The 134,087-nt window shown below is 39.6% G+C and overlaps 2 protein-coding genes across 3 annotated transcripts; one reads left to right on the top strand and one right to left on the bottom strand.

Moving 5' to 3' along the window:
- Nucleotides 1-23,069: 23,069 nt before the first annotated feature.
- Nucleotides 23,070-23,888, bottom strand: LOC114458052 (proline-rich proteoglycan 2-like). The gene is made up of 2 exons (XM_028440298.1): nt 23,581-23,888; nt 23,070-23,316 (listed from the first exon to the last, which is right to left on the bottom strand). Exons 1-2 carry the CDS (start codon nt 23,886-23,888, stop codon nt 23,070-23,072), a joined length of 555 nt encoding a protein of 184 aa, XP_028296099.1.
- Nucleotides 23,889-37,996: 14,108 nt separating this feature from the next.
- On the top strand, nt 37,997-117,924 carry tmem121ab (transmembrane protein 121Ab). 2 transcript variants are annotated; one of them, XR_003672955.1, is made up of 3 exons: nt 37,997-38,267; nt 115,436-117,287; nt 117,361-117,924. XR_003672955.1 is itself a non-coding variant. In XM_028439801.1 (2 exons), exon 2 carries the CDS (start codon nt 116,220-116,222, stop codon nt 117,162-117,164), a length of 945 nt encoding a protein of 314 aa, XP_028295602.1. In that variant the 5' UTR covers nt 37,997-38,267; nt 115,436-116,219; the 3' UTR covers nt 117,165-117,924. The 2 variants fall into 2 exon arrangements, 1 of the variants encoding a protein (XP_028295602.1); XM_028439801.1 differs by having other exon boundaries at nt 115,436-117,924.
- The last annotated feature ends 16,163 nt before the right edge of the window (nt 117,925-134,087 follow it).

Here is a 134,087-nt window from a genome sequence, read left to right on the forward strand (position 1 = left end):
AGAAAATGTAAATGAAAAGCCTTACATGTTTATTTTTTTTCAAAACAGCCAAAAAAACCAATCCTTGCAACTTTTTTTTTTAATACATTTCACAGATGGTGCTTCTGCATTAGCATCTTTGCTACAGGTGCTGCTACTCGCTACTCTACCTGCTGCTGTTCTTTCTGCTATTTCCACAGAAATAACCTTGGATTTCTTTACCTCAGGCTTTGCTTCACTTATTAGCTTAAAAAAAACTCTTTAAATCCAACTGCCTTTTTTTTTAGCCATTTTCTACTGTCTTCCAAGCTGACACAGAGAAACATCTTTTGACAGCTGTATTTAAAATTGTTTATCATAACACCTAAATGCAAATTAGGTGCTGAAAAAAAAATGAGGTGCTTGATCAAAACAATCAAAATCTGGGAGGTGCCGGATCTTGCGCCGGCCCAAATTAAGCTCTGATGTAGTCATTTGACCAAACTTTACTGATTTCAGACAACCAGTAACCAGTCATGCAATAATCATGTCCATAGAGACACCTGTGGGCCAATCACAGCCCCCCTTATGTGCAGAAGTTTCACATTACACTAAAGTTAAGTTTTTTTGTGAGCGCGTACTGCTTGGATAGCTGTTGGCAGAAAATATGTATAAACCGGCAAAAAAAGAAAAGACCCTGTAGCGATAACAAGCAATGGGGAACCAAAGAAGACTTTGGTAAAGCCTGTCAGCGATGAAGTATTTAAGGCTTTGTGCTTTGTGTCGGCGGGAGTTTTCAATCAGCCACGGAGGTGAGCATGAACCAACGCTGCATGCTGCTACACAACTGCACACGGCTCTTTGAGGAGCTCTCTTTCTCCGACCCAGAGCAGGTGGTGACTACCCTCAAAATGACTGACAAAATCAGTATGGATCAACCCTATGAGGAGTTTAGCACCAGCCAAGAGGAGATGCAGAAAGCCAGACAGGATGCTCGAAAATCCACTTGTGAAAACCAGACAGCGGTTGGGAAAACCAACTTGGTTGCAAATGTTTCATTCTCCTCCCTGTGCCTGTCAAATGTCTTTGTTGAGAGATTTTTCTCTGTGATGAACAGTAAATGGTGAGACCTCCAAACAGGTGCAGTGTTGAGCTGATCAAAACCGAACTTTAAATAACTGAACGTGACTTGTACGTGTAAGGACTTTTCTCTGGCAGTGCTCAAAGACAGACTGCTTGAAGCTCTGAAAAGAGGCAAGAAATACCCTCGGAAAAAATGTACTTAATGAGTCATTCCTGTCTTATACGTTGCAAGAGAATGAATACTCTTTTTATTTCATTCTATTTAAATAATGTGGAATAAAGTGGAAATGATGGACTGTTAGAGGTACAAACTATAATTTCTCTTTAAGAATGACAGAATTTATAGGTAAGTAAGTAATACATGCAAATTTAAATTTCAGAGAATGAATGTCTTTGGTATAATTTAATTTTTCAGACCGTGGTTTGTTAATATTAATCACTCTGACGTAGCTATTGTAAAACTACCCATAATACACACCATCACATATTTTATGCAATCACCTAGGCGCTGAGCTTCAAACTAAACATTCTTTCCCATATCAGAAGCAGAAAGTTGGCAGTCCTACTTCCACTGTGAATGATGTTCCAGAAATGAAGAGTGATGTGGAAGAATTTACTAGTTGAATAGGGATTCTCAACCCAATTTACAAAAACAGCTCAGCAGTAGAACAATTTAGAAGCTGCCATGCAACACAAAGCACTTTTACGCACATCGGTGGAGGTGCAGTTTTATGGGGTTAAACCAGCCCTTCTCAAATGGTGGGGCGATGCCAGGGGGCGCGTGTGACCCTGGGAAACATTCTTTTTTTTACTGTACGAGAGTAAAGTGTAATCGCACATCCACGACTGTAGGGGGCAGAGGCGCTCTCATGTGTTTGAGTGTACGCTCTATTAGAGACCCAAACTTTTCAGCCCGAGACACCATATATATATATTTTTTTTGCCCTCTAGACAAGGGTAACACGTGCACTCCGGAGACATTGATCCCTCCTCCCTGCTGGGTACCTGGGGGGGGTGTCGGATGGGGTGACAGCCAGAATGAGACCGCCGCGCCCGCCAGCTCAAAGTGGGGTTTTGTTTCCAAGTGACGGACGTCACACTGGACCGCAGGTACTGCTAAAATACAATTCGATCAAGCAACTGACAGCAACACTGACAGGTTGTTTATTGCTTATGTACGTTTTGACATGACAAACTACATGTGTGAGGTTGGAATTTTTTATCAATCAGCACAAACTTTTTATTCATTTTTGTTTTGTAGGTTGATTACTAATCAAATTGCAGTCCCTATAATCGTGATCAAATCTTGGGGTGCCTAAAGGCCCCCACCCCGTTTTGCTACATCAAGTTAACACTCCTACTGTTGACGATAAATATTGTGATGTTTAAGTATCGCAGTATCTTGAGGCACTTTAGGAGGAGGCTTCTTCAGCGACTGTAGCTGCTTAAGTTGCCCATGATGAGTCGCTTGAACATAGTTGCGCTTTTTGCTTCATCACTTTATCATGGATGCCCAGGGAAGTGATGTAGGGAGAAACTCATTGCCAAATGGATGTCGTGACACAACGACAGTCAAAGTCGCTTGAAAAGTTCAACATTTTCAACTTTGAGCAACTTCCAGCGACTCAGATCGGGCAAATGAGTCACTGGGATTGCGTGAGTGGCGGCGCTTGAAGGGAGGTCGCGTGACGTTGTGTCACTTACATTGTTTTTGAATGTAATCTAGTCGCCAGAGTTACTTCGGTCACTTTCGGTGTGAACATACCTTAACACTAACAGCACTGAGCAGCAACAGATTCACAGAGGCACACACGCTGAAAACGGGTTCACCGCTGCGATCCCCCAAAAACCCTCTGACAATAAACTCTGTGTCCGCATCTGACCAGCAACCCTAAAGCTTGACTTTTTCTCGTTCATCAAAACCGCCACAACAGTTCCCACCCACAAAAGGTATCAGGACATATCAGGGGTTTAAAAACAATCAAGTGGCAAATTGTTGTGAGAGGATCATTGCAGGCTATCTGTGCTGCCAGCCTTTAAGTAGTATGAGAGAGAAAACCATTTGGCATGCTGTGTGCTATCTCAGCACCTCGTCTGTCAACATGAGGATTAAGCGCGTTTGGACTGATGGAAATTGAAACCGAGTTAAACACCATTACATGTTCTCCATCACAACTTTCTGCTCTATTTCCTGTGCCAAGATGGTGCTGCTACCTCAAGTAGGCTTTGATTGTCAGATGGACTGATACCTCCAATTCTTCACCGCCTCTCTTTCCAGCATCTGTCAATCAACACAAAAGCAGTGAGCCACCAAGAAGCATGCAAAGCTGCACAGCCAGGAGGGAAATAGGAGTGACACACAGGAAGAGTTAGAGCCACACACACACTAAGAGAGAAATCTACCCTGCACCCATTAGAAGTAGAGTATGCATTGCACGGACTCGAAGCGAAGCTCGTTTCAATATTTCTGATCATTAAACTAATGCCTAGAATTAGGAATGGAACTGAGTTCCCAGTTGTCTCCATTCATCTATTCAAGTTTATTGACTGGTCTAGTTTCCAGCTTGGAAATAATCTTGTTTCCACAGTGCACACCATTTGCTTTGCTTCCTCTGCAGATTTACTGCTGTCGGTAGCTGCTGAGAAAGGCTAATGCCCGCTGACTGTCACATCATGTGCGCTCACTCTAGGTCAGGGCTGTGTCCTCTCAGGGGGCACTCATGCTGGTCAATACTGTTCAACATACAGTAAGTCAGCACACAAGTGAGAGGGATTTTTTTTTTTTATCAATTATGATTTAACATTTTGTATTTTCTTTGTTTTAAGACAAAAGCAGAGCAATTGATAATGGATGGATGGATAGATAATGGATCACAGCTATTAATACATTATATTGTGTACATAAGTGATTTCAATTGCTCTGTCACTTAAATCACTCCAGCTGTTTAAAAGATTACAGTCATGGTACCGTGATAATTCACACTTGAAATAAATGTAATCTGAGCTACCAACCCAACATAACTGAATCAAATTTCATGAAGATCAGTCAATTATGAACCGAGAAATTAATTTTGAAAATTTTGCCATTGACGAAAGATAGGGATTTTTCATTATTTTTAAACTGATATAGAATCAATATATTGATCCAGATCTCCTGCAAAATCTAATGGAATCTTCTATGGCTAAGGTCTATCTTTGTAAATTACTTTTTAAGTACTTTGGGCATAATCCTGCTAACAGACAAACTAACAAATAAACAAACGCCAGTGAAATTATTACCTCCTTGGCAAAGGTAAAAACAGAAAAACATCCCAAACAATGACAAAATACACAAAATGACTCCCAACACAGACACCCTTTGTTCTTTCCTGTGTTAATGCTCAGATTAGCCATTATTCTAAGGGGGTATGCTACAAAGCTAGATTACTCCTAACTTCTGCATGGGATTTAATCAGTGTGTGCTGTCCTACGAAGCTCGCTAACGTGTTACGGAGCTAATTCACCATGGTAACTTAGGCTGAATGACTAACCTGGTCGGCACCAGGTTTTGTTCTAGCTAGGATCTTAGCGAGTACTAAAGCCCCGCCTCCTGACCAATCAGTTCTCTTAGAAAATGACCTGCCCATTGTTAGAAGATCCTGGTTGGTGCAGCTGCGTTTAGGAAAGAAAGATTATTAATGAATAAATGCAATTCTTTCATTTATTGATGACATCCTTTAGGTAAGATATAGTTTTATATCTGATAGACTGATTACAGTAATCTGATGAAGCCTGTGTTTCTGTATGCGCGGACAGGTGATCATTAATTCATTTATTAATGAATTTATTCATTCATACACTAGTGAGGCTGACCGTATCAGCAGGAACATACTACAGTGAAACAATGTGCTCTAATCCCAGTGTGTGTGTGTGATAAACAGGTCTACTTGAATAGAAAAATGTGTGTGCTGTAATAAAGGGAAACTGATCAGAGTGCAGTCCGTTTATTGTCCCATCAAATGGATTAATATCATAAATAATCTCACGTTTTTACGCATTCACAGAGTCGGCGATTTACTGCCAGCATTCCCTCCTGGTGCGCGCTGCACTAACACTGTTGCTTTTTGCTGTCGTCATGGATTTAAATTCATTATATGTGTTTAAGGTCGTAAGCTGTTCCTTCATTGTAAAGACGGTCGCTCTGCCAGGTTCTCCATTGTGATGATTGGTCAGACGCTGCAATCTCCACCTCTTTTATGGGAGCGCGCACATACAGAGGGTGAAAACACTTGGCTTAAATTAGCGTGTTGTTATCGACCTTAGTAGGACAGCTTCTCTCTGACAGGGAATGTTTTGTTTGGTGAAGCCCACTAACGGAGATAAATCCAGAATATAATTATCTAGCTTCGTAGCATATAGACCCTTTATGTTGGCATTAATGTTGATAATGTGGCCCTTGGTCAGAAAATCACAAGCTGCGTCCAATAGTCCCACCAATCCCCTTTCCTATCCACTGTTCCTTTAACCCTCGGAAGTGTTCAATAGTTGAATTGTCTGAAAAACCTCCTCATGAACGCGTAAACACTTTTTAGCAATATTTGAGCGTTTTTTTTAATTTAATTTCTGTGTATTTAAATTTTGAATGCCGGTAAAGAGTGATTGTATTGCATGCAGAAATAAGCACATGCTTGATTAGGGTAATGACAAATGAAACAGTAGTTATCTGTTGTTTATGGCCTCTGTTAGTCACTGACCAGTAACAAGCCGACTGGGACACACGCCATCTTTCATTCACGCTGGTTCTAACAAGTTGTAAACAGTCAGAGCTGCATATGAAATGCTCTAAGAGTTATGTAAGCGCTCCGTATTAGAGGGCTGAACCCTTTTCTACATGCTATAGGTCACAGATGGCACTCAGCACCTCGCCATTCAATAGATAATGAAAACTTTTTACTTGTAGCCTCACCAGTTGGCATCAGTTTTGACATTTTATGTCGCCACAGCAGCAGGACCAGTAGCGACGGGAGATCTCATCAAATTAATGGATGCATGCTGCCTTCAGGAGGCCTGCCCTTCCATCAAATTCAAATGACAGGATTGTGAAAAACCCAAACCGGATTATACGAAGTGCGTAGGTGTGATGAGATGTCAGAGCAATACAAAATAATTGTCAACACGTCAGACACCCACCAGTGCTTATGGCACTACATGTTTCTTGTGTGCGCGAGAGTGAGAGAGAGAGAGAGCGAGCGAGAGTGTGGGGGGGCGGGGTTCAGACATTTGTCCATGTACCAGTTTCTGAGAACATTTAAAGGCATTGTTGTATGTTTTGTGTGGGACAGTAATAGATGTTAGTAGAGGAACAGGCAGAGGAGAGTGATGGATCGTCTGTGTGCTGCAGGCACAGTCTCCGGGGAGGAACTCTGTCACATCCTACCAGGGAGGGACAACTTAGAGTAATTGGGTCACTGATACTGGGAGGAGAGTTTCCACCCACCTATGCTTAAGTGAGAGTCACACAGACGGTTTGGAGGGAGGTGGGGGGGAGAAAAAGGAAAGCAAGGATAAGCGACGAAAGTAGGAAGAATGATAGATAACGAGAGCGAGAGTGGATGAGGAGGAAAAATTGGAGCAATAAAACACAGGGTGCAGGAGCACAGTTTGCTGGCCTGGAATAAGCAGCTATTTTGTTTTTGATGTCTCATGGAAAAAAGCTGCAGTAATTACAGAATCCCCTTGGATTCAATGATGGAATGTGAATAGATTTCAGCACCCGTGTCCTCATATCAGCAGCTATGAATCAAAGGAAGTACCTGAGCTGAGGCGCCCCTATCTTCTGTTCTTCTTCCAGTTGTTAAGCCCAAAGGTTAATTTAGATTACACCTTTATTTAATTGACAGAGGGGGTGCAAATGTCCTGTGTAGGAGTCTTTATAGGGCTGTGTATGTGCTCTGAGAAAGAGGCAGATGAAAAGAAGATGAGATAAAAGCAGAGACAGATAGAGCAACGTGGGCGTCTTCAGCTTCTTTGGTGAGAAAAAAAAGGTCAAAGATTGAGTGGAGTGTAAATCCATCACTACAGCGCTTGAAGGCTAGTACGACAGGACTGACGCAGTTCAAACCTTAGTGAGAAATCTCACACTTTTCTCTTGTCGTGTATCAAAAACCATATGCTCTCAACCCACCTCACCCAGGGACACATATTTTGCTACGGTAATTAAATCGTGACCAAATTTAGTTTTTCAAAAAAAGCTCTTCAAAACACACTTATATAATCTTAATCTAGATTTTCCTCTGTAACATGCATTTCACAGCATACCTGTCAAAATAAAAGTTTCTTTCAAGATAAAAGACAAGTCCAACAAGAGAGACTTTAAGTATTTAATTATTTTTGACCAGCTGTCCGTGACCCACCCAGTACAGGTCCATGACCCACTTTTGGGTCCCGACCAACTAGTTGAGAATCACTGCTGTACACAGTATTTAAAGTGACCCTCCACTGTTTTTTACAAATGTGGCCTGAAATCTTTAAAATTTCCTTATTAGAAGATCTCTTAACACAACACATTATTTTGTATTATTACTTTTAAAAATGGGACTACTATACCGTTTAGAGCCTCTATTCCACCATCTTGAAATCATGTGATTGGAGACGTCGCACCCCCCCATTTGCCTGTAAACATCCCATTGTTTTCTATTGGAATGAAGCATTCAGCCTGCTTTTTAGGTCATTTAGCAGCTTTTTAGATCATTTAGCAGCTTTTGCTGCTTTTGGTTGCTCTAAATAATCAGGAAAAGTTAAAGATGTCAATGTAACCCTCTTTGGTTTATCGAAAGAGGATAAAAACTAAAAAAAAAAAAAGATTTATGACCGCAGGGGCTGACAGTTCCAACTCTGCGGTCTGGTAGTAGACAATGAAGCCGAGAAGAAGAGCTCTCCTAAGTGACCTTTACGCACCCTTAAAGGTGCAGTCTACAACTGTTACAAAAGTGAGCAAAAAGAACCAATCAGCCAGGATTGTGTTTGATGGGCTGTCTAACAACTGTTGCTCACAGGCCCCGCCCCTTTCCCGGGGCTGTAGCGCCATCTTTTTTACAGTTTTATAGATGGAATTAGTGACTTTTCTCCTTCAAAGGTAAATACTGCTGCTTGATTTACATTATGTTTGATTTATAATTGTTACACTTGAACTCTGTGGTGCATGTGTTGTTAGTGTGCACACAGCAGCCTCTGTGTGGGCTGCTGTAAGTGACACTGTGTTGTTGCTGCTGTTGCTGTGGTGTGTGCACATAGACAGAGAGAAGCACTGCAGTAATATGCTTTTACCAGTGCATGTTATATTACTGTGATGTTGCTTTCTGGCTAATGTTTGCTTGTTAGCTCTTCTGAGGGAGGAACTTTGGAAAGTTTGGAGGCAGAGCAAGAGAGAAGCGGGGAGGGAGGGGGAGAGAGGGATCCAAAAGTCGTGGACTGCACCTTTAAACAGTGTGCAGTTGACCCTCTGGTGGCTAAAGTTAAAGTTAGTGAGTAATCACAAACTGTTGAAGATGCACAAACCCTGAGGATAGAAGTCCTTTTGGGTGGAAGTCCTTCAACAGTCCGTGATTATTTATTGATTATTTAGAGGAACCAAAAGCAGCACAAGTTGTCATTTTGAGCGAAAAAGCTGCTAAATGATATAAAAAGCTGCTGAATACATCACTCCAATAGAAAACAATGGGATGTTAACAGGCAAATTGGGCCGTGTGACATCATCAATCAACGGTAAAGTAGTCCCATTTTTAAAAGTTAATAAAAACGAATATGATGCATAATAATGTGTTTTGTTAGGCATAGATCTTCTAATAAGTACATTTCAAGGATTTCAGGCCACATTTGTACAAACAGTGGAGAATCTCTTTCAGTATTTCTAAATGCAGCTTTAATAATGGCTTCCAGCTCACGTACACAGTGTCACCTCCTTAAGGATCAGTTCATTGACTCTGTAAAAACAATCCCCCTGAAACGCCTAATGTTGAAATAAACTTTGAAGCAAACAGTGAATCTGTGTGTGTAGAATCCCTTACTTATTTTCACTCTAGGCTCCTGTTGTGCTGATGTTTATTGAATTTGTTCTCATTCTGATGTCCTGCTTTAGGTGTAAAGTGTTCCTTTTTTGGGGGTCACTTCCATTCTGTCTACATGCCTGTACATCAGGATTGTTACAGCAGACAAATAGTTTCATTCTAAGTGAAAAAAACCCTTATAAATAAACCAAAAGCTATAATATTACCACACATTACAGTACATTACCAGTTTTATTGCTTACCTCAACTAATATTCTAAACCACAAGTGCTACATGAGTGCTACGAGATGACTTATTGTTGTAATTAGCGCTATATAAATAAAGGTAAATTGAATTAATTAAGCAGTTCAGTGGTGGAAGGAAATCACAAAGCCAAGAGCTAACAAATTGATTTAGGACTGTTGGAACTTTTATACTGTTAATCACTGTGCACTGAATAATCTAGGTGCGTGCACACCGAGATTTTCATGCACATATGGGTTGTGTACACAATAACATTCATGCACCAATTACAAAACTTTGTATTCATTGCATTTACAGTTGCATTTGTGGATTTTCTTCCCGTAGATATGAATCTGACAAAAGGTAAATTACTGCCAAATCTATGACACGAGGTCACAGGCATCAGGTATAGAAAAAAGATCTGCAATGCAAAAACTGCACATTTGCATTTCATCTCAAAAAGTGTCATACAACTTGTTATTTTACGTTTTCAAAAAGACATTTTAAAATAATTTATTGTAGGGAAGTCCCGATACAACTTTTTAATTTGCGATATGATACCGATACTGCAGCCTTGCGTACCGGCCGATACCGATATTGATCCGATATCAGCATGAATCATACATACTTTTAAAAAAATGTTTTTTCTTTCTTAAAAAAAAATAATACTTATTTTGTAGTGTGGAATGTTAGAAAAGGCTTGATCAAGTGATGTTACTCAAGCAGAGAACAATAGTCAGCAACAGTAGGTGTGAGAAAAACTGACCCATTTATTATTAACTAATTGGTTACATAACTTTTAACCTTCAACATAATATCTACAGTATTCTACAATTTAATAAAATACATTTAAAAAATGAATTGTGAACAAAAAAAAAAAAAAACGAAATTTGAATCTGATATCCGGTATTCGTTTTCAGGCTGGTATTGGACCGATATCCAATATCGATATTGGATCAGGACACCCATAAGTGGTTGGTGATATATTTGATTCTGCTCTGAATCCCCTTTTGTGCAGTTTTGACTTTACTCGACACATAATGCCTGTGGCCATATGACGTTGTTATGACAATATATATATATATATAAATATATATATATTTTTTTTTTTCTGGGAAAAGTACACAAATGCAAATTCTGATTCCTAAATGTAAATTTGCAAAGTTGAAATTATTTTCTTGTGTGAATGTTATGTGAATTGTTGCACACAGTGAAAAGTAGTTTCTTCTTTTTTTCTTTTCTTTTTTCCATTGTCTGCACATGCTGCCAAAGGTCAACATTACAAGAAGTGCAATCTTTTTAAGACAGCAATGCATGTTTTGTTATTGCAATTAAATAAATGAATTTATTTTATTGCATAATTGTGACCATCACCAGCCCTCCCTGAGGAAGTTTCTTCTTCATGTCTCTGGAGAGCTATTACTCTGAAAGTACAACTGCCTCCTATTACAATTAAAATAAATAAATAAATAAATAATATTAGCTGATAGTTTTCAAAGCACTTCTTTCCCAATTCTTGACAACTTTTAGTCTTTAAATGTAGTTTTCCACCCCTCAACAGTCCATTTAATCACAAAATTAGCATTTCATATATTTGTCTTTGTTTTTGGTCCTTTTCTGCACTATGAAATTAGAGCAACTTCTTCCTCACAGTGCCAACCGCCCTGCATAAACAAACCAAAAAAGAACCGCCTACAGAAACTCCATCCTCATCTACAGCAGAGAAAAATCTGACAACTGTGGCCAGACTGAAGACTTGTGGAAAATCTCACTGCAGCAGAGACTGCACACGTTAATTACCTCCAACATTTCATGCAAACCAATGAGCACTTGATTTAAATCTTCACCCTGAAGCAGTCGGTGAGAAGCTAGAAGTGGTTTGGCAAGAGGACAGACATTCAAAAAAGGTCAAATCCTAATTCAAAGTGCTGATGCGTGCAAAATGTGTGGAGAAATCCCAGACAAAAGGATCTCAATCTTCCTCATTTCTGAAGCTTATCATGTTCATCTGTCCTTCACCTCTTCTCCCTCTTATCTGCACTCGCACTTTTCCTCATGTTCTTATTGTCTTCTAATTATCCCACAGCCTCGTCGACTCATGCACCACAATCCATCATTGGCCCAACCAGCCCTTCAACCCTACACACGCTGCATTCACAAGTCTGTCCTCAGACATTCATTTGCTAAAACACTTTGTTGAATCTGATCCAGTTATTGAATTAGTACAAAAAAAGTGTTGAGAGGCAGAAACGTATTGCTCTGATAAGCTGTTGCGCTTTACATTAGTGTAGTAGATTTGTTCTGCATCACAAATTGGACACATCGTTAACCTCTCAAGTTCAGTCATTACATTTTGAAGAAAAACACACGATCTGTGTCACTTTTCTCTCCAACTACCATCATGTCTTAAAAAGGATGACGTAAAAAGCAGAAAACTTATCATTTCTTGAGCATAAAAAGCACATAATGAGGACAACCAACATTAAACACCACATGCATGAATGTGGGTTGACTAAAAGAGCAGCAAATAGTGTTTCAAGGTGAAACGATACAGAGTTCATCACAAATGTTTTGTTTTTAAACCAGCTTTCTTTGTTTAGCGTTTAATGGACCTATTAACACTCCTTGAGTAATCTTAACTAAGAGTAGTTTAGTCGTTTCTCTCCACACAATAATAAACAATTACTTTGCATATTCGCCAACTTTAGATCAGCTCACCAAATTTTCATTTCAATCCGTTCATAACCAGTGTTGGGAACGTTACTTTAAAAAAGTAATTAGTTATAGTTACTCACTACTTGTTCAAAAAAGTAACTGCGTTAGTAACTAAATTACTCTATAATAAAAGTAACTCATTACCAAGGAAAGTAACTATTTGCGTTACTGTTAAAAATAAAAAATAAAAAAGTTGCTATATGTCAAATAATTCACATTTTTTAGATGCGTGTGTTGTTGTGAGGTGCTTCATTAAATTTGAGTTGCTTACAACAGAAGTGGACAAAGTCTTCACTCCTGGATATAATGAACACTTCACATACACGTTCTTGCCTTTGACTTAGTGTTTGTATCGTCACCTTAAAAATGTCAACTTTTCATCAGACTGCTCCACGCTCACCATCTCTGCTGCTTCATCCAATCTGCTCTGTGTGTGTGTGTGTGTGTGTCGCGGGTGCTGGCACGTCGCCTTCGCCAATCATAATCGCTCACCTTGTTTTGAACCCGCCTCCTCGTGCTGGCACATGTGTAAAAACACTGGCTCTGATTGGCTACCATGAAACATGACGCAGCCTAAGCCAATCATAATCGCTCACCTTGTTTTTAACCCGCCTCCTCACAACAGTCGAGTCAGAAGCCGGGGATGCTTTCGGAAAACATTTTATTTAATCAATTCATGTAACGCACCGCATTTCAGTAACGATATCGGCGTTGTAACGGCGTAAAACGTAATTAGTTAGATTACCCCGTTACTGAAAAACAAACGGCGTTACCTAACGCCGTTACTTTAAACGCCGTTATTCCAAACACTGTTCGTAACTTTTTGAGATATCCTGCTAACAAACATTAGCCCCTTGGTAATAATTCAGGAACACATTTAGTTTTAAATCAACAAACTTTAATAAAAACAAATAAAATATACAGACAGAAATGTTTCTTTAATACGAAGAAGCAGCCATTCTAATATATGCTGCGTATTATTTGCTAAGCAGTGTATTTTATCAAACACCAACAGTGTAATTAGAAAATCTATCTCTTTGATTTTTTTTTCAACTCTTTCAGAGTAATGTTTACAATCTGATTGGTTGGGTAACTCATATAACCAAAGACAGAATTAAATTGACGTTACGGAAATCTTACTGTCAAAGTTGTGAAGGGTGAGGTGGTGAGGGAGACCCATTTGTAGAACTCAGGAGGAGGACAAAGCACAAAATAATTTAAAGATCCTTCTTTTAATGACAGACAAAAACAAAGTAGAAACATAGCAAAATACAAACACAAACCCAATTAATCTGACCAACTGGTGACAACAGAGATTAACAGAGACAATGCAACAGCACTCACTCAGGGGCCGTATTCACAAAGTTGCTTCCCTAAATCCTTTAGTTTTCATCACCTGCTGCATGGAATTCACTAAGATTTCAGCAATCATTAGTGCACAAGCAGAAGTGGTGCAGACCGCCCCGATTTAAATGAGCGTTATGTTTGTTTATTGTGGAGACGTACAAGCACACAGATATATGAGGAAGTTAAATTTGAGGCAGATGGACTTCTCTGTTTGCTGCACAAACATTAAATAATGTAGAAAACTAAATAAACAAACACAAAGTTTTTTTGTTTGTTTAAAAAAAAACAACAAAAAAAAACTTAAAAACCTAATGATTTTTTTCCCCCTAATTGAATGTGGGTGCTCCGTCAGGACCTGTAACTTTGATGTGATCAGTCTATGAACAATAGGCAAATTCAGACAGAAACCTTCCTATTGATCTACCATTGATCTGAGTTAATGCAGTAAGTCTGTCAATCAGTTTGCATTATTTTAAGATGATCTACTGACCATAATCCAGTAGGTCTGAGCAGTGTCACGTACACTCATATGTGAACATTGTGCCATCAGTGATCACCACTGCGTAAATTACACATCTGATCCGCTGATTCTGGCCTGACATCATCACGACACGAGACTTTGACGGTCAAAACATGGAGAGAAAAACACAGACTGCAGCAGTGCCTCCGAAGCAACATCGATCCATGATCATATCTACTGTATATATCCATCTCTGCACACAGCAACCATCTGCAACCGGGGCCGCACGTCCAGCTTTTTTTCTCTCTCCATATTTCATAAATTGCTTTGCGTCCCCTGTATTGATTTATTTGCATTTCCTCCTCCCATATATCCGTCTCCTATGCATATTCATGAGAGGGAAACGCGCTAAATGGAATGAGGGTGCATTCTGGCGCACTGAAGATGAGCAGTCCTGATTCCCTGGGCTTTGTACTCCTTATTAGTGTGTGGAGTGACCTTTGCACACGTCTTAATACCACTAAACCTTTTGTGAATTCGCCCCTTAGTGTTCAATCACAAAAATAACTAAACCCCAAAACCAATTTTATTCTGCTGAAAACAAATGTATTTGGTATGATGTAGTGTCGTTGATTGATTCTAGTCCAGCTTTTCACATTTTAGTCAAAGTATTTCAATTTGGCGTTTTTTAAATGTAAAAATGTAAGAGTGACTGCCCTCTGTGGGTTGAAACCCAACTATTATAATGGAATTATGCTATTGGCTGAGAATGGTGGTTTGTGATGCATTCGTGCATTCTTACATCATAAACCACCACTGTTAGCCCCGCCCCTCCTATAAAAACTAGCACCTGTGGATTCTGCAGTCTGTGGTGAGTAGGTAACCTTGTCTGCAAGATGGATTCTGCTGGTGTCCATAAACACCAGAATCCATTTTGTACTGTTCCCGCCTTTGCCTTTTGAATCCGAACCGAAACGGTTCGAACCAATCATGAGGCAGTGTTGTGGTTTGGTGCGGGATATCAGGGTGGGACGAAGGCAGAAGCGCCGAAGCAAAACTGGAGCACGCGCAGTTGCGGAGAGAGGAACTGGCTGGGCTACCGCTATTAGCATAGCTCCAAATCAAAATAGAAAGATGTCGACACAGGAGGATGGTTAACGTGCCCTTAACTCACATACTCGTGATGCAAAAAAGTGACTCAACGACATAATGACCGCAGCATTACTATCCCAAAAGAAGGTTTTCACCAGCGGAGCCTTGCTATTGTAGTTATTGTGTCTGCGTCGCATGCCGATGACGACATTATCATTTTTTACCGTGTGATAAGCTAAAACAAATCATGGTGGACAGGCGCTTCTCCCAATCAGCTTCAAGCATTCTGTTCATGTCCCTCCCAGGTTCTGAAAGGATTCACCAGACACAGACCCAGATCGATGTGGAGAACTCTAGATAGAGGGAGGGGCTACACATCAATCTGGCTCTTACCAGGTTAGTAAGTAGTAGCATAGCATAGATTATACTTTGAAGATTTTATAGTATAGACAGGGTCTTAAATAGCTCCAGGAGCCCCGCCTATAATCAATACTTTTTTTTATTACCAGCCATAAATGCGCATCAGCCTAAACCTCAGGGTTTCATTCCTCTTTAAATATGCAGGGAAAGTTAATTGGATGATCAGGAGCACCCTTGTAGAAATGTCCAGCTCTGTCTCAGTCCATCACACAAACATACAGTGAAGACACAGAATCTATCCCCAGACCGAAACACTAAAAAAAAAGACAACATACAAAGTAAAAAGCCATCCACAAGTGTCTTGCCCTTCCTGCTCAGTAAATATACACTCCTGAATGTCTGTTTTTTATTTTATATATATATATATATATACAAAATTTAAAATATGTTCTCTTCTTGCTGACTCGTACCAGGAGTTGGGGACCACTGCTCTAGATCTCTCCAGTGAAGTATCTTTAAATGTTGTGTTATCAACACAGCAGTTATATAAATATACTAATGTACTAATACTAATGTAATCTAAAGATATAATTCCATCTTCTCATGGTTCAACATGAAAAAACATACTCTGTCCTCTGCCCTGTTACAGATTAGTGACATTTTCTTTCCTCATAAATTATCAAATGATTTCTTCAATAAACATATAATCCATTATTTAATGTCTGTGTTTTTTTTTTGGTTTTTTTTTTTATTATCATGCCCTGTGCCATATTTTAGGTGAAGTTGTTTTCTATTCTATTTCATTATAAAAGATTGAAATTTAATGTTATTTAACATGGTTTATTTGTCAATGCTTCAGTGAGCTTTATGTTGCCTAACAGCTGCAGGTTGATGACTTTAACTTGTTGTGTAGTTGATTTTTTTTTTAAGTCATGATTGAAAAATATGAACAAGTGGAAAACTGTGCTTTTAGCCAAGGCCAAACAAGCATTACGCCAAGGATCATGTCATAAAAAGCTCCATGGCTTATCACAGTTTCAAAATGTAATTACATTTTTAGTTAAAAATCAATCCTGCAAAAACTGGCTCCAGGGATAGTTAGGTTTTTTTTTTTATTATTATTACAAAACTGTATGATTAATGATCAGCTATAGGAGTAGGTGAGCTGTGTTCAATAAAATTCATTAACTCGTGGCTTCAGGACATAAATTGACTTCGTGTCTAATATCAAAACTTGCTGTCCAAAATAATAAGCCCCACATTCAGGATATTTACAAGCAAATGGAGGAATTCAATTAAATATACATTTATTCTCTTGTAATACTTCCAGAGAGGTATTAAGTCTGTGCATGTTGGCCCTTTAATCTCAAATACTCATCAATTAGAAACAATCTAAAAAAAAACAAGTTATATTTCTCAGCAAGAGGATGTCACTGCAGCTGTGATTCTCCACAGAAAGTATGTATTACTGCTTTAGACATGGTGAAGAATCCTGCTTCAGCTTTAGTGAAGCGTCGGGAAGCAAAAGTGTGAGAGAAATGAAAATCAGCCTGTCTGCTGAGAACAAATGACCTTAAATTCATTTTTCTCTTATTATCTGCCAAACCTCTACTCATTATTATTTCCCCTCAGGGACCTTTGCGTGTTCAGCAGAGACGGTTCTGTGGCCCTAAAAGTCAATATCTAAATTCTGATGAGGAAATGATTTACTGGAGAAGTGAATTTGATGAGGACAAACAATAATCATGTCATCTAAACCACCATTTTCCCCTTTCTTTTACATATTAGTGATTATAGTTTATCAAGGTGACAGTGGTGCTTAGCCCTGGAATCACAATATATTGAAGACATATTATGTTGTGCATAACATTTATTTATTATTACTATAAGTTTTACTAAATAGATTAATGTACTTTTTCTCTTTTTAAAAGAAAAAAACTAATGTAAATATAAGATGTTTTTCTTCTCTTCTTCTTCTCTTCTTTCTTCTTCTTCTTCTTCTTCTTCTTCTTCTCTTCTCTCTTCTTCTTCTTCTTCTTCTTCTTCCTTCTTTCTTCTTCTCTTCTTTCTTTCTTCTTTCTTCTTTCTTCTTTCTTCTTCTCTTCTCTTTTCTTTTCTTTTCTTCTTTCTTCTTCTTCTTCTTTCTTTCTTTCTTTCTCTTCTTCTTCTTCTTCTTCCTTCTTCTTTCCTTTCTTCTTCTTCTTCTTCCTTCTTTCTTCTTCTTCTTCTTCTTTCTTCTTCTCTAACATTTCCAGGCCCCGACCATTTGTAGCTCTAATTTCAACTGTGTTCATCCATCGCCATTTGTTATCATTTTGTCTTATTTTTATTGAACTTTCTCCTGGTGCTTTGCCTGTTTGTGTGTAATGGACGTGTGATGGAATCAAGCATTCCGCTGTGTCCGAGCCTTCCTACCTTTATTAAGCTGGGAGATGGTCCAGCCCTGAATGACCCTGGCTAGACTGAGTGAGAAGGTACTAAAAATTGACAGCTGTGCGTGATGGATAGCATCCACTATCACCGCTGGCAGCAATGCCAATCTGAACCACTTTGTGCAGGTTTACATGTATCTAAGAAACTCTAAATGTAATGCAACACCACTTGCAAAAAAAGCAACTAAATATGACATTTCTTAGGAGACTTGAAAAGCAGCCTTAATGTTGTGGGTTGCGCAACTTTTTGCAACATTTAGCAACAAACCACGTTTAAAAAAAAAAAAAAGATTTTTTTTATGTTACTTTTTGACCAGATTCGTAGCAATATTTGTAAAATGTGTGATTGTTACTTTTCTCATTAAAAAAAATAATATATATAATGTCAATGTTAAATTTAAATATAAAAGTTAAATCAAAATCTAAAAGTTAAATCAAAATCTAAAAGTTAAATCAAAATCTAAACGTTAAATCAAAATCTAAACGTTAAATCAAAATCTAAATGTTAAATGTCCATTTTAAATGTTAAATCCAAATGTCACGGGTAAAACTAAATGTGCAAATTCACCGGAAGTACCACAAATAAAATCTAACATTTAAATTTGACATTTAGATATAAATTTAGATTTACATTTAGATTTAGATTTCACATTTTTATTTTTTTTTCCAACAATGTCTTTATTATTTTTTGCTTTACAACACACAACAACAGTACAACCTCCCAGACACACACCTGTGCTTCTGCTTCTTCAAAAAGAATGTCATGTTACAGGAGTGTACAGAGACATCCATATTTCCAAGAAAAAAACAAAAAAAAAACACACAAAAGATAAATAAAAAAATGAATATAAAACTCAAAAGGTACAGTCCCAAGTCCGATTAGTCAATTCAAACGTTCCACTTAGGTGATAAATGGCACAGTTATATTTAAAGGCACCGTGGACTTTTTGACCTAAAGAGTTGACCCATGCGAGTTATTTTAAATCATTCCTCAGGCCAATATACACGCTTGACAGCTTGAATGCCTAGAGAACATTTCACTTTACGGCAGTCATGTGACCACAGGCTCGGATATATATAGTTCCCACATGACATCACAACATATGGGCATTTCCCGACCCGGCGCCATTGGTGAAACGAGTTAGCCTCTGTTTACAGCCCAAAGAGCAGAATATGGTAGTTTTGTTTTGGGTTAATGGTGCACTAATCGCCGCGATATTTCAGTTAAACGTGGATTCTTTAGTAAGGGAAGTCGGCAAGTCAGATCCGTAACTTCGGAATAAAGGATTGGATCTCAGGGCTGGGATGCGAAGCGGGGCTTGGCTCGTGCCGCGGCTACAGTCTATGGGCCAATCCTTATCACGAAGTTACAGGTCAACTACTGTCTGCATACACACTCAAAAGATGAAGGGAGGCTGGCCCGACTGACTGTTTGTTGATTTTTAAGACAGTGCTGCGGTGCTTGTGGCCACTCGGGCGCTTGATGTGAAAGTTGCCGGTTTAGCGCCCCTAGTGGCCAAAAGTTACACAGTGTGCCTTTAAATGTAATATTTAGATTTAACATTTAGATTTGATATTTAACATTTAGATTTAACATTGACATTGTATCACAAATTTCACATATATTGCTGTAAATGTGGCCAAAATTAACAATTTTTTAAACGTGATTTGTTGCTAAATGTTGCAAAAAGTTGCTGTTTATTTTAGCATGCGCAACTTTACAATTGGCGCCCCATACAATCCTGGTAAAAAGAGAGCAATTCTGAACATTTAGAATCAGTTCTGATCATCTGCTACAAGGACAAAAGCAACTGAACAACTCAAGGCTCTCTGTCGTCACTAATTACATTCAAACTGAAGCTACTGTATTAATCAGCCTTTGTACCTGCAGGAAAACCTACACTCTTAGTGAATTTGAAGAAAGAGCCTGAATCTGAGTGAAAGAGAACTCAATGGAAAAGCCTATTAGATTTGGCGATGGAATGGATGGTGTGCTAGCTGTGGGTGTGAGCTTTCTTACACACAGTTTCATCAGTGCTGGCAGAGGAAATGTGTGTATACACTGAAAAGGAACAGTGTTACGGGGCCTCTGTGCCTTCTGCTTTCTCTGGGCTCCGAGCTGGCTGCATGTTCATGCTTGGAAAGCAGCAGGTGGTCTGAGAATACATAATATGTGCAGTGTATGAAGAAAGCAGCTCCTGGCAAGAGCTGAAGAGAAAAGTCAGTCGACTCCTACTGTCTGTTTTTGCAGGGACACATTTAATTTTATTTTTAACCTTTTTTTCAATTAATGTTTAAAAAGTGCGACAGCGTATTAGGGCCACATTAAAATTAAAATGAATCTCAGCACTACGAGAATATTTCGAGAATTAAGTCGTAACCTAATGAGAAAAAAAAGTTGTATATTTATTAGATTAAGGTTGTAATATTTTGAGATTAAAGTCGTAATATTTGGAGAATACAGTCAATTTACACACCATTTTATAAAGCCAAGTCTTAAAAAACTTGTAACCGTATAGTGCTCAGAATTCCCTGGTCAAGTGAATGCAACTAACACCAATAGCCCTAAAGTTGACCACTTCCATTCAGGTCATATCAGTCTTTAAAGTCCATAAACTGATAAAAAAAAAGGCTCAGTATTTTGCCATGTGTGAAACCTAAAGATAAGTATATTCTCACTAAATGCTCCACATTCTCCATAACGCACGAGTGATCGCAACACAGACAAGATCCTGTTTGTATTTCATTTTTATTCTCATAAAATTACCACTTCATTCTCAAAATATTGTGATTTTAATCTCATAAATTTAAGATTTTATAAAGATACAAATTTATTCCCATAAAATTACAACTTTATTCTCAAAATACTATGACTTTATTTTGAAAATAAATGTTTTTGCAACAAAGCAAAGGTTAGGGCCTATAATCCAAGAATCCCTTTTTTTTTCCACAAATCAACAATCCCTTTTGTGGGACAATTCACTACTTCACAGAAACTGAGTCACCAGATTACATCCTGAAAAGGTCATGTAACCCCATATTAAGCAGGTCCGACTCTTCCACTCTCCATCTTAAGCCCCTAACCCGCTCCTTTCTTCTATCCTCTTCTCAATCAGACTCCCTGGTCCTGCTCCTCGGCAACTGTCAACATCTCTCAACAACCTTTCAATCACCTGCTGCCCTCCTCGCCCCTCAACACGTTTTTCAAGAACATCCCACATCCCACATCACGTAATGAAGCGAAAACGACTACAGGTATCAGGCAGCAGCAGGTGAACACTTCCCTGTTTTTTAACGTGTCTTTTTGATTGACCTGTTATAATCACTGAAAGCTGTGGCTTCCTTCATGGCCCACCTGGCTGAGAAATGTGCTTTCACTGGTAATCCCTCTCTTTTTTACCATCCTACATACCGGTTCAGTTTGTCCCTGCAACTCATGAAACACAAACGCTTCTGTCGTCAAAACACTTATTGGAAAAAAAACTGCATGAAAGAGCCAATAAAACAATGTGCAATAGATGTAAATAAGGATTACTGCTTACATTACATTTACCCCAAGACAAAGTTAGTTTTCCAAAACAAAGCTTTCATATTCATGAGAGCAAATCTGGCACACAAACTAAATCAGAGTCCCCTGGCTGTAATAAACAACACGGCTTTTCAAATTCTGCTTTATCAGATACACAATCAATATGCAAATGATTTTCAGGGAGCTAATTCATCCAAAAAGTCGACATGCTGATCTCAGTCTAGTGTTTTCCTGGAACAAGAATCCCCCCCCCACCCTCTCCATCTCTGCACAGAGGGAGCTCGGCTGCCTTTTAACACAAATACTCACACATGGGTGCACACAATGTGCTTCAAAGCCTGAGCTGGCTTCAAAATGCCAAATGCCTGCTTAACAACTCAGGTGCGCTAACACACATAATAACATGCAGTCACTTTGTTGTATTCCACAGGATTTAAGATGTTTATACCTTTCGCGACAATAAACAAGAATGTCACAAGTGTCAGAGTGGCCCAAATCCAACTCACTGTAAACATCCTTTGCTTTATTAGATATGAGGCTTTATTATTGCTGCTCTCATTGATTCGTTCAATCTCTTCCCTGCAGCCAAACTACACCACCTGTACAGTCTGTAAGCAAATCAAATGAAGAGTTCACAAATATTGATAGTTAATATTAATAGTCAATAAAAAGGGTCTACAGGTCATATGACAGTGTGTAAAAAGAAGCCATGTTCCTGCCTTCAGTCTGAATATCTTTGTCTGCAGGGCATCTGGAGGTGGTTTGGTCCCTGGGGCGGTGGTTTGGGCCTCCTTGATTCCCCTCGGGGGCTACCTGCCTGTCTGGTCTCGCATGTTCGAGACCGTGTGATGGTTCTCAATAGCGACTTTTACCCGCACATGAGTTTTGGAAGCACAGGCATGTCTGGGGCTTAGGGAAAACTCTTGTTCCTTGTATTCTTGTATCTTTAAAGAGGTGTTTTGATGATTTCTGTGGCCCAACAAAATGATGGCACTGTTTAATGAAAGAATATGGACAAACCAAGCATCGTTTGGAACTTTTGTGACCGGATATTAGCATTATTATTATTTTCATTAAAATAAGATGGTGTTAAAAAACGTAAGATGTCAAATGGTGACATGAGGACTTTAATTAGCTATGCTACGGGATTTCCTCCTGCTAAAGTGAGTGCTTGCGGATTAAGAAACCCCTCTGTTCAGCTTTTTCAATGAAATGCTTTTTAATACGTCAAATATATCATTTTAAAAATTAACTTGATGCGCAAAAACAAATTATGACTAGAATTTGCCAGTCAACAAAAAATCTATCGCAACCTCTGGTCACACTGTCTGACACAGCAGATTACACTCTACTGGACAACAGTAACATAACATTATACTATATCAGCACAACCAAAATAATGGCAGTTAATTCTTTCTTTTAATGCCCCCTAACTCCCTCTCCCTTGTTTCACCCCTCACTAGGTTGTAACACTGCCCTCTGTTTTTATATTTTCTAATAAAGTTTAGCTTACCCTTCCTTTGGGAGGGCCAGCGATGATCGCAATGAAGAAAAATGAATAATTAATGAGGGTATTACCGTATTTATTGCTCGAATAAAACATGCATAGCTGTCACAAAAAATTACATTATATGTAATGTTTACCTTTATTATGCCGACAAAAACGAGAATAGCTTGTATGTCATAGAAAGAAAGACTTGGTTTCAAATCACAGAGTGCATAATGTAAGTGTGTAATTTTCATGTTGGCCCTGTACTTGCATGGGTAGTGTACCCCAATTTCCTCCCACAGCCTTAACATAATCCTTGCACCGTCTGGGGCTATGCCTACTCACTGCTGGATGGCAGCCCTCCCAGGGGGCTCTTGCCCGGATGCTCGTTCTTGGGGATTCCCGGTCCGAGTGGGGTGCCCTCGGAGGCTGGCAGGTTCGGTGGGCTGGCTGGTCCGGTTTTGGCGGGGGTCTTACGGGGCGGGCAGCGCTGACCGTGCCCTTGGATGTCTGCGGATGCAGCGGCAGGTGGTCGCCCCTTGGATGTCTGCGGATGCAGCGGCAGGTGGTCGCCCCTTGGATGTCTGCGGATGCAGCGGCAGGTGGTCGTCCCTTGGACAGTGCTCTGTAGTGCTGGGGTCTATGGCTCAGCCACCTTGGTGCTGTGCATTTCGCATACAGGTAAGGCATGCTGACTAAGGCCTCTAGGGGGGCCTGATTTGGACAATAGCTAGAGCTCATTGTGTTGGCGATATGGGTGGGGATTGATGTGGGGGCTCTGGCAGGCTTAGCGTCCCCCTGGTGTCCTGAGTGGCCAGGAATGCGGCCAACGTCCCGGGGCGGGCTACTGCCAGTGCTGCCTCTGGACCGGTTCCCTCTGGCCTGGGATCTGGTCTCTGCTGACTCTGGGCCCGGACTCCGGTAGACGTTCGCTGGGTGACTGTCCGGCGCAGTGCCTCTGCTCTTCCGCCGGGATCTCGGACGGGGTGCCTTGGGGTGGGGGTTGCTGTGATGGTGGAGTGCGCCGGGTCCTCAGCACCTTGGAGCTTTCTCGGGTGTGTATGTAAGGACAGTTGCTGCCTCTCAGTCTGGGGTCTCTGGGTTGTCTTGGGGGGCTGCTCGGCCGTGGGAAGTGGCCTAGGGCTCCTTGGATCATGTTGTTGCCGCCGGCCTGTCTGCACCTTTGGGCTCGGGTTGGTGCCTGGGTTCATAAAAGTGGCTCTTGTACAAACATCGGTCATGGATGTACTGGGATGCCTTGGGCTGTGGGATAAGATCATATTGGGCTTAAACTTAGATCCAAATATCAGTTTTAGGTATAACCACTCGCTTCTTCCCTCTGTTCACGGCCACCATTTATATACTTCAGCTGGCTGCTGTGTCACCTGCTTCAATTTCTCCACACTTGTCACCAGACTGGCTTCAATGATTACACAACACAATATGCACAATGAGCCCTATTCTCCGGTCTGGATTTAAGCACTTTTTACTCACCTGCAGTTACACGCTTCGCTCCTGCTTGTATTCTCCGGTCCAAACTCCTGACACGCTCACCGTGCGTAAATCAACCAAAAGCACGTAGTCAATGAATGAAGGGCGGTCTGAAGCAAAGGGGGCGGACTGGGCCATGATGTCATTTTTGGGGGGCTGTTTAGAAATTACGGAACATGGAGTTTTCCTAACTCTTGTAAATGTCATTGAAATATGTGAAAATGATAAAGGGCACTTTTAATTTGAGACTCCTTTGTTGATAAACAATAAAGCAGGTTGATTTGATCAGATTATTGATCAGATTATTGCAGTGTGAGGATTGGACACATTTTTCTGTCTGAGCCACAGTTAAAATCTCTCTTTTTCCCCTCATATTAACACCAGAATAATGTTTGTTTGTGTCGTCATCATCATCATCATCATCATCATCATCATCTGCCATCAATGTTTCACTTGTTATTTATTCTTGTAGTGGCTCAAACTGTGGCTTTACATTGTACACAGTGTTAAAATAGCTGGACATTAGTCAGACGTCATAGTTTCATTGTAACGAGCTGCAGTTGCTGAAGCATGCGCCGAGGCGAGCACACACACACACACACACACACGCACACACACACATGCACAGCTGATAAGCTCCACGACGTACCCCCTTCCAGGACAAGGAGTTGGCAGCACAAGTAAAATGTAATGAAATGTAACACATTTTGTCCCGTCTAGAACTGGTAAATGTGAATATATTATAAATGCTGATGGTCAATCCATTGGCATACTTGTGTGACTCCCCCCACCCTTGTGACAGCATGGCAGTTTCTTCTGCAATAGTATGAGTCCGTGTGGCTTAAATTGTGACTAAGTCCATACTTTCAGTGCAATATAATATTTCACCTTATCGGCACGCTGCACTTATTCCAGGGTTAGAAACGTGTAAGAGAAAAAAAACTTAAGCAGACTGGAGAATATGCGTAAAGCCATATTTAAATAAGAACGCCCACATTTCAGGGCTGCTCCACCCAGAGTGCGTAACTGGGATGAAGGCACGCAATATGCACAACTATAACATCACATTGCACTCTCACCTTAAAATAGTTGACTCTTCCACCCCTTCCAACGTCCCACCCTGACTCCTTCTTCCATGTTCCCTTCCCCCTTACCTAGGTGTAACACTGCCCTCTCTTTTTATATTCTCCCTCTAATTAAGTTTTTCTTACCTTTCTTTAGGGAGGGCTGGTGATGGTCACAATTACGCAATAAAATGATTTCATTTATTTAATTGCAATAATAAAACTTGCGTTGCTGTGGCAAAAAGATAGCACTTCATATATAATGTTGACCTTCGACAGCATGTGCAGACAAGGCAAAAAAAAAAAAAAAACAACAATAAAAACATAATCTTTGCAGCTGATGTACCAGCAGAGCTCTGCAGCTCAGTGACAGATAAAGTAGGTACAGTAGATCAGACAACAGCTGAATATCTGACCTTTGCCCCTTTTCAACTTTGAGCACCTGCGCCTGTAGAGGTCTCTGCACTGGTCGCCTCGGTTACAACCAGTGCTCCTCAGTGTGTATTTGACCATCCTCTGCAAACCTTAGGGTTGTGGTGAAAAACTCATCAGACTGACAGTTGCTGAAATATAGTTGATAAATATACCTACATCCATATTCTTCATTATTCTGAAGTTTTGTTTGAACTTCTGCAGGTACACTTAATCATGTCTGCCTAGGTAATGATTAATTGATCTGTTGTACCAAACAAGTTGGTAAATGAAAGGAGGAGGGAAGACAAATATAGGTCAAGCAGTTCATGCCTTCTACTATCAATGCAAGAAAGGATTATCTCTCTACCTCTCTCTGCACCCTCTCTATCACTCTTCCCTGACTGCTCCTTTGATAACGATGAATAATGTCTTAAAGCTCCATCAGGTTGAGACAAGAAGGGAAACCAAAATGTTCAGGATACATGGACATCTGTAATGGATTTATCTTTGCTAAGCACAATTATATACTGTTTTTTTTTTTTTTTTTTTTTTTAATCAATATGCATGAGATTGTGCACCATGAATCTCTAAGAATTCAAGAGCAGAGCACAATGGCCTTCAGCTCTTGACTTATCTCTGTATGCTTTGTTACTCTGCACTGCTTATTTTTCCCCTAAGGGTTATTAAAGTTTTATATTACTGAACTACTTTAGGGTCAGCAGCATCCAAAAGAAGTGGGCACGGCAGTAACTCTGCTTCACAGCTAGAAGATTTCTAAGTTTGCATGTTATGTTGTGTGGACTAGCTGTTTTGTGGGACTTCTTTTAATTCAAAACATGTAACTCAGAGAGCAAAAACCTCCGCCAAGTGTCTCATATATCCTCTTTACCAGATATACCATTATCATTAACACTTTAAAGGCTTGAAAGACGATTCTATCCCCATTAAAAATGATCATAGATGCTGGTAACTTAGTTAGTTAGTAACGTGTTACTCTAATATGATATGACCACTTTTTTCAGTAACAAGTAAGCTAATGCAACGCATTACTATGTCCAAACCAGTGATCTGATTAAAGTTATTTTTTCAAATCATTAAGTTACTACACTGAACAAAAATATAAATGCAACACTTTTGTTTTTGCTCCCGTTTTTCATGAGTTGAACTCAAAGATCTAAAACATTTTCTATATTGTTCACAAATCTGTGTTAGTGAGCACTTCTTATATCAAGATACTAGACAGCATGATCATTGCACAGGTGTGCCTCAGGGTGGCCTGAAATGTGCAGTTTTGCTTTATGGGGGGGGGGTCTGGGGTAATGTCAGAAAACAAAATAAAATGAAGTTGCGTTCGTTGTTCTTAACATATATCTTCCCATACCATAACCCCACCACCACCATGGGCCACTCCATCCACAACGTTGACATCAGCAAACCGCTCACCCACACGACGCCACACACGCTGTCTGCCATCTGCCCCGAACAGTAAAAACTGAGATTCATCCGTGAAGAGAACACCTCTCTAACGTGCCAGACGCCTTCGAATCCGAGTACTTGCCCTCTCAAGTCGGTTATGACGACAAACTGCAGTCAGGTCGAGACCCCAATGAGCTTTGTTGGCATGAGAAAGAAGTTTACATTGTGTGACAGAAAGATGTACACACAAAAATCTATGTCGTGTTTATCTGTTCAAGCAGTTATCTTCATGGCTGGGCCCTACTTTGTTCAAAGTAGAATGTCAAGGCCTACCAGACTGACATTAAAAAATATGGAAATAAAATAAATATGCTTCACATACTCAGACAAAATAGGACAGGTACATACAAAGAAAATAAGACCGGTGAAAAAAGTTATTTTTTTTACAAAAACATGTATTAATTTTCAGATAGTAGTTTGCCAGGAGATACAGTATTGACGCTACTGTTAAAAATGCAGTTCGAATATACAGAGTTTTGGCAAAAGTAGTTGTGTTTTTTACGTTGACGTGATGGGCGGTGTTGTCGGCAGCAGCTGAATGCAACTGATAAAGTAACTTTGAATCTAATTGATTTACTTTTAGAATCAAGTAATCAGTAAAGTAACTTAGTTACTTTAAAAAAAATAGTAATCAGTAGTCAAATTACTTCTTCAAGGTACTGTAACTGTGGCAACACTAACAATATAGTTGAATGTTTTTTTATTTGTTTTTTCAAATCAAGATAAAATATGCAATCTGGGTCCGATCTGGATGAAACTTAGTGGGGTCCTTGAGGAACCAACCCAACATAACAGATCAGATTTATTAAAGAGCAGTCAATTTTGAACTGAGATGTGATTTTTTACATTTTGCCAATGATGAGCAATGAGATTTTTCGATTATTGAAACTGATTCAGAATCAGTATGTTGATCCAGATCCCCTGCAAACTGTAATGGAATCTTCCATGGCCTAAGGTCTATCTTTGGTTATACTTTTCTCAAAACCTGTTTAACACTTTTGACGTAATCCTGCTAACATACAAATAAATGAATAAACGTAACATCTAATGGAAGATGATGCTCAAACAGTCAGTTAATTTTTATTGTAACTGTTGGACTGCCTCTCCAATGGAACCCATCCGTCAGGTTTTTGCCCATGTAATAGGAGAACCTGCAAACTCCCCACAGAAAGGTCATCGGGTCGATCTATCTCAAGGCTGCTTTCTTGATATGAATAAGCAGGATCATCAGCAAGTTTTCTCTACTAGAAGAAGTGCTCCTCCAAAAATATGGAAATTGTGATGAACTGGTTACTTCTATATGATGCAACCTGCCTTTTGTAGGATTACAAAGAAAAAAGGGATCTATCATGGTAAAACTTCCTGTAGAAAGAGGATTTAATGAGTCTGTGTTTTTTTTCCACAGAAGTAAGTAAAGCATTTGCGTACCTTTGCTTAGCATTTGAGGATTCGATTATTTAAGAATTAAATGCAATCCATTGCCTCTGGTTGTTAATTTGCAATGAATTTTTCAGATTAAAATGTGTTTAATAAAACGAAGTGAACTAAACCTGCTTAAATGTCATCTCACCTTATTCAGGCGGTTAAGGTGGGCCAATGCATTGACATGATCAAAGCACAAGTCAAAGCAAACACAGAGGAAAAGCTCGGAGGAAGGAACGACTTAACATGAGAAAAAGCCTGAAAGCGGGGAAAAGCCAAATGTGTGTTTGGAGGAAAACATGAATAATGGATAGCAAGCAGGAATCCTATGCAGATGAGAACAAATTGCAGCCTCTCAGAAAGAGCAGCATTAAAAGAGATAATACGGGAGACATTAGTGAAGGAGCTTTTTGACTGTGTGATGGCGTGCACACACGTATGAGCATTAGCGTGCACTGAATAGAGGGACCATCTCCTGAATGTGCTTGACAGTAATGAGGCAGAGGATTTGAGCAGAGCCTGCAAGCAACAGACAGGCCAGCAGACCATGTCAAATTACCCTTATAAGGGACAACAACATTATGTCACCACATTCTAATCTGGCTGCTACAAACTACAATTGGTCTTTTGGCGAAACGAGGGTCAGTAGCAGATGGTTAGAAGCTGCAGCTGTGGAAGTCCCTGCCACCCGCACAAACGCAGCGACTCAGACCCTAACCTCATTTACATCAGTTTCCAGTTTCAGACCAAAGTCAATTTAGGACAGGGCAGGAGTGTCTGGGAGTTCAACGCCTCAGGTCTTTTTGGAAGGTTGTCTGCAGCTGTGCTGGTTTGTTGTCAGAATATAAGAAGAATAAAGTACAAAAAGCTTACGCAGCGCCATTCATTTTAAAGGCAAAAAAAACATAAACGATTGAAGGAAAGTTATATAGTCCATCCTTCAAGTAAAGCTGCTGTATTCACATCAATGTTTAGGCTTTAACGATTCCCCCAAGACTAGAAAACATTACTGTTGTACAAAAAACAACTTAGCTGCAGTCATTTTGCAAAGAGTCCAAACATTTTCACGATAGTAGCTTTTTAACACATGAACACTTTTGTGATAAGTCACTTCAGCTCCAAAAGCGATTCGGGGAAAAATGAGTGTACTTGGAAACACTAAGAAAGACTGCATCATTGAGGAAAATAACAGGAAAATGACTACAATCAACAGATGTGTTCAGCTCATAATTGAGCTGAATTTGTAGTTTGAATGAAAGACATTTGGAATCAGGGTCGAGGAAAACAAAATGCTGGTTTATCTAAGAGCCCTGATGAGTTCACTTAGTCACTGCATTCTCTATTTAATTCATTTATAAAACAACATGATTGATTTTCTTTGTTTTGCTTTTGTTTTGCTTCTCTTTTTAAATTATGGAAACATTCAATCTTGTTTAGAGTAGGTTATGAGTTATTGGTGTTCTCTTTCACAGCATTCGTTTCAGTGTCTCACTATGGGATATACGCCTCCGTGTCATATCTTAGAAGCCCTTTCTCGTTACGCCAAACTGTTTGGCTGATGAAGTGTATTCATTCGCAGCAGATAGTCCCACCTACTATAAGTGAAGTGGGCAGAGAATATATTGGCATTCTTACGACTCTTCTCGCTCAGGAAGCTTCTTGCTGCAGCAAGTGGACCCTCCTTAGATTCTACCGCTGGGCGCTGCTGCTGTATCCTTTCTGTCAAAAGATCTCAGGTTAATTAGTTATTTTCCCTGCTCCCACGCTCGGAATTACACTGCTTTGACGCCTTCCACGGTCGTCGAAAGCTGACCGCTGACACCCCTGTCTTCGGCTCACCGCTAACACTCGACACCCCCCATGGCTGTCGAACACTAGATCCAACACCCCAGTTGGCGGCTCGGTTATGACACCGCCCTCACGCTGCACGCGGTCACCAGGCGCAAGTTGCCGGCCCTCCGTTAGTGGCTAGGTAGGGAAAGAAAAAGGTAAAAGCTGGATTCCACCGCCGGATGCTGCTGTTGGTGAGTCTTTTTCTTCTCATTTTTGACCACACCACAACCAGTGTTTTCCCTGTCCCCACGATCGGGAATACACTGTCTTGACGCCCGACTGATGACATCCCTGTCTTTGGCTCGGCTTACCGCTCCACTCAATGCCACACACAGCTGTCGAGCACTGGACCCAACACATCAGTTGGCGGCCCGGTGACGACACCGCCTTTGCTGCTCTACGCGGTCACCGGGCTCTGGCTGTCGGCCCTCCGTTAGCTTAGCAGCTAGCAGCCAACGTGCCAGCGCTAACCAGCTTCTCCCTCCTGCCTGCACAAAACCGACACAGATAGAAGAATGGAGGGAAAAGCCCCACACACCAAGGGGGCTGGAGCACATCCAGGTCTGTTCAGAGTGCCTCGGGCTGGAACACGCCCAGCGGGCCCCTGATAACCCCGGCTCCTGCTGCCATGGTGCCATTTTACAATAAAGAGCCTCCGTGGACGGCTGACACAGGGGGAAGATGATGATGTCGCCCTGTACTTCTCACATCTGAGGAGGAAGAGGAAGATGACAACTTCATCACTTAGGCCTGGGCTGCACAGCCGACAGCTTCCATTGCCTCTCGGATGGAAACAACTGGGGCACCCAACTCCACCCCTTCCCCGGCTCGGACCCCTCCCCATCTTCCCGGAGCTGCTCGGAGGGATGGCGCGTTCATGGGAAAACCGCCAAACCCAAAGCACCTGGCGCTATGGGTTTGGCCCCTGAATGCCGCAATTTGTCAACCTTGGGACTCTCAGAGCTTGTGATCTCCACAATCCTGTGTGCTAGGGCCACCTCCACCAGTTCTCTGTACGACTGCAAGTGGAGGGTGTTTGGGGAGTGGTGTCACCGGGCAGAACACATTCCTTTTCAGTGCTCCGTGAGAGTGATCTTGTCATTCCTGTAGGAGCTGGTTGACAAACGGAGCGTTTTCTCTACGGTCAAAGTCTATCTAGCAGCTATCGCTGCCTGTAATGTGGGCTTTGGGGATAAGACAGCAAGCCAGCATCCGCTGATCATTCGTTTTATGAAAGGGGCATGCAGGCTCCTGCCTGTGTCCAGACAGCTGGTGCCATTGCGGGTTTTGGCTGTGGTCCTGGAAGGACTTAAACATCCTCCTTTTGAGCCGTTGGGACAGGAAAACTTTAAGTTTGTGTCCCTAAAGATGGTGTTGCTACTGGCTTTGGCGTCGGCCAAGCATATCAGTACACCCGTCGTGTGCACAATTCTTCCCAGGTGACGCTAGGATGGTGCTGAAGCCCAACCCGGCATTTGTGCCGAAGGTATTGGAATTGTGTTCTCCTATTGACGTTACGGTCATTTCTGCCTCATAGGGTGAGCAACGGCCTCATCTGTTGTGTCCTGTACGTGTTGTGTGCGCATATGTGGAATTGACAGGGGGCTTCAGGAGGAGCGATCAGCACTTTGTCTTCTGGGCCCCGCCCCGTAAGGGGAAGCCGATTTCTAAGCAACGCTTGTCACACTGGTGGTGGAGGCAATTGCTCTGGCTTATTCGAGTCAGGGTTTGCAGCTGTCTGTGAGTCTGCGTGCTCGACTCAGGGTTTAACCACCTCCTGGGCCTTGTTCAGGGAAGTGTCTGTTCAGGATATTTGTGCGGAGATGAGTTGGTCCTCGCCCCACACTTTTGTCCGGTTTTACCGACTGCATGTTCTCCTGTCCTGATAGGTACAGGGCCTGCGGGCTGGTATGGGAGCTACCACATCCCATAGTAGGAAATCGAAACAAATGTTGTGAAAGAGAACTATAGGTTATTTGCATAACCCCAGTTCTCTGAGTAATATGAGTGAGATGTCTCACAAAGACAACCCTTCTTGCTGACTGAGCAAAAAGAGGTGCTTACATAATGCCAATGTATTATCTGCCCATTCCACTTATAGTAGGTGGTACTATCTGCCGCGGGTGAATACAAACAATTGGCGTACTGAGAAAGGTCTTCTGAGATATGACGCAGAGGCATATATCCCATAGTGAAACATCTCACTCATATTACTCAGAGAACCGGGGTTATGTAAATAACCTATAGTTTTTTTGATTTTGCAGTTGAAAATTCAGGAGCAAACCACATTAAAATGCTTCCTGGTTAAGTAGAAATACACAGGCTGGCATTTAGATAAAAGTTATTGAGTGTAAGTCTAGCATGCCAAAGTGTTCATTGCAAGGTTTGACAGCACGCAGCTCTAGAATGGGTCTAGAATGAGTCGTTTGTGCGTTTTCTCTCTTGCACTAATCAAAACACATCACCTGACTGTTCATTTTCTACGCAGTGCCTGAGCCCAAACAGAGCCTGTGTTATAATGATAGAAATTAAGCACGAAACCAACCTGGCAGCTCTAGTGTGAATACTCATGGTACCATGATCAGGATCACTAATCCAAAAAATGTATATCTTGCAAAGAGGAGATTTGGCACTTGGTGGAGGTTTGCGCTCATAGGGTAGTGCGACGTTCACACCAACAGATCCTACGCGCTTAAAACAGGTTCCTTTGCTTGGATAGTCCGCCTCGTTTGGGTGGTGTGCAGGGGAGGGGCTTCGGGGGGGCTGGGGGGGCAGCATGCCCCCGGTAGGACTTAAGGGAGTCGGGCCACTACCACTGTTCAGGGGAGCTGGAGAAGGCGGGCCCTCCCATAATTTGTGCCCAGAGGCAACCAGAATATAGTCTGTTTAACATCACCCATCATGCAGATTTATACGGGGATTATATAGACCTATTTCACATGACGTATGCATACTAAATTAGGTGCACGCGTGCGCAGGCTCGGTGCAAAACAACAGACAACGTAATCACAAACAGAGAAGGCAGAAGTTTGTGAGCACTCTTAAGTCTGCCTAGAGAATTCCTGCTTTAGCTTCATATAAACATTGAGAAAGTAAATTAATGTATACTGAGACGAAAATTGACATTATAAGTTGCAGAAAACTCTGTAAAGGAAGGTAGGGCAGTGGTGAGATGTGCACAGTCGGTGAGACAAAAGGGTTCAGTATGTGTGGGAGGAAGAAGACTTGCCTTTAAAACATCTGTTTTAACAATAAACCTTTCCACCCTCTCATTGTAAACCCAATAGGTTTTGAATGTCTTTCAGACGGTGTTTACCAGTGTTAAAAAAAAAAAAGTACTGTGACTGTAAAAACTCTTCATCAAGCTGTGCTGACTAATTGATACAGATGAGAAGATAAGAGAAAGCTTTTCTAATAGGATCTTCTGGAACAGCGGAGCTAATTTGCATAAAATAGAAGGAGTGAGAGAACAGTACATAGTTTTAAAGTAAACTTAGCACTGACTTCCCTCCCTGAACATGTGCGAAGGATAAGACCGTATAAAACGTTTTTTAGAGAAGTTAAAAATCTGCTGAAGTTGTAGAGGGAATTACAGTGATTGGTCTCTGGTGCATTTAGCGCCCTTATAGTTAAAGACTCATTCAACTTTCCTCTCTTGGCAAACAAAGCAAGATTTTCCCCCACTCTTCTAAAAACATGAGAGGAAAAAAATGTTACATCACGTTGAAGCCGCTGTTTGAGATCTATCAGAGAAGGAGGAGCAACCCTCAATATTTAACACCTCTCATCATTCATTCACTTTGACTTAGACCGAGGAATAACCTTCTGATCTCCTCCATCAAAGCGCACTCTGCCAGTCACCTCACAGCTCCCTCTATACCCGAGTCTAATCGCCACTGATTGGCTTATGAATATCTTAATCATAGAAGATTACTTTTAATGTGATGTCTGTATGTGTGGCTTCTGGATAAGAGTGAGCACAGGAGGGTTTTTCTGTGCCCACTTGATTTTAAGTAGCTGTGCGCAGTCACTCTATACATGGATGAGGTTAGGAAAGTTAATCAGACTGAGAAGGAAGACTGCTCTCCTTGTACAGAAGGATAGTGAACACAAAAAAAACACTGAAAAATCTCTGTATGTCGGACTGGCCAACAAACAATAGATGGAAAGGTTTCAATTGCCACTCGAAAATTTGTTTTGATCTCCACTGTAAACTCTCTCTTATTGACGTTGTCGGAAAAGTTTTGGACATTGTTTTGTGGGATGTGGAGTTCTGTAGACGGATGCATTGAAGTGTTTCAACAAGAATGTCAATAACAGAGTGTTTACAGTGGAGATCAAAACAAACTTTCAAGCAACAATTGTAACCTTTTACACTCTTTTTCAAACAAACGATCTTCGATTTATTGATCTATGAGGGTTAAGGCCAAAACATACTCAGGCGGAACATAGGGCTTAAAACGTAAGAGCGGACTCTGTGTAGAATGCCCGCACTCATCAGAGCTTTCACAGGCTGTGTTCGAAATGGCTCATTAACGTACTACACACTACAAACTCAATGAGTATATACTGTCTAGTATGATTAAGATGATGGCCGTTCCCACTGAAGTATACTTCCAAGTTTCCCAAGATGCATTTTGAACCTACAAAAGCAAAAACCTGAAGCACACTGAGGCTAAAAATCTCTGTTGATTCTCCACCTTTGAAAGTTCTGAAAACATTTTAAGCGAGAAAGTGACCAAGTAGAATATCAACATGTGGTCATTTGATCCATAAAACTACCGCATACACATTTAATTCCGACATTTTGGAGATTTTCGGAGACCCGCCATTGTGCTACTGACAAAACAAGAGCCCTATTTACAAAAGCCTTAAAAACGAATGGAAGACAAGAAGTAATGCTTTTGTTTTGAAAAGAGAATGTTTGATTTTTAGCTTGAAGCCAGTCCCAGGACGATTTTTACATTTGATAAATGTCCGCTCGCAATACATCATGGGGCGGTTCAGTATGACTAGTGTTCCCACCGTGCATGTGAAATCCTACATTTCCCACAATCCTTAGCGCTTCTCTGTAGTCGTACTCATTCTGGGACGTGTCATAAACGTGTGACCTCGTCTGCCAGTTCCTCCTCAAAGCTTATTTCCATGTATCCTGCTCTGTTTCACCAGTTACATTAAATGCAGGTCAATGTGATAAATACATGGTTAGCAGTGTTTTGTGTGACTAACTAAATCTCATCGTTGGTGAGTGACTAAAGCACTATTCGCACTGGATTAGTTTTACCTAGGGACCACGTGTTATAAATAAATGTCCCCCAAACATCTGCTTTTTATGTGGCGCATTCGCACGGGATAACCGAAGCCTGAGATTTTGCTGAAATATATCTGAAATCGTGAAACAGTGTGTGAGTTGATGTTAAAACAGCTTTGCAGGCTTTTGACCACAGCCCGGTGCTGTGTTACTGCTAGCGCTAGCTAGCTGTATTAAATACTTACTGCACAGCGTAAAGCACAACGTGATCTACCATTTACTTCTGATATTGCTCCGTCTCTTTTTGTTGCCGTAACTTACGGGCCGATATGGTTTTGCCAGTCTGTCAGTCTGCGTCACGCGCATGCGCATATATACTCATAAATGATCTCAGTACGAGGTGAACCATGACACCGGAAACAAAACAAAGCGTAATCACTAAGGGTGTAACAATACATGTATTTGTATTGAACCGTTTCAGCACAGGACGTTCGGTTCAGGTACAGGGTTGTGCACGGGTGAGTTCCCGGAACGGAACGGAAGTTGCGTGCAGCTACACGTGCAGCCTGTACATCATGGCTAACGCTAGCGAGAAACCAGAGCTGGAGGACGAGGGCAGTGTGCCCACATTGTTCAGCTGAGATCGGGTATGTTTCCGGGAACACGACGAACATGCTAACTCACTTGAAAACGTAATTAGTGTAAAAGCAGCTGACTTCAACATTGAAGCAGCTTCTGCCTAGCAATTCAGAACTGGCCAAAGCTATAACAACTGCCATCTGTCTTTATAGCAGCAGATAAAAGCTGTTAACAAGCTGTGAGGAGTTTTTTTTTTCTCAATAATATTTCATTTTTTTTATTTATTTATTTATTTTTTTGTCTGCACATGCTGGGAAGAGAGCAGGGAGGAGCGATTCAAGGAATGGAAGGGTGGGTAGGAGTTGATTACTATAAAGTGAGATGTGAAGTTGTATTGTATTTTTTTTTTTACTTTATTTTCATATTCTGTATAATGTTAAATACATTATTGGTTTCCTAAAGTTTTGAAAGAACAAGCAAATTTCTGTTTTGCATTTGTAACTACCAGCAGATCTGCACTTACTCCAGACAATGTGGACAAGTACATTTTGCTTAATTCTATAATATTTAATGTATTTTTTTGTTTGAGAATATTATAACTAGGGAGCATTTTACAAGTATTGTATTTTTTTTTTTTTTACTTTATTTTCATATTTTGTATAATGTTAAATATATTATTGGTTTGCTAAAGTTTCGAATAAACAACAAGCACATTTATGTTTTGCATTTTGTACCAAACTGTACCGAAAATGAACCGAAAAGTGACCTCAAATTTTAACTTTACAAATTATTGACATGGCCGATTCGCAAATCACATGTGCTCCCTAGGTAAAACTAATCCCTTGTGAATAGGGCTTTAGATTAAAATGAAATTAAAAAATCTCATACAAACATAATTTCTGTACAGTATCTTATTTCTCATACAAAACCTTACACAATCCATCCATCTTTTAAGCCCACATATCCTGATAACAGTTTAATGGTTCCAAACTCATCCCAGTTGATTTATTGAACAGAATCAGAATCAGAAATACCTTTACTGATCCCAGGAGGAAATTATTTTCTTATAGAGGGTCAAGAAATATTACGGTTATGAACAAGGTGTAGTTCACTCAGGACCAGTTGCTCATCCATCTCACCATAGTTGACTCTACTAAATACGGATAAATCATGTCTGCATGTTTTATTGTGCTACCCATTTATTTCCTAAGTGGAAACTCTTCCTCAGATTGAAATGAGGTACTTCTGTTGTTCCTGTGCAGCATTGGATGAGAGAGAGAGAGAGAGAGAGAGAGAGAGAGAGAGAGAGAGAGCCACACACTAAATGACAGGGCAGGAGGGGAGCAAAACAGATGGCTGCTCTCTCTACATAAGTAAATTGACCATAAATTCAATTCATTTCTTCCCTCTGTGTGTGTGTGTGTGTTATAGAACGACTCTTCTTTACTTGGCCCATGGTGCCAAATTAAATCAAATTGAATGCCTTTTTTTTTATATCACAATGAGGCTGCCAAATGACTGCTGTTCCATCTTTGACAGTAATTTCCTCGTGTCTTTCGTAGCCTATAGAAAAGCTGAGCTGCTGGTTTTCCTCTCACACCGGATTTGAATAGAACATTGATTGAGAGAGAGAGAGAGAGAGAGAGAGAGAGAGAGAGAGAGAGAGAGAGAGAGAGAGAGAGAGAGAGAGAGAGAGAGAGAGAGAGAGAGAGAGAGAGAGAGAGAGAGAGAGGAGGTCCTGTCTCTCTGGAGGAAGGGTACCAGTTAGACTTGCCAAGAGCAGGTTTCCTTCAGACAGCGGGACACACTTTTCCCACTTGGTGGTGGACATGTTCACCGCTCACTGAGGCTGGGATTTGGAACTAATCAGCTGCTGCGGTGGTTCCTTCACCTTCCAAGCAGCGGATTAACAAGTCATCTCCGCGTCTCCAGACAACCACCCTCCTTTCACCGAAAGGATACCCGGACCCCCGCTGAGGGCTTCAGACCCCTGGACCCACCGGAGGTAAGTGTAACTGCGGAGTTATAACCACCGGCCCACGGTTTTGTGAGTCGTTCAGCCCCCATAGATGCTCAGTGTAAGCATTTCTTACATGAAGTTTACCGTGTGTTCACGGACTGTATAATGTGTAACAACACACCAACTATAAGGGTTGTTATTTTTATAATAATAATAATTTTATTATCATTAGTATGCTTTTATCAGTGTTTTTGGCTCCTCTACATTCTGTATTGAAGAGTTTAGCGCGTGGCCAGGCAGCTGCTGCGCTCGTGCCTCTGGTCGGCGCGAGACTTCATTACCATCACGCGCGCACGCGACCACACATTCGTTCGTTTACGCCACCCGCGTGGCCGATGCGCATGCCCGCGTTGTGAAGGTGCGTTTTTTTTTTTTTTGGTTTTGTTTTGTTTTTTTCTTCTTCCCACAAAAAAACGATGTTTAAAACGACCCTTCTTAATAATTGATATATTATTAATTGTGACATTAGACCTTTTTCTGTGGACTTTACACACTGTAACCTGTGCGTTCTAAAAACATTCAGTTCAATGGAGCCTGTAAGGATGCTGAGGTGTGTAAATGTGAGTGCCTTTGCAGTCCTATTGCTGACAAACTCCAGGTTTTACCCTGTCTAACATCAAATGGGATAGGTTTGAGCAGGTCACCATGGGTTAAAGTGGGTGTAGAACAGGGGTCACCAACATGGTAGCCCCCCATAGACCATTTGAGGTGACCTCAGGAACACTATCACCATTGAGCTCTGTCTAAAATCAGATTTTCTTGCCAGGCCTAGTACAAACTCAAAGATACACACATGACAGATGTAGTCTGCACTTTCTGTGTGCGGTTTGCATGTTCTCCCTGTGCTGCATTACTTTCCTCTGGGTACTCCTCCCACAATCCAAAAAACATGACTGTTAGGTTGATATGAGTCTCTAAATTGCCCATTGAAGTGAATGGGAGTGTGAGTGTTTGTCTATGCGATGGACTGGCACCTTGTCCAGGGTGTACCCCCAGCCTAACGCCCATTGAGAGCTGGAGATAGACACCAGCAGACCCCCTCTTAAATACTGCCGGACTTGACAAGGTGTTGTATTAAGTCTTTAAATTAAGTTTATTTCCACTAAAACAATGTGACAAATATGTTCAAGTGTCTCAGATAGGATTTTGGTAAAGATGCTGCACATTTGGTGTTTGGATTGTGAAACATGTTTTAAAAAAATACAAAGTGGATTTTTGTTAAAATATTACAAAATTATTAAATATTGCATGTTTAATAGGGGTGTCCCGATCCGATATTGATATCGGTCCAATATCAGCCAGAAAACGAATATCAGATTTTATTGGACTGCATCTAAAATTTCTGCCATATATTATATTTATTCACATGTAGAATACTGTAGATATTATGTTGGAGGATAAAATTTATGTAAACAATTGATTAATAATAAATGGGTCAGTTTTTCTCATACCTACTGTTACTGACTATTGTTCTCTGTTTGAGTAACATCACTTGATCAAGCCTTTTCTAATATTCCACACTATAAAATAAATAATAAAAGTATGTAGGATTCGTGCTGATATTGTATCAGATCAATATCGGTATCAGTCATTACGCAAGGCTGCAATATCGGTATTGTATCTGAAGTGAAAAAGTTGTATCGGGACATCCCTAGTGTTTAAGGATTAGTTGAAAATGAAAAAGATTACATAAATTAAGAAGTATAAAGTGTGTGTTGAAACTTAAACATTTATTATCTTTTTAAGTTACCGCTAGTTTTCCTTCATTATTTTACCCTTTAACTCATTCAGTGCCAGCCATTTTCAAAATTTCTACCCACTCAGTGCCAGCCGTTTTAGAGCATTTTGACTAATTTTTAAAGACCCACAGAATATTTTGTACTATGACTATCAGAATTCTGACACCAGATTCAGAAAAACTAATATTGTTTCTAGCTTGTTTCATTCTTATATAATCAGCAGTTGAACAGAGGCAAGTTTCACACAAATCGCCAGTTTGTGACAAAAAGCTGAGAAAAATCATCTTTTTCTGAAAAAACCTATCAGTGACTTTGAAGCAAATTTTTTTTTGCTTTAGGGACACCTCAAAATGTGGTTTTGTTCTATAAAACTACAAAAACAACACTGAGACCAGGCTTTTTGTTGGCAAAATTATTATTATTTTGCTATCTATGTCAGAGTTGTATGTTTTCTTACTGTATTTTGGCCTTCCTCCGAGTCTCTCCCCCGTCATTCTCCACACACGCAACTTCCTCCTTCTTCCGGACATACCGAGTCTTACTGCTTGCCCCGTTTTTTAATTGTTTTCTCTCACCATCGCAACACTCTCAATAGTCCACTTAGGTTCCACACATGCTCTGGTCGAGTGTGAGCTGGTGGGAACTTCAGCATCAACTCTCCCAGAGCCATTTTTCGTCTTGTAAACGAATTTCCTTTCCCTCTGAGCTCTGCCCATCATGGTGATCACTCATCCAAAGGTGCGCTGCTGCCACCTACATGTCACCAGTTGGTCACTACATCATGGTACAAGTTAGATATTCACCGGAGAGCTTCGTCACACTGTCTCCTAGCAACCCCAGCCGAAAAACACAATTCATATAGATGTGAATGGCAATTCACGTTACTAAACTAATTCACGTCTATAGACGTGAATGGCACTCAATGAGGTAATTAAAGTGAAACCATTAAATTGCAGCCCTTCAAACTAATAGCGGTGATTGAATAAGTTATTGATAAGGCACATGATCTGTTTTTGCTCTTTAAAATCCATCCTCTTGTCCCTATAATCCATGTGAGTTTTGTGGTGGCATATTGGGAGCAGTGGTCCCAGACATCCCACTGCCCTGCAAATCCCTCCAGCACATCCAAGGGGATTGAAAGTTACTCCAAGCTGAACCAATAAGTATCGTCTCTCCAGCATGTCTTGTATCAGCCTTGGGCTTGTACCTGGTCCACCTAAACACATGTCAATCACCTCACCTGGTTCTGCATGGATTTACTTAAGGACATTTTCTCACGTTCAATGATCTAGCTAAGAATTGGACTCTTCATGTGGCTTTTCATGGGGATAACCACTGAAGGCCAGCCGACTGAATGACCTATTTGTGCTGAAGTTCATCACTTATTTAGAAATCAATGCATTTTTAATCAGGGTGAAAGTAGAGTATATCAAAATAAATGCCGCTGTAGCCGTTAATGACCTCTTGAGATTGTGCGTGCCCTGTGGAGGAGACTGTTATCGATATTTCTCTCATGTCGCCTCACACCCATGTGACCCCTGCTTTCGTAATCCAGCGGCTGTAATGATGTAGCTGCTACTGCCAAAGGAATATTTACAAGACAAAGCTTTCCATGGAAGTCAACTTACATGGAAAAGGTCAAATTTTGATTGCATATTGTCTATTTTCTCTCCACACATTTTATACCTTTAAATTGCTAAATATCAATTTACCTATTTAAAAGAGTCGGATGGGAATTACGCCTCAAAAAGCCATACACATTTAGCATACCTCACTTGAGGCTTAAACTCAAATCTTCTATGATTTTTATAGTAGGAGAAGGTATTTTTGTCTATAGCTGGTTCAAGAAGTTCAGCATACAGAATTTTCATCTGCATTATCTCTGGAAACATGTTTTTTATCGTTAGTTTTAAAAGGTTAACTAGAGCAATCGGATTTTCCATTTCAAAATTTCCCCAATTCCATTTTGCTTTCCCTGTTTTCATTTTGTTATCGTTGAATCAGTTTTCCAAATTAGATGTCGTCACTGACAATTAAACCTACAGAAATAGTGCCAAACATGCTTAATACTGTTATTTGAGTTAACTATTGCTATTAATTTCAAACTTTTTTGCTGATGTTAGTGCACCAAAAGCATGCACTGGAATACCGCAAGATTTGACATGACAATTTTGCTACACTTGCACTTATATTACTGCAAAGAATATTCTGGAAATGCATGATAGTGTTCTAAAACATGTAGGTGATGGTTTTGTCCGTGTCATATAGTTGTATAATTTTAGTCTGTATGTCTATCATATTGCAAATTTCGTAGTGACATTTTCTACAACATTTGCAATTTTTGTCTTTTTCCCACCTGTTTACAGTGAAACATAATGCGTAAATAAATGATATTGTCCTAAAACAACAAACATGCATCTGAGGATATAATCGGTGTCATATTTATATATAAATATATTTCTGCTTGATTTTATTTAAAATGATTATAATAGTAACTAGGCAAGACCTGTATTCACAAGGCAAACACGTATTTGGTAATTTAAAATTGAAAAGAATTGGCAAAAATGACAACCTGTATCTGGATTTGTTGACAAGTTTGTTCTTTTTACTAATGAAATTGAAAGTAATAATGCAGGAAAAACAGAAGACTGACCTTGACCTTAAATATGATGTTGAGCAAAGGTCAAAGGTCACATATTGAAAGGAATTGTTGTTTAAATGTACCAGTCTGAGCAATGTGTCTGAATTTGTGGACATGTTAAAGGAAAAAAGTATTTTTTGGTTTTTTTTGTGACGTCATGAACTTTGACCCCTACCGATCTTTTTACTGGTAGGTCGTACAGCTTCGGTCCAATTAAATATAATACTCCACTTGAGATGAGCTTTTCATATTTTTGTATTTGGCAATTTCCAATTGCCAAATACAATAATAATGCACCCAAAATCTCATTAAAAGAACCTCAGTTTCTTTTAGGTGTTTTGATTAAATTTTCAAGTATTATATTTGGACAGCTGTGACTTTTTAGTTGAGTAAAAACTGAGTGCAAGTGAGGAAGAGAGGGCAAAGTCAACTACACCCACGCTACGTCAAAAATGTGTCTGTGTCAGCTTGGAAGACAGTAGAAAATGGCTAAAAAAAGGGAGTTGGATTTAAAGAGTTCTTTTTAAGTCAGTAAGTGAAGTTAAGCCTGAGGTAAAGAAGTTCAAGGTTGTTTCTGTGGAAATCGCAGAAAAGAGCAACAGCACAGCAGCAGTTAGCGTAGCGAGTAGCAGCACTTGTAGCAAAGATGCTAATGCAGGAGAACCGGCCTCCAACAGACAGGACACGAGAGGAGAACTATCCAGGGGACATGAGGAGGACTCAGGTACAGAGAGAAGAGAAGGAGACAACGGTTAAAGTTCTGGGGCCTCATTTATAAAAGTGTGCCGAGGTAAGCACACTTGAGCTGGCGTACGCTAAAAACCAGGAAGTGCGTACGAATCTTTTTTTTACGATTCATAAACGAATGCGCAAGCACGTCCCACGCCTGTTTCTGTTTATAAATCACAATCAACTCGAAGATTGGCACACGTGAAGAAACACCTTGCTCCACCATTTGGTGCCCATAAAAGATCTGTTGAACGCCATAAATGAATATTCACTAATACGAATTTCACGGTAGACCGAGGGGGAAAACGAGCAAATAAAACAAATTTCACTCAATGTGATGTGGAGGTATTAATTGCTGAGGTGGACACACACAGGAGAGGGTAAATTGGTAACACAGTGCACATTAGAAATGATAGAAAGGCAGATCGCATTGTGTTGCCTTATCAGACTGTGACAGGTCAAAAATAAAACAATCACACATAAAAGCTGTTACGCTCAGCCTAGGAGCCACTGAACGGCACATGAACACGTCATCCTCCACCAGCCTCAAGCAGCACGCCAACACATCTGTTTCAAACTGGGCTATTTATTTGAGCCACATAAGGAAAATAATAAGTACCAAACTGGGTTACGCAGAACCCACAAATAAAAGAACATAAGTTTCCAAGCCAACTGGGCCAAACTGAACAAAACGTATCACCGTTTCGGTCTCGCTGTGAAGCTGTCAAACGGTCAGCTGTCAAAGGGCAGAAGGAAGTGCTGCGTGCTGGTTGGAGCATGGGTATAGGATGACCCGCCCTCTGAACCACCTCTGGCCACACCATACGTCATCTGGGTCTTTTTGTAGCCGCCCTCCACCGAAGCTCAGCCAATCCGAAGTGGACCCGTTATTCTCAGACCACGTAGGTTGGGCTGTTGATAGAGAGACACACCCCCCCCCAGCGCACAACACAGAAACACAAGTAGCACACAAACAAACTAAAAGACGACAACAGTCGTAACACCCCCTTCCCTAAGAATTAAACACTCCCGAAGAGTTTAATTTAAAGAGGATCGAGAAAGAGCATCAGCCAACACATTTTCTGTGCCCTTCTTATGAAGAATGTTGACATTAAAATCTTGTAAAAGAAGGGACCACCGCATAAGGCGTTGGTTTGAATTCCTCATCCGCGAAAGGAAAACGAGGGGGTTGTGGTCGGTGAAAACCTGTACGGGCTGGGAACTTGATCCTACATAGACCTCAAAATTCTGAAGGGCTAACAACATAGCGAGGGCCTCCTTCTCGATAGTACTGTAGTGTACCTGGTGTTTGTTAAACTTTTTCGAGAAGTAGCAAATAGGATGGTCGACTTCGTTTTCATCGGTTTGCAAAAGGACAGCACCAGCACCCCACATACTGGCGTCCACTTCCAACTTAAAAGGGCGATCAAAGTTAGGTGCAGCCAACACAGGAGAACTACACAAAAGAGCCTTTGCAGACTCGAAAGAAGTCTGACACTCAGGGGACCAGACAAAATTTTTCAACGGACTAACCAACGCGGTGAGAGGGGCGACAACTTCTGAGAAATTTCGACAAAATCCTCTATAGTAACCACACATTCCCAGGAATCGGCGCAGCGCCCGTTTTGACTGGGGAGCAGGAAAGTCAATCACAGCCTGTACTTTTGCGGCAACTGTGCGAACTTGACCTTGACCCACTTGTTTTCCAAGATAGGTTACCTTTCCCTTACCGAATTCGCATTTAGCCAGATTAAGGGTAAGGGATGCGGCACTTAAACGAGTAAAAATCAGGGACAATGTTGCCACATGCTCCACCCACGTGGTTGAGTAAGCAACAACATCGTCAAGATATGCCTCACAATTGTCGATTCCAGCTAAAACTCGGCTCATCAATCGCTGGAATGTAGCAGGAGCATTCCTTAACCCAAATGGCATCACTGTATATTGGAGGAACGAATCAGGGGTGACGAAGGCAGAGATCTCAGAAGCACGAGGAGTTAATGGAACCTGCCAGTAACCTTTTAATAAGTCCAACTTAGTAACATATCTGGCAGAACCAACCCGATCTATGCAATCTTCCATTCGTGGTAATGGGTAGGAGTCGGGCTTTGTGACGGCGTTTACCTTCCGGTAGTCATTACAAAAACGAGCAGTTTTGTCGGGTTTGGGAACTAAGACACACGGGGAGCTCCAGGCACTTACGCTTGGAACAGCTAACCCGTGCTCGAGAAGATAACTCACCTCACTTTTCATTAAAGCTCGTTTGGTTAGATTGACCCGATATGCATGCTGTTTGATTGGCAGGTTACCCTGCACATCAATGTCATGGCTTAAAACCGAAGTCTGATGAGGATGATCAGAAAAAATGTTTAAATTATCCTCAATGAGCTTAATGATGTCAGTTTTGGCTGATTCATCTAAATATGATAAAAATGATTCTAAGTCACTCAACACTTCAGAGTTTTGTAGACGAGTAACCGGCAATAAACCATTTTTCTCTCGTAAGCCATCATGACTCACAGTGTACTGTGGTACGGCTTCACAAACAACCACCACGGGCACCTCAGGTGGAGCCATGGGGGGATCCTCTCGGGAAAAGTAACGTTTTAACATATTAATGTGGCACATCCGTGTTTTCTTTTGGCGATCAGGAGTTTTAATCACATAATTTGTATCACTTAATTTCCTTTCCACTACATATGGACCTGCAAATCGACACTGCAGACTACCGCCCCGCAGCGGCAGTAGCACTAAAACTTTGTCATCTGGCTGGAAAACTCTCACCACAGACTGTTTATCGAATCGAGTTTTCATTTTTGACTGAGCCTGTGTTAGATTTTCCTGAGCCAGCTGACAAACATGGTGAAGACGCTCACGAAAAGAACTAACATAGTCTAAAACATTCGACTCTCTCCGAGGAGAATCGGAGGTCCACTTCTCTCTAAGCACACGTAACGGACCGCGCACCGTATGACCGAACACAAGATCACAGGGACTAAACCCTAAAGATTCTTGGGGGGTTTCACGTATAGCAAACATGAGCAGGGGCAGACCCTCATCCCACTCTTTCTCAGACTCACTGCAGAATTTGCGAAGCATTGATTTTAAGGTTTGGTGGAACCTTTCCAACGCACCCTGAGATTCTGGGTGATAAGCACTCGACGTCACATGTTTTATGTTTAACTCCTTAACAACCTGTGAAAACAATTTGGACATAAAATTTGTACCGCGATCTGTCTGGATTTCTCTAGGAAGTCCAAACGTAGAGAAGAACCAAAGGAGTGCTTTAACTACTGGTTTGGTTCTGAGTGAGCGTAGCGGGACCGCGTGTGGAAAACGCGTAGCTGCACACATGATAGTTAAAATGTACTGATGTCCAGCTTTCGTTTTTGGCAAAGGCCCCACGCAATCTAAAATCACCCGTTCAAACGGCTCCCCAAGTACAGGAATTGGTTTTAATGGTGCTGGAGGGACTGGTTGATTTGGTTTTCCTGCGAGCTGGCAGGTGTGGCACGAACGGCAATATTTGGCTACATCCGATTTTAAACCGGGCCAAAAGAAATGGCGCAGCACACGGAAATATGTTTTTTTAATGCCAAGGTGGCCTGCTAAACAAGAATCATGTGCAATACTTAGAACTTGTGGTCGATATTCTTTGGGCACCACTACCTGATGAACCGCCTGTAATTCATCAGCTTCAGGACTCCACTTCCTCATCAGAACACCATCTTCAAAGAAGAACACAGGAAATGTGTTTACACCAGCTGATGCAGAAGACAAACAAGATGTTAATGTTTTATCATTTCTTTGAGCAGTTATTAACATCTCACGGGTCACATTTAATGTTAACTCAGCATCACTGGGGAATAAACATAGTTCATTTTTACTTTTTATCTCGTTTTCAGATTTTACAATATTTTCAAAAATGTTGGATTTCACATTTTCATCAACAGTAGTCATGAACGAATCAGACAAATCTACAACGTCACCCAGTTTACGAGCCTGTGCGCGCGTAACGGCGCACACAGGGAACAGAGATGGCACAGAGGGGTCAGCAGGAGCGGCCATGGACGAGACGGGGATCGGATCATCGGCAACCACTGGGGAGGGAAACACATTTCCACCAGCTAAATCATTCCCTAGGATAAACGAAACGCCACTAACGGGCAACCGTGGACACACGGCCACTTTGACAGGTCCTGACACTAATGGTGACTGCAGATGCACCATGTGCAGGGGGACTCTCATCACAGTCATCCCGATGCCCCACATTAACACATCAGCATCACACGAAGTTTCATCCGACAGGGGTAGGACGTCACGCAACATTACGGACTGATAGGCAGCCGTATCCCGTAGGATGTTAATAGGTGCCTTTTCTTTTTCTTCACCAGTCACAGAAACAAAGCCCTGTGTAACAAAAGGCTCAAAACGAGAATCCACGTCTAACATTGCAGCTTTCGGAGGCGCAGAAAATAACTCAGGTGAAGACACAGTCTTAATCAAACACACACCCGCAGGTTTACTTGGTTTGGACTGTTCTTTCTTTCTTAAACTCGGACACACAGCAATCAAGTGACCTGGCTCTTTGCAGTAAAAACACTCACGGCTGTCCTGCGCACCCGTGGGAACAGTTTTACGAGCGAGCCTCGGTGACCTATTTCTATTTCTAAGTTCATACACATTATTTTGACAACGCGACGATTGCATTGGAAACACACTCTTATGTGTCAAAATAAATTCATCCGCTAACACAGCAGCTTTTGTAACAGAGGACACTTTTTGTTCGTTCAAATAAATCACGATGCGCTCAGGCAAACACTTTTTAAATTCTTCAATCAAAATTAACTCACGCATTTCCTCCAAGGAGTTAATTTTACATGCTTGACACCACTTGTCAAACAACGCGCTTTTCTCACGGCAAAATTCCACGTACGTCTGATTGGTATTTTTTTCTCTATTCCTAAACCTCTGTCTATAAGCTTCAGGGACAAGCTCATAGGCACACAGCACAGCTTTCTTTAACGTCTCATAATCTAAACTCTGCTCAATAGACAAACTGGCACAGACATCCTGCGCTTTCCCCACTAGTTTGCACTGCAGTAGTAGCGACCAAAATTCTGTGGGCCAATTTAGCGCAGCAGCTATGCGCTCAAAAGCACTAAAATAAGAGTCGACCTCCGACTCACGAAACTGAGGAACTAAGGCAATGTGCTTACTCATGTCAAAGCTAGCCGCGGAAGCAGACGCACTGTGACTGGGGACGGGCGTGCCGGGAGGCGGGCTCCGCTCCAGTTCTAGGACGCGGAGACGAAGATGCATTGTCTGCACCTCCAACTCACGGTTTCTCCCCTCTGCCTCTCTGATTGCTAGGGTTAGGCGGAGATCCTCTGCAGTCATGCCTGTCAGAGAACCAGCGGCCGATTTGCGATCTCCATCAAGGACTCCACTGGCACCCTGCGGCTCCAATGCGTCTTTCTGAAGTGCTGCGGCCTCACTCTCACCACCTCTAGCATGCAGCACACCGGCGTCCACCAGCTGTCGACCCAGCACTCTCTGCATCTCTGCTTTGCGGATATTAGCAGACACATTTAATCTGAACTGACTTGCAATCATTAACAACTCATTTTTTTTACATTTCTCAAAGGTATCCCAAGAAGGATTATCACAAAAATCTTCTACAGAAAAATCTGCCATCTCCCACCTTTTTTCCTCCCACACAAAAGAGAAAAAATACACCAATCAGAGAAAAATATACACCGCAACACTACTGCCTCAAAAATCGCGAAAAAAACAAATTCCGTTGGACAAGCCCCCAATTCATGTTACGCTCAGCCTAGGAGCCACTGAACGGCACATGAACACGTCATCCTCCACCAGCCTCAAGCAGCACGCCAACACATCTGTTTCAAACTGGGCTATTTATTTGAGCCACATAAGGAAAATAATAAGTACCAAACTGGGTTACGCAGAACCCACAAATAAAAGAACATAAGTTTCCAAGCCAACTGGGCCAAACTGAACAAAACGTATCACCGTTTCGGTCTCGCTGTGAAGCTGTCAAACGGTCAGCTGTCAAAGGGCAGAAGGAAGTGCTGCGTGCTGGTTGGAGCATGGGTATAGGATGACCCGCCCTCTGAACCACCTCTGGCCACACCATACGTCATCTGGGTCTTTTTGTAGCCGCCCTCCACCGAAGCTCAGCCAATCCGAAGTGGACCCGTTATTCTCAGACCACGTAGGTTGGGCTGTTGATAGAGAGACACACCCCCCCCAGCGCACAACACAGAAACACAAGTAGCACACAAACAAACTAAAAGACGACAACAGTCGTAACAAAGCGGAGGAGAAAATTTGGCTTACTCTCCACAGGAAGAACATCTGTTCAACAGGTGGAGGAAAGGGGCGGAGCTCAGCCTCACAAAAAGCTGGATGATTAGTGGGGATCCCTTCTGTGTAACGGAGGTGGGGGACACACACAGATGCACTATATATGTGCCGAAAACATCGGATTAAACTCCGCAGCAGCTCGTCTTCCTCCCACTGCAGCCTCGTCCTCCCGCCCGCAGCACCTCGTCCTCACACGGCAAATGCATGTTTCAAATAATGTGTTGTGAAATATTCAGTGTATTCAATTATTTCACACAAATTATATTCATTTCACAGAGCTGTCTTTAATTTCATCCTTCTGTTCATGATTCATGATTTTGTGCAAACGGTAGAGTCAAAGCTGCACATTATCTCGCCAGGTTTTTTTTTTTTTGTGACGTACGCTTTCTTTTGTACGTATCAGCGTTCATAAACGAGGCCCCTGGTATGGACATTGAGACGCGGGACGTCAGGACAAAGGCTCAGTTCAAAGCCAAGAAGAGCTGCTATTGTTGGCTTATGAAAGACAAGGCTGGCCTCGGCTGGGAAATATGTTAAAAAGTTGCGAGAATACAAAAGGCTCCATGGCCGTTTTTTTTTTTTGGCAGTTTTGGACAAAATAAAAAGGTAAGCACACATTTTATTTTCATTTTCTGCTGGGCTGCTGATTCATTAGATGAGTTATGGCCTTATGGATGTAAACATTTGCAAATATTTTGTGTTTGTGGTTTTTTGTGTTCTGAAGGTTTAGTGGCCTTTGTGATGAGAGTGGCTGAATGAGCTGTGATTTTTCGCTGTCCTTGGTGCTGAAACATGGTAGATTTGACAGCTGCGCTCCATAACGGGCAATTGTCCATGCTTCTTTAAGGTTGATTCATCATTCTTTTATTAAACATTTAGGTTCATTGGTTGTTTGTGTTCACGTGACATTATTGGTAGATTTAGTTAGCATAAGACGCTTTCAAAAAAACATTTATTCCATGATATTTTTGTCTCTCTCTTACTGCCGGAACAGCACTTGGCGTTTGTTCTGGGACCTGATATACAAATTAAAGGTGCAGTCTGCAACTTTTTAAAATGTGACTTTTTGTCATATTTGCTAAAGCTGTCCCTATGCAAGGACAGCTTTACATCAAACTAGTAGTTTGTGTGAAAAAAACAGACTCATTGATTCCCCCTGCTGCTCCTGCAGCCTTTGGCAGATTGCCAGAATGCACCGTGACCGAGCACAAAGAGCCAATCAGAGACAGGATTGTGTTATGTGAACCGTCTATCAGCTGTTGCTCACAGTTCCCGCCCCTTTCCCGGAGCTGGAGCACCATCTTTTTTACAGTGTATGGTCTGGATGAGTAGAAGATGGAATCAGCAACTTTTCTGCTTGAAAGGTAATTTCTGCTGCTTGATTTACATTATGTTTGATTTATAATTGTTAGACTAGAAATTTGTGGTTCATGTGTTGTTCGTGTGCGCACAGCAGCCTCTGTGTGGGCTGCTGTAAGTGACACTGTGTTGTTGGGCTGCCGCTGCTGAGGTGTGTGTACATAGACAGAGAGAAGCGCTGCAGTAATATGCTTTTAACAGAGCATGTTATATTACTGTGATGATGCTGTCGGACTAACATTTGCTTGTTAGCTCCTCTGAGGGAGGGACTTTGGAAAGTTTGGAGGCAGGGCAAGAGAACAGCAAGGAGGGAGGGGGGAGAGAGGGATCTGAAAGTTGCGGACTGCACCTTTAAGCATTGAAAAACATGTTCAATAATGAGATGAAATGTGATTGTGTTCAACTGTGTAAGAATTTTTTTTTGCCCTCGAGAATTCATAAAGAAATTTGAAGCATTTGAGACATTTCAAGGTTATTGTTTATTTATGATCCACTAAACCTCTATGTAACAACATAAATATGTAAGAAAATATGCTATATATATATATAAATAAAAAAGGGGATCATGAGGGGATGAGAGAAAAGTCATCATAGCTAGTAGTAGTAAGAGCAGTCTTAAGATGGCTCACATTATAGCTCCAGTGTGCCAATGTTGACACACTGTCACATTAAGGATTTATTTATCCTAGGAGTTATGTTGCTCTGTAATCCCAGCAGCACATTAGCTGTTGCAGGGATTAATCCTGTGACCTTTTGACTTCCAAACTGATGCTGAAAAATGAATGTTACCACCCAGCCTCTGATTTCTTGCCTGGGTTTACTTTAGCTGTCAGCTGCTGTTCCTTTGCAACGGTGAAATTAATTCACAAAATGCAAAGTAAGAGAAATTGCCCGTGTCAGCCCTGCTTTGAATTAGAGGTGACCCCCCCACACACCTCCCACTTCTCCACCCCCGAATCCTTTTTAGCCTGCAGATGATTTTACAGCCTCTGAATGCTATTCTTACACACACTCGGACAGTGATGTAACGCTTAGCTTGGAGTCTTAATTTTAATGGTGTACATTAGGATTTTAATTAAAGTGAACGTGTGTTAACTCTCTGTTGTGTTAAGTGTCTAATACTCCTGATCTGACTTGTGAGTGACAAGCTTTAGGTTGGTAGCGTGAGGTGTGAATCACAGCCGTGTTGTTGCCATAAGGCTCCACTCCAGTGTCCTTGAAAGGAATAAAGAAAGAATGAAAGAAAGCACGACATTAGCATGTCAGTTTGCTCGCAAGGTTATTAGGCCCTGGCAGTACTGCACCGAAAGTGCTTCCCTATGTCATTTGGATGATAAAGTAAATGTAAATTAATCTTTGGTGCTTGGTTTATTATTCAATAAACAGAGCATGCTTTTGAATGGTTGCTGTGCTGCGGGCTTTTCTAAACTGCCTTTGTCTCATAAAAAATTACGCTGCCAGGGTTGGAGGTTATTAAAAGACTCTCGGTTCATTGCATTCAAGGGCAGATATTTTTAATATCATGAGAAATGCCTGGTTATTGAGCTATCTATGCAATACCTCTAATTCAGGGGTGCCCAATGCGTTGGTGGCGATCTACGGGTCGATCGCAGATGCATTTTGTGTCAATCGCAAGTCTTCATATATATCTGAATGAGAACGGCACTGTTACGTTTACCTCATAGTGAAACCTAACAATTCCATCTCTGACCTCAATTTGAGGGGGTGCTAGTGCACCAATCTGTTAATTTACAACCTCTAATAATAAGTGGAAGAAGACCCTCCACTCGCCCCAAAGCCAGTCACAGCGGCCCGACCGGTTACATTTATCAGCAGCATCTTCAGACAACCTACGTGTGTAACGGCCATGAGATGATCTGAGATGCTGCTGTAAACAAATGGCTGACTATCACACTTTCACAGAGTTTTAGTTCTGCCACGATGAAATAAGAAGGCTACATTTTTACTCTTTTAAAAAAGTATTTCAGTCTAACTCCATTTTTAAGTATTACGGTTTCAACACTGTTATTGTATTTTAATATTATACAATTATTGAATAATTACTTAAATATCATAATAGTGTAAATATTAATCCAAAATCTAATTATTTACAACTAGAATCCTCCAACGCAGTAGATTGCAAAGAGCTGTCCATGGTAGTCGTAGTTTGTGAGTTGAAACAGGATGGGCTCCCCTGCTCTGAAATACTCATTTCCATTATAGGCTCTAGGTTGTTTTGATCTGTTTCCTTCAAGCTTTATTTTATTTTCTATTTGAGAACTTTTCACAAAAACAGTACCTGACGACACAACTGATTAGTCTAGTACAGAAATGTGTCCTTTTTCCTTATACTAATACGTTGTGCCCCTTAGCCATATTAGCTGTGTTTTACAAAGCCGCTACAGGCTTTCTCTACAGACACACACTAGCCAAAGGTTTAATCTTAACATTAGGGACTATTATTACATTTAAGATAGAAAAAATCAATGCAATTATTTTTAAATGTAGTCAGTGCTATCAAGTTAATGATGTTGTAAAAGAGCTTATCCCCACACACATTGATATAAACAGTAAACACACCTAATCTTTATGGTAAAATGTTTAACAATACCTAAATATTAATTTAATAGTACTAATGTATCCTACTCAAGTAAAAGTACTGTTACTTGATTGAAATTGTACTCAAGTACAAGTAAGTCATACATAAAATACTTAAGCACAAGTAAAAATATAGTACTCAAAGTAAAAATTAGTTATTTTCGCCCCCCACTTTTATTTTTTGGTAATAAATCTCGCCACGGTTCCCTTGTACTATGTAGGCTGCAAAATGTGCATCAGAATGGACAGTTACAGTTTCCACTAATAACCTGAACCAGTGACACTTTTTTTTTTTTTTTTACATTATATTAACTTGTATCAATCAGTGTTACTTTTTTGGATTTTGATCATATTTGTAGCTCAGAGTTCAAATTGTCTTTCTTCAACTAATTCCTTAAACTGCCCAGTAAAGGGTTAATAGCTGTTTGGCATGCAGGGGGTTTCTGATCAACTGGTGCACACATCTCAAACTGTGCCTCACTGAGCCATGTGACAGAGTACAGGGTTAGCATTTAAACGCCAGATTTTTGCTTTGCACCGGGAGTTTTTTTTTTTTTTAACGTGCACTGCACATGCACAGGGGAGTTGTTGCATTCCTGTGCAGAATTTCTTTTATGAATCTCTTAAACTTCAGGGGCCTGTCTGGGATGCAATAAATTTTGATATTGCTATAAATAGAGCGTGGGTTAGTCTGATAATAAATGCCGTCCCTCAACGGTTTGTAACAGGCTAATTAACCCCTTTCAGGGCAGACCACACACTGAAACATGATCAATTTGACTGATTGGCAGAAGATTGTGGTGGAGGCGATGGTTGTCCCTGGGAATATTAGTCCACACCAATAGAAAATGTGCATTTCTGTATTACCGTAGACATATGTGATTGCTCTATGTTAGCAGTGCTTGTCTCTGCTGTGGTCCTGCTCTCTGCTCTTTGTCATTAGGGGGAAACACAGCTGCTGTTGCATGTGATGCAGTAAGCACTCAGCTCATCTCATCGGTTCTTACCCACTGGTTTTCCACTCTACAATCACTGTGCATTGAAGGGCTATAATCTCACTGACATAATGGCCTTCTATCCAATCGATAAGCAAATGGAATGTGGAATCAATAGCGGCCCCACTGTACAATAACGTGGCCTGGGAGGAAAAAGAGCAGCCTGCAGCCATCACATGGTTTTACCCTGGAAAACATTTAAAACTCCTTATTTATGGATCAAAATACCAACCTTGTTAACGAGCTATGTATTATGGATTATTGCATGATCTATGCTAATGTAAGCATAGCGAGGGAGAAAAAAAAAAAAAAAAAAAAAATCAACAATCAGTTTCCTCGCTGTCTTGCCAGGTTCACTTTCAAATTGCTACAACTGACACAGATACATCACAAAAGAAAAGAGTCAGAATATGCAGCTCAAGTAATACCTTGAATTAATGAATCCATGATTTATTACCTCACCTATTAGAACGCCTCCTTTGGGATACTCAGGCTGATGAAGCTTCAAGGCGAGGATGTTCTTACAATTAACTGTTTGCTGGTTTTCCCAGTGGAATAGAAATCACTTAATTTTAAGTGTTGCTCTAGCTCTGATCCCTCTCTGGTTTAGGTGCTGAAAACATCACAGTTTTGTATCAATCCTTGCAACAAAAAAGGTGTTTTAACCTGTTACCTCAGCACTTAAGTACTCTAAAACACCTCTGAAAGGCAGAACGTATGACTGAAATATGACTGGTACAAACTTTGTCTTTGCAGTAAATGCAACAGTTTTATATGTTGTAGTTTGAATTCATTCATACAAGAATAACAATATGGACTCAAGTAGCAATAATCACTCATTTTTGCCTTATTCATGCAGCCCTTGTGTGTAAAGCTGACAGTTTTGAATCTCCGCTGGAAACACTCTCTTATTGACATTGTCTGAAAAGTTCCTTCACATTGCATTGTGGGATATGGAGTCCCGCATAATAGTGTTTTTACTTCATTCTTACCTTCATTCAATCAAGTGTTTATCTGTAGTGATCAAAGCAAACTAGGGATGTAACGATTCACTCAACTCAGATACGATTCAATTCACGATACTGGGTTCACGATACGATTCTCTCACGATTTATTTTTACAAAATGAGACTGTAGACAAATGATGCCTCAAAAATATTTTTTTTTTTTCTTCAAAAATAAAAATAAAAATAATATACTATTTTCTTTTATCTTTCATTGTCAAAAGAATCCCTTGATAACCTATGCAATTTAAGTAAAAATAAATCCTGAATTAAATAAATAAATAAATAGTACAAATGAAAAAGAAGCCTATTCATTTAAATTCTGGCTCTACAGTAAACTATTCAAAACTGCATAATAGTTCCTTTTCTTTTTAAAAGTGCAACTGAAAATGTATTTTGTGCCTTAACAATTGGACTTTAAAACAAATCCCATATCAAATAAATAATATAAATAAACAAACTATGGCTTTCATTCTCTGTCTGTCTTGTTTCTCCATTTCCTCTCTGTGCTCCTCTTACCTTGGATTTCACATGTTCTGTCTTTCTCACCTCTTTCATTTTGTCTTAGAGAAGCCAAAATGCTTCCACACTTCTGATTTAAAACATGGTGGTGTGTCCTGAATATATATATATATATATAGTTTTGTAAAGTATTTCAATTTCAGAATATCAATGTGAACGTGACACCTTTAAATTAATTTTTAACTGCCTCACGATTAATTTTTACATCCCTAAAACACACTTTTGAATTTCAACCTCGTTTTGAGCAAATAATCTTTGATTTATTGATTTCTGAGGCCTACAAAATCTTTTTACCTGATACGAAAACAAATACGTTAAATCTCAGGATATGTTTAAGTGTCAAAGTGTTAAAATAAAGGCCTAATGATGTTGAATCTGCCTTTTTTTACCCCTGGGAAAAAGCACCAGGGATATTTCTGGTTCATTTAAGTTCAGACTTGGCTGTATATGGCTGCTGAACTAAAACTTATTTGAAACTACTAATCAAGATGGTGAAAATATATCAGGGAAAAGGCTTTGGGAGCTGCAGGTAGAATAGTAGATACAAGTGCTGGACAAATTTATACTGAGCAGATGTTTATCTTTATGTCTTTAAAACAATTAAAAATACTGCAAACCAATCTAGGAGAATACCAGGTGTGAAACCAGAAGAAAATAATTGTGCTGAGGATGAATCGGGCAATCTGCTCAGGATCCCATTAAGATGCTGCACTTTTATAAAAACCACACATCTGTGAGTGATTGTAAAGGACAGAACAAGTAACAGGTTTAATGGGAATAAGTATGTTTGCAGGCAGCCTCCCGTCATTGGCTCCTCTGGCCAGGCTACAGGAGGGGCGCGGTACTGCAGGTGGCTGTGGTGAATGATCAGAACCACTGCAGCCCTCCAGGCAGGCAGTTATCAGGGATACACAACTGATGGGAAATCAATCAGCTCAAGTGGAGCGCTCTGGCCGATGGTGTAACTGTGGAGTGTCTTATATTTTTGAAATCCAAACTGGGATGACTGCAACTTCTCATTATAACCATAGGGCCTCTGATTTTATGCTTCAAAATTTCCCAAATTTTGTTTCAGGGTTTTATTGAATATTAAACTTCCTAACATCGTACAAACATGCTAAATAGGATTAATAGAGTCAACTACTTTTATTCATTTTACATGTATTTGCTTCATTTAGTCAGGTTATTTATGAACCTTCTTCCCGGATCTTTTAATTGAACAGCTCTGAGGACAGATGACAAGATTAATACAATTTAAATGTGGTTTATTCTAGTTACAGTCACAATTAAAGTATTATCAGGCTAAGCACACGTGCAGGTGCCCTGCAGAAGAAGTCTGTTTCTCTATGTCTGTTTGTCTCTGTTATCTCTATATCTCTATCTCTGTCTGCGTCTGTCTGCTGAAAAGTCAAAAAGGAAGAACATTATTGACAAAAAAAGGATGATACGCTGAAATCCACACTACTAGACCTTTATCCACCAGTTTAACAGGAAAAATCCAGCGGAAATGTGTGATTTGATCCCAAAACATTATTTATGAAACCTTTCCTTCTCGCCAACTGACAAATTATCCTCACGTTTTGAGCGAAACCTCACACAGCCGTGTGATTGGAGATGCTTCTGCTGCGATGTGTCTCCAGGTAAAATAATCACCAGTTCAATTAATACACCAATATCTTGTCTTTGCACTAGAGCCTTTTCAGATTTGAACGCAGTCATAATAATCTGAAGCTCTTGTTCATCAATATACACATTAAAAACACTTCAAATATATCATGATCACAAACCATTACATGTAGTGCGTGATTTTGAATGGGATTGGAATTGGACATCACACTTTTTAGTCCATCAGTCACCTGTTTTCCAGTGAAAAATAGCGTGTAAATCAGACCATAATTGTCATTTCTAATCAAATTACCAGTCCTTGTGTCATAGCTCATATTTCCAGCTCTGTTTCTCTTTATACCAGTTTTGTGTGTGTGTGTTTCGGTACAGTATGACTAATGCCGCGCGAGAGCAAACAAATCTGTAAGCTCATATCTAATTCATGAGTTTTAGTGTTGCCACGCAGCAGCATATGTGCCTTGTGAGCGAGGTGCACCAGGTCGGGCCAAATCACATTCCTAAACGAACATGAAAGGATAAAATGCCGTAGCTGGAGGCTCCTGAGGATTTAGGTGTCCACAAATATTAATACACCACATTATACACCAGAGAGCAATTCCTCTGGAAAGTTTAAAAGCCATCGTTGCACAGAGTACCCAGTGGCTTATTCTTGACAGCAGGCAGGGACAGGAAGTGTGAGTCTGTGTGTATGTTCCACTTCCTGACGCTGGTACAGAAAACAGCTAACAAGCTGCACAATCTTGTTAGCTGCAAAGTTGGGAGTGTCAGGACAGAGAGGAGCCACATTAATCTGCCACCACGTGTTTGGCTGCTAATGCATTCTGTGCATTCATGCACGGAATGTTCGTCATATGTTTTAGGATCTCGGCAATAGCCTGAAAATAAATATGATCACTTTTTTCCTCCTTTTTTTTGTTGTTGCATACATTGATTTTCCATTTCCATATTCATGCACAGCTGTCCAGATGTTGCATGAGTGTCTTTAATTGCACAAGCATATTTCTCACTGATTTCAAGCAAAGCACACAACATTGAATATTTTTGTGTGTGAGAAATTATAAGAAAGACTTGAATGTGTGTGTGTGTGACATTGTAATTTTCCTCATTGCTGCGAGCTCAGATGAGTGTGCATACTTAAGCGTGTTACCTTTTTTTTTTTTTTTTTTTTTTTTTTTTTAAAGCTACAAATGTTTTTTGCGCACTTGAAACCCCTCTCTGGTGTCAACTGAGGATTTAGAAGCTTTTGTGTGTGAGGGCTGTGAATCACATCATTCAGGCGAGGGAAGCATGTCAGTGTTTAACAGCAAAAATAGATGTGGTTATTTTCCTGTATTTGTCTTATTGCCTGATGTGTGCAGAGGCTTTAACGGGTTTGAGTAATAACAAAACAAAAAAAAGCTATAACAGTGTCAGGTTATGGTTATTGGGAAAAAAACATTACACTTGAGAATTGAAGACATTTGATAAATTGAGTCTCAGAGGTTATTAAAGGGAAATATAAAGAAATAATGTTAAAAAAGACCCCTTAATGGTCCACGTCACAGGTGAAGTGGCTGGAGGCAAAAACAGGAAACGCTGCTGGCTAAAGCATAGATATATATAAACACTATGACGCATGTGGGATTCACCAGCGTAGCTCAACGGTGGCCATCTTACCTTACAAAAATAACTTTAACTTAGATATTGACAGATTTTCAAACAGTTTGCCTTATTACAAACCTTATTGTATGTAGGTATAACATAGAATGTTTGTACATGTTGAAGTTGGCGCTTTCCGTTAGAAAATTGGTTGAAAATTGTGCAAGTTAGAGTTATTTAAATAGTACATGCACCGTTGACATTGATGTAATGAGCGGGACCAGCTGTCTGAGGTAAGATGACCGCCACGTTGCTGCGTTGCTCCCTATTGTCTTAACACCGCGGGTAAGTCATTCAATCTAAGCCCCACCCAGCAAAATACGTCACAATGTTTACAAACAATCAAAGGGTCTATTACAACAAGGTAAAAGCTCCAAAATAGTAATTAATTAACTACCATAAAAATTCAACAATGCATGAAAAATGGATTAGTAAAAAAGTCGAATGAAATTCCTGATTTTGACGATTCATATAATGCAACAAATTCTGTAAATTGTTTCTGCGGGGAAGTAGATTCTGATGTGACACTCTTCCTCATGTTGTTGCAGCTTGTTTCCAACGCTCCCTTTCATTTATTGAGGTCTACTCAAGTTGTCAGTGAATCGTTCATGCTTTGTAGCTCACCTGGATGCTGCCGCACTGCTCACATAAAGCAAGTATTACTTTCTACTCATACAGCATTTAAAAGGATCCTCCTAAGCCGCGTCCTCCCTTGAACTCTTCTTTATCAAGTGGTTTCACTGGGCTGCTAATTTACCTCCATACATGTGAGTTTCAGTTGGTTTAAGTGCTCAACTGGGGTTTGTTTTATTCATATGGTCTTCTTATAAGCACACATATATCCTGATTAATGAATCCAGAAGTTTGGCACAGCTTACAAAGGGCCTGCTTTACTAAGTTCCCAGATAAAGAATGATAAATACACAAGCTGTGTGATTTAGTAAGATTTACAATATTGATTTTATCAGGTGCAAAAGTGATGATCAAGGAGAGTGAACACACAGCTACTGTATTTTTGGAGATATAAGTAGAAAAGGCATTTCACAATCCAATATAAGCAGGAAAAACACATTAGATGCATGGGAAAGTCAAAGCTGAGGGGAAAAGGAGAAGAAACATCAAAGGAAGGCAATACAAGATGGCAAGGTAAGAAGAACAAAGCAAAAAATAAATAAAAATGTATTATAAGAAATGTTTAGTTTTTATTCATTCACTCTAAAAATGTTGATCAAGCAGCTCTCGGTCAGCCACTCATCCATGCTGGTAGCCATAGGCAAGGCACATTTAGTTACATACATACACAAGGCGATTCAGCCTGCTTTTCATTAGAGCTGTAATCAAGCCTCAAAGGTTAGACCCAAAAGGGACCGAGCCCGATAAAATACGACCTGAACCCGTCTGAAATCGAATGAAGCAATTGCTTTTTAAGCCAAACGTGTTTCAGCCTCACAGTATTTAAGTCTGTGTATGGACGCGTCTTTTTTAGGCTTTTATCAGTGGTTCTCAACCTTTTTGGGCTCTTGGACTCCCTGTGTATTTTTTGATCGACCCTGAGGACCTGTTGGGCCCAGTCAGGTTCGGGCAAAGACCTTCAGCTCTAATTCGTGGTTAAAGTTACTGCTTCATATGCTAGAATGTGTGCTAGATACAGAACACTCAGTCTGAATGTGGGGAGTAGGAACAGTCTGCTAATCATTTTAACCAGCTATAATAATCAGTGTTTCTTCTGACAACACTGTAAGAAGCTTTTGTGTCCAGACACATAATTTGATTAATAGACTGAATCACATCGCTACTTTTAAGAGGATAAGCCGAATGTATGATGGCTGTTGTAGCAGTAGCTACCAGTTGGAGAAGCATTTGAATAGGTTAGAGTTTGGAAAGTTCCCTATTAGTCTTGTCCCTTTTATTAAATGACTTTTTAGTCTGCACTGCATCAATTAATTCAGGGCCAGCATTGTTAACTAATCACTCACATCATTTGACACTTGACAAATGTATGTAAATTATGAATCATTTCAACCAGATGTTTGAGCGACGTTTAGCAGCTTTTGTTTCTACGTGCTTCAAATAGAGAAATAAAGACATGAGGGCAAAACGGAAATGACTGCTTTTTTTCTTTCCTTTTTTCAACTGGACCTAATATTTAACTAATACTTCAAATTTTCTATTTACAAGTTTTTACTAACACAATTTCCGTTTTAAATAGGCTTGACTATGATGAAGCAGCATGTGCCATCTGTGTAAACACTTGTACAGTAACGCTGCCACGTTGCTGTTTACTCTCAATAATCCCCATCTGAAATTGGATCTAACTATTACTGGTGTGTCTGATTTAAAGAAATAACATTGTTTTCACAGGTGGAAAATATTCAGATTAGCTGGAGAAGGTGAGGTGTCTATGAGCTACACACAGTGGACACTTCATTTTGGTGTGGTAGATCACCGGCTTCTGTTTTCAGTGGAATCTTGGCAACTTTCTTTTTCCTGCAGAAAACGCAATGGTGACATGTTCGTCTTTCCTCGGTGCCATCTTTAGGATGACTTCACGCTCTCAGAGACAGTCTAGTAAGACATCAGGGGCCTCATGTACAAAAGGTACGTACGCCCAAAAACGTGCGTACGTCAAAATCCACAGCAGAATTCTGATGTTCAGAAACTGGAGTGAGCGAATTTATTTGGCACACTCCCAAAATAATACAATACATTAACACATGGACCTCTGAGCTGCTGGTGACAGGTATCATTTACACATTTTTTGTGATTCACAGTTTTGTTGTTTATCTGTCTAGTCTGAGCCAGACACATGTTCACTACCTGTCAAAGCTCGGTGTACTGGGATCTCCTACAGGTGGTCAGCTGACCTCTGAGTAACAGACACTTACGTCCGAACACTTTCTTAATGCTTTCAGTCCAGCCATCATTAGCAACCACACACACACGCACACAGTCCAACAGACTCCCACTGAGCAGACCAACGTTGAAATGACGTGATGGCCTGAAATTGAGAAGACGTCTCTGGTGGGTGCAGAGTGACAGTTTTTACGTCTTTTTCGGGTGTCGTCAGGATGTCCGAAAACGAGGTATTCTAGACATCCCAAGAAGACTGAATAAGAAAGATCTCTTTCAAACGCACTTCCTTGCCCAAGAATTGTTTTTATACCCATAATAATTTATTTAATTATTATTTTTATTTTACCTTTTATGACAGTGCACTAAACTATAGAGTTTACAAGCTTTAAATTGCACTACTTTGTATAATACTTAGTTTTACTTGTTTTGTATACAGTTTTCTTGAATGTTGACAGTTTGAAATGTTATTGAGGTTGCCTGCCCAGGGAGTATTTCCTGTCAGAACCACCACTATTTGTGCTTTATCTACACATAATTTATGGTTGTCTTATAGCAGTTTTTGCAAAGCAGGGTTTGTCAAAATGTATTCCAAATGTTAATTCAGATTGCTTTCATTTATTTATTTTAGAAGGTTTTTTGTGTTGTACATTGTTGCTAGTTTTTGTACTTAATCTGTGAGAGAACATTCTAAGGCTAAACACATCCGTTTCATGATGCTGAAGCCACTTAATACTGTGAATGTAAATGATTAGAAATTATAGGGTTGGATACAATAACATTTCATTTATCAGAGGCTTTTATCCAAAGCAATGTTGATGAGGAGTTTATTTGTCATTGCACGTGTTACAAAGCAGCAGAGCAACGAAATTACATTTCATTTTTTTTAATACAGGAGCAGTAGGGGTAGGAGGGATTAAAACCACTGACCCTCTGATTACAAGCCAGCTTCCTTAACCACTATTCCTCCACCGCAGAGTTGATCAACAGTGGATTATTTTCTGATTCAGCGCTGATATGAAGCTGTGCGGACACAAATGACAGGTAACAAAATATGTTCTTTAATTCTAAGTAATTTAAAGTATCTTTTTCCAGTAACTCATTAGTTTTTGGTTTAAGTAATCAAAATAGTACCTAAGTTACTTTGTGAATGAAGTAACTGGTTACGGTAACTAGCACAACACTGGTTAAATCTAGAAAGAAAGCTCTAAATAGTTTACATTTCTGTCGATTTGGGCATTTCAGGTCATTCAGAGCAAAAAGAATGTAGCGGGATTGTGGTTTTCCAACTGTCTGTCATCACATTGTTCATCACTAATATGATCAGAACACTTAGGTTAACATAAAGAAGCAGCCTAGTTTTAATAGGAACACAAACTAATAGGGATGTAACGATTAATCGTAAGGCAGTTAAAAATCGATTCATAGGTGTCACGGTTGATATCGATTTTCTGAAAATTGAATCGCAGTACTTTTTTTTAACCAGCAGAGGGCGCTATCCACAAGTGTAGGCGGCAGGCGGAGTCTGCTAATACATACTTTCTGGCCGCCATCTACTCTTAAATATGTTAATAAATGATTCATTACCCCTTTAGCACCGAAAGAATATTTGTAATATTACTTGAATATCTGTAAAAGTTATGTTTTTCTATTAGCTCTGTCTGCTAGCATAGCTTCTCTTCTTCACTGCAAGATATCTGCATGCCAACCGACCACTGGGTTACCAGCGCCCTCTGCTGGTCAAACAAATATGACGTAAATCAGGGCAATCACGTTTTTTTTTTTTTTTTTTTTTAAAGTCTAATTGTTAAGGCACAAAATACATTTTCAGTTGCACTTTTAAAAGAAAAAGAACTATTATACAGTTTTGCATTGTTTATTATAGAACCAGAATTTAAATTAATAGGCTTCATTTTCATTTGTATTATTCCTTTATTTATTTCATTCAAGATTTATTTTTAGTTAAATTGCATTGTTTTGAATAGTTTATCAAGGAATTTTTTTGACAATGAAAAATAAAAGGAAAATAGTATCGTATTTGTCTAGAGCCCCATTTTGTAAAATAAATCGTGAGAGAATCATATCATGAACCCAGTATCGCGAATTGAATCGTATCGGGAGTTGAGTGAATCGTTACATCCCTACAAACTAACTACCTAAACTAATCTAACTAAGTGCTTACAGATAAACCCGCGCTTTGTGTGTTGTTGTCACTTCTGTGTAAATATGCCGTCAAGTGGAAATGTTTGCATTTATGTGCCAGCTTGTAATTGTCCATTTAAGAGCCATCACCTCTCTACACAGCTATCCTAAGATGGTCCCAGGTGAATCACAGACTGTAAATGCAAAAATGTGACAAATTTAAACCAGATGCAGCATATAAAAATGTCGTCCAAATGACTACAGCGTAATGTGCAGACAGCTGTTCACTGTTACGGTCACGGTATGTGGATGGTGTGGATCCCAATGCAGAGAGAGATGGAGGCAGCAGGAAGGTGTAGCATTGGTAGTCGTCTATTTTAATAACAAAATCCAAAAAGACACAAGGAAGCGCATGGAAAACTGGGAGCAGGGAACAAAACGCCACAGGAGGTTGACATAAGACAATGATCCAGCAATCGCACCGTGTCCAAGCACTCAGCTAAATAGTGAAGGAGGCCTGTTTGGGAATGGGCCACACCTGGGTGGAAACATGAGGGAGCTAATCAGTCCCAACTGACATCACTGGGAATACCTGGAAACACAAAGACAAGAGTAAACACATGAGGTCATACTCGAAAATAGAATAAACAAAACTGAACAAAACTTAACAGTTACAGAATCCAGCCCTTTGTTACTTTCTCAGTCATCTTTAGGTTTGCTCATATTTTGGCTGTTGAGGAGAACAAAGTGTTTCTGAGGAGTAAATTTAACTACAATAATTCATCAGATTCTTCATTTGAGAAAACTTCTCTTCATCAAATCGATACACGGTAATCAATTTTACTAATAACACAAAAACAATTAGAAAAAGAACTGTTGGAAGTTATTAATGCCACTAGTTTGACTAATGGGTTTTTTTCTGAATGCAAATTGTGAACATTATACCAAATGAGGGACACCTGCGGCATAGAATTGTACATGATGGAAAATCTGCCAAAAATTATTAGTTGTTTGTTTCCTCCACTTGGATATTGAAGTTGGTCGGTTTATGAGTATTTTGGAAAATGATGGCTTGTGTCAACTCACATTTTAACCTAAATAATCATACATTTGTTACTTTTCTTTGTAAAATGACAATAGCGCTCTGCCTGTAAGAGATCAATACTTGATTTGTTCTTCTTCTTTGTTTGGATGAATTCATTTCTGGCCTGTTTTGTCGATGAAGTTGTTTTTTTGCACATTTCTGTTTTTATGACACAATAGAAAATATTTACTGGATTGTCCTCATACAGCCCACTTCTGTATTTAAAACTGTTGCTGTTGTATTTGTTGCTGTTGTTTTGTAAATATAGCTGGAAGACTATTTTAAATGTCTTTGTTTTGTTTAAAACGCGTACATAAAGGGCCTTTGATTTTTATTTATTTTTTTTTTTTTCAAAATTTCCTGAATTCTGTTCCAGGCTTTACCCATTTCTGTGTCAAGTCACACTTTTCCCTTTCGTTTCCGTTCCATCATCTTCCCATGTTTAGATGACTGTGTTGCCTATTAAACTTCCTAAAATTGTACCATGACAAATAGTATTAATAGTCAACTACTGCTATCAATTTTACATTTACAGTATATGCTTCAGAGAATTGTTCACACAAAATTAGTCACACTGATCAACCCTCAGCCACCCGTTTAACAGGAAATATCCCAGGGTAATGCATGATGTGATCCCAAAACATTATTTGTGAAACTGACGTGCAAGTAAAATGATCACCAGTTCAACTAATACACCCTCAGCTAAACCTGACTTTGTACCAGTGCCTTTTTAGAATTGAATGCAGTCATAATAATAATAATCTGAACTGCTTGTTTATCACAACCCATTGAAATCACATTTCAGATGAAGCTCTGAATTAGTTTTCAGTCACATGACAACATGATCACTATTCAAACCATAACACGTAGCGTGAGATTTTAAACAGGATAATGGGCGGAATTTGGCTTATTTGTGTTTCACACAGAAAATCGAAGGACCTGGTATTTAGTAAAATAATCACCAACTGCCTTTAATTAAGATCTTCACATATTTGTGAACAGACGTTCAGCCAAGTATCAAACAGCTGTTTTGGTTTAATAACTACATGCTTAGAAAGAAAACAAAAATTAATAGTTCATGTGTCACTCCATGTTTTTTTCACTATTCAGTCTTTTCCATATCTTCACCCATGCTCTGTGTGTGTGAGCAGTGTGGTTTGTAACCATGCTTTACAGACGCCATAAGTCTCCGCACAACAAGCTCAAGAGCGATAGTGTATATTAACTTGGATATAGATCTAGCTGTGAGCACAAAAAGTCAGGCCGCTTGCTCCGGCCTGTGCTGATAAGTGTAGGTGGTTGTTGCTGTTGGGGATAAATTCCGCTTTGTACGACCGTGGCCCTGAAAAGCAGAAGCAGCTCCTGCTGTGTCATTGCTCCTGGGCTGGTGGAGAGTGGGGGGGGGGGGGGGGTACTGTTACTCTGAAGATACAGTAACAGTCCTGCTCTGCTTTCTGCGTGGGCTCAAACACAAGGCCACTCTGGATGCACACACATGCACCGTCTGTGAAGGTAAAGGACTAGTCTATGTCCGATCTAACAAGCACAATTGTACTTGTTCTTTTGAGTGTCTGTTTTCAGTGATTTATTTGTTTAACCTGGTTTCAACTCAGCAAGGTACTAATAGGCGTTACGCAAGCTGCTCAGCTCGACAATTAGTCCCTAAACCACAGCAAAACGGGGATAAACAAAGATGAAACGATTCACACCTTCCAATTGCAAAGCCATCAATTGAAGTCAGCTGCTATAATCATCCTGGCAGCACATTTCAGCAGGTGGAGGCGGACGCTGCCAAACAGACACTTTTATGCCCTTGAAATCCATTTTATAAAATTGCAGATGCAAGTGGCCTGTGTGGTCGAACCTTTATTAAAAGCCCTCATAAGCCATTTACGTGGAGGTTGTTACTGGAACTGGAGCTAAGCTGTGGTGGGCGCTTCATCCTGGTCCATGCGGTGCGCTGGCAGTGTTCAACAACATCTCCTGCCCATAGTTTCATGTCAGAGCCAGGGAAAGGGACTGCAGCCGCCACCATGGATAAGAAGCTCCATCATCCAGCAAATAAGCTCATCAATCCTGAGCTGGCCAGAGAGTAAAAGCAAGCGCCTGGCGATCTATCTCTGCCTCATCTTCCCTGGCCTTGGTTTCTCCCACTTCAGGCTACTTTTCACTTTAAAATGTTTACACCTAATGAAACTCCACCAACTTAGTCCCAGAAGCACAATGCCTTTGAACATTATTTTTAGCCGGAGCAGATCAATACTAACTACATTCCCTTTCATTCATTTTCCAACTGCTTAAACTATGTTTGTGATTAATGCTTTAAGAATTACTTTTTTAATCATTTGTTTTTTAACCTATTGAACTGTTAGTCATTCAATCCACTCAACAGGCAATGTCAGGCCATTAGTTTGTGTATAATAACATATTCTGTAATTCATACAGTTTCTAATCATTTTACAGTCATGATAATGAACAAGTGCTATTCTGGCACGTCTCCGCCTGAGTTGGTCAACAGGAGTCATGAGGGTGAATGAGATATTAACTAGTGCTTTATGTCCTTTAAAATCAAGACTTTTACAAGGTCTGTCAATAAATGTGACAGGCTACAAGCAGCATTTCTACACCCCTGAAACACAAGGAGCGGTGGGCCTGTAAACACAAGCTGAGCGTAACATTAACTATTCCCACTTGGCCAGTGTGTGTGTGTGTGTGTGTGTGTTTACACAACACGAAGGAATAAAGGGCAAGTGGAGGTAAAAAGATGGGATAGATGATGGTCGGGATGAGATTCAGGATTTGCAAAAACTTTTAAAACATTTATTACAATAAATTTACTGAACCCAATAAATATCAGAAAGCTATAATAAAAAGACACATTTTACAGTAATTACATCTGACAAGGACAAAGTTTTGCAGCTTTTTTGAAGAGTTTGGGTAAAATAAAATCTTGAGTTTGGCCCAGTGTTGGAAGCTGCTCTAAAAACTGAAAGTGGTTTGTCCTTGATTCACCCTGCAGAATCTTTCAGCCAGTTAAATTATATTTCAGTCATTACAGAGTAAATCAAAATTCAGCATGTAATTGTTTTTTAATGTCTCTTTTCTGTTCTGTAATAAAACTGCCACTTATGGCTCGCCCTCCTTTGTCCATTGATTCTTCCTCCTACTAAAATTACACGTCTTGAGCGGTCTCACAGGGTCCTATCAACGTCTACACAGGACCTGTCCTGGACGGTCAAACCAGGTTTAACATGGAGACAAACAACGCTAACACTGCAGGCATTCAGAAGAACTCCAGTCATTTTACACGTTATTTTAGTGGAAACGCTTTTAATGAGGGTGGAAATCAGAGTTTTCATAATATTGTTTCACCTTGTTTTATTGCTCAGTAGCTACTGTGCATGTGTATGTGTATGCTCTACAGATCGGAGACATATTATCTCATATGATGTAGCTTAACTAACCTATGTTTCAGAAAATGTTTCTACAGTTTTTAACCTTTTTTGTTGTCATAAATGTCCTCGTACACACAAGGCCCCTGAATTATCAGTTTAAAAAATTCCCAAATTCATTTCAAAGTTTGCCCATTTCCGTGTTATGACACTAATCTGTCTTTTCCTGTTTAAATGACTGTTAATGACTATTAATCTGAAAACCTAACCTGAAATTGTACCAAACATGCTAAATATGATTAATAGTTCAATAACTACTCCTATTAAGTTTACATTGTATATGCTTAAAGATGATAAACAAATATTGGAGACCCTTTATACAATATGGTAAAAGCAAAGTGAGGATCTGAGATAGTTGCATGGTCTCAGATTAACTTAACTAGGTGCAGCTTCAGATCAGACGCTCCCTAAAACTCATGTCATAACAGTATGAGTAATGCTGTAACATAAATAGAAGCAAAGTAGTTATTTTTGTTCCTGCTGCATAGTTTAAGCTTTTTCAACTTTTTGCAACTCTCTGTACAAGTAGTTTGCTTATGTTCTAAAATTTGGGAACTTTGTCTCTGATCAGAACTAATTTCTATTTAATGATTTTAGTCTTAGTAATTTTGAAATGTCAAGTTGTGTTGAGCTGTGTGCCGAATGTATTTCTTGGATGAAATCCAGCACAATGCTTTCACATGGATAATTGGTTGTTTTGTTCAAGGGATCCTCCACGGTTTGTCCTAAAATCTTTGAAATGTACTAATTAGAAGATCTAGGCCTAACAAAAGGCATTATTATGCACCATATTCATTGCCTTATAAAAGGGGAACTACTTCACACTTTAAGAGCCTGTATTCCATCCATTCCTTGACACTCTGGCGGCTGAAGTTAGTGAGTAATCAAGGACAGTTGAAGGACTCTCACCAAAAAGGAGGACTTCTATCCTCAGGGTTTGTGTGTCTTCAAAAGTCTGTGATTACTCTCTAAGTTCAGCCACCAGAGTGTCAGCTGTGCACTCTTAAGGGACAGGAAATGTCCCTTAGGAGAGCTCTTCTTCTCTGCTTCATTGTTTACTATGAAACCGCAGAGTTGGAACTGTTGCCCCCTGTGGTCACAGATTTTTTGGGGGGTCACAACTGTTTTTATTCTGTTTGGGTAAACAAAAGAGGTTTACATCGGCATCTAAAAGGAGCATAGGGCAGGATCTGGAAATCAGACTCCATAGTGACACCACGGTCGTTAGTGTACCTGCATCCATCAGCCGAGCTGCCGCAGGAGTGCACATTCACTGTTTATCACCAGAGCACAGCTGAGATACTGTGGATAGAGGATGTATACCTGACGGAAGCCCGACGGCACCATACCGGTCGGGTTCGGAGAGATATTTAGAACCGGTGGTCGGGTTGGGTCACATAGCGTTGTTTGCGCGCAGCGTTTTTCTTTTCCTGCTGCAGCAGCTGTAGCCCTGAAGAATGCAGCTTTATCTGTAACAGTGAGAGATGTGATCTGTGGCGGAGGGAGAATGGAGCAAAGGACAATTATAAAGGAATACACCGTTGAAATATTCCTTTTTCTGCACAATAACATGGATTATCCTTATCTTTGATACATTGATTATTTAAATAGATCTGATGGGTCTCTTGCGTGCACCGTTCCTGTTTGTTTCACTTTTGCTTGTTACCCGTGCACTGATCTGATTGACATTAGCAGTTGTTTATAAATAAAATTGGTGCTTACCACTTAAACAAAAAACATGTCATTTCTTTGAGAAAAAAATGAGGTTTTTACTGTTGGGTCGGACTCAGACAAGAACATGTGGCCCGATCCGCATTCCAGCTGTGACACGGTTATTTATTTACTTGCGGTTCATGGGACTATTTACTGCAAAACCTGTGAACATGCTTCTGCATTCATCTGTGGAACCAAACAGCAGTTTAATCCACTGTGCTAGTCTTCATTCAGTCTCCAAGTCGTCATCTTCTCATTCTTTTTTATTTCCGGTTGTTGGCCCACATCTCCAAGCCGTCGAGAACGTGCACTAGCGTCATTTGACGTCACCATCAGCGTCATTTGACTTTGCATCTGCAGAATTGCGTGGGAAAATTGGACCCAGAACAGCAGTACAAAATGTATCACACAATCCGTTCAAGGCAATATAGGGAGAAATGTGTGTGGGCTCATTCTCTTGTTTTGAGCACTTCATCAACCATTAGCATTAAAAGTCTTAAAATGAATGTTTATTTTTTCATAAATCCTGCCCTATGCTCCTTTAACTTTGTAATTTTTTTTAGAGCAATCAAAAGCAGCACACGTCATTTTGACTGAAAAAGCTACTAAATTATCAAAAAAAGCAGGCTGAATGCTTCATGTCAATAGAAAACAATGGGATGTTTACAGGCAAATGGGGACGTGTGACTTCATCAATCATGTGATTTTAAGATGGCGGAACACAGGCTTTTAAACTGTAAAGTAGTATCAATATGGTGCATTAATGCAATTTGTTAGGCATAGATCTTCTACATTTCAAAGATTTTTGGCCAAACTTGTAAAAACAGTGGAGGAAGATGTAATCTCCTCTTGAGTTCTTCACTTCTCTATAAAAATACTTTCTTCAGATATTTTCCTCATGCATCATTCCATAGCTGCTTTAGCATGATTCATGACTACTGCTCCACTACATTTATGTTAAAGTCAGTGGAATCCTGCGTCTTGATCAATGCTCGTTCATAGCAACTCCTTCACTTTCTAATTAAGATCCCTCCTTGTGTTCTCCTCAAGGATTACACTAAAAGGTCAAACTGACTCTTCTCTGTCTCAGTCTCAGAGCATTCGCTAAAGTTCTTGTTCTACATGGCGACTGATTTCAGTTGAGCGTTTTCACGTGACAGAAATGCCACCGACTAATGGCAATAAGGGATTTAGGGAAGTGTGAGACTTCGTCCTGTACCTTGTTTTGCCTGCTGCAATTCTGACAGACCCACTTACCGCCGTAATTGCCTCATGATTCATCAGAGCTCTAATAGGACAAATGATTGCTATAAAACATAAGGAAACAAACAGCCAGTGTCAAGATTTTAATGGAAAAATTAGCCTACACTTTGGATTCCAGTAATACCAGCAGGAGCATGGACTCTTTTTTTTTTTTTTTTTTCTTTGTTGTTGCAGTTTTTGACTCAAATAAACTTTAGTATTACTATAAGAAGTGTTAATCAATTGCTATTTGTACTGCTTGTGTTGCAAGCTCAACCTTAGATTACATTGAGCAGCCACTTAACTCATTGAGTGCCATTCACGTCTATAGATGTGAATTGTGTTTTTTGGCTGGGGTTACTAGGAGACAGTGTGACGAAGCACTCCGGTGAATATCTAACTTGTGCAATGATGTAGTGACCAACTGGTGACATGTAGGTGGCAGCAGCGCACCTTTGGATGAGAGATCATTATGATGGGCAGAGCTCAGAGGGAGAGGAAAAGACTTTACAAGACAAAAAATGGCGCTACGAGAGTTAACGCTGAAGTTCCCAGTAGCTCACAGCAGCTCACACTTGACTAGAGCATGTGTGGAACCTAAGTGGACTATTGAGAGTGTCGCGATGGTGAGAGAAAACAATAAAAAAAATAAGGAGAGAAGGCGGAAGTTGCGGTGTGTGGAGAATGACGGGGGAGAGACTTGGAGGAAGGCCAAAATACACTAAGAAATTCATTCAACTCTGACATAGTCAACAAAATAATAATAATGTTGCCTTTAAAAGCTCAGTCTCAGTGTTGTTTTTGTAGTTTTATAGTAGGAAACTAATGTTGAGGTGTCAGTAAAGCAAAAAAAAATTGCTTCAAAGTCACTGATGGGTTTTTTCAGAAAAAGCCGTTTTTCTCAGGTTTTTGTCACAAACTGGCGATTTGTGTGAAACTTGTCTCTATTCAACTGCTGATCATAGAAGAAAAAACAAGCGAGAAACTACATTCTCTGGGTCTTTAAAAATCGGTCAAAATGCTGGCACTGAGGTGGTAGAAATTTTGAAAATGACTTGCACTGAATGAGTTGATAACAATGAAGCAAGAATTTTAAATGTAGACACTCTGAAATACATTGTATCACAAGTTCAACTATAAACTATACAGATGCTGATATTTTACAACTTCTTTGGCTGATAACCAATACCAATATTTCTTTCCTCTCTCACCGAGTTGCAGAGATCTAGTTTTTATCATGGAATGATTTACTGAGTTATTCTTTATACTCTTTATCATGTTGGCAAATGCAGACTCAACACAAAGCTGAGAAATATGTTACATCAATCATCATTCCTTGTGCAAAATATATACTTCAACTTACATGATGTAAAACGTCATGTTTATTTATGCAAAAAACGATGAAGATACTTGCAGCCTATCCTATGAAATACAATTAATACCCACTTACCTATTTAAATGCTGTATTTAAAAATGGCATTTTTACAAGATTCAACCATTATGTGCCGTAGCTATGTATGACGAAAAAAATCTAACCATTTGGGATGAATTGAAGCAGGCTGTTCGTGCTCGACATCCATCAAACCCGACAAAACTGGAGACGTTTTGTAAGGAGGAATGGTCCAAACTCCACACACTCATTAGAGCAGTGGTTCCCAACCTTTTTTGGGTCGTGACCCCAGTTTGATATCACAAATTTCTGGTGACCCCAGAGACATTTTTTTTTTCTACAATTAGTTTTTTATCATGTTTGTTATACTGTGTTACAAATGCAGAGTAGGCCATGGTTAGAGCACAGTGTGACAATATGTGCCTGCTCAGTGGGCCTGGGAAATATATTCAGATTTAAGATAGAAGTTTTCTATTTTGTCGAAAATTACAGTTTTGCCTATAACAATAAATGTTTATTTCATATATTAGTTTGTATTAAAAAAAAATACGTTTCACTACTTCTCAGAACGTCATTAAAAGCTCAGTTAGATGATCAATGACTGTGTCCTAACCCAGACCTATCCCTAAACAAGCCACACTACTGAACTCACTCACACTTGCTCTTCCTTAGAGAAGAAAAAGGCTAAAGTGACACATACTGTGCGGCTGTTTGTAAATGTGCCTGTGTGACCTTTTGCATCAGAAAATTTTACCTAGAATTATCTTTATGGTAAGACTTTGATAAGGTATATATCGTCCAGCCGTACTTCTCAGTTATTTCATTTAAACTAGATTCATATTTAAGAAATTGAAAGTATAGAATACAGTTGTTTGAATGTTTTAATGTGTAGTGTTTTAATAAAAAAAAGATAAGAATGATTATAATTATTATTAATAATAATAATAATAATAATAATAATAATAATAATAATAATAATAATAATACATACATACATACATTTTATATAGCAATTTTTTGGACTCTCAAAGTCACCTTACAGAATTAAGACATTATTCTTTCACTCCACACTTAGTGGTGGTAAGCTACTGTTGTAGCCACAGCTGCCCTAGGGCAGATTGACAGAGTCGAGGCTGCCATAGTGCGCCATCGGTCCCTCCGACCACCACCAACACTCACTCACACACTACATTCATACTAGGCAATGTGGGTGAAGTGTCTTGCCCAAGGACACAATGACAGATACCACTGGGGTGACTGCCACCCCACTGCTTTAAAAATAGAAAAAAAAATGCAAGCGACTTTATGTGGGGCCATGACCCCAAGGTTGAAAAACACTGCATTAGAGGCTGTAGGATTGTCCAGAAGCTGGTATTTTTGCAAAAAGAGGCTCTACTGGGTGCCCACATTTTTGCACATGTGAAATTTTGTTTTGATGCATATTGCACATATTCTGTTAGTCCAATAAAACTAGTTTCACTGCTGAAATATTTCTGTCCATCAGTCTTTTTGATAGATCAAAACAAAGTTGTGGATCCAAACACCCAATGACTTATCAATGGAAATACTGGAAATTGCCTGGGGTGCCCAAAGTTTTTCACACCACTGTTCAAACTGTATATATATTTTTACACACATGTAATGCTGGATTGCAATTCAGAGCTAGTTATTGACTTTTCAAACCATGGTCTATTCTTATGTAAACAGACGAATGTGACAGTCACAGTATTAAGTAGGGCACTGTATAATAAAATAATATTGTCCACTGGGAGTCAGAAACCTACATTAAAAGCTGTCACCACCAAAGCAGATGCTTTTCTTTTCTGATGTGAGTGTGACTTTCATTTCAGAGCAACCTTTTTTTTATCAGTTTTCTGGTTAAGTATATCTACACCAGGCCTTAAAGCAGCGTTTTTCAACCTTGGGGTCGCTCGAATGTCAATTGGGGTCGCCTGAAATTGATTGATAATTGATTAGAAAAAAATTACTGAATTTAACTATTTTTCTTTTTTTAATTTTTTACATGAAAACACCATCCAATATCTCAAACAGCAGTATTCCATGCTTTGATTTTCTTAATAAAAATGTAGTTTAAAAAAGATGTCAGTATAAGAATATCTGAGCAGGTGCATTTGTCACTTTGTGCTCTAATCCTGGCTACTCTGTATCTGTAATACACTATAACAAACATGATCAAAAACCAATTTTTGGGGTTTGCCAGAATTTTGTGATATCAGAATAGGGTCACGACCCAATAGAGGTTGGGAGCCACTGCCTTAAGGCTAGATTTTCACTCAGGGTGTCATCCTGTGCAGCGAGGGCCTTCAACCTGGCATTATTCACATCTAAACACACTCGCCAACTGTACTGTCACAGTGGAAATGTAGAGTTCAAACCCTACGCTAACCCTTCTACAGCTTTTTCAGCGCTTTCCCCTGAGAGCAGAAATACTGTGGGGGGAAAAGGCGGAGAAAGCCAGTTTCCAAGCATGAGCGCCTCTGATGAAATGAATGTGCTACATGTAAAAACCCATGTTTGCGTCAATCCCTGCTTGAGCATAGTATGCAAAACTGAACAGCATAGAAACGAGTGCATGGTACAACACTTGAAAGCACGCTGAAGGTGTGCAGCTGAATGATAGAGCGCTTGTGTCACTCATCGCCTTTCTCCTCACGGCGGCGGTTAATTATTCACAAGGGTTGTGCAGCTAAGATGAACCGAGGGGCTCAGGGATAAAGGCACTGGAGGAGGAAGATGAAATTATAAAATCCTAATGACGGAACTCTGGCTGAATGGTAATTTCTTAAATTGATTTTGAAGTAGTGCCCAGACAAAACCCTGCATGAAGAGATATTGAGATGGGAGGAGGAAGAGAATCCGTCTTTGGATACATTCCAGCCCTTTGCACCTCTGGCCTGATCCACCTTTTTATCTCATACTTGAGCTCCATCCCCACTCGTCTGCCCTGTCATCTCACCCTCTTCTTCTTCTTCTTCACCTTCTCACCTCTCTGACGAAATTGTTCTCATCTGATTTACTTATTAGGTGTGATCCTGTTTAAACCATTACATATGGATGTTTACAAGACCTCTGATTGCAAGTCTTGTTATTCCTTATCGTAGGCTGCAGTTAAAACCACAATAGGCTTTCTCAAAGTGAGGTCAAGGGCCAAGTGGGGGTACATAGGGCTAATCTTTAGAAATTAAAGCTATGGAGTATCATGAAAACATGCACAAATTATAGTTGCTGTGCAGCAATTGTCAGAGCCAGGCAATTGTAGGTAAAATGAGACAGCAGCTGTTAGTGTGTAATGGCAGATTTCAAACGGGGTCAAAAATACACAAATTGCATCTAGACACTATGGAGATGTTGGTAATTTGTTTTTAACAATAATTTATCAACTTCATAAACTGATGTTTAAAAAATGCATTTTCAAAAAGCTGTAAAAAAGATAATTGAAATAAAATTTTGAAATTTTTCAAATATAATTTATCATGACTAAAAAAAAATTTTTTTTCAAATGAAGATTCTCAATGTATTTAGCGGGAATGTACCATTTACAGTCAAAAATGTGTGTGAATCATTTGTGTAGAACAGTGTGAAGATGAGCTGTAGCATGTTTGGTATCAATTGAGGAAAAATTGCAGGAGAAGAAAGATTTATTAAGTTTTACAATTTGGGGGAATAACAAAAATAATGCAATATATTTAGATGTACAACAGTGTATTCAGTATTGGGGCTACTTTTTGCTGATAGTTGCATATCTGTAGCACAAATTGTTACAAATGGTTGATTTGTTGGATGGTCGACCTGTTTTTGCAGCTGGATTTTTGTAGGAGAAAAGAAAGAACGTGCAGTATAACAATAGGCCGCCTGGCCCCTAATACGTAACAGATAATAACAGACTAATTTAAAATATTCTGTAAGCCTAATGGATAGTGATACATTTAAAAACAGTTTTTCACCACTTTATCTAGTAGTATAAATCTAAAATCAGTTATTGTAACGGGTCATTTTCTAAATACCTTGAGATTTGATTGTGATTTTTATTATTGTTCAAACGGCAGTGAGAAGTGATTTTTGTTATTGCAGTCGTGGCATTAATTGGTTACAAATACAAATACTCAGATATGAAGTAAGATTTGGTGACATGGGCTTATGGAACCTTCCTTTCTTTTTTTATTTCCTGGGAAAGTTTAAAAGCCTCCAACAATGTCAGAATGTCATGTTACTATATTTACTTCACATTATCAAACAGGCAAGAGTATTTTTCCTGCTTCTTCTTCATAGGCTTCTGCTTCTGCTTTATTTGGCTTCTGAAAGAAACCGAGGACATGAAAAAAATATGAACAGTCATAAATCATAAGATGAATAAATGAGTCACGTTGTCAGTGGAGGCTTTTTTTTTAGGCACAAGGATTGTCTAAATTCCCCATGCATGTTGGTGTCTATTTAAGACTCTAATGGAGTGAATGTGTGTGGGATGTGAACATGTTGAAGGAAAAGCCTAAACCATGCACTCATGGCACTCATTGCACAGTGCTTTGCTCAATTCCAACTGTTGAGTTGGAATTGAGCAAAACACTTCCTCTTTTACTGCCCCAGTGGAGTGGTGCTGTCAGTCTGTACACTGACATGAATGAAAAGGAAAATGTTCATATTTTTACTTGTAATTTATTTTTACTCATTTCACCCTCACCGTTGAAATCACTGCATGCTTACTTTTTAGCACACAAATAGTGAATCTGTTCTTATACATTTTTTTGCTACAACCATAACATTATTTGAGAAACCTTTAAATACCGCCAAACATTAAAAACCCCAGTACTCGCAAGTTCAGAAATTAAAAATTGCCTTGATTATGGGCGTTGCTCCGGGAGTAGCTAAGACACGCCCAGTCCCAGCAGCCCTGCCCTTACAGCGCTGCACATTTCCACATGAAGCTGTCAATCAATGCTTACTGATGGCTGTGAGAGGACAAAACCACTCCTTCCTCCCATTTTTTTATAGGAGGGGCGGGGCCAACAGTGACGTTTAGTGACATCACTGATCCAAATAGAAGTCACTGATCTAATCTCAGCCAATAGCGAAGTTCAACTGCAATAGCAGACGTTCAACTCATAGAGGAGAGTCACTCTGACATTTTACAGCTAAAAACGCTAAATTTAAATACTTTGACTAAAATGTGAAGAGTGAGACTAGGAACTAGAACTAAACTACATGACTTCATTCCTAAACATATATGAATTCAGCAGAAAAAAGTGATGATTCAAATTATTCAAAATACTTTTTCCGTTTCATAATACAAATTCTGTGTTGTGTACAACCAATTTCTATGATCACTGAAATGTGAGGCACTACCGTAGGCAAAGAGATAACAGATCTAATTAAGGCAGTGATGTGGGGGGGCAGGCTTTGGAAGGGGCTTAACTTCCTGTCAGAGAGAGACAGAATAGACAGAGATGCATCCAGAGCGGCCAACCCTCCTTCAATTAGACACACATCAGCTATCAGCCATGGCTGTTCTGCACCATGTCGCCTGTCAGTGTCATTCACTGTCCCTGACACGAGGCAGGACCGTGGATGACTGAGCTACTGATAGCAACACACAGACAAACAAACAAAGCAAAGGATATCTTAACATCAAACGTACGCATTTCAACTCCACAGAACACACATTTATTTGCTATACCCAAGGCACGTCTCACCTGCGGGGGGGTGATACCCGAACTTTCATAAAGCCATTTGACGAAGCCGGCGTTTGGTTTGGTTTGTTTTATTGGTCAGAGTACGAGCTTAAACAGTCTACGCTCTGGTCAGACCAAGGGAAAAGGTCTGACCAGGGTTTGACGTCTATATTACAAAATACTAATAATCAAAGCAAAAGGTAAACAAATAATTAAAGCAAAGTGTAAAAAGATGAGTAACAAGTGGCAAAAAATGGTCCAAATGGAAAAAATGTGGAACAAAAAAAGGCAAAATGTAGGAAAAAAAGAAAACAAGTGTTATTTATTGGGCAAAAGGTAGCTTATTTAAATGATAAGTGGCAAAAAATGATTAAAAAATCAACAAAAATTGGAAAAGTGTCAAAAAGAACTTGCAATAATGGAAAAAAATTAGGAAAAAATGACATTTATTGGCAAAAGGAAGCTAAAATCTTAAAAAGTGTCAAATTTTTTGGAAAAGGGGCAAAACTGGGATAAAGGAAGTTGCAAAATGGCCAAAGAAAAAGGTGAAAAGCGGTTAAAAAGTTTCCCCTTTTAAGGTTTTCTGGGGGAATAATACTTAAATATAAGACATAAAGAGCCAAAGTAAATTAATTGAATAAATTAATTTGGGACTCGATGGTTACCCTACCCTTAGAACACCCTCACTTTTATAATGGCTGCTCCACCCCTGCTATACCCTCAGACCATTTCCATGCACAGCCATGTCTCTGTGCCCGAACTGGAGGCTTTGGATTTACTGTACCAAAGTGCTGGCAGAAATTTTTCAGCGTGGGTAAAATGTCATTTCCTCTCAGTACCAAGTTTTATAGCTCTAATCTGCGTGGCTGACACAAATGCAGCACCCACTTGCATGTTCAAAATGGAATAATAGTACATTATGACACACAGGAGCGTATATCACAGGCCGTCTTTAAAGCCTGAGTGCGTTGTCAGAGCGAGACAATTTATGAGCCCATGTGTCTCTACACCCTAATTCCATGTGTGAGATGTTTGAATAATCTACAGCAAGAAGGTGAAGGGCCAGGGAAATCTTACATGCTGAATAAGCTTGTCTTCAACTTAAGCTATCTGGTGAAGCCTTAAATATCCTAGCCTGGGGGAACGGGGTGAGATGGTGGTTAGGGTAAGTTCACATCAGTCTGAGACTCATGTAACAAGATTTAAGAACGGAAAGGCCAGACAAGCTCAATTGTGAAAGCTTCAGGAAGGAGACAGGAGGCAGTTACACATATTCTCCAACTGAAGGGATTTCTTCAGTTGACATTTAGTCAATGACTAGGCGTAATCCATGACTGTTAAAGTACAGTTTTCAATTATTTTATTTATTAATCCTTAGTGTTACTTTAGTGGTTTTCTCTCTGTTGATCAAGGCTCCAATCTTTTGCTACATTTTGATATTATCATTTGAATATAACGTGCTTTATGAAATAAAAATGCTAGTTTAATGTTGTGCATCCAAAGTCGTTGTTTTTGTATCACGTTGTGTTAATTTTGTTTACTACAAGTATTCGTTGACTACATTTTTTTGAAGTGACAATAACGAGACTGACTAATTGAAAAAAAATGCATGTGAAACAAAACAGATTTCAAAATATGATATTGATATTTTTGTCCACTAATAAAAACCAAAATATGATTTCGTCACATGGGACGAAATCCAATCTGAGCTCATGTGATCATGTGGTTTTACGCATTGACCACATCAAATCTGTCTGTGTGTATTTACAAGCATTAATGCCATCCCATATCAGGACGATCAATGGTATTTGAAACTTAAAATAAAAAATGCTCTATGTTTTAGTCAACTATATCAGTAACAGATTTTCTTTCTCAACTAAAAAATGTTTACGGAGTGAATGAGGTAGAACGTTAACATTCGTATTCATATTCAGTTCAGGCAAATCTATCTATCTGTCTGGTCAATGAGTATTAGGTCAAATTAATGTGTCTCTGAATCAATAATTGAAACATTTTACAAAAAAAACTGCTTTAATTAGAGAGGTATCATATTTCAGAGCAGTAAATGCCCCTAACGTGTAATGTAATAAATAGAATTGAATCTGTGTATTTATGTATTATATACTTGTAATGTAAGTACATTTTTATTACACTACAGTCACTAAAGCATGCATTGGAAACTGGCAGCTCTCCATCTAATTTTGTATGATCCTCATATTAAAACAAGACAAAATGGCTCCAAAAACATACAAAATGAACAACAAAAATTTACAGAAATACAGAAGACAACCCAAAATATATAAAAACACAAAACAAGAAAAAGAAAACACAGAAAAAAGAATGGCGACAAACTTCTAATTCACTATAAATACACATAATGACAGAGAAATATACCAAAAAATTACAAAAATGTAAAAAATTACCCCCTAAACACACATGTGCTTGTTCTTTCCCATGATAATTCTCAGGTTGGTCATTATTCTAAATGCTGAGATAACATGAATGTTGATAATGTGACTCTCTGATCAGACCTCTGTGATAAAAGTGTCCCATGTCTGCACTATAAGATAAAGATGTATGAGTTTGAATCCTGCACCAAGGTATGACTCCTAAAGGGTTAACCACTTGAGCTATGAAACATAGACTTGGCTTTGAACCGTTGACCTAGAGTGAAGTGTGTGTCACAGTCCACTATATAATAGAGATGACGGTGAGCTTAGTGTGTGGTGAAGAGGGCAGAGTGTGAGTTCTTTACTACGTCTACCAGAGGCACCATGAGTAACAAAGAAACCAGGCCAGTGGAGATAAAGAAGCACAGACTGGGTCCAGTTCAATAAGGAAGAATAGTCTGTGAGCTCAGGGAGAAAAAGTGTTGAGTTCACAGTAAAGGTAACTACTCATGGCAGATGTTTTTTTTTTTTAACTTCAATGCTTGAGGAGCTTCTTTAGAGTTTAATATCCCCTACTGGGCGAAATGTATTCTGCACCATAGACTCTATAGACTGAAGAACACAGACATAAAGCTGTACCAATCAGCAGCCCATTTCTAACTGTGACGCTGTTCAAACACATTATCTATCAGCATGAAAAAATACACAGCCTCAATTATACTCTTATAAAGATAAAGAAACATTTAATTATGAGCTCAACTGTCTGTCTGTGATAGCTGTTAGTAGATATTGAATAAATAATAACCTACATCGACAAAAACCTGAAGCACACTGAGGCTAAATATCTCTGTAAATTTGCCACCATTGAAAAATCTGAAAATGACCAAGTCGAACATCAACATGTGCTCATTCGATCCATAAAACTCATGGAAATGCAGACATTTAGGATACTTTTGGAGACCCGCCATTGTGCTACTGACTAAACTTCCGGTTAACTTTGAAACAAGAGCCCTATTTACAAAAGCATTAAAACTAATGGAAGACAAGAAGAGAGGCTTTTGTTTTGAAAAAGGGATGTTTGATTTTTAACTTGAAGCTGGTCCCAGGAGGATTTTACGTTCCGCGTGCAATGCATCATGGGGCGGTTGAGTATGACTAGTGTGCCCAACAAGCATACTTAAAAAATGTCCCTATATAGTATACATCTGGGTATTTCTTGCATACTCAGTTTTTCCATACCATCTAATTGGAAACTTTCTGAACAACGTCACGCAGGCAAAATGGTTGGTCGCTTATTAGACAGAATACTTGAGCCTCCATAGACTTCTGTCAGAAAAATGCATTTTCAAAAGGAAATCCTCAAACGAACCCCCCAGAAACTTAGTTAATAATGATTCAAAATGACCCATAAACACAATGAGTGCGGAAATGTTTGTGTCTTGTAGGTACGTTTGTTGCTGCAAGATGGAGGAGCATTGGGTGTCTTCATTTGTGCGTGGGCTCGTTGTCGTGACGATGTGCCGCTGCAGTCATTGACAGTTACGCCGTCACGTCCTATATTTGGTCCTTCTTCCTATGTTTTCCAAAGGAAATCCTAAAACAAACCCCCCAGAAACAATAATTATTAATAATTCAAAATAACCAACAATCACACAATCCCACAACCACTACATAAACACAGCTGATGCCACTCCATCTCATACCTGTCAGCAATCAGAGGCGTCATGTCAAAGGTAGCTTACTGGTAAGGATGTATAATGTGCGAAGATGTGAGAATATACTGTATGAGCCTGGTGAAACAGAGCAGTCAGGTGTACAGCCATTGCTGACCATGTGAACAGTTTGGGGAAGAGAGAGAAGTGAGATAAATGAATGATGTGGGAGTAATACAAAAGATTGTGAGAAAATGTTTGTGACGTGTTTGTTTGTGTGCTGACAAAGCCAGTCTGAAAATGGATGGATGAATATATATTTGTGTGTGTGCTGCCTGCTGGAGCGCTGGGTTGTGGGTGTGTGTGCGTGCCTGTTGCCGCGATGGCAGTTTGTGTGATTGTTGTTTGCCGCAGCTGCCCTGTCACTGATTAAGTTGCTTCGCCACAATTGCGCTTCAACGTAAAGTCCTATAATATGAAGAGCTTCAAATGGTACAAAGGTACGGACTGAACAGCCAGATGTTAAAAAAAAGGTTTGGTTACTCACAAATGTACATTTCAGAATTATACAAACAGGCCTTTTCCAGGGAACACGTATTGGGTTAACAATTTAAAGCTGCTCTGCAGCAATGAAGGATGAACCAGCCTTGAAAGCTGGTACTACTAATTCCTACAGGTCTTCTAACTTTTCTTGGTTACTTACAACCCCCTCTGTCTGCATAAAAGCGGTGTTGGAACACACTGTGGTACCAGACACTTATGAGCATCCGGTGAACAGTATTGTTCATGGACTCCATGATTTCTTTTTCAACTCAAATTGCTTATTTGTTATATGCTTTCATTTCAGAGTGCAATGACACAAACTGAATAATTTTCTGTAAAACCCTGGAAAAATTGCGTTCTAAAACTTTTTGCCGGTAGTGTATATAGTAAATATATGCCAGCTTGTACTATAACCAATTTCCTTGTCATGCATTTTTGATGAAGCAGTAACTGAACTATGCAGGGACCACTGATTACTTCCAGTTTCCAAGAGTTGAAAATGCCTGAATGCATTTACTGCTAGCTGAGAATATTTTGTTTTTGAAAGCATTTTTTTGGTCCAAAGTGAATATTTTCATTTGAACTCCACCTGGCCCTGAAGGTCATGATGCAAGATGTGGAAACCGAATTTTCGTGGAATTCTTGGCTTTAGAGAACCGAGCATGAACAGCACATCAACTACCAAGTCAAATTCCTCGTGCTGTTTTAAAACTGTACTTGGAAAATAACATTTCTGATTCTGATTCTGATTTAAGATGATAGACTCTAGAATTGAAGCTGAAAGTGTGACACAGTAAAAAGCTTTTTCTTGTTGAATATTTCTGCCCGGCATCAAAACCTTTTAATAATGTTAAGCACAAGTAGGAAATCATTTTATATCCACACGTTCAATACTCTTTGCTGCATTCAAATTAAATATTGTAACTCAATGATTGTCTCATTAGTCAAGGAATATTTGCATGTTCTGCCGACGCCAGGTTACTTTGGTGTGACTTCTCGACAAGACCCATTTAGTGTCTCTGTTTTCTGCCGTCGTGAACATTTGAATCATCGCTCGTGAATAGCTAAGCCTCAGCCATTGTTTGACTCTGAAGCAGAGTGACGATATCTGCACGGCCTGTACCAGCGGGGGAGAGATGAACTGCCGGATTTTCCCTGCTCGCATCTCCTCAGCTGCTTTCTCTTTCTGTCTATGTATCTGGGTTGGAGTCAGGATACGCCATCCGATTGTACATGACATTCAGCTCGAGTGTGAAAATCAGCAGATGGGTGGTTTTGTATCTGTGGTGAGCGTGGTCATGGGTGTGTGAGAAGGAAGAAAGCAGAGGATGAGAGAAAGCCAAGGAGAGTGGAATAATTTATGATCACTTCACCCTATAATTAGCCAAAACTAAATTGGGTGTCATTGTAGGAGGCAGTTAAATGGGCTCTGCTTCTGTCAGGGAACATTACAGACATCAAGTAGGCATAATTGACAGAGTTGCAAGATTCCCTCTAATAGGACTGTTGAAACGCTGGCCCATCACCTGAATGATTGAGGACTTGGGTTGCAGAGACAAAAAATTATTCACTTTTGGCTTTAAATATAGAAATGGAAGCATCAGCTCAGCTAGAAGGACATGCTTGGTAAAAAATGTAAGCAAATTGCAGCTTTTTAAATTTAGCTCACCACTTGGTTTGCTATGAAGGTTTGGGCTAGCCTGAGGTGTGATTATGGAATGCGTGCGCCGCCATCAATAGTTTAAACCAGCAGAACACTTTTGTATGTTGTAGTTGTATGGTAGCAGCTGGCTGACTGAATGGATTTGTTAGCATCTGAAACCCCAAAAGATTATCGCTTTGAACGAGGTCAATACTGTGATTTTTTTTAAATCAATACATAAACAGTATTAAAATCAGTTTTCAAGAGCTGTGCAAGCAGTTTAAAACATTAAATAACAAACCCCAATGTCAACTCTCCTGACTTGATTAAATATGATTTTGCATATTTCCTATTGTTTATGAAAATAGTAGCAGTAACTGTACACTTAACTCATCGTAGCTTATCATTTTTGACTTGTGTGTATTTGTTTTAACAACTGTAAAGTGTCAGTTTTTAAAAAATGCTTATACATTTTGGGATACACGGTACGATTTTTTCAATTGTTGTACTCTGCTCCAGCTCAAACTGCGCGACTCAATTGCAGAGCGATTCATGTTCTCACACTGTACGGACCGACACTCAGACACGATCTGACTGCTCAAACTGTACGTTCATACACGACACGTCGGGGTCTTGAAATGCGACGTACAAATTAGAAGAAGAACTCTGAAGCGGTGCCATTAAAACAGAAGGAGAGGAAGAACCTGGATGTGGAGAGACACTCGCAAATCTCAGCAGAAATAGCTTTAAAAAAGAAAAGACGACATAGTGATGGACCAGGAGCTGGCTGGACAGATGTGGGCAGTACAGTCTGTCAATTTTACAGCGGTCCTACGGTGTTTGTGTGTGCGCAGTGTGAGAGTTTAGGGTAAGCCGGTCCGTGGCACTGCTTCAACTGTGAGATACCCTCACGAAGAGCGACTGGGTTGCAAACATGTTTGATTTCCTTACGACCTTACGATTGCTGATCGGGAGCTGGTCGTGAGGTGTTAATCGCTTCTCGTGACCCCATGTATGCTACACGATGCACAACACACAATTTAGCAGAGACTCGGCCCGATCCCAAAAATAGACGCACAAGTCAAAAATCGGCTCTAAATGGGCCAAAAATTGCACAGTGTATGCCCGCCTTTAGTTTCATGTTCTGCTGTGATGCTAATTCATTAGAAGAGTTATGGCCTTAAGGGTGTAAAAAAATGTAATTGTTTTGTATTTGTGGGTTTTTGTGTTCTGAAAGTTTAGTGACCTTTGTGATGAGAGTGGCTGAATTAGCGTTGTTTTTACGCTGTCCTTGGTGCTGAAACATGGCAGACTTAACAGATGTGCTCTGTTATGGGCTATTGTTCATCCTTTTTTTAAGGATGATTGATCTTTCTTTTATTAAATTTAGGTTATTATTGATATTATGATATTATTGGCCCTCATAGTTAGCAAAAGGCACTTTTTAAAAAAGAATTCTGTGACAATTATATAGTTTTTTAGCAAAAATTCATTTTCCGGTAGTGCGCATATACAATTTCAGTACGATGCGCACTCAGTACATGACACCAGGTCCTGATGATTTACAATTTATGCACGGCTTAACTACTGGACCTAAAACAGTCAGAAACCCCAAATTTGCCCAGAGCATAACCTCCACTGTGGGCCATCACTGTGGAAAATTGACCAAGTCCGTTACACCCCCACCACCACCCACCACCCCCACTGTGTTGCAACTACATTTTCAAATAATGGGTACAAATTTTACCTGAAAAAAGTAAAACTTGTGACTATTCTTCTTCAAAACTCATAAAACAATATCATAAAATGTGCACTCATATCAAGTTCTTTCAGTTCAAAGATAATTTATTTGTCTATTTTTCATGCTCATTATTCAGCGAGGTTGTTCTAGCACCCTCTCATCACTGTCACATGTTTTTTTTTCTTCCTTATAACATTTTATTTTACTGTGTATTGCCACTGAGAGCTGAGCTGTTGGAATCAAACCATCACACCCACAGATTTCACTTTAAAAAACCATCCCCCATAATTCTACTTTAAACACTCACACACTTTTATAATTAAAATCTCAAATAAGTCTTCATCGCTTCTCGGCACTGTGGATGGAAATTGCAGTGCTGCGTGAATAGCATGACGTAACAGACGTTTATTAGAGAGGCCCATCTGTTTGGGGGCTCATAGAGGCTCTTTACATCAAATGGCCTGATTGTCACGTCACTCTTCAAATGACTGCCTTCAGATCTCGCTAATTGGAAAGAAGAGGGATAAATTAAACACCAATGGGTATGACAGTGTCTTAAAGTGGATGTCAAGGGTGCTCCATCTCATTGCTGCTCAGGTTCCTCCACACAACTATATGCAACATTAATTGATATTGATGATTCAAATTATCTGGCAGAAATATTAAGCACTCAGATCCTCACCATGATAATCAATTTTAGATCCAAAGTTTTCAGTGCAGCTCATACGAATCCCAGTCTAATTTTTTTTCTAATTAAATGCTATCTTGACTCTAAGGCAGAAAGGGACACCCATCACAGATCACTATCAGCTAACAAAGCTCTCTTTATCTGTCATGCTCTATTTGTGCAGGAATGATTGGAGCTATTAAGAGCTGGACTGGCATGATTAGGTTTTGGTTACATGGATCATTGTATCGTTCTTCCTGTTCCTGACAATAGTACATATTACTCTAGAGCTGACTTTGACTATTTAATGGAGAAAATTAACAAATCAAAGTGTTCTTCGGGCTGAGTTGATTCTTTAAGTACAATTTCACCAATTTTGTCAGACCACGTAAATGTCACAGTCACCCTCTTTTCTGGACTCATCCTTTGTGACGAGTGTTTGGGTAGAAATCTCTCCTAGTTCTTTGGTTTCTTTGCACAGTTCATATAAATGTTCAGCAATGCTTTTCAGGTTATTCGAACACCTCATTTGTTGGCACTAATGGTTCACTTTGTCAGGTCAGAGGTCGTTTGGGAAACCATCCAGGTTGTAACCCCTCATGCATCATGAGTCTCTTCGGATAGCCTCCAGCGCCCCTCAACCACAATCACGATAAGGCGGTGAAAAGGTTACGACAACTTTAATAAATTTAGATGTAAGAAATAACATATTTTTTGACAAGGTCACATAGGGTCAAGTATAGAGCCTGCCGGAAAACGGGCAGAAAAAAAAAACAGAATTCACATTCTAAAATGTGAATCATTTCTTTTCTTTTTTTTTTCACTGAAAAATGTGTGATGGAATGTCTAGAAAGTGTGACAAGTGGACACATACTGTATATGTCCAATTCCACCAATAATCCCATTAAAAATCTCTTGCTACCATGTTACCGTGAAATGAATGACCATGTTATTCTGTGATTGAAAATGACTACAGAGTCAATGTGTATTAGGAATGCATTGAAATCTGAATGATCCCTGGTACAAAGACTGGTTTAGCTAATGGTGTATTAGCTGAACTGGTGGTCATTTTACCTGGTGACACTTTTAAGGCAGAAGCGTGAGGGTGAGTCGCCGGGTGGCGGTTTTTAAAGGTTCCACTAATAATGTTTTAGGACCATATCACACCTCTCCATGGTATTTTTCCCATTAAACGGATGACTGAGAGTCTAGCATTGTGGCCAACATCGCTCTTGTGATGGTTTGATTTAAGCCAAACCATCCTAAATAAAATCATCTGAAAACATATAACATATAGCAGTAGCTGACTCTATTAACCATATTTAGCATTTTTGGTACGATTTCGGGAAGTTTAAAAGCCAGTAAATTATCTAAACAGGAAATAACGATGAAATGGAAACTATGGAAATGTAATGTGACGTGGACGTGACGTGTAAATGTAGCATTAACTAAAGATGACAAATACATACAAAAAACAACACAGCAACTCCTTCAGTTTTGAAACTCATAACTCTTGCTCCAGTTCTGTATTTTGTCTTACTCAGTATGGTTAAGAGATGAATAATCACAGTCACACCAGAGATTACACTGAACTTGTCTTACAGATTTGTAGAGAGAACCACAGTCAGGATGAACATTCAAACTCAGCAGAGTGATATCAGGGAATTTACAATCTAACTGCTGTGAGGCAGCCCAGCATCAATCAATCATACGAGCAACCATCCTACAAGCAGATCCCTGAACTAGTTTATATCCACAATTTCATCCACACAAATTGATCTCAAAGACTAATACCCTCAGGATCCTGAATTCCCTACATAAATTCTGCCTTCGCGTAGTTCATCCAGTTTCTTTCCAAACTAAATGGAATCTCTCATTGAGATGCCAAACAAGACTGCATCTTGTTTAAGAAGACATCCATTCATTTTATGTCTGCTTATCTGGTTTAAAGTGGCGGGGGCAATTGAAGTCAATAGAACAGTCAAATCATATAATTTTCCATTGTAAAAATTTACAGCCTGCAACACTAATAAGACTTTTTACCATATACAGTACGTGCTTGAATGAAAGAGAACATTGAAAAAGAAAAAGAATCACAGCCCCGACCAGCAACTAACAATGGTGACATACAGCTAAAATAAAAACTACACAAAGGGCAGGGATCACAAATTAGTTTTAGCCGTAGACAGAAAAAGACTAGTTGGTACTTAAGCAATTTGGAGACCTTCATATAAAACTAGTGACAGGCAGGCAGAGAGATGTTTTTCTGACCCAGAGGGAAATGATTCTCTCATTTAATGAACAAAAGATTCAACACGTTCATCTGTAGAAAGTGTAAACGGCTCTAATAACTCCTTCTTCAACGTATATTAATATAAAACCAGCCGTTGGTGCATCATTGTTTTTCATGGGTCGTGTATCATCATAGCAGTAATGAGTTTTCTCTTTCACCACTGACAATTCAGACATGCTATTATAGTCCAGCACTTGGGAGCTGTTTCACTTTTTATTGAATCATGAGTTAAACATGAGAGTTGATATCAATTCTTTTCCACCAGAGTTTCAATAAGATGCTTGATTTACTCTGCATCAGCTCTGCTGTGGCGGGATGATTAGCATGCAAAGCAAATGCACATCTCAGAGGAATGCACAGCACATGTAATGAGTCGTGATGCCAGTCAACCAGCCTGATTGTGGGAATCACTAGGATTTTATGAGGAGTTTAAACTAATGACTTCCTTATTGTCGTGGGGATACACAGGGTGCCTCCGAATAGTCCCTCCTATCTCCTTTCCTATCCACTTTTCCTTAACCCCCGGAATTGATTAAGTGGCGGCCATGATAAGGAGTGTTTTAATTCCCTAATAGCTAAGGAAAGGAGGCTCAATGCTTCCTTTATAACCTCCTTTAGCCTAGGAAACACTGATGCATCCTTTACCTAAAGAGACGAGATAATGCTGCCCCACAATTCCTTGCGGCAACATTTAAAGGGGCCGAGCTCATCCAAGTGCTCACAGACTGAAAAGGGACGCCGAATAATTTCTTTTGGAAATCAACATTACACTTGCACTTCCTGTTTACAGGGCCCATGTTACGCTAAATCAACTTTTCTGTGCTTTAAACATCATAAAGTGCTATTAGGGCTTCATACACATGCCCAAAGTGTTTAATTCTTTGATTCCCTCAATCGTTAGAGGGTGATTTACTCCTTTCTTACTGCAGGGTGAGCCCAAACACCTCGCTACAATATGATGACGCGTTCCCACTTTGATGACAAATTTGATGCGGCACTGAGCTGGAGAAGCCGCGCCTCCAGGAAGCTCTATGCCTTGATTGACATGTAACAGACACGCCCACAAAGGTGAGCATTTCAGCGTCTTTCGCGCAGTGCTATGTATGTATTTTTTTTACAGTCTCTGTATGTACCAGCAAACGCCCCGCCCCATGCTCTGCCTTGTGTTTATAAAGCAACATGAGCTCGGCTCGGCTGGGAGGAGGGCGGGTCGTTCTCTGGCCCTACGTCACCGTGCGGGGAGGAGGAAGTCAGTATCCCGTCTATAGACACGCCCACTCATGAATATGCATAAGTAGGCCCCGAATCAGCCTGTTTGTGTAAAGTTGTTCAGAAAGTGACTTTTCAGAGGCTAAAACTCTGGAGAACAGGCGATTTTGGGAAAATAAACCTCAAATACTATGTTTCTGGGGTTCTTAGAACAAGTGGAGATGAAGAAAAATAGCACGACATGGGACCTTTAAGTTTGAGCAACTTTAAAACACAATAAAGTCTACATGTCAGTGTTTACTTATGTGTGTGTTGGTTCTTATGAAATGCAAGCCATATTTTCAGTTTATAATTGACATAAAATGGAGTTCAAGAAAAAAGGATCGGATACATTTTTATGTTTTATTCAACATATTTTAACCACCTAGAAATGCTTTGTGCGGTTGTACATTTGTATGGCTACAACGTTATGTATGCCTATATCTTGCATAAGTGTAATTTAAATATGTGGGCGCCGCAAATGGCTGCTCCGGTGTGTTGATGTGTCTTCTTTCACTGCAACCACCAAGTCAATTTCCTGGTCAATAAAGCTCTTCTGAATCTGATTCTGATTTAATGCAATTTTTATAAAATCTTACTTATTTTGGATTCATGTTGATTTCTGAGTGGAAGGTGAGTGTGAGCAACCATTCTCAATGTGGCGTTCTTTTATTTTAGTTTCACTTTTGTTCCTTGTAGCCTGGTAGCCTCTTTTCCTTTGATTTACATTCAAACCTTGTGATATTTGAGATTATATCAGCAGTTAGAGGCAAAGGGGAAAGTGTTATAAATGTGCTTTTAGTAGACGTCACCAACCTTTGCCGACATTGGATTATTACGTCACCTAGTGGATGTGCGTCTGAATGTCAAAACGATGTGATCGCCTTTCCTTAACTCTTTTAGGAAGTCTACTAACACTTTTCCTCAACCCCATGGGTCCACACGGGGTTAAGGAAAAGTGGATTGGAAAAAAAAAAAGGAAAAGTGGATAGGAAAGGAAATAGGAGGGACTATTCTGACTATTATGTTCCACTTCCATGACTGAAGCGGTGAAGGAACCTGTTGGTGGGAGATTTTAGAAGCTGCTCAAAGGCACATTTCATAAAGGTTCAAAAGGCCAGTGTAATATGGAGATGTAATTACTTTTAACATGCCTTTTGGCTACACAAACGTAACCATATTATTATGCGCTTTGTTTTCTTTTTCAGCCCCGAAGCCACGGTTAGCTCACATTAGGGAGTCACAGCTTTATTCACAGGAGCAGGATGTGTAAACTGGTTTCCTCCACTGTGAGAAAGGGACTTCTGAATGCTGTGTGTGCTCACAGGAGACTCACAACTGATCTGACTTTTTTTTTTTTTTAAACTTGCCTGAGAGTGTTGTAAATGTGCACGTATGTGAGAAGCTGTGTTGCATTACACCTCCAAAGCATCGCATAAGAAGAACCAACAGCTTTTTTATTTTTAAAGATTGCTCATTCTCACATCATTTAGAACAAGCTAGAGGCCTATGTGGTCTGTTGTTGCCAACACGACAACAACAAGAAAACATCACACTGTGGAAACTAGCCACACAGTTTACAATAGCAATCAGCTTCCTGATACAATTACATTTCTCAGTAAAGTGTATTATCTTCTACTAACCATGGTAATGCAGGCCTTCCACCAGTCTCGCACTAACAGCAGGTGTCATTTATTAATAAAACATAAACCCCAGTAGACCTACTGTATACTGTGACATTTTAAAACTGCATAATCCCACTGTCAGGGATGCTATCAATGTGACAGTGATTCGATTTATTTCAAGCTTCAATCATTTCTGAACGTTGAGATCTCAGCATGTCCACTAAAGAGGTCGCCCTCGACAATGTTGTCATCTGTCATTTTGACCAACAGGCTCATGAAACTCCTGTCATGATCTATTTTTATCTTTCACGTTATTAAATGATGATAATGACACATTAAATAGCATTTAACTTCCATTCACTTCTAATAAGTATTCAGTCTAAACAAGCCCAACAGAGGATTCATGTACGTGAAGGTGGATTGCTGTAGAGGCTACAGTCTTAAGGTTTTTGACTTTTGCCTCGACCGTCTCATGGATGTTTTGATGTTGTTCTGGAGGCTGAATCCGTGCTCTGCTGTCACACTGGAGACTGGAATTACAAGTTTCACTTCAGGCAAAGTTTTGAAATCATGGAACATTTTTACAAGTGAAGCGATCAGAACTCGGCAAGACTCTCTGAGCACGGAGTTTCCTGATCCACAAGCACTGCTTTAGGGGGGAGGAAATACTGCAGCATAGCTACGTAGTTAAAGTCCTTAAACACCATTTTTTTTACATAAAAATAATAATTAATGCTGAGTGAAGTGCCAAAGGACGCTCGCCATGTTTGTAATCTTTATTTGAACATCATAATTTTCCCTTCAGCCCAGCATCTGGTTTTGGGTTTGCTGAAATCCCAGAGCCATCATTATGTCGGGCCACAGAATTCATCACAACACCTTACTATGAGTACCATCGTAAATATGTGATGAATTCTGTGTGGAAATTCCATTTGCTGAAGTCTGCCTATGAGCTGCCACACATTATGGAGGCATCTTTAAGAGTAGAGTCCGTGTAGTGATGGTAATGATGATGCTGGTTAACTTCGTAGGCGTTGTTAATGTGAACTATCAGTGCTGCCCTAATGGTGACCTCGCAAGTATCTCTTTGTGCGTCACAACTAGGGATGTAACGATTCACTCAACTCCCGATATGATTTGATTCACGATACTGTGTTCACGATACGATTCTCTCACAATTTATTTTACAAAATGAGACTATAGACAAATGACTGAAAAATATATATATTTTTTTCTTTGAAAATACAAATAAAAATATTGTACTATTTCTACTACTACCATTATATCTTTTGTTGTCAAAATAATCCCTTGATAAACTATGCAGAACAATGAAATTTAATTAAGAATAAATCCTGAATGAAATAAATAAATAGTACAAATGAAAAAAATCCTATTCATTTAAATTCTGGCCCTACAGTAAACTAATCACTGCATAATAGTTTCTTTTCTTTTTAAACGTGCAACTGAAAATGTATTTTGTGCAAAAACAATTGGACTTTAAAACAAATCCCATATCAAATAAAAAATACAAATAAACAAACTATGGCTTTCATTCTGTCTCGTTTCTCCCTTTCCTCTCTGTGCTCCTCTTACCTTGGATTTCACATGTTCTTTTTTTCTCACTTCTTTCATTTTGTCTTGGGGAAACCAAAATGCTTCCGCACTCCTGATTTAAAACACGGTGGTGCGTCCTGAATTTCAAGTTGTCAATTGATAGTGCCCTTTGCTGTAAAATTAAAAAAATAATAATAATACTAATTTTATTTATTTATTTATTTGTTTTTTAAAATACTGCAATTCAATTTCAGAACCCTGACACCTTTGAATCAATTTTTAACTGCCTCACAATTAATCACTAGTCACAACCCATTTATGGTAATTCTATGAAAAGCAGACCAGTGCTAAATTAATGTTAAGGACATGATAATGTAAAATATTGCGTGGACGCACTATTTGGGGTTTGTTCTTGCATTTAGCATCAACATGAAAAATGGGAATTTAATATGTTGACTCGCCACCAAGTGGTCAAGGGCAGTGCTTAATTTGTAAATCATCAGGACCTGGAACACAGGCCGTGTGTTGTTCCAGTGGTAAGAGAGAAACCAAATAGTCACGGAATAGTTTTTTTTAAAGCATCTTTTGATAACTAAACGGGCCGATAATATCACGTGAACACAAACAACCAATTAACCTAAATGACAGAAAGATGAATCAGCCTTAAAAAAAGCATAGACAATCATCCATTAAGAAGCACAGATGTCAAATCTGCCATGTTTCAGCAGCAAGCACAGTGCAAAATCAACGCTAATTCAGCCACTCTCATCACAAAGGTCACTAAACTTTAAGAACACAAAAACCCACAAATACAAAATATTTACAAATCTTTACACCCACAAGGCCCTAACGCAGTGTTTTTCAACCTTGGGGTTATGACCTCATGTGGGCTCGCCTGGGATTTAAATAGGGTCACATGAAATGTCTAGTAATTGAAAAACAAAAATAAAAATGTAATTAATAATTAAATAATATATATAATTATATATATTAGGGGTGGGACTTTAACATGTTAATTATGATTCATTAATTACAAGAAAATAATGCGTTACAAAACTTTTACGCATTTCATTGCAGTTTGCTTCATAAACATTGCGTAACTGTCATTGCACGTTTTTTCCAGTACGCCAATTACACTGATGCACACGTGACGTCAGAGCTCAACTAAAGGCTACCAAAATGGAGGACTCGTATGAAAGGGTGCTGGTAGGGCCAATGGAAGGAAATTTTTATTTCAAGAAACAACCTGACAATAGCCTTGATAAAAGCCTAGTTCTGTACAAAATAGGGTTCGCATACCACTGAAGCAATTCAACCCTTCGGTACCATCTCAATGCAAAGCATGTCGGAGCGAGCACCAAAACCACCGGAGCTACTAGTGCTAGCAGCTCCAGTACGAGTACAATCAAGAGGCGTTTGCACCCCAAACTAAATGACTGGCTTCAGGATCAAAATTAGAAAGTCAACGTCTGATAAACTCTCAAATTCACTCACTAAATGGATTGCTCTGGACTGTAGACCACTATTAGTGGTAGAAGATAAGGGGTTAGAAAATGTGCTACAGATAGCAACGTGTGATCCAACTTTCCAGCTGCCATGCAGAAAAACAGCTTTATGAAACTAAAAAGCAAGTAAAATTTAATGCATTGCAGAAAGCTGAATTTGTGGCTCTGACTGGGGATCATTGGACCTCCGTTAGTAGTTTGAATTACTGTATGTTGGTGTTATGTCGCACATTGCTGATGGGACATGGCTTCTAGAGTCTTTTGCCCTGACTGTGCAGAAGACAAACACCAGACACTATGCTGAAAACTGCGCTGAACAGTTTCTCTGTGGCAGAGGAATGGGGAACTCAACAAAAGGTCACCATAATTGGACCAGACAGTGCATGGAACATGATGGCTGCAGCAAGACACTTACCTTTTCAACACATGCCTTGTGTTGCTCACATCTTACAGAGAACCATCACCGTTAGCCTTTGCTGATAGTCGGATTAGGGAGACATTAGCAAAATGGCACAAGATAGTGGGTCACTTTAAACACAGCCCTGCTAATACAGAGGAACTACAGCAGGAACAAACAAGACTGGGGCAAGAAAGAGAGCCACTTATACAGGATGTTTCCACAAGATGGAATTCAACGCTTCAAATGATCACTCGTCTACTGAAGAATCAAGAGGCTGTTGTTGCTGCTTTAGACAGACAGAAGCACAAGCTGGTCATGTTAACTCCATTAGAGCTGGTAAAACTCCACAAAGACAGTGTTTATTTGATTCATTCATCCACTAAAATTCATTTAGATTGAGAAGTCATTCATTACAAAGCTCTGAGTTAATTAAATTATTTTTTTAATCAAGCCCCACCCCTAATATATATATATATATATATATATATATATATATATATATATATAATTATTTTTCAAATTAAAACGCAAAATTGTAAACAACTATACTATATACTTTCACTTTCTCAGATATAAGAATGAATGAATTAATTATATTAATCAAAAAAGGTTGGGAACCACTGCCCATACTCCTCTCATGAATCAGCAGCACAGCAGAAAATGAAAATAAAACGTGCGCTTACCTTTTTATTGTTCCAAAAAAGCCATGGAGTTCTTTGTATATTTTCCCCTTCGTGAGCAGTTCCGTGCTCTTTGCCAATCCAAGTCCTCAGGTATGGAATGGGGTTACATATTTGACAGCCGAGGCCTGTCTTGTCTTTCATAAGCCAAGGATAGCAGTTCTTCTTGGCTTTGAACTTTAGCATCTTCGCAACAGGTGGTGCTACTCGCTACGCCAACTGCTGCTCTGGTGCTGCTTTCTTCTGCAATTTCCACGGAACAAACCTTGTACTAATGTAATGTACCTCAGGCTTAGCTTCACTTATTGGCTTAAAAACACTTTAAATCCAACTACCTTTTTTTTTTTTTTTTTTTGCCATTTTCTACCATCTTCCAAGCCGACACAAAGAAACAGCTTTTGTGTAGCGTGGGTGTGGAGTGACATTCCCCTCTCTTCCTCACTCACACTCAGTTTTTACATTCAGTTTTGTGTGTACAATGACATTTCAAGTGATTTCAACTCAATAAAAGACACAGCTGTTCAAATATATAATACTTCAAAATGTAATCAAAACACCTAAAAACAAATACGGTGCTGGATCCAATCAAATAAGTGCCGGTCAATATCCGGTCCAAATTAAGCCCTGGTCAGGAGTGTGAATTGCAAACCTTCAAAATGACAGATTTTTACATCAACATTAAAAAAAAAAAAAACAGGTCAACTGTGGAAAACATTTGGTTACTGTGACCTCAGGTCCTCTTTTAGCTAACATGCTTTTTACAGTATTTTGGTTTCTCCAACAACCCTATTTGCAGCCATTGGCTCAATAACAGGGCTATTACCTAAGCTGACACAATATTGATTAGATTTGTCGGGTTGGTGCAAAAAAAGTGTTTAAATTAACATTCCTCATCATGCAGACAATTTTTTATAACGTAGTAGAAAGCATGAGTATCTCAGAGAAGCCAGAGACAACCTGTAAAAAAGGTGCACACCTTTCCCTGGACCTAAAAACAAAAAAGAGCCGAATACTAACAAAAGGCAAAGTCAAACCAGAGTCAGCTCACGTAGCTCGGTGCCTCTCTGCTGCTGCTGCTGCCTTCTTCACTCTTAGACGATCAGCAGGTAACCAGGCATCGCAGGAATCACCCGCACCATATCACCCAATTCAGACACCAGCAGAGGACGGAAAACAGAAACAACAAAAGCAACAAACACCAAACCGTGAGCAAATATGAATTGCTTGGACCCTTCAGTCAGGTGTGCAAAGGCTTCTCTGAATACTGGAGTGTCGCTGAAACGCACCTTTAAAGCGGCGTCTGCCAAGCAATCCCACACTCCTCACACTGTCACACAACAAACAATCAGCAAAGCTTGTGTGAAATATTGTTTTCCATTTCATTACCATTCAAAACAGGTGCCGTCTTCAGCAGACACCTACCAACAATTAGTAAGTGACATCTTGAAAAAATATGACTCAATCGACTCAAATCAAAGTCAATAGTTTTCATTCATTTATTTCTTAAATCAACACTAAATTCTCTTTTTGGGAACAGCATGATAGACTAAATTAAATGATTTGTAAATTCAAATTGTTTTACATTTTGGTACATTTTCTTTCAGATTTAGCTTCTGGCTCAGCAGCAGCACTTAAATCCATCTCCAGCTTTGAATTTAATCCATTGCTATCATTCCTCTTTCCCTTTCACAGCATCCTTGCACTTCTCTTCACCTTCTCCCAGGACACTGCTTGAAGGTGACTAGTCACGGCCTTTTATCTTCCTCAACACATCTGTTTTATGCAAAATAGCGGGTTGAGTGGGTGTTAAGTTGAGAAAGAAAACTGAATGAGCTCTTCTGATTATCCTGCCATTGGGTTTACTGCATTGGTACAATCTGTAGGGTTTTGCATTTGCTGGCAAGTAATTTCCACTCAAGTAGGATGAAGCCAAGCATATGGGCCCGAGTGGAATGAGGAATGAAAGCCACCTATAATAGGATGGTCAGATTAGAAACGGCACCTATGAGCAGTGCATTGTTGTGCTTTTTAACACAAAGATGAAATGGATCTGACTGCAAAACTGCTGAATAAAAATGTTTGATCACACTCTTATATCATCATTAGAGGAATGCATATGAGAGCTTGTATCACACTGTAAAATATGTGTGCTTGTTAAACCCTTACCTCTGAATATGGAGAAGGAAAAGCTAGAGGAGCATGTAAGAAAGCACTCTGCATGTGAAAAGAGCTTGTTTTTGCTTTTATAAATCAACCATAGTAAAAAAAGAAAAAAGATTGAATTTGTGCATGCTAAAAGGTTGTGGGTTATTTACTCTCTAAGATGAGTTGTGTTTCACTGAGTGTCCTTAGGCTCTCTCAGCGTAGTGTGATTTTAGTCGAACTGCACATTGTAATAAACATGTACGTAGATATTAATATTTTTATTTAAGAGGATATGACATCATTTTTGAAATTTTTGTGTTTTAACTTCATCTTAACATTAACGCTGATATCTAGTAATAAAAGTGTCAAACGATGCTCGGTTTGTCCGTAATCTTTAATTAAACGTCGTAATTTTCCCTTCCCCCAAAATCAGGGCTTTGGGTTTGCTGGAATCCCCGTGATGTCAGCCGAGGAACTGTCAGCTTACAGTATATGCTGTATGCCCGAGACTCACGAAAGTTTGATTTCTGGAGAAGTTCACTTCAAAAATGTTTAACTTTATGCTCAGATGTGAGTGAATCTGAGCACGAGTTGCAGATAAATATTCCACTTAAAGGATTCATTCAGTCTTATCAATGTGAACACAATTTGAGCGACAAGGAAGTAGTCAGACCTCTGTCAGTGCGGAAAAACATGCCAGGGTTCTCACTAGGAATTTCTCACAGCGTTGGGGGATTGTGTGCCTTGTCAGAAGTAAAGCTAAAGTTGTTTTTGGGTTTTGTATCGTTGTTTGTGCCTTACTTTAAAGCCAAACGTTATTTGTTGAATTGGTGAAGGGTCATGATGAAGGCACTTAGAGAGTTAGTCATGCTTGGTATAGGTCCTCCACTAATAAACACTCAAGGTTCAACAACAATAAAACCTATTGGTACGTTCACACCAAAAGTTTTGGGCGTCAAAATCATGCCTCACGCACGTAGTTGGACGCTTGTGCTCATTGAATACAGACGCTTGTCACCAGTGTCGAAGATGCTCAGGACGCGCGTCGAGGTGAGGGGCTTCTCTGTTCCCGGTGGTGTTCATACAATGGATGATAATGTGGTGATCAGTTACGTTCATAATTCACCCAGTGACTGTGAAGTGGTGGGAACATTGTATTGAGGCAGTGTTTCCGGTTTGATGTATTTTGGTGTGACTCAGCGTGTGCACTGTGATGTCAGAGGACTATAGAGAAGTGTGGTTGAATGGAGAATAAAGTTTGGAGTTCCTTGCTGAACACGCCGCCTCCGACTCCCGTTCATCGGCTCTACATTATCCAGAGAGTGGCTTGGCTTTAGAAGCGCGTCCACCATATATTGTAAATGTAAGCCTGCCGCTTTTGACGCCTTCAACGCGTTTGGTGTGAATGCGCCATATGTTTTACCAGGACCCTCCATCTTGAGTTAAGCCCATCCCCATCCTGACAGAAGAATCTTTTGGTATGCAACGGAGCTGGTGGTCTGATGACATACCAAGATACTCCCCCCTGGATTTCATCTGCAGAAAGAAAACACAATTACACACATTAGGGACAGTTCTTCAAGACTTTACATACATGTGTATAAAACACCCACAACCCTGAGAAAGAGAACGTGGGTCATTAAATGGTAGGAAAGAAGGTGTTAAAAAAAGATGACCTACCATGAGATATTCTCAGTTGACGGGGAAGATGTTTGCATTCAGGTACAGGTTGGCCAGCGTACAGCCCAGTTCCCACATGTAAATGGCCTCTGTGTATGGAAGGCCAAGACACACCTCTGGGGCCCTGTGAAGCAAAATGAATGAAATAGGCTTTAGAAGCTTAGCACTGAATACCGACTATAATGACTAAGGGTGTATCGATTCATCCATTCGACCGATTAATCGATTTATATTCCTACGATTCAACTATATTGATCTGTGCTTGGCAACTTGGCATTCCGGATTACATTAATCAATATGAAATTGTTCTAAAAGGTAATTATCAATCAGTTGTATTGATACTTGGAAACATAGCGTTAGCTCTGCAGAAAGCCTCAAGCTCACCATCAAGTTAGAATGAAAAGTATCAGGTTCCACCACTCCTAATTTATCATGAACAGATCTTGGTTGCACTTCATTTTTCATATTAATATTGTGTTGTTTTTACATTGAAAAAACATCCAGAAGAGTCTGATAAACCTAATGTGTATTTTATTGAAAATGTATTGAGTATTGAAAATGAGAGCAGAAAAGTTAACATCCTCAATTGTTAGTTAAGCTTTATTCAAATAAAATGTGAATACATTTGCCTTTAAATGTTGTTTACTTGTGTGTTTATGCTCATAATTAATTCATAGATAATTACCTTTCAAGAAAAATTAGGAATATATGAAACCTTACCTTTATTGTCCAGTATTCAGGGATTTATTTTAATCACAAAGGTTGAATTATTATTTTGGCTAAAAAGCTACTGAATCGATTTCAAGTCACTGAATCGTTTCGGATTGAATCTTTCTAAATTAACCAATATCGTCTTTAAAGGGGACATATGCTAAATCCACTTTTTTAGCCCTTAAATGCATTTTGTTGTATATTTAGAGTGTTTAGAAGTACAGAAAAGTTCAAATTAGTCTCTTCAGGTGCTCCGTAGATATCTTTATTTTCTGTTTTCGTCATATTTTTCAATCTGTTTCGATTTTTCGATTCTCTTACGTTTTTTGAACAATGACGTCAGAATATTTACAGCGGAACTGCCAAATTAGTACATCAACTCCAGGTCCAACACTTCGAGCAATCCGCTATTTTTATTTCTCGCTTTTATTTTGTAGTCCAAGCTCAAGGATGCCGAAGTTACGAGAGGATAAATCAAAATGTTCGGTTGTTGGATGTAGTAACCCACACGCTTCATTACACCGTCTCCCAGCATCAGAACCTTTTCGAAGTGCCTGGTTGAGTTTTATTTTTCACGGAAATGTACCCACATCTGTGGGTAAGGTCATTTTTGTGTGCGCGAAGGATGATGCTAGCGCCAAGCTAACGTCACGAAATGCATTTTAATACAGTCTTTTCGAAGACAAAAATAGCAAAAATGAAATGACTAATGAAAACTTTAGACTTAAATTAAATCACGTAGGCCATATCATCAAGTATCTAAAACGAGCACACAGCGCTAACATATGAAGACGGTGCAACTGCTAATGCTAACAAAACAATGACAGGGACGTCTTATCATCACACTTTTTAGCGTTATTTACAGCTTACCGAAGTACTCTGTTTGTCGTCTCCAAAAATAGAAGGAATTGAACCCTCAATCAGTTGAAGTCTTTCGGCAAATCCTTCTTTATACTGGCGGAGGTTGCTGAAGCAGCGTTAGCTTGGCGCTTGTTAACATCCATATGAAGACGTTGTTCTGCAGGTTCATCATCATTTTCATCTCGCTCCACTGGGTCCGACTCTGGCTCAAAGATGTAAGGCTGGATGGACAAGTCTTCCGTTGTTGACATTTTGTAAATAACGTGTGAATAAAAAGTTTCTGCGCCGCTACATAATCGTATCTCTTCTATCAAACTACAAAAATGGCCGAACAGGGTGGAGTTGAACCGAGTGTCACCTCTGCAACCTGGAGAGGGGGCGGGGTATGAAGTGTCTCATTTGCATTTAAAGAGACCGCACCAAAACGAGTTGCTCTCAGAAGCACATTAGAAAAGGAGTAGAAAATGGGCCTGTGGAGCTATAATAATGAGGAATTCAGACCCAAGCATTGCAGTTCCGCTTTATATAGACCACAACTGTATGATTTATATGTAAAAAGGAAGGATTTAAAAGCATGATATGTCTCCTTTAAATTGAATCACCAACAACAAATCGAATCAGTGCTAAAACGAGTTGTTACACAATCAATAATGACACAAGTTTGTTACAAAAACACAGAAGTCTTTCAGGCTGACACCCTCATAACTGTAGCCGATGGGCTGAAATGGAAGAGCCAGTCCAAAGTCAATGAGCTTGACTTGGAATGGATCCTCTTCATTCTAAAATCTATACCAGCATTACATTGTCAGGCTTGATGTTTGTATGGCTGATCCCCAAGGATTGGAGTCCCTGTAATGCTACCAGCATCTGCAGGGACATGATGAGAAAAGACTTTGCTTTGAATTGAGTTGCTTTTATGGGTACTTGTACTTTTTTGAGTATATTTCAAAATCAGTAATTTTACTTGTAGTTTTACTAGTAATTTGTTACATCTCTACACCCAAAGTTAATCAGTAAATTATTATTTTTTGTTTGAAAGTGATCAACAGACATTGTGAAACTAAAAAAAAATGAAATTACAAGACAACAATCAAATGCATCACATCATAGCCGACCAGCCAGATTGAACATAATGCACCATGCCAACACAGCATTTAATGTTGAATTGAAGTCATTGGTGTTATTTTCATATTGATGCCTTTGTAGAAAATACATTTAGTTCCAATTTTGAATGATTTAGTTTTTTCCTTTTTAAGTTTATTAGTGAGATGTTTACTGCATGCTGGGGTACGGTCGCAAGATTTATTACCAAAACTAAACGCGAGGGGTGAAAGTAACTCGTAACTTTTACTTTTAGTACTTTTTAATTGAGCTACTTTTTTTACTTGTACATGAGTATTTTATGTATGACTTATTTGTACATGTACTTGAGTACATTTTCAATCCAGTAACAGTACTTCTACTTGAGTAGAATATATCAGTAACTCTTTACACCTCTGATTATAATGGAGTTCCTTTTTTGTAGCTGTTTTAGCTCAGATTTTAACTGAAGGCTTTCTTAATCGATTAGCAAGCGATATCATAGGATTTTAGTCAATCAATAAAAATGATCATACCTGCTTGGCAATGGGGCGGATTTGATGCACATCCATCGAAGAACACAGTTCAGTTATGAGTAACTGTAATAAGTTTAACTGGTCTTGATTCAATACGCTGATTCTACTTAACATAGACAGCTGGAGGGGAATAAAAGGACAATTTGATCATCTTTATATCACTATTCCCTAAATAGTTCATAGTAAAAGTCCTGTTGGAGGCACAAAACTAGGAGAGATCCAAACACTCACCTCGTCCTCCACGTCTTTCGCAAACGTGTCCTTCTAGATTTTTACCGCCACTAATTGTCTGGTGGAATTAACCTGGCACTTGGCCACTTTACCTAAGGAACCTTCTCCGATTAACTCAATAATGGTGTATTTGGTTGAGCTGCTCCACAGAACCTGCCCGCCCATTAGTTGAGAAGCTGTCAAAGTACCGTAGACACCCAGGGCACCCAAGGTTAGTATTGTGTATTTCAACACTAAGAGTCACATCAACAAGGACATCTTGTCCTGTCCAGTTATTTTGAAGTTTGGGTTAAGAAAAAAAAAACAGTCTTCAAATCCACTTCATATCTGAAGTCCTGTCTTTGCATTGACTGCATGTGTTGGATATCCTAACTTTCTGTTGTTATTTTATGTATTTTACTGAATGTAGTCACGTAACGTACCTTTGGCTCTGAAAGACTCTCAAACTGTTCTAAACAATATCATCTCTGTAAAATATTGAAGGAAAGTATTTTCAATGTATTAAAACCAGATTATAGATAATTTTCTAATGATAATTTGTAAAAAAAAAAATAAAAAAAAAAATGTACTGATTTACTAAAGTCTTCTTTCATCTTAGCAGATCAGAATTCATCCTAAGATTTTACCTGCCGCAGCCATTTCTCATCAGAATTTAAACTTTCAAAAAAAGCAAATATTGCTTGTTTAAGAGAGAGAGTTTGTCCAACTGAACCAATAGCAGTCAGATAAACTAATGGAGTTATGCTTTTGTTTGGTTCTCTTTCATCTGAAGAAAAAGTATGCATGTAAAAAATATATATATATATTTATATATATATAATGTAAAAAAATAAACCCAGTTTGGGAACAACTGGTCTAATGCATTCTGTGTTGACAAAAAAAAGCTTGAGTATGTGAAATGAGCAGGAAAGACACAAATGCACCGTTGGAACGCATAAACAGGCTGAAAGAACTTAGTCGGCTAAAAATGACAGCAAACGAGAAAAAAATGCAAAACTAGTTGTGTTTGGAATTTTAGATCACCATCACAGTGCTCCATTAGATACAGTAGATATACTCCGTGAATAATGCATCGCAGACAGTGCTAAGCTCTGCCACAGCAGATAAGTGGAGTGGTTTAGATGCTTGTGGAGAATGTACTGAACACCCGAGAGACTGCAGACATTTGTCAATGCAGCTTTGGGAAATCAAGTAGACACATTTTGGTTGTAGCCACATTGGTTATTGTTCCCATAGGGAGACAAGAGACATGTTTTACCTCATATTAGGGAACGAGGGATACATCCCTAGTCGTGCTCTATTAGAGCTGGATAAATGCGATTAGCATGAGCCTGCAAACAGGGTTGGGGTCCATTACATTTTTAAATTACAATTATGTCTTCAATTATCTATGTTCTATTACAACCCAATTACAATTATGTTGACCAGCATTTTTTCCAATTACAATTAAAATTAAAATTATTATTTATTATTTGAATTATGATTACGACAACATATTTTTATTTTTTTATTATAAATACGTGCTAAGTGTATGTAATTGACCCCGACCCTGCCTCCATCCTCCATCAGGCTGTGAAAACAAGCAAAATAGAACCAGAAAATGATGGTTTTTTCAGCAAAGTTTTCATGCAATCGATGCTGGAAGTTTATCCGAGCCTTAATGCAAGCCCACGCTCCCAGTGCATGTGTGTCGGGCCTTTGTGTGCACTGGAATTTGCTCGGCTCTGCTGAGGCAATTCAAAGCAATCTGCCACCAATCCCAAAACTAGCTGAGCGCTAACTGTAACACAAAGGACAGCACGGAACACTTGCAAAGAGATGATGGAGATGGCTGCCAGCCAAGACAGCATATGGTTCTTATTCTAGTCTTAATGAAGACAACCCGGCATAAATATGTGACAAAGTGGTTGGCTCTGGAGACCCGCGCTGTTCCACTGTGGTGCGGCTGATGATGACATAAACATTTGATCATCTCGGGGTGTTGAAGCGGGAAAACAAAGCGCACAAGCGTGGAGAGAAACCTAATCTGGGGATGTAACACAACACAGTACATTAAATGTAAACCTGCAACCCCCAAAAATAAAGGTGCCAGAGATCGGGGACCCACACATATACATTAAAAAACATGTGGAGACAGGGCCGTCTGTAAGGGGGAATAAAAGGGGATGACTTTTTGGGGCTCATCCATAAAGTTAGTAAAATGATGATCCATTGGTCTATGAATCTGTGATAACCACATTTATTTATTTACCAGAAAGTTTATTATTTGTGCCAGAGTACATAGTCATCTTAAAGCTGACATCTGGAGTTTCTGAGAAATCTGTTTATGTATCATTCTTTTGAAATGCGAAAAAATACCAAACTTTTACTATGATCTACTGCCGGTGGTCATTCATATACATCAGTGTATATAAGTCCCTCCTTTGTCCTTTAGACCCCTATACAAATGCAAAAAAGCGCCGACTTCACCCAGCCAATAGGCTTCGACTTCCTGGAGTTAATGTGTATGCACCGTCACAACAGCAAACAGGTATCACTGAGCAGCATAGCTTCATGGAGGTGTGTTCCGAAACTCCAGTTACCCATTCCACGATTGCCAACGTATAAAGCTTCTACTAAAAAAGAAGACAAAAGTTACAAAGGGACAAAACTTGTGGATAAACGTCTTTGAAACCGCCACATGATTTATCTCATTGCTGCTTTTCAAAGGGGGAGGGACTTGCTGCTTTTAAAAGGATTCCGAATGGACCATGATTTGGCGACATTTCTCATGGACAGGTAATAAACATGTTTTAATCAAAATTTATGGCTCTCTAACAATAAATGTGTAGTTTTTGTAGTTATGCGACTTTGTTATGTTTTGCAATACACATGCACAAACGTAGAGGCGTAGCTTCTGGTAGATTGGCAGAGGCAGGGGAGGAAGTAGAGCTGTTGAAGGCGGGACATCAAGGCGTCCTCTCAGTAGCAGCTTTAATGATGTAAATCCTTGTTTTAATCAAAAATAAAATAGGTCAAAAGTGACCAAAACTGGTGGAAAAGGAGGTGAAATGGGATTTTAAAAACCACAGAAATTGGTTAGTGTCAATATTGGAACAATTAGTAGGAACACTTAGCAAATGTGGTGAAATTGGCTGAATTAAGCATGAAATATGGTAAAATTTTAATTTAAAAAAGAAATACTGAAATTCTTTATTAATAAAAAAGAGGCAATGATGGGTCAACATATGCAACGTTAAGTGGGAAAAGTGGTGGAAAGGGTTTATAAGTGCCGAGAGCATCTTGAAAGTGGAAAACATTTGCACAAATGAGAGAAATGTTGCAAAATGCATTAAAAGAAGCTAAAACTGGCTCAAATTGTTTAAAAAAATATTTTTAGTTTCTTTAAAGCATCTGGTGACCCTTTCCCAGTGTTTCACGACCTCAAATGTGGTCCTGACGCCAAGGTTGAGAACCCCTGCCCTAATGCATGAACAGTGCGTGACGTGACGTGTCAGGAATTCTCAGATTGAAAAGAAAAGCTGCCGACAGCGTTTAAGACTTCACCATTTTTTATTCTGTGAGCCAGTGACATCAAAGACTAACATAAATATTCCACACATACTTTGATTAGTCACACAGGATTTTACAGTGTTTAATTTCATTTATTTATTCAAATGTATCCAGCGGTTCGTCCAGCTCAGTATAATTTAGCTTATCAAATACTGAATAATATTCTTCAAAGACACAGTTCAGTGTGCATTGTTGTTATCTGCTAATTTCAATCTAAAGGTGTGTTAGGGGTCTAATGATCAATACTGTCAGTTCTTTAATTAGTTAAACAGGTGCACGAGAGTGAAATGTCAGGGATTTTTAAATCAGCCGTTAACCAGATTACATAAAGTTCAGACATTTACCATTTCAAGTCTAGATTTCATTCAAAGATCTGTTTGAAGTGAAATATCACAAATGAAATGACAGCTGTACATAACGTGACATTATTTTGCATATTAAATAAAGCGACACATGATCTTCTGTAGGTTATTTTTTATAAAACATTAGAGGCATTCATTGTTTGGTTTTTTTCTATCAATACAAAAGAAGTCTACGTCTACATACTTCTTTAAAGGCTAAATATTATTTCAGTATTAGTTATAATGTAGGTAATACAACACATGTCGGGCCTCCAATTTTCCATTTTATATTTCTGCCATTTTTATCAGCTTTTCACAATATGATGTAATTTTTAAACGTACCGAACTGAAGTAAAGAAATGCTTGATAGTGGTTTTTAAGATAAATCTTGTAAATAATTGTATTTTTCTATGCATTAGAAGTCAAAACTGTGTACTCAAACCTCAAGATTTCATAGTGCAAGATTTTGCATTATGACACATTTGTTTAAACACTTGCTACACATTTAACTATCTGTTTAATTTGGAAAAATAGGTTGAAAATGTGTGATATTTTCCCAAAGCATTTAGGTGAACGTATATTGTGGGTCATGTACTTTTTTTTTTCTCAGGAATGTTTTTTTTTTTTTAATACCAAAAGCACTTTTATTCAGTGATTAACTATTTATTCCGACAGAGTTTTAGCGTACATTATGTTCTTTTTATGACAACTGTGTCTGTTTGGCTTGAATCTTTGAAGTGTACTTAAATGTTGTTGGGAGGGGCATGTGCAATTTCTTTGTACCCTGTGCAATGAAAATAAAAGTATTCTAAGTGATATGAAAAATTCTTTTTCAGTTAATGTGAGGTAGCAGTACACAAACGTGCGTACCTGACACTTTATTTAAAGGGGCAGTATTATGAAAAGTTCACTTTATAATGATTTTGCTACCATGATATACACTCCGTTAGCCTCATTAAGAGGGCCAAAGTTGAAAAAGTTGTTTCCTCCCTCCCTTGTTATTCCCCTTTTTGTAAAAAGTCAGCTCCAAACAGGCGAGTTGGATTTTTTCCCCCAATATTATGTCATAAGGTGGAAACTCCTCCTCTTGACAATCCTGGCTCCTCCTACCCTCTAAGAATGTGAGCTCTTCCCTCTCAAACTACCTCAGAGGTAAAACAAACACTGTGGTTTAATATAGAATATACATTATGCTTTATTGTCATATATGTAAAGCTACATACACAAAATGTGTTCTCTGCATTTAACCCCTCCCTGAGGAGCAGTGGGCGGCCACGGTGTAGAACCCGGGGAGCAGTTAGGGTTAATATAAGGGACTGATCAACGTCATGATCTGACTTGTTTGTGACCCAATGTGATGCAGCGCAAGGACAAAACAAATGATTATCACCTCAAATGGACTATTCCTGTGGTTAGAAAGTTGGAACAGTGGACTGACTCCGCTGCTGCTGTGATAAACACACACCATGGAGCAGCGTTTGTCGAACTCACAATTACAATAGCCGCTTAAATAGCCATGTGTTTTACTGTAATGTGCGTTTTTTTGGCTGAAAACAATAACAAGAGTGTGTGGATAGCAAAATAAAATCACTAGGGTAACCAGCTGTGGTGTGGAGTCAGCGTCCACAGACACGCCTACTCATGCATGAAGGCCCCAAAACAGCCCGTTTTTAGAAGCGTCATTAAAGTGATTTTTTTTAGAGGGATAAAACTCCAGAAAGCAGGCAAGTTTGGGAAAATAAACTTCAAATACTATGTTGTTGGACATGTGTGAATAATAGCATAATACTGGACCTTTAATACATTATAGCTGCCAAAAAAGTAACAATGCATCGAGCTGTATTGAATTTCTCTTATTTAAGGTCTGACCTTTGTTTCAGTCAGCTGCTTTATTTAATAGTCCTACTATTAGTCAAAATGCTTTGCAGAAAGTGTTGTATTGCTTCCTGCTGGTTGGCAACCTTTAACGTGCATGTTTCTGTGCTTATGCATCTTTTGTTTGAGATTTGATCACCACAGCCGAGTTTGTACAAAGTGCGTTTTTGTTTGAAAGACTAAAAAAAAAAAGAGGGATAGATCTTTTCAAGGCAGTTAAATAAAAGGGCCCTAATGCAAATTCCTGCATCAACCTGTGTCCTTGTTGTGATACGAGTTAAAAGCTTCAGGAAGGCAAACGTGTTTAAGTGTGATCCTGATGCTGCGTTGACACCGGATGCGTCACAAAATGTCCGTACGTCTAGATTATATACAAAGTCAATGGACAGATGTGTCCCTGATGCGAAATCTTTCCTGTGCGGCGGTGCGGTCCGATCCGCACGTCAAGTGCGTTGGACGTGCGACGCGCTCCCAATTTTATGGAAATCCACAAATCTGTTATAGTTGGAAATATTGAACTCCTGCGACTGTTTCACATGACAAAAGCCAATCAGAGTCTTTGTTGACGATGATGTCAAGCCGTCAACACGGACACCGGTCTGTTCCCCCATTCAACCATGGAATAGAAGCTGTCTGTGACCACCTGGAGCTGTATGACAGCCTTTATAACCAGGACTGGACTAAGAATCAGCGAGGAGGTGGTAGTAGCAGGTAAAAGTTCTCTCTGTAGCACTGAGCTAGGATAGCTTAGCCACTAATCACACCGGCTTTTTTCACTGGTGGTTTATGTTTATGAGAGGAGAAAAAGGAGCACAGCTCCTCACTTCAGCAGGCAGTGAAACTCACCGAGTTGGATGTGTCGCTGGTGGGCAGGGCTTCGCTTCAGACGTGCATATGAGGCAAATGGGGACATTTTTTTGTCCTGCGGACCGTGCGGTACGTTTCATACAGCAGATGCGTCCGGTGCCGCAGAAGACGCATCCGGTGTGAACGCAGCATGAGAGGGAGCACTGACTGTTTAGAATGATGATGTCCAGGGTCACAGACACAATAACAGCCTCTCTCTGCAAAATAAAAAAAAAGTTGTCCTGCCAGCTCTGAGCCCTCCATGTTGCTGATTTCTATTTCACCATAATTAATACTTAGTAATTGGAGCCTGTAGCAAGAGCCGAGACAAAGCAGTAAAGAGCAAAGCAAAGATGTGAAATCATAGTCGTCACAGCTGTCAGCCCTCATATCAGCAGACATTTCTCTCCAACTCTTTGCTAACACCCTGGATTAATCTTTAGCCTTTCCTAACACATTATATCCGATGAATAGAATATGCAAAACAGCGCAGTGCACTTCTGTCATGATTTCTTTCACTGTGTGACAGGTACGATTAAAAATAAATAATTCGACGTTGCCATAGTTCATCACCCTGTATTAGCGTTTCCGGGCCTGATCTAATAATTTCTCTCAAATTTTGAACATTCACTTCAGCCACATCTTATCACATCAGATGTAATCTGTTTAACAAAGAAACAGTCTCAAGCCTTTTTCCATAATGAATGGCTTTTAAATTATGATGTGATGTGCTGTGTGTGTGGGAACAATATAGCATGTTAATGATCCACAGCCTCCTTCTAATCAGTCAATTAATCAACATGGCAGGGATTAAAATTCACGCTTGAGCCCCGTTCTACATAATGAGTGTTAAACATTCAAATGTATGCGTGGATTACAAAACAGGCTCATCCTGGTTTCATGCTCCTCAACTTGGCAGCTATCGTCAACACTAGATCAAAGATGCCCTTTGATAATGTGATATTCACTCTCTCAACACCTAAAGGTGCAGAATTAAACTAAAATCAACCCTAGTGGATGTAGCAAAAATGTATTTGTCTTTTATGCATTTTTATGAGTTCAAAAATGGCTCTCTCTCCTGATCGTGTGATGCTTGTAAAAGTTAGCTCACTGTTCATGATCATGGGAATAAATTCAAAGCCCAATCACTGACCAGGGCTCATCTTACATACGCATTCTGTTCCATATAGACAAAAAAAAAAACTAAATAAAAGCCAAAATAGACATTCCTTCTGTCTTATAGGAGAACATGCAAACTCCATCCAGGTATCAACCTTAGGCTCACCGTCAAGTTGAAACGAAAAGTAAGTTTATTTAACCACTGCTCATTTAACTTGAAGAGATGTTGGTTGCACTTCATTTTTTACGTTATTATTGTATTATTTTATGTTGAAAAACAAGCAGAAGAGTCAGGTAAACCTAATATGTATTTTCATTGAAAACATTGAGTAGTGAAAATGAGAACAGAAAAGGTTAACATCCTGTTATTTTAAACTGAAGCGTTGGTTGGACTTTATTCAAATGAAATGTGAATACATTTTCCATTAAATGTTGTTTCTTGTTTATGCCCATAACACATTTATAAACGACTCCCCTACAAGAAACATCAGGAATCTTTAAAACCTCACCTGTACTGTACAGTTCCATTTTACTTCATAATATGTCATGAGATGTTTCACTATGGGATGCACACACTGTCTGCTGCAGCCCTCAGAAGCATTATCTTAATCTGCCAATCCTGATTGGTTGGTGAAACGCCAGGGACACTCCCACCTCCTATAAGGAGTGGAGTATGTCAACACTTCTTCTCACTCTAAAGCATATCTCGCGTCTTTCTACCAGCTCCACTATTCGTAGAGGGATCTTTTTTAGCCACCGTCGATGGGCGCTGATAGGATTTGGACGCACTTGCTTTATTTACTTGATCGCACCAGATCAACCAGCGCTTACCTTGCCTCCGCTCGCAGCGTTGTCTTCGACTCCTAACCATGGCTTGTGGTCGAGCGTTCACACACCAGTGAATGACCTAGCTCCACACTCGACGTAACACCAGCTCCTGGACGTTGGCACACCAGCTGATGGCTTGGCTCCAACGCTGCCCTCACCGTTTCCTGACGGCCCAAGGCATGTTGGCACACATCTCGGCTAGCACACCAGCTAGCCGCCACATGGTAGCGCCAAGCAACCTGTTCTCCCTGCCTGCGCCAGTGCCAGGAATGGAGGCCAAAGCCCCTCACACAGTGGAGCATGGAGGCTGTCCGAGCAGGACCCCAACTCCCCCCTCACGGCGCAACCGCCGCAGCGGGAGAAGAAACGGGAACCCTCACGGGGCCAGGCCTGTTGTCCATGGGTGTGCCAATGTACGGGGAGTGGATGTTACACTCGGAGGTGGTGGAACAGTTATGGGCCCGTTACGGATGGGCCAAGGTAGACCTGTTCACCGCGGATGAAAGCGCGCAGTGCGTGTGGTTTTACTCCCTGCGTAGCACGGATGCTCCCCTCGGCGTAGACGCACTAGCGCATGTTTAGCCGTGCATGCTTCTTTATGCATTTTCCCGCTGGCCCTGATACCCCCCATTCTGTCCAGGTTGAGGGAGCACCCTGGACCTGGAGGTGAAGTTTGGTGTTTCCAGTGGTGAGATCGCAGTAGTGTTTCGCAATGCCATTACTCAGAGCTGTTGTTGGTTGTACAAATCAACAAAGAGCGTATATTCTGTCCCGGCTACAGAAGTAGGCGTCGACAGATGGAGCTCATTAGCATTTAAAGGTGCAGGCACAGAAACAACCTGTTTTCAGTAGAGCTCATTTGAGCAACTTTTAGACAGCTGAAATTCAGGACCACGGATGGGTTTGGGGCAATGCATATAGAATACAGTATTGTTGGACCTTTGAAAGCTGTGTGAAATTGATTAAAAACAGTATAATATGGGACCTTTAATGTGTTGGTGTACATTTCTAACATGCTATATCCGTTGGTCATCAGTGACCAGTGCGTACAATGAGCTCCTCTTGTAGAATTGGAGTCACAGCAATATAAACCCAAGGATCGTATCAGGATTGAGATAGTAAAATATGCACATTGATTATCTGTGCAAAGGCTAGTCTGACTGACATGTCTCTTTCCCTGCAGCAGCTGTACCACAAGGGAAGTGTCTGAAACAGAGCGTTGTAATGTCCTATTGCATGCATACTGAAATCATGATTGCTTTGTTCCAGCTTGGAAAACTGCACCACATGGACTGAAAAATATGTGCAGGAAATGAACTCTTTGCCATCATCCATCCCATTCAGCCTTGCCAGAAAAAGAAACATGTTGCCAAGAGAAGAGGAAAAAGGAGAGTGCGGCAGACTAACCTCTAAATGCCAAGCTAAAATTGTTTTGGTTTTTTGGGGGTTTTTATACATTTCTGTGATAAATTTTAGATTAATGATCTGCCCAGATTTAACTATTCTGCATTATGGTATCCCAAACCCTAGGAGGTGCATTAACATTTCAGAGGGCGTATATTAAAGCTGCACTACCTGATTCTTGAACCATGACAGAGCGGCATGGCTGAATTCGAACCGTAAATCCCGTCCCCCCCACTCTGATAATCCCTCCCAGACTCCTCCTCTCACGGAAGTGCACAAAATTACGCACGTGAGCTGAACGTGCACTACCGGTAAAATACATCGCCACACAAAAGGATGCACACAAAGTATAGGAAAATGGAACATTAGATTACATTTTTATATCAGAAATTTCTGGCAACCCCAAATAATTTTTTTTATTAAATTTGCTTTTAATCAAGTTTTTTTAATTGGATTTTGCATTTATTAATGGTGAAGAATGGGGGTAGGACTTGACAAGCCCAGGCTTCTTCCTATCCCTTGTCGAATGAATCAAATGTGTATTATATTGAAATTTACTTTTTTACTTCTTTATTTTACAGATACTTCTGTTGAGATTTGTATATTTGTTTTCATCTATTTTTTTTATTCATTCGAAATACATAAAGTTTGGTATACTTTAGCTTGTGTAACAAATACACAAAGAGGCTGGGATTAGTGCACAAATTAAAAATTATCTTTTTCTTTTCTTCATAATGCATTCTATTTGAACTACATTTATATCTGAGAAAGTGAAAGTATAGAATACAGTTGCTTAAGATTGTGTTTTGTGTTTTAATTAAAAAAAAAAAAGAAGAATCATTAAAACATTTCAACATGTATTTATCAGTAATAATTTTTTTCACACATTCCAGGCGACCCCACATGGCGTCACGACCCCAAGATTGAAAAACACTGTGTTATGCTTTCAAATCCTGGTGGATTTTATTTAGTCAGTTGCACTGCTATTTGCTATGTCCTTCTGCTTAATAATTTCCGGTTTTTCTGCTGTGCAATATGTTTCATCCCATCAATAGTGAAACAGGCTTTATTTGAGTTGAGCTGACACATTGCTTGGCTCCTCATATGTGGACGGCCGATGGCGGTGAAACTGTGTTATATGGCCGAGTAGTGCTGACAGGTTTCTTTCTCCCTCTCCCCTCCTCTTTCTTTCTCACTCCTCCAGGCTGTGGAGAGTATGGCACGTGGCGAGAGGAGGGGGTGAACGATGGATCGGCCCAGCATGAGAGCCTCCCCCAGGGGAAGCTGGCGTCAGACGAAAGGCCTCACGGGCCGTTGACCTGCCGCCTCCATGATTTATGGCTACTAGAGGATACCGTCCACTGCAGACTCCTCTCTCTCTCTCCTCCATTTCCATGCCGACTCGTTGACGGACCAAAAGGAGGCACACAGCGTGCGTGGCCGACTACAGGGGTGTCCAAAAAGGGATTTCTCTTACATGCTGACCTACGGCCGAGTCATACTCAAGCCTACTGGCTTCCACATTAAGGAACAACTTCATAAACAGTCCCACGCTGCAGCATCGGTGTGTGCTGTTCCTCAGAGCACTCTCCAGCTGACTGTCTGTGGATTACAATCAGTCATGGTGTGTCAGCTGTAAAGCCTTCGGACTAATTGCTGCTCAAGGCAAATCTGGATCAATGGAAGTGCGCTGAGTAACAAGGTGATGTTCCTGTTTTCACATGGTTTGAGAGTAAACAGCAGCAAACATCTCTATGCTGACCTCACACAGTTTAACAGCGCTCCCTAAGTATGGAATCCTAGTGCAGTGTCTCATACTGTAGTATTACTGTAATATCTCAAACCCTGTAGCTGGACAAAATCAAAGAACCTTAAATATGATTTCTCTGAACCCTTGATGTTTCAGAGTACACAGTGCGTTTTCACTTCCGTGCTGTTGACATTTTAAAAATTCGTTGCCAGAGTGTGAGCAAAGAGGAGTCCTCGCCATGGTGTTGCCTCCTCCTGACAAACGCCACGTGTGCCTGACCACCATTGTTATTATGACCAGTATGGCCTTCATGGACGCCTACTTGGTTGAGCAGAACCAAGGCCCTAGGAAGATTGGAGTGTGTATCATCGTGTTGGTGGGGGATGTGTGCTTTCTAATAGTACTGCGTTATGTAGCAGTGTGGGTGGGTGCTGAAGTGCGCACTGTCCGTCGAGGATACGCCATGATCCTGTGGTTCCTCTACATCTTTGTCCTGGAGATCAAACTTTACTTTGTCTTCCAGAATTGCAAAGCTGACAGGAAGAGTCTAGAGACAGTGGCACGGAAGGCTTTGACGTTGTTATTATCTGTGTGTGTGCCAGGTCTGTATTTGGTTCTCGTTGCACTGGACAGTATGGAATTTGTCAGAACTTTCCGGAGGAAGGAGGACATGAGGAGCCGGTTGTTCTGGGTGGCTCTGGACCTGCTGGACCTGCTGGACATCCAAGCTAACCTGTGGGAGCCTCAGCGGACAGGTCTGCCCATCTGGGCCGAGGGCCTGATGTTCTTCTATTGCTACATTCTGTTGCTTATCCTGCCATGTGTGTCACTCAGTGAGATCAGCATGCAAGGGGATCAAATGTCACCTCCGAAGATGATGCTGTACCCCATCCTAAGCTTGGTCACCATCAACGTCGTGACCATCCTGATACGGGGGGTGAATATGGTGTTGTTCCAGGATAGCCGTGTTTCTACCATCTTTGTCGGGAAGAACGTGGTGGCTATTGCCACCAAAGCCTCCACCTTCCTCGAGTACCGCAAACAGGTGAAAGAGTTTCCGCACCCGCAGAACGCCATGGCCATGGAGCTGCAGCAGAACTCTGTGGGCCACACGCAGCCTCTCTCCAATACCACTAGTTTGCCACACGAACCTTCACCAGCTCAGGACATCATTGATACATGACCGCAATGTAGAGAAGTGGAGATAAGCAATTAGAAGAACCTTTCTCCTGTTTTCAAGTCAACATCAACTGCTGAGGAACCGTCTCAAGAGATTTTTAGCATCACCTGCCCAACAGGATGTACTGTGAGTGTGGACATCAGAGTAAAGGTTTATATTGTGCTATTTGTGTTTTTAATTGCTTTCAATGTTTTTCAAGATCAAACTTTATGAGAGGCAATGTCTATTCTGACATGACACTGTATAAAACAGACAGCTAGTTTCCTAGCAAAGTGAGTATTTTGTATTTTTCAAAGGTCACTTATTTTGTCAGTCCGTGACATTTCCTTTGAATTCCAGCACCAAAGGACACGGTGCTCAGTGTGGAGCACTGATGGAGTGCAGCAGCGGAGCAGGACAGGGGTCACTGGTGTTGGCCCATCTCTGATGTGGATTATGCTGAGAAAGGAGCTTTTAGGAAGTAGGAAGTGCTACTGCTGCTGCTTTGGTCAGCGCCAAGCTTTACAACTGAAGGTCTGATTAAAGCACCGCTGTACAGCACTCCACAGTCCGCTGCAGGCATCCACGGGTGTGTTTTACGGCCTGAGTGTGGGTGAGTGTGTTGATGTGATCTATAAAGTGTATACACGCCTGTAGGCTTGCTAGCATTTTTTTGCAGATGGAAGAGTATTTCAAAGCATTCGGTGATGAAAGCAACCAGTTTAAGGGTTTTCTAAACAACAAATGTGAAAAAAAAAATAGATGTGGTTTTTAGGAGAAATGATCAGAGCAAACATGTTCTTTGTTTTTTGTATTTTACATTCCTCTAAAGATATAAAGTCAGTAAACATGAGGATCTCCTCACTTACAAATCAAAAAGCTAAGAATGAAAGATGTAATTCTGTTCTTGTGGTTATTCTGATTCTGATAATTATGATTGTTGTTACATTATGTACATCCTTTTCATGTCAACGCTCCATGTGGTTTTAATAAAAAGCGTAAATGAAAGAAAACGGATGAAATCAGTGCTTTGACTATGATCGGTGTGATTGAGTGGCATTTTGTAGCTCTGCTTCTGTGCAGCAAAAATAACCTTCTCTTCTTCTCATTAACCCATGACAAAATCCCCAAAGTAAACATTCAGACTGAGCAGCGTTTTCCTGAAAGAGCAGATCTGTGAATGTCAATCCCTCAGGCTGCATCGTTTTAGGAAAAACAGGTCATGATTTAAATTCTCAGCTCCTGCTCTCTACTCTCAGTTCCCATTATCGCCTTCCCGCCTTTTGTTTTTCTTCTGTTTGCAGGAATTTTTACATTTTCATGGAAAGCTACTTTCAGATGGAGCCTTGTGTCGGTGAGTCAGGATAAGAGGTGTGCGTCTCCTGAGGAATCTTGTTTTTTTACCATCAGGTTAACTGAGGTTAAATGCTCATCTCAGCTCAGAGAAAGACCCCAAATGGCCTCATTCAATTAAGCATAGCTGTCAGCTGCAGAGTCTAATGAAGGATGGCAGCTTCCTTTTGTTTTAGAGAAGCAGGTTTATGGTGTCTTCTATAAGAGCACAGCTAGTGTGAGGTGGGGGATGCTACAACACAACTTGAAGGTTAAAGGTTTAAATTCAGACCATTGCTTTTTTATTTATTTATTTTTTTTTTTTTTTTAAATGAATGTTATCCACAAGATTTGCAGGTTCTCTCCAGCATGTATAAGAGGATAAAATGTTATTCTCCTTAAGATAAAGATATTTTCTATAAATTTCCACTTTTTACAAGTTTGGCCTAAAACCTTATAAATGTACTTATTAGAAGATCCCTGCTTATGAAAACACCTAATTATCCACCATATTGAATTTATTGTCATTTAAAAATGGGCTTTATGGGGTCGGTTATATGCCTTCTTTAATTGCATGGGGTTAATGACGTGTCGTGGGACAGCAGCTCATTATTTGCAATGTCACTTTATTGAGTTAGATTTGTTGACGTTGGTAATCAGAAGTACAAATGAACAAAATGTGATTTTCCCTTTCGAGCTCGAAATGGAGTATTTGTCAGGCGAGGAAAGAGGAGAAAGAGAAGCAGAGGAGGAAGAAAGTGAGTCAAGGATTTACAAGTGGTACATCATTGACTTAACATCTGTCATCAGAACCTTTATTTCCTTTACGTGCCAACCGAGCAATGAATGATGTAAAGAGTACCTTGAATGATTTTTATATTTAAACTCTAAGATAATGTATAAAAATACTAAAGGTTTGGTTGGGTTTCTTGTTTTCTTTAAAAGTACTTGTGTTGCTGGTCCACAAGAACTGATGGTCGCCATTATTCTCCAAGTCGTTGACAGGTGTTGTGATAAAATCTGTAACCGGACAAAATGGTGGCGCTGGTTTTCATTCTCCGAAAACTACCAACCAACTGACTAAACATCTATTATTATACATGATTCTTTAAAAGAGGGTCCAATTAAAATTCACTACTGGTAACCCTAAAACACAACCTGTGTCTTACTGCATACAGAAAAAAACGACCTAATCTACGACATTCTAGCTTTGGTTACCTCTCAAACATCCTTCCAATGTCGCCTTTTATGCGATTCATATAAAAAATTCATAACTTTGTCTTGATTTGTATGTCGTGCAGCGGCAGCATTAATTCATAAACACCGTCAGCTTTTTTTAATTGTCACTGGAAGTCGATGCAGACTCAGAAATAGTTACTTTCTTCCCCACCTGTTTCACTCTCTCTTTATTCTTGACAAGAGAAATACTCTGTTTCAGGGAGTAATCCATTGTTTACCTACTGCAGCAGCGCATTAATTCTTAAACGCGTGGAGCTGGTTTCACTGTTTGCAGCAGCATTTGTCAGCTCATCAGATAGAGGAAATCATGGCGGAGAGCAGATTCTAAACATGAATGCTGCAATCAAGAACGACTACACTAAAGGCAGATTAGGAACATACACGGGGGGTTAAATGAAATAAAGGCTCTGATGATGACTGATGATGGGAATGTTGATAAAGTCAATGATTGATGCACAGATGAACCTCTTCTTGTCCAAACGGGACCAAGAGTCTCGAATCTGCATGCATTGAATCACTTTCTTCCTCCTGTGCTTCACTTCGTCCTCTTTCCTCGTCTGACAAATACTCCGTTTCCAGCTCGAAAGGGAAAATCAGACACATTTTGTTCCTTTTTACTTCTGATTACCAACGTCAACAAATAATGAGCTGCTGTCCCACTACACGTCAGCATCCCACGATACTATGCAACAATCCAAGATGGCGGATCACAGACTCCATGACTGTGTTTGAAATGTCATACTAAAGTACTCATAATAAGTCTGACGTCAAAATCTGTATGTAGTGCGTTCACATCAGATAGTATGGAAAGATAGAGTAGGTGAGAAATACCCGGATGTATACTATATGGGGGCATTTATGAAGTACGTACGGTGGGTACACTAGTAATACTCAACCACCCCATGATGCATTGCGAGCGGAACGTAAAATTGTCCTGGGACCGGCTTCAAGCTAAAAGTCAGACATTCCCTTTTCAAAATAAAAGCAACTCTTCTTGTCTTCCATTGGTTTTTAACACTTTTGCAAATAGGGCTCTTGTTTTGAAGTTAGCCAGAAGTTTTAGTCAGTAGCACAATGGAGGGTCTCCGAAAATCTCTGAAATGTCGGCATTAAATGTGTTTTCCAGAGTTTTATGGAACAAATGAGCACATAGTAGGGAGTATGCCATTTCGAACACAGCCTATAAAGCCCATCTTTAAGAGACGGTAAAATGAATATGGTGTTTTTTTAAGCTTTTGGGCCAAACTTGTGAAAACAGTCGAGGTCCCATTAGGACTCAGATAAACTAGATTAGCGATAATGTTGGTATTTCCATTTATTTAAATAAAGGCTGGATAAAAAGTTAGACTACACAGAATTATGGCCAGTAATGACTGGTAGATGCTTGTTTATGAATTCATACAGCATGAGGTTGGAATTGAATGCTCCAGTATAAAAGTGGCTCTGTTTTGGCTTGAAAACTCTTTGACAGAAAGAGAAAACCACACAATGTTATTGGATTTGCTCTCCGTATATTCTGTTTTAGAATTCTAAGCTCTTTAAATACGTCGGCCTGTAACAGAGGAAGCAGGATTAGGTTTTCTACTATCAACACTATCTGTTAGTCCTCTCTGGGAGTTTCTTCTTCTGTAGAAACCAATTGATTGTTCCTGCTGGTGAGGTGTTTAGCAAGTATGAATCACTCCCCTGTGTCCCTCCTCTGTAGATTTCTCAAAGCTGCCACAATAATTATTCAGTACTCTTTCTTTAAATTCCTAAAGGTAAACCATCCTAAAAACTAATAATTACAATTAATTTTTCCTAGATGTGCGTATGTGTTGAGCGATGGAGTTATTTTCAGTAAACTTCATATTAATTAGACGTTTCCACTGCTGTGACGAGAAATATTTGCTGACTTAATGACTGGAAAAGAATGTGATTGAAGAGTTTGAAGCTGAAGAGCAAATTCCAGGAAAACAAAAGCTTTCATTTTCAGATTTAGCCTTTAATGAAGTGGACAACACTAAGTTTATTAAAGCAGATCTAAATAACTTTTTCACCTTAATAAATCCTTCTCATAGTCCCTTTGAGGGTAATACAAGTGTTTATGGGGTGACTGGGGGGTCTTTCATCACCCCCTGCTGTCTCTGGCCAGAAAACAGCACTTGTAACTTTCCTGCCTCTGACTCGGTGGCAAGACGTACTGCTTTACGGCAGTCCAATACAAACACACTGTCGTCGCCTCAACAGCAACACACACACACTCGCATCCCAGCGCTCCATCAGGCAGCACACACACACATATTCATACATCTATCCATCCATCCATTTTCAGAGCTGCTTTGTCAGCACAAACACATCACATACATTTCCACACTCCCTTCCGTATTACTCCCACATCATTCATTTATTTTACTTGTCTCTTTTCCTCATAATGTTCACATGGTCTCATGGGACTATCTGTGTGAAAGCACCCTTATTAAGATTTTTCAGTGATCAGTTGCTACCTTCTTGGGAGAGCAAAGGTGCGCATGTAGATGTGGGGTGTCGCAGTGGGCTGGGGGTGTGGCGTTTTTACAACAGTGACAACCAAAGGGACCTTTAGGGGGAGTGCTAAGTGCAAGTTACTTAGTTCTGCTTTGAACTGTTCTGTTCCTTAGCAGTGGTTGCTCTGTAACTGCCATAAATAGACATTCTGCCTCAGCCTTTCCCTCCCACATGTCAGTAACATAACTATTAGTAAAATAATGGGAGGAAGTTTGCTCAGACTGTATCGGATTTAGAACATTGGCTATGTCCGTTGGAGGGGCAGATTTGTTTGTAATAGAAAAGAAGTGGTGAGGTGACAGGCACACGCGACCTGACTTTCTTCCTCGTCATCCAGCAGACGCTCAGCTTGACTGAACTGTGAGCCTCAATAAGTTCACCTTCACGGGCAAGAGTGCAATGGGATTTGGCTTTGACAGCTGGCTGACATCAGGACACCATCAATTTCACTGGTGAGTTTCGGGTAGGAATTGTTAATGTGTATTTCAATGTGAAAAAAATATTACAACCACACAGTTAAGAGGGTTCGATTGTGATGAGTTGTTGCTTAAAATGTGATCATTTCTAATACTTGTAACTTGTTTTTCTTCTGTGGCATGTTTCATCACAACGAATGGGTTCCAACCCAGATGTTTGATGCTGAAACAAATCTCCACCAAGCACCAATATCCTCTTTGCCAGATGTTGGCAGTTGTCTGGGTTAGTGGGACATTTTCATTCCTATTAATAACAATACAGTAGGTCCAAATGTATACGGGCAGCACCATTTTATTGAAAAAGTGTGATAAAGTACAAAATCCAGACCCGATCTGGATGAAACTTGGTGGCGTAAATCAGAAACCAAACAGACTTACATTAACTGAGTGAAATTACAGAATGATCAATAAGAACCCAGGTATGAATTTGGAGAATTTTGCCAATGAAAGTGATTTTTGTTTTATTTTTTCCAACTGATTCAGAATCTGTATTTTTTGATCCCCTTGAAAATTTAATGGAATATTCCATGCTGTAAGGTCTATCTTTGGTTAAAATTTGATCAAAACCTTTAACATAATCCTGCTAACAGACAGATTATATTATTACCTCCTTTGCGAAGGTAATAATATAATAAAAGCACATTAATAGGCATTTAAACGAGTCATCTTTCAATATTTATAGGTTGGGATTACAGTATAACACAATGAGCCCATTCATTTGTACAATTTCCTGATAAGTAAGGGTAAAAACATCCACTGAGCAGAAAAGATTAAAAAGTAAGAGCTAACCTGAGGTAACAAACACCATAAATTATTAAATGAAAATGACTGCATATAATTGCCATCCTCTGTTTGATATAAGAAGAAATGTAGAAACTACATGTTATTTTAGATTTATTTGCAGTGTTGGGTAAGTTACTCTAAAGTTGTAATATATTTATATTACTAGTTATTGGGATAAAAATGTAATATATTTGTATTACAGTATTACTGTTTTTTACTATACTTTGAGTTACTTTTGGTCCAGAACATTAATTATATCACACTGTTTGAATAACATTGATCTAAGTTTTGTTTCAAATATTTCTGCTGTTTCAGGAGCAGAAAGCTCTTTTTTGTTCCCCATAAGTTATATTTATCCATAATGATCATATTTTTTTTCCTCAAATAATTGCAAACAGTGAGAAAACAAAGCAAATATGCACCTAAATTAAATATGCATGTAACTTGAGTTAGTAATATATTACCACTTTTCACTTTTGTAATGAGTTACTTCAAAAAGGAATATATTACTGTAATACAGTATATTACAAAAATAACTTGTTACTCCCAACACTGTTTATTTGTGAAAGGAACAATATATGAAAATGAATGATTTTAAAGAGAGCTCATTTTTATCTTCAGTCCCTTGGCAGTCATAACCAAAACATTACACGGCAATAATAAAAGCAGCGACAGAAAGAGATTTAAGGTGCAGAAAAACCCGACAGGATTCACTTTTTGTTCTCGACCAGACAAAAATCTAAATATTAAAATAATAGAACTTATTTAAACTTCACAAAGCCAACTTTTCTTTTCTTTTTTTTATTATACCGTTGCACTTTTTGGGCACATACACCCAGCACACAAAAAGTGTTACATTTTGTAAAGGTCACAGATCCATCACAGAGCTATCACACACAGATCCTGACAATCCCAGCTACACACACACACACACACACACACACACACACACACACACGCGCGCGCACACCTTCGCTCCTAAAGCCAAATCAGGCCCTCCACTTCCTCTCACAGACGTGTTTCTGAGCACCTTGAGAAAGATCGGGCTCAGGAAAGACATTAAAATTCTTCAGTTGTTTGAGAAAACCTTGGTCTTCCACTAACCTTTTGCCTCATACAGCCTCTCTGCCATCCCTGATAAATACACCAGATGTCTCAAATGGTGGGAACAGAGCCCTGAAAACTGCCTTTGGATCTTAAAACATAATAAGACATGGACACCCAAATCAGAAGAGAAAGAAAGGACATAAAAGTAGCCTCTAGGCAGAGATGCAGATAGCCTTATCTCCATGTTAGTTTTTTATCAGCATCTGGTTTGAAAAACATCAATAAAAAAAAAAAAAGTCACATGCCTGCTGGGAATTTGTTGCGCTTCTCTTCAGACGTTTAAGGTTAACACATGGCGATTGTTTCCAGTGATGAAATGAACATGAGCTGTTGTTCAAGGTGTCATTGGATACATTATTCATGAAGTAAACACAGAAACAATATCACCGTACCATCTCTTTCAGACGCTTTAACACCACTCAAACAATCGCTGCAATTCAGTGAATTCTGTCATTGTTGGAAAACGAGCAGTAAAATAAATTAGCTGTGACTGACTCTGGCTCTGAGCGAAGCTGCTCTTACTTCATAGTGAGTTTGCAGCTTCCTTTCAATCAAATATCCACAGATAACATGAAGTTAGACCCTTTTGTCCCGGTTTCACCCCCCCACCGTTGTTCCTGCTAGTTGTTTTCTCTGCGTTACTCTCGTTAGCGAGTGTCGGCGCTCACGTGCTGTAATCACCTCAGGCTTTTCACATCCCGTTAGCTACACAGTCGACTGTGCACTGTAATCTATATGGAAATTGCTCAGTGACTCCATCATTCAGCTGCGGTGTGCACGAGACAACAAACAATAACGTGTTGTCCACAGGTTAGTGGGTTCAACAACCGAGTTAGTGAACAGAAGCCTTCTATTAAAACTACTGCAACAAGCAGTTTTTTTCATCAAAAGAGAAGTGTTTTAGGTATTGTAGCTGTTTTGTTGGGTTAGTTTCACAGCCTAGGGTCAAGATAATAGTTGTTTTTTTATGCGTAACTGATTTTTGATCACTTAACAACATTTGTGAGCCTTAAACTGTTAAAAGACCCATGGCTATTTACATAAAAAACCTAATCATTCGTCAAAGGATCTGATATCATCCATGAAGTTAACCATATCAAATATATTAAATGGTTTCATTGACACACAATAACTGCTTAACTGTGGAGCGATCACTCAATGTATTTATACATATATTATATAATCCTCCCACACCACCTATAGCTGCAGCTGCAACAAGGACTACCAGTAATGAAGCAGAACATCAATCAATAAGAACTTCCATTTAACCTCCAAACCATGCACAAACTAAGAGAACTGATTATGAGGATGTTAGCTGAGAATATTGCTCAAGATGAAGGTCATGCGTGCAAACACATGTTGCAGATGATCTTCTAACCCACATGTGTCAAACTCAAGGACCAGTGGCCTTTTAGATCGTCATCCATTAGGCCCAGAGGAAAAAAGTAAAAATGGAAGAAAAAATATGAATTATTGCATTAATTACTAAATTGTCGCCATCTTTGTCCCTCCAAATAAACATATTTAATAAACGTTGTCATGTGCCTATATCACACGACTCTACATTTTTCCGAATTCCAGTATTTTCCCACAAAACTCTTCTAAATTACAAAATCAAGGATTTTTGAAATGTTGATCTTACAGGGACTGATATCCATCACTTGTTGCTTGTATATTGTCAGCGCCTTTATTTCAAACTGTTAATATCAGTTATTTGTGGAAGTTAGGGCTGGGATAAACGATTATTTTTTAAACGATTAATCTAGCAATTATTTTTTCAATGCATCGATTAATCTAACGATTCATTTTTTCCAGATTGATTGGATTCGACTCGATTATCTCCCCATTAATTGACTAAAAGTAATTCATACATGTTGATTTACACCTAAAATGAAAAAAAAAAAAACATGAATTCCTTAACAATGCAATATATTATATATAATTCCAAAATAAAGTTCAAGTAAGAATATAAAAGTACAAAACAATGCATGCAAAGTCAGAGGTAGCATTCATTTAAAAATAAAAGGCAGTGGGAGCCGGCAGTCTGTCACAACAGAATTTAAGATTTATGTTGAAAACACACAGGCCTAGCTTAGTGGAAAAAAGTGCATCTTTTAATTCTTCATTCACATGAAAATAACAACTTAAAGTAATACATTCTGCCACTCACATTTTTCTTAAACTCAAAAATCCAAATGCTAATACAGAAAGTGCTTTTCCAACAAAAAATAAACTTTCCTTTTACCTTAAGAAGTGTGTGTGTGTGTGTGTGTGTGTGCGTGTGTGTGTGTGTGTGTGTGTGTGTGCGTGTGTGCGTGCGTGTGTGTGTGTGTGCGCCGCTGATGTCACGGTGGGTGTTTCGTCCTTGTCTCGTTGACGCGCTGCCGTCCGTTCACACCCGGGTTAAAGGACGAAGGCTACCAGGAGCAGCTACCTCTGATGAACAAGTGCGTGTCTTCGCTGCCTTACACTTTGGAAACTCTGAGGAGCCACTCGTGTTAGTTATTCCTTGGCGCTGCCATCTTTGTTTCGGTCGTACGACACATCGGCGCGCGTATTTTACGTCGATGTCATCGATTACGTTGACGGGTTGTGGAAATGAAAACTAGGACACATTAGTGTTAAAATTGCACTTTATTTCTGGGTTTGGGCCCTAGGCAAAAATTAGTTTGACACCCCTGTTCTGACCCCACGCAACAAAGATTGCATCTACCTAACATGCAAAACAACACAATCCATTTAGTGATTTATTTGGCTAATAATGTGCATAAACTGCTGTTCTTCTTGTTTTCCCCACAGCATTAATTCTTTCACCTCCATTATTGGGTTTCTATTCACATTTTATTGTTTGCTCTGAATCCAGATGTTTCCTCATCTCTTTCACTCATACTTCCAATATTTCATTTTGCGCTTGCACCCACTCTTCCACATGAGCGTGAGACCTTCATTCAAACAGTCTCCATGCGTCGTTTGTGTTACTATTTCTGCCAAAGCACTTGCATGCGCACCTCATTTATAGCTATTTATTCCAGGATCAAACATCTAGAAACCACACCTGTCTGTTTTTCTGATTAGAAAATGTTATTTATGTCCACACGACACTAGAAAATATATCTCGCGCCACCAAATCTGTGGTGGAACATGATTTACAGTTGTGACGTCTCTTTAATGGAGCAACATTTATGAGGGTAACCAGGGAAAAACTAAAGGCATTTCCTACATGACGGGTAGCTTAATATTGAGCTAAAATAACAAAGATTGTGTACTTAATTATTTTTTTTAGTTCTATGAACTTATTCCAATAGTGGTTTGAAAACTGAAAACTTAAGTTAGAATAACTGAAACTAATTAGTCAGTCATATTGAATGCAAGTATTTCAGTTGAGCTAAATGAGCACTTTAATTTAACTGTCATCAAAAAGTACAAGTAGCCAATTTTCCAACCTTTTAAGTTAATCAACTTAAAAAAAATGAGGCAATCTGGTAACTGGTTTTCAGTGAGAACGTAGTTTCATATTTTCCTTTTTCCAAGTATTACAATTAAATCAAAGAAATAAGGATGATGTATGGCTTCAGTATTCATACAGCAAAGAAGAAGATTTAAGGACGAGCCGCAGATTTATTGAAAACATACAAATATGACACATTCAACGCAGGATGAGCCGTTAACTGTTAATATTAATATTCATTTGGGATTTAAAAAACAAAAGGATAGCACAGTGTTTATGTTCAAATTGAACACCTCCCAAACGCGGTTTGGACTGTCTTATTGTTTGTTAATCTTTGTAAGTAATTAATTGTATTGTATTTGTGATTGCGGTTAAACCCTTTTGGACTGACTCCCACAACACATTTGCACATAAATTAAAAAATAACCAGCATAGTGTGTGTGAACACAGTCGAGAATTTACCAGCCAACGCCAGATATTTCCCTCAGGATTCCACAGGAACCAGGACAAAATAGTTTAAAGTAGGAGAAAAAATGAAACTCCCTCGACTGTGTCAAATGGTCTAAAACTCCAAATGAATGCTAATGTCTGCCAAAGCGTGTTTGGCAAACTATATTTCCATGCACAATGTTGCCCTTCGCTCCTAAGTACTTTTAAATATGCTGAATAAAGCAATAAAACAGCAAAGATTCTATAACTAAATTATGCAGCATCTCCATATAAAGTGTGTGCTGGTTGGAGTCTGTGCTACAGAGCTTTAGTATCTGTTAGGGTGTCCCAATACTACTTTTAAAACAGATGTGGCTACATTGAATATTGGCCAATACCGATATTGTTACAGTAGAAATCATGCATACTTTTATTACTTATTTGGTAGTTTGGAATGTTAGAAAAGTGACACATTTACTAATAATAATATATTACATAAATTTTAACCTTAAGTTAAATATAATAATCAATTCATCCATCCCCTTTTTCAGGCGCGTGGCGGATCTCCAGCTCTCAATGGGTGTTGGGCAGGGGTACAACCTGGACAAGGCACCAGTCTGTTGCATGGCAACACATGGAAGCCGTAGGACCCTGATGTTTGTAACCCACATACTGTAGCACAGGGAGAACATGCAAACTCCAAGTGTTCAAGTGTTGAACCCAGGACCTTCATGCTGTGAGGCGGACGGGCTAACCACTAACCCACAGTGCACCCTCAATTAATCCAATGAAAATCAATTATGTATCGGAGCGCTCATATCTGAGATTATACAGTAGATAAGAGCTGATGTCATCCATTACTCGTAGGGTGGAACTAAAGTGCAAAGCATGGCTGCAAAAGAGAAACTGCCAGAGAGGAAACACGAACAAGAATACAATTACATTTTGCAGACGCTTTTATCAAAAGCAATGTGCAACACAAACAGTTAGGGTAATGGGATTTTCAATAACCATAACCTTTACGCCACAACCACAACAACAACAGAAAAGTCAAAGTAAACTTTGATAGCATGGACTACGTCCCTGATCCTGCTCTTGTCTTGAAATCAATACCTGAGTTTACTTCAGGGTACAGGCACAGACAGTGAGACGCCGTCCAATCAGAACAGAGCCACGCCCCCGAATGTCCGTAATTTTCACTTTTCAGCTCATGCTCATGTTTTCTTTTTTGTGTTTTCTTCTTGCAGTTGCATTTTCTCTTTACATTTCAGGGCCACCGTAGGTATCCAGTATCTATATAATGGGATTGGGACCCCCAGTTTCTGTTAAGTTGTCGGTTGAGATTCTTTTATAAAGGGTTGGGCCCCAAAATGAGTCATATGTTTATGGTTCATGAGTTAATATGGTATAAATCTGAACATTAAAATTATTTTCAAAATAAGAATACAATACAAATTTATGTTCAACTTGGAGCCTTGAAAACTAAAGACAGACAGAATAAATAAAATAATATATTGTTCGTTCATTTAAGAAAATCTGTCGACCACAGAAGAAGGATGTTATTTACAGTGAATTCAGTTTTATTTAGCCCTTTGGGTTTAACAGGCTTTATTTATAATGTGTGGTTATTCTGTGAGTGAATCTACAGTATATTTATCAGCAGAAATACAAACATTGAACAGCTTCCATCACTGCTGTTTTACTCTAATAATGAACATGTGTGGAACAGCTCCAATATCATCTGACCAGCAGCAAAAAGGGGCGTTTTAGTTTGTAAGTGGGTACACCCCCTTTAAAAACAGAAACACCCCCTTCTTCTTATTGGCTTCTGAATTGTAACTTAACGTCCAGTCTTGATCGGTATTTCCTCTGACCAGCAGCAAAAAGGGTTAGGATTAGGATTAGGATTAGGGTTAGGGTTACGGAAATGATGTTTTTTAAAACCCTTTCTGATTGGTTGGTGAAAAGCTACCCGAACTAGGGATGTCCCGATACAAGTTTTTCACTTCCGATATGAGACCAATATTGCAGCCTTGCGTATCGGTCGATACCGATATTGAGCCGATGCGATATTGGCACCAGTCATACGTACATTTATTACTTGTTTTATAGTGTGGAATGTTAGAAAAGGCTTGATCAAGTGATGTCACTCAAACAGAGAACAATAGTCAGCAACGGTAGGTATGAGGAAAAACTGACCCATTTAATATTAACCAATTGGTTACATAATATCTACAGTATTCTACAATTGAATCAAATAAATAAATAAATAATTATTATGAGACCAGCACCAACGTTAAGGAACATTACCGCCACCTGCGTGTGAACCACAGTCACCTATGGATAGAAGTGTTAGAGCGGAACATTTTATCGGAGCGCTTATATCTGTGATTTTAGATGCAGTCCTATAAAATCCGATATTCGTTTTCCGGCTGATATCGGAACAATATCCGGTATCAATATCAGATCGGGACACCTCTAACCGGAACTCCCCGCTAAGGCGGGTTTTGTAGCCCATCCGAATCGCCCCACAGCTGGCCCTACTCTGCTCGACAGCTGTGCAACACTGCAGAGATCTATACTATAGTCTCTAATCCTAATCAGTAGAGTTCCAAGGAGAACTCACTATCTGCTGCTTTCTCCTTCTAGTTTTATCACAACTTTACTGGTAACAGCTGGATTAGCGGTGTATCGCTACTTAATATTCACGCGAGCATAGATAAGAAGGTATTGTGTTACCTTGACGAACTGCACTGTGTATGGAGAATGGATTAATGGCAGAGGCAATGCCCACAGGGAACCAGACAGCAGGAGCTGTCACAAACAGATAAGCAGAAATGAAAGCTGAGCGAGCGTCAAGCTAAAAAAAAAAAAACCACACGCTGTTGGAAGTGAAAATAACCCACAATCCTCTGAGTTTATAACTATATAGTGTTTTTTTTGTTTTTTTACCTCCACAATCGAGCGGCTTCATTATCGGCCAAGTTCCTCTGAAAATAGAAAATAAAAGACTTAAAAACAGGCAGTGACCACAGAATATGACTCTCATAATATCACTGTCCTCACTGTGATTGTGTTCATATAAATATTATCTAGTTAGAAACTTTATGGATGCTGTAAATAGTGAGGAAATGTCAGAAGGTGGGAAAGCGCTGCAGCACTTAGTGAACGTGGACTATAGGTCATGAGAGTTTAGAAAAACACACTTAATGGATTTTTGCTATTGTGGCGCTGAATACAGAGATAAAAGTGTAGAGAGTCACAGAGGGCCATAGCAACAACACACTTTTTCATCATGATATTTTGTCAGTGTGTTGCCCAATTTAGAAAACATTTTCATGAAATATTTTCAAGAAACACTAACTGACCTGATGAACAGTTTTCTGAAAATCATTTTCTGGAGGCAAATATTTGAGGATAATAAGAAGAGTTAAAAATGCAGAGGTGGAATAAGTACAAGTACAAGTACTGTTACATTGCTTAAATTGTACATATTTACAAATAAAAGTACTGGTGTTAAAAAAAAAAAAAAACTTAAGTGAAAGTACAAAGTCATTACTTTTTAACCAATGGATGTTTTATTGGTCATCAATAGCAGGCATTCCATTCAATTCACCTGTATAAACTATCATTATGAGCTAATATTGGAGTGTTTAGCATAGTATAAAAGAGTGGTACATTTGGTTAAACATATTGCTGTATTCATTCACAAGTGTAAACCAACTTTGCATGGTCAATGCAAACAATCTATTTCTGTATACATTATAAATTCTGTAACCTGTATTCTATCTGTAAAAATATTATCGACTGATGTATCTAAATATTTTAACTCCCTCTTATCAGTATCAGCATAAAAAAATCCAGTATCAGTCTGATCCTAAAAAACATCAAGTGAGCAAAATATACAGTATGCACCAAAACTAAATTAAGAAAATGGCTCAAATACACAAAGATCTAATAATTATAAACAATTCATATTACGTTCTGTTCAGATCAACATCACTGTGATAGACCAATATCAGGCCAATGATGTTGATCAACTGATACATCAGTCTAGTGCAACCTTTATTCTCAAAGGAGCCATTTTGCCTCATCTCGCCTGGATTAAAAAAAAAAAACCTTCTCAATGTGTTTTTTTTTATCAGTTGATGCATTTGTAGTGCTACAAAAAATGACTTGAATTAGACAACACATGATCATGTCTGTCAACACGTACTAATTGCTCATTTCTTGCAACAAATCCAGCATGCATATCAAGCAGTTAATTAAATCTTTCCCCACACAATTAAAATATCTATTTTCCTCCAGAATAGTCTTTTAGTTGGTTTAGTGATCTAACCAGGGATTTAACACTTAAGGTTAGCCACAGGTGGAATCAAAGTTGATGGTCTGTAGATGTTTTAGGGGGTGAAAAAATGTAGTTTTTAGGTTGACAAATTGTTGCATCATGATTTTATTTGGTGTCAATGTAATTGATCATTAAAGCTGATATCTGGAGTTTCTGAGAAATCTATGTTTATGCATAATTTCTTTTGAAATTCATAAAAATACCAAACTAGTCTTTTACTATGGTCTACTGCTGGTGGTCATTCATATACATTAATGTATATAAGTCCCTCCTTCGTCCTATAAACCCTTATACAAATGGAAACGATCGCCGACTGTGCCCAGCCAATAGGCTTTGACTTCCTGTTTTTGAAACTGTCAATCATAGTGAATGTGGAACTGTTCACGGAAACATGGCCACGCGTCACAACAGCAAACAGGTAAATATGATTTTGGCTCTTACCTGACCCATAGACCTATATCAATGTGACCTGATGCGACCTTGTTATGTTCCGTGATTCGCGTGTGGAGAATTAGAGGCGTGGCTTCTGGTAGATTGGCAGAGGCATTTGGAAGAAGTGGAGCTGTTGAGGGCTTGACATCAAGACGTTTCTCAGAAACTCTGTAGAGCAGCTTTAATACCCTCTGTAAGAAATAACAATTCATAGTTTTAATATTTTTTTAAAGCTACTTAATTACAGTAACGTGAGTATTCGTAATTCGTTACTTCCACCCCTGAAAAAATGTGAGCTTAGTTGTTTTCTACATTTAACATTCGACTGAATAAAGCTTATCCCAGTACTTTATCACTGATGGACCAGACGATTAGAGTCAAACACTGACCTGCCTGAATAAAACCCACTCATTCTCTACAGCTATTTGTAAATCCTGCTCAGAATGACAGTGTCCTTTATCTGAGGCCAAGTTGCATCTCAGAGTGTTCAGCAACCTGTGCTCCATGATGTCAGGTAACTTTGAGTAATCATAGAGGAGCAAAGCATCACTGCCTCTTATCTACGCTGGCTCAGGTCCCACCCCACAGGGTTTGCATGTTCTGGAAAAGACAAATGTAGATTTTTTAAAAAGGATTTCGTCTAGACGGGTCAATACCTCTGCCAACGAGGTGATAGTTTCACTGGAGGTGATTTGTCTGTTAGCAGGATTACATCAAATGTATTGAGCCAAAAATAGACCTTATGCCATGGAAGAATCCATTACATTTTGGAGGAGATCCAGATCAATATCCTGATGCTAGATCAGCTTCAGAAATGAAAAATCAAT

Source organism: Gouania willdenowi, chromosome 24 (genome assembly GCF_900634775.1).
Source record: "Gouania willdenowi chromosome 24, fGouWil2.1, whole genome shotgun sequence".
NCBI lineage: Eukaryota > Metazoa > Chordata > Actinopteri > Blenniiformes > Gobiesocidae > Gouania > Gouania willdenowi.

Bases quoted from the DNA above. Each gene is read 5' to 3' on its own strand.
- LOC114458052 (XM_028440298.1), bottom strand. From the start codon at position 23,888: ATGATCCAAGGAGCCCTAGGCCACTTCCCACGGCCGAGCAGCCCCCCA. The intron at 23,317-23,580 runs GTAGCCCGCCCC...CTGCATCCGCAG, and splicing joins GTCCAGAGGCAGCACTGGCA to ACATCCAAGGGGCGACCACC.
- tmem121ab (XM_028439801.1), top strand. From the start codon at position 116,220: ATGGTGTTGCCTCCTCCTGACAAACGCCACGTGTGCCTGACCACCATT.